Source organism: Cupressus sempervirens, chromosome 9 (genome assembly GCF_028749045.1).
Source record: "Cupressus sempervirens isolate cs-2001-9-10 chromosome 9, ASM2874904v1, whole genome shotgun sequence".
NCBI classification, from domain to species: domain Eukaryota; kingdom Viridiplantae; phylum Streptophyta; class Pinopsida; order Cupressales; family Cupressaceae; genus Cupressus; species Cupressus sempervirens.
Genome location: NC_143126.1, coordinates 166,454,050 through 166,598,228, shown reverse-complemented (window position 1 = coordinate 166,598,228; position 144,179 = coordinate 166,454,050). Strand labels below are relative to the sequence as shown.

The window sequence follows — 144,179 nt, the reverse complement described above, 5'->3', positions numbered from 1 at the left end:
AAGGCTAAAACTTCATGGGAACCTAAGCCTAAGCATGATTTTACGCCTTTGGGGGATTCTTATGATGTGATATTCAAGACTTTGGTTTCAAACAAAATCATTAACTTACCAGACAAGTCGAGACCTTATGAACCTAAGGTGAAGCCCAAGTGGTGAAATGACAACCATTATTGAGAATATCATAGAAGAAAAGGTCACAAAACTAAGAATTGCATAATGATGAAGCATGACATCCAAGATCTTACTGATGATGAGAAGGTTGGAGTAGATGGTCTTATCAAAAATTATAGTCATAAATCTTTTAAGGAGCCATACCCCAAACATGACAAAGGAGAAGCCTCAACATCAAACAAAATGAGGGATGCTAAAATTAACTATACCTATACAGACAATGATAACATTATTCATATGCTTGAACCAATAAGTGAAGTCATTAACATGGTGAGACCTAAACACAATGGGCCCAACTATATTTAGGTGTTGATGAGGCACCTAGAGTTATCTTGAGAGGCATTGGTTCTTCCATGCAACCACACTCTTGTAATGAGCATTGTATATGTGAAAAATGCGGCCTCTGCTAACACACACACTTCAACACAGTCCTTATTTGCAAATTCATCCTGAAATGAACATTGGATTGTTCATTCGAAAATCAGCCGGCAAGGCGACCTGTTGCCTTCTATCTAAAAGGAATTGCTTGTTAGATATCCTCAAATTTGAGGTGTTTAAGCAACCAGACCCTCTAAGAACGAAGGATTTAAGAAATGAAATTAATCTATATGATTGTGCAGATTAATCTAGAATGAGAAATGCATTCTAATCTAGGAACAATTGAAACAAAACTAGATTAACCTATGCATATTAAGCTAAATGAAATTAAGCTAAGGATGCAAATTTATGTAAAATATGAGAAAATGTGAGAAAATGTGAGTATGAATTCCAACAACAATTTGATGCAAATTCCAAATTCATCCTCCTCCAAAATGAAGAGATGAGGGTCTCTTAAGTAGACTTTTCTGGAATCTATCAATGGTTGAGATCGATTTCAATCAACGGTCAGGATTAAAGGTGAAGTTCAGTCATAAAGGAAGATTCCCAAATTAAAGGGAGTTAACTGATTTAATTTGAGTAGAATAAGGAGTTAACTGATTTAATTCCTTTTTGATCAACAATGAACTGGGAATTTCCCTTTTTGAACTGAAGAAGGATTTTGGAGAGATATTTAATTTAATAAAATGAGATATGCTCTCATAAATATATTTCCTATTTAATTAAATAATTTCATTTAATTAATTAGAGACACTTTCTTATTTAATTAAATAACTATATTTAATTAATTATGAATTACTACTATTTAATTAAATAACTTTGTTTAATTAATTAAAGAATAGCTTTCCATTTAATTAAATAATTTTCTTTAATTAATTAGAAATACCTTTCCCATTACATCATTGAACTAAATTTCAACTCATTTTGAGTCTCATTGCTTGGGGCATCTGGTTCCCATTTTATGTCCTTCTCACTTGGGGCATCTCATTACTCGGGGCATCTTGTCCCCCTCTTTCTGGCATCCTTGTCATCTACTTCATCTTTTCATCATTTGATCACATCTTATAACATTTCTGATTTGAGTCTGATGGACAGGTATCGGGATAGTCTAAACCCCGACTCCTAAGGATCAAGCCTCGTTCTGGAGATGATTCTGTGACTCATAATTAGAACTTATCAACTTAGGTATCTAGGTGTTCTACCTGGATCCCTTAGGATTAAGCTTTGTGCTGGAGATGATCCTTAAAAGCTTATCTGTTTCAACTTAGGTATCTAGGTGTTCTACCTGGATTCCTTAGGATTAAGCTTCGTGCTGGAGATGATCCTTAAAAGCTTATCTGTTTCAATTTAGGTATCTAGGTATTCTGCTTGGATTCCTTGGGATTAAGCTCTGTTCTAGAGATAGTCCTTAAAAGCTCATCAATTGGTCTCTGTAAAATCAATTTCAGAACCAATCTCTTTTTTTTTTAATCTACGCATCATACTTTCTGATTTTCTTTGAATTGAACATGCTGCTTGCACATTCATTCAAAGAGGGGCAAAATGTAATACCCCAAAATTGGCTCATTGCCATGATACCAATTCTGGTCTATTTTGATCATTGCTAAAGTCCTATTTCATTAGACACATTCTTGATCTAACTCACTACTTGACTTAATTGTCAGATGCAGAAGACCCTAATCTGCATTCATCACATTTCTTATTTAATTCCTATAGTACGTACTCATATTAGTCGCATTAAACCTACTTGATTTAATTATAATTTAATTTAAAAGCATTTATACTTTATTAAATTAAATTATCTCCTAAGACTAATGTACTATGGGATTAAATTTATTTAATTTAATAAATACCCCTATCTTGATTAATTAAATGTAATTATTTAATAAAATGGGAAAGGTATTTCTAATTAATTAAATGTAATTATTTAATAAAATGGGAAAGGTATTTCTAATTAATTAAATGCAATTATTTAATTAAATGGGAAAGGTATTTCTAATTAATTAAATGTAATTATTTAATTAAATGGGAAAGGTATTTCTAATTAATTAAAGAAAATTATTTAATTAAATGGAAGGCTATTCTTTAATTAATTAAATACCTATATTTAATTAATTAAGAATTACTCCTATTTAATTAAATAACATTGTTTAATTAATTAAAGAATAGCCTTCCATTTAATTAAATAATTTTCTTTAATTAATTAGAAATACCTTTCCCATTTAATTAAATAATTACATTTAATTAATTAGAAATACCTTTCCCATTTAATTAAATAATTACATTTAATTAATCAAGATAGGTGTATTTATTAAATTAAATAAATTTAATCCCATAGTACATTAGTCTTAGGAGATAATTTAATTTAATAAAGTATAAATATTTTTAAATTAAATTATAATTAAATCAAGTAGGTTTAATGCGACTAATATGAGTACGTACTATAGGAATTAAATAAGAAATGTGATGAATGCAGATTAGGGTCTTCTGCATCTGACAATTAAGTCAAGTAGTGAGTTAGATCAAGAATGTGTCTAATGAAAGAGGACTTTAGCAATGATCAAAATAGACCAGAATTGGTATCATGGCAATGAGCCAATTTTGGGGTATTACATTTTGCCCCTCTTTGAATGAATGTGCAAGCAGCACGTTCAATTCAAAGAAAATCAGAAAGTATGATGCGCAAAAAAAAAAAAAAAAAGATTGGTTCCGAAATTGATTTTACAGAGACCAATTGATGAGCTTTTAAGGACTATCTCTAGAATAGAGCTTAATCCCAAGGAATCCAAGCAGAATATCTAGATACCTAAATTGAAACAAATAAGCTTTTAAGGATCATCTCCAGCACGAAGCTTAATCCTAAGGAATCCAGGTAGAACACCTAGATACCTAAGTTGAAACAGATAAGCTTTTAAGGATCATCTCTAGCATGAAGCTTAATCCTAAGGGATCCAAGTAGAACACCTAGATACCTAAGTTGATAAGATCTAATTATGAGTCATAGAATCATCCCCAGAACGAGGCTTGATCCTTAGGAGTCGGGGTTTAGACTGTCCCGATACCTATCCATCAGACTTAGATCATAAATGTTATAAGATGTGATCAAATGATGAAAATATGAAGTAGATGACAAGGATGCTAGAAAGAGGGGGACAAGATGCCCCGAGTAATGAGATGCCCCAAGTGAGAAGGACATAAAATGGGAACCAGATGCCCCAAGCAATGAGACACAAAATGAGTGGAAATTTAGTTCAATGATGTAATCATCCTGCCCCCTCAGGAGCGAAATTGAAAGATGACACACCAGAAGTATGATGTAAGGAAAGTGATGAAAGATATAGAAGAAATCCAAGGTTTGATAGAATATAGAAGAGATTAGAATGATCAAAAGAAATATAAAGAGATTAGAACGATCAGAGGAAATATAAAGAGATTAGAACGATCTTGAAGAAATATGAAGAGATCAGAACGATATGAAGAAATTTGGAGAGATCAAAATGATCTGAAGAAATATGAAGAGATCAGAATGAGCTGAAGAAATATAAAGAGATCAGAACGATCTAAAGAAATATAAAGAGATCAGAACAATTTGAAGAAATATGAAGAGATCAGAATGATCAAAAGAAATTTGGAGGTTGATCCAAAGTGATTTCGAGATCCAAAAGACCAAGTTTGAGTTGAAAAGATTCCAAGAATTGCAAAGTATTATAAAGATTTGGATTGCACAAAAAAATTTTAAATGCATTTTGAGCCACTTAAGTGTGTCAGATTTCGAATTTGATCCCGAAAAATGGGTTTAGAGCAACCAAAGTAGCCAAGATGGTGATTAATCAATCATTTGTGCAGTTCATGAAAGAACATGATACTTTGAAGAGATTAGCAATCCCTCATCAGAGAAGGTGAAAGTAGATTTACAATTGAATCTCATGCTTATGCAAGTGAAGTATGTAATGCAAGACTATGTTAAATACAACCCTAGGTCTAGTTACCAAGCCTCGATATTTAATCATCATTGGATATAGAATAAAGCTCGTAGGTCATACAATTCCCACTGACATTGCAATCATGGAAATATGAATATAACATACATTATTGGTTTGTCGGGATTAAATGTAAGCATTTGAGGCACAAGAAGCCAGAATGACCAGAACATTTGTCCCTTTTAATGTAGCAAGTTAACATAAGCATCAAAGCATAGACGCTAGGATGACCTGAATGTTGCTTGCATAACAGACACACCAAACACACGAGAGATCCATCTTATGCTAATTACTCAGTATTTATACTGTCTGCAACGACCCTTGCGTTCGTAACTTGAGACAGAAGTGTGCTAGATATACTCGCAATGACCTATACGTTCACTTAATAGGACGAGTATCAATATGTACTATAGCATGAAGAGTTCACTCCAACAAACAAGGAGAAGAACCAATGTCATTGATGTATCTATATAAAAGGAGTCGAGGTACACATGACCATCCAATACGAGATGGAGGCTCTTATAGTGGACACCCCTTTTATAGGAATGTATCAACTTGTTGGAACTAAACCACAGACAGAAAGCCAAGAAAAGATCATGCCCCCAGTCATTACTTCTCTAGTCGAAGATGACATCATCGAGTTGCTCGAGGAGATATGATAAAGCAAAAACAAAGCAAACAAAGAAAAAGCTCAACATATCCAAACAAGTATATCATTTTTGAGTTCAATGTTTTGGGATTGATGTCAAGTATTAGTGTCCAAAACATGTTTGAAAGAAATCTCTTCAGTAGGGTGACAACAGTAGGTAGACGTAGTCAGAACGACTGGTGACTGAGGTCAAAGAGCAATCTTCACGATGAAGAACCTAAGAAGGACTAAGTGACAATAGACAGACACAGCCATGACGACTAGTGACTGACGCAAAAGAGATCTTCCATAAAGGAATCTGGAGACATGAACTTAGCAACAATAGGCAGACACAATTGAAACAACTGGTGACTGTTACGGAAGAGATTCTATGAGGAAAATCTTGAAGGGAGTGTCACTGGCGACAGTAGGCAGATGCAGTGAGGACCACTGGTGACTGTCACGAAGGAGATTCTCTTAGGAGAATCTCAAAAATAGTGACACTAGCGATAGTAGGCAGACACAGTGAGAACCACTGGTGACTGTCACGAAGGAGATTCTATGAGGAGAATCTCAAAAATAGTGACACTAGCGATAGTAGGCAGACGCAATGAGAACCATTGGTGACTGTCGCGAAGGAGATTCTATGAGGAGAATCTCAAAAATAGTGACACTAGCAATAGTAGGCAGACGCAGTGAGAACCACTAGTGACTGTCGCGAAGGAGATTCTATCAGGAGAATCTCAAAAATAGTGAAACTAAAGGGGGAATGCCCCCGAGCTATGACAAGACTCAATCCATGGATACATGAGAAAAAAGTAAGAAAAGAAGGAAAGCAAAAGCATGAAAGTGAGTGTACAGAGTAGCCAGAAGATGCGCTGCAAGATGGAGCATTGGGAACAAGAGGCGCCTGTTTACCAAGTTTTTACCTTCTTGGCAATATTCTCTTTTTTTGCTACCATGATGCCTATTTCTAGGTTTTCACCAATGGTACTTTTTTTTGTTTTTCAATTATTTTTTGTATTTTTCTCTTTTTATTTTTTTATTTTTTTATTTTTTGTATTTTTGAGATTTTTCACTTTTTTTGGTGTTACAAAGGCACCTATTGCTAGGTTTTCACTAGGGTAACAATTTTTTTCAGGACTTTTTTTTATTTTTAGATGTTTTCAGGAATTTTCAAATTGTTAGAACTTTTTTTAGAGATTACTAGCTCTCAAGAAGGATCACCTTGATTTTGTTTCAGTGTCTAGCAAGGTGTAGGACGAGATGTAGTAGCAAGCTGGTGGATAAGTGGAGATGGATAGGCAAGGAGTATGAAGCGATGAATGTTACCCTCAAGGAAAGCCTTCACAAGATTACCCATGCTAGGAAAAAAGACATAACAATATAAGCTCATGGTGTAATGAAGGGTATCGTGTAAGTAATCCAAGAAAATGACCATGTCAAGAGATTGCTAAGAACTGAGTTTTCTTCTTTCTTTCTGTCATTGATCAAGACCAAAGGGTTAACTGAATAGGATAGCAAAGTTTGTTATGGAGGTTATGAGTGATGAGGACTTTGGGAATGAGGACATCTAAAGGATAAGCAAGATCATGATAGGATGTCATGGATAGAAGAATTACACATGACGCATGTTTACCAGGTTTTCATCATGGTACTTGTCCAAGGTGCCACAAGAAGTGGTTTTCTCCATAGGATAGATTTATTTATCTTTACTTTTGCTACCAAGGTGCCTGTTTCTAGGTTTTCACCAAGGTACTTTTTTTTTTTTTTTTAAAATCTTTTTTCTTTTTTTGGGATTTTCAAAGTTTTTGGAAAGAATTCAAGCCTTTCTCAAGTTATATAGCATGCCTATAAGAAAGATAAGTTATGATAAGCTAAGGCCATAGCAAGGTACACTCAAAGATGCTCATAAGGTAATGGAAGGGAGATAGTAGAAAAGATATATGGAGGATAAGGTTTTAGGCTATGGATGAGATAAATGGGATAGAAGGATAAAAGGTGGAGGATAGAAGGTGAAGTTGATAGGGTATTGAAAGGGATGTGCAAGGGTAGAACAAAAAGTGGGCAAGATCAACATTGACACACACCTTGAAGGGTAGTGGAATGATGGAGGAAATATGGATGAAATAGTATGAGGTGGTGGAATAATTTTGGAGGAAGGTGAAGTAGAAGGCTTTGAAACCTTTTTAGGAAGATGTTGGGAAGAAGGTGGAGTGAAAGCTTTTGGAAGCTTGAATGTCAACTTTGATTTGTTTTCAATATTCAAGTCCTTCAAAAGAGACTTGGGAATCCATATAGCTTTTGACTTTTCATTAGATGCTTTGGAATGCATTTCTTCAATAACAGATTTAAGAACCCATACTTTCTTTGGTTGAGCTCTTTGAATAGTGGACCTTTGCGATCTCTTTTGCATATTTTCTTTCTTGACATTCACATGTCGATTAGGGGAGACATAGTGAACTTTTGAGGATGGATTCATGCACTTGTGTTTGAGTTGATCATCCAAATTACTTCCAAAGGACTTGAGATTTATGGATGAATGAGGCCAATATTACTAGTTTAGATGGAAAGGTGGATGTGAAGAGTTCAAGTATGTGTATCTTTGTTGATCTTGGGGTAGGGTAGGAGGAATGTGTAATGAGCTAGTAGTGGCAATAGGAGATAGAGGAACATAAGGTCCCAATATGGATGGAAGACTTGAAGGTTTTAGCTTAGATGGGTAGGGACCAAGGATAGATTTAGAAGATGTGAATGAACCATGAGTATGGATATCAACATCTTTAGAGTGAGCAATATGACCAAAGTCATCAATAGATTTACGAGTAACTGTTATAGGAGCAATACCTTTGATAGGAGTATTTAAAGCTTGAGCATAGTTTGGAAGTGAATGTAGCGAGGTAGAATAAGAGGGCGAGGGAACACTTTTCTCTTCAAAAGGAATTTTGGGTAACATAGGAAAAGTATCCTTCTCTTGGTCTTTTGTAATCTCCTTAAGGATGGTGGAAGGAATATCTTGATCTTGCTTAGTAGAGGTGCATGACATGGGAGATGGAGGACTATGTGGCTCTTGAGATGGAGGCACGAGATCTTGAAAGATTTGAAAGGGGATGAAGGAATCTTGGTCTTGATCAACACTTGTTTCTTCATCATGTAAGTAGTCCTCTTGACATGAAACCAATTTTGAGGATGAGGGAGTATCTGAATCTATATTCAAATCTATTTCTGGAGTTTGCATAACAGGCTCTTGAAGGGAAAATGGAGGAATAGCTGGAGTGGGGATGATAGGAGAAGCAACAATGGAGGTTTTGGATATTTGGTTTGAGTAGTATGGGAGAGGTTTGTAGCTAAGTCAAGATTAGCTTGAGTTTCCTTTAGAGGCAACCTTTGAGGGTACACATAGTCAATTGGGGGAGTTGTGAGTTCTTTTGGTGAATATGTGTTGGAAAGATTGGACAATTTAGAAGGTGGATGTATGTTGGAAGAAGTAGAAGTTGCATTTGAACCATTGCTAGACATGGTTTCATCATGTTGATCCTTCTTGAGAGTAGAATCTTTAGTAGCTAAGAGCTTAGATTTTTGAATTATGCCTTTGTCAAAGAGATCTTGGATCTTGTTTTTCAGCTCCTTACAATGTGAAGTTTTATGTAAATTATGTCTATGATAGGCACAATAGTTACTCATAAAGGAAACTCCCACCAAAGTGACCTTAGGTAAAATAATGAGTTTCTTTTGAAGAAGTTCTTCCAAGGTTAATTCATAAGATCTTTCCAAAGGGGTGAAATCACACTTTGGTTTAGGTTCCCAAGGTTTTTCTTTGAAGATATTTCTAGATTTCTTGGGTGTTTGTGAAGTGTTCTCAGATATGTTGGATTCGAGATCACAAGAATGTGATTTTTCGTTGTCATAGAAGGAAGGGAAAAATTCTCTCAAGGAGAATTTGTTCAATGATGTGTTTTCCTCTTCTTTTAGTCTGTGAAGTTGAGCGCTCATTGATTGAATTTGTTGCTTCATGTTTGCAATAAGTAGCTTTTCTTCCTCACTAGGAATATTGGATTTAGCGTAGTTATTGTTAGCCATTTTGATGTACTATGTTTCAAGTAGTGACAACCAAGTTTTAGAAAATAAGTCAAGTTGCCATAGTCATAGACAATGACAAAAAGCAAAAGCTTAGACAAGGACCACACTAGTACGTAGTCTCAGAAAAGCAAGATAAGAGTGCAGTATACTAAGGTATGAATAGTTTGATTTGAAGGCTAGAACAACCAAAGATTATGACTATCATGACACGGAGTACAACAAACACTAAAGTACAAGAGCAAGATAATTGAGAGACAAGACTAGTTAAAGTATGGATCACAAGTCATTAGCTAAGCAGGATGCCACTATTTGAGACTGTTTGCAAATAGAGAACAATAAACGGATGCAGAAAAAGATAGCGTTCAAGACGCAAATAGCTAAAACAGATCGAATGTGATAATGCTGACACAAGATTTTGCACGAAAAACCTTTACAGGCCGCACGAAGAAGTGCAAGAAATGACCAATTTTAGCAAGTTTTTGGCAGTGTTTCAACAGAGTTTCACATGAGAATCTACAATGGTTGCGCGAGATAGGATCTCAGATTTGGCAAGAAAACAGAACAACAAGTCTCTAAAGTTAATCGTTGCGCGACTGTAGTGAAAAGTTGAATTGTTTTGATAGTTTCAGTTTAACAAGTAGAATGCTTTGACAAATTTTGATTGTTTCAGTAACCAGGCAGATAAACAGGCATGTAGAACAACAAGCAGGTGATTTCAAGCACGTCTGAAAATAATGAGCAAGGGCAAAAGCAACCTTGTGCATGAATAATCAAGTGACTTAGTACGCGTTGATTCCTAAGAGAGCTAATTGTGTATATTTTCGAAAGGTTTTGTAATCACGCATACATCCCTAGAAAATAAAATTTGGCCTCTCTAAGGTTTTTAGTAATGTTTTGACTCTGTAAGTTTTATGACTCACAGGGGTGACCTCCAATCCCGGCGCACCGAGGTTTCAACACAATCCAAGAACTTAATCTCCAAGAGCTATTGGGGAGATCTAACAACCCACAATGAACCACACTCATGGAGATTTCTTCCACAAGGAAATTTATATAGTGGTTGTCACTACCACGTCAAAAATGGCTATTACCACTCGAGGTTCCGTCAACGCAGTTTGCCTTGTAGAGGGATTGTCTGCTACAATTAACCCTCTCTAGAGGTGACCGACTCATAATAGTGTACCACAAGGGGACTTAGCTTCCAAATTCAAGGTCTTGACACCTTTTCACTTTTAGCCCAATCAAAGAAGACAGATTAATCTGACACGCTAAACTAAGAGTATCTCTTAAAGATCTATGATATCAACTCCCAATGATCTATCAACCTCTCCGAAGAAAGGATGCCTCAATCAACAATTTGAAGATTCATCTATCTGCGAGATGCTCAAAATATCCTCCCCACCTATGAGGAATCTGTTGTAGAGAGGAGTTTCACTAGGAACCCACTCTCTCAAGATTCACGAATAGTGTTCATGGGGCCTAATTACTATGTGTGTACAGATGTTAATTCCCAAAAGAAAATCTATCCAAAGTAGTTAAAGAGCACAAGGTGGTACACTTAACACTTTAACTAATGTGAGGTAAGTCCAAAGATGTGGAACATTTAACCCCTCAAACAAGTCAAAACGAGTCCACAACTCAGAAACTAGTGAGTTCTAGAAAGCACAAAAGGGTTGCCTAGTGGAGCATTTAATGCTTCTTTCCTGTAGACCCCTCCCCTTTAACGTGGTGTTGATCTTACAACCACAGGGTGAAACAAGGGGCCAGCAGATTTAGCGAGTCCAATAACCCAAAATAGCTATCTAAATCTATCACTAGTACCTAAGCCTGCTAAATAAATACTAACGAAGATCACACCCTAGTATCAAATTATGCATGTGTTGTAAAATGAAAACATGGAAGGAAACACACACAAGCTTGACACGAGAGATGTTTGTTTTAGATCCAAATGAATTGTTATCAGCTGAGGAAGGTTAATTGGTGATCCTCGCAACGCGCTTAGTAGATTTTACTTGATTTTTAACAATTCTTGTGCTGTTTTCAAAGCTAGCAAAAGCGAGATGCTTTTTTTTTTTTTTTTTGCTTTCTTTTGTCATATTTGGAGGGCCTTTCTTTCTTCCTTGTTGTTTTCCAAAAAAAAAACCTGCAATAAAAATTATTGATTAAAATTTCAAGATTTGCATCATGTTTTAATAAAAAAAAATTTTATGAAAACACATAAAAAATTTATTAAAAATAGAATTATGATCCAAAAAATTTGAAATTTTTGTTGTAGTCTACAAAAAGTGTCCCAAATTGGCAATAAATCTTTTAGATCAAAATGTTGAGATTTATCTGATAAATTTATTTTTTTATGGAAAACCATAAAAGAATTAATAAAAATATATTTTAAATCTGAAAACTCTAAATTTTTTATTACAATATTTGGACATCATTCTAAACTTTTAGTACAAAATTTAGATTTTAATTCTATGATTTGCTATGTAAATTAATTTTTTAATGAAAAACTATTAATGAATTACTAAAAATCCAATTTTGATTCAAAATTTTTGCAATTTTTACTGTAAATACCAGACGTTTTTGTGAATCTGTAGAAAAAAAATCAGATCAAAACGTGTTATTTTACTAGCTCAAATAATTCGCATATTACAAAATCATTAAAAAATATATATAAAATAAAGCTTTAATCAAAAAAATCTAAAATTTTGCATGTGATTTTTCCCTATTGTCTAGAACCTTCAGTAAAAATTTCAGACCAAAATTCATCAAGTTGGTCTACTTTTTATGATTTTTATGAAAAATCATAAAAAGGATAAAAAAAAGAATTTTGATCAATTTTTTGTTTTGTTTTGTTTTTTTTTTAAATTTTTTTTTAAATTTTTTTATTTTTTTAGAACATGAGAAGGAAGAAAAAGAAGAAGAAGAAGAAGAGAAATAGAAGAAGATTAAGAGGAGAAGAGGAAGAGGTTTCTCAAATGCTCATTTTATCATCATTATTGGATGCCTTCTCGAAGTGTCTTCAAACCTGCAACAAGACAAACTTGCAAAACAAGATATAAATAAAAAATTAAAATGCAAAACAAAAAGAATGAGGCCAGAAAATTGATTTCTCAGCCCCACGGTGGGCGCCAAAAATGTATATTTGAAAAATGTGGCCTCTGCTAACACACACACTTCAACACAGTCCTTATTTGCAAATTCATCCCAGAATGAACATTGGATTGTTCATTCGAAAATCAGCCGGCAAGGCGACCTGTTGCCTTCTATCTAAAGGGAATTGCTTGTTAAATATCCTCATATTTGAGGTGTTTAAGCAACCAGACCCTCTAAGAACAAAGGATTTAAGAAATGAAATTAATCTATATGATTGTGTAGATTAATCTAGAATGAGAAATGCATTCTAATCTAGGAATAATTGAAACAAAACTAGATTAACCTATGCATATTAAGATAAATGAAATTAAGCTAAGGATGCAAATGTATGTAAAATATGAGCAAATGTGAGTATGAATTCCAACAACAATTTGATGCAAATTCCAAATTCATCCTCCTCCAAAATGAAGAGATGAGGGTCTCTTAAATAGACTTTCCTGAAATCTATCAACGGTTGAGATCGATTTCAATCAATGATTAGGATTAAAGGTGAAGTTCAGTCATAAAGGAAGATTCTCAAATTAAAGGGAGTTAACTGATTTAATTTGAGTAGAATAAGGAGTTAACTGATTTAATTTGAGTAGAATAAGGAGTTAACTGATTTAATTTGAATAGAATAAAGAGTTAACTAATTTAATTCCTTTTTGATCAACAGTGAACTGAGAATTTCCCTTTTTGAACTGAAGAAGGATTTTGGAGAGATATTTAATTTAATAAAATGAGATGTGCTCTCATAAATATATTTCCTATTTAATTAAATAATTTCATTTAATTAATTAGAGACACTTTCTTATTTAATTAAATAACTATATTTAATTAATGAGGAATTACTCCTATTTAATTAAATAACTTTGTTTAATTAATTAAAGAATAGCCTTCCATTTAATTAAATAATTACATTTAATTAATTAGAAATACCTTTCCCATTTAATTAAATAATTACATTTAATTAATCAAGATAGGCATATTTATTAAATTAAATAAATTTAATCCCATAGTACATTAGTCTTAGGAGATAATTTAATTTAATAAAGTATAAATACTTTTACATTAAATTATAATTAAATCAAGTAGGTTTAATGCGACTAATATGAGTACGTACTATAGGAATTAAATAAGAAATGTGATGAATGCAAATTAGGGTCTTCTGCATCTAACAATTAAGTCAAGTAGTGAGTTAGATCAAGAATGCGTCTAATGAAATAGGACTTTAGCAATGATCAAAATAGACCAGAATTGGTATCATGGCAATGAGCCAATTTTGGGGTATTACAAGCATAAACCCATGATCATGCTTAGAGGTGGCAACACTCCTTCACATGGTGAAAGTGTAAATTTTGTCATTAGGAGTCAATCCAAGATTATTCTTAGGGATCAAAATTCTTCAAAATAAGCTAATCCAAAGCAAGTGGGGTCCTCTTCCAAACAATTCTCTACCTCCAGAGAATCAAGTTATAGTCAAGTGGATCAACTTCAGGGTACCCCAACTTAGATCTTAATCTTTGAGTTCCTCGAGTTATCACCTATACAAAAGAATATCTTAGAAAAGGCCTTACAAGCAACTAGCGTCCCTAAAGGCATCAATGTTGATCAATTTAAGACCATGGTTAATCATATTACTACTCTACATTATCTTTCATTTTATGAGGAAGACGACAAGTCATTAAGCCATCCAAATAACTTTGACCTGCATATTGAGGTCCAAATATATAAAACTCAAGTCAAATGTGTGCTGATAGATAATGTTGTTGGGTGAAATGTTTTTTCTTTTAATGTGGTTAAAGAATTGGGATTATCAGAGTTTACTATTGATCTGAGAAGAAAGATTACTATTAAGGCCTATGATGAAGCTGAGAGGTCTTCTACGGGATTAGTTTTGTTTCCTATTCAGGTTGGTCCACTGGAAAAAGATGTAATCTTTCAAGTTCTTGATATACCCCTTGATTACAACATATTATTAGGGAGACCATGGATCCATGACATGCAAGCAGTTCCTTCAACCTACCATTAGTACAAAAAGTTTCCCTTCAATGGTACTAATATTTCTATCCCAGGGATAATTCCATGTCTATCAATAGCCTTACTGTCGAATCCTTAGTGCCACACAATAGAGATTTTGATGAAGCTAAGGTCACACTTGCTGATTGTGATAGAAAAATACAATTGCTAAATATTTGGGTGGGGGAATATCGACTAGATTCTATTGCTACACTCCAAGAATCCCCTCAATTTTATGGTAAACCTTCAAAAAATATGAAGCCTTCATCTTCTGCTATGACACTCTATAGGGCCTTTATTTAATCCTTGGTACCTCAAGAAGATAAAAAATAAGAACAAGTTGTCTGAGAATGGATTTATAGAGAGGAAGAACCTAATGACACTACGGTTATTCTTGTAATCTCTCTTAAAAGATGTGGAAAAGGTTACAAGTTTTAAACTAAGATGGGATATCCAAGTCATGATTCTTTGAGTAACAAGACAAATGCTCTTGTTTAACCTTTGAGTCACACAAATAGAAGGAAATCTATGGACAAGACTAGATTGGGATTTTCTAATGCTGACACACAACCTATTTTTGATCCATCTCTTGATAATTCTAGTGAATCTGAGGAAGAGGTTGTGCTTGCCAACACTTTTGACCAAGATGAGGGAATTTTTCCCCTCTGTTACCATTATTTGGAATAAAGAAGGACCTCCATTAGAATAGGATGATGAAGCTCTATATCTCACCAAAATAAAGTGCCATATATTGAAGATCTTAAGAGAGAGTGTATTCGTGAAAATATGGCATGCTTGTTATAAAGAGAATAAAATATTGACTCACATGAATGTGAATCAGATTCTCTCTTAGTAGAATCAATAGAAGTGGGAATAGATGTTGTACATACTTATTCTAACCAAATCAAAGTGGTTGACAAGTCACCCATAGGATTTGACAAGTCGAACTTACACATTACTTTCATTGATCAAGTTGACCACACAAGGACTTAGATGGATTTAAGTGCCTTTGAGGTGAACCTTATAGACTCTAAATATCTTGTCACTAGAGATGATGTCCCCCATGTAAATTCTTTGGAACCTTCCACTTCCCTCTTGCTCATGTAATTTGACCTCATTGATTGGTCACAACAAAATCAACAACTTGAATTAGCTTCCTTCCAAAATTACAATGAAATAGCCCGCTACTTGAATACTATAGAACTTATGGTTTCTTCCACCAATGAACCAATGAATAATATGAATGGGATATATATCAAGTACCTTAGTCACAAAATAAAAAGAAAATTGAAAAATAATAGTAGCTATGATGGCGAAAACCACTTTGTGGCAGTGCTAGAGCCTAAAAAGGTAAAAATAAAAGACGTATCCGAGGGTGAAAACCTCTTTGAGGCACCTGAGGATGAGGTACTTTGTTGGTTGCCTATTTAATTTTAGGAGAGATCTTCTATCTTAATAAATCCAATGCATCCTATAAATCTTGGGACATAAAAAGCACCTCAGATCATACATTTAGCCCATTCTTTGTCAACAAAAGAAAAAACAACAATTCAATGAGTTCTTCAAAGAAAAGTGAATCAATTTTGCTTGGACATATCTATACATGTTAGGTTTTGACAATAATTTAATTATCCATCACCTATCCATATCTCCTAGTGTTAAGCTAATCAATCAGAAATTCAAAAAGATGCATCCACATGTCGCTCTCTTGGTCAAAGTTGAATTAGAGAAACTCTCGAGTGTTGGATTTATACAAGCTATAAACTACGTTGAATGGATATCAAACATTGTCCCAATATCTAAACATGTCAAATCCATTTATGTATGTAGAGATTTCTGAGACCTTAACAAGACCTACCTAAAGGAAGAATTTCCACTTCCAATTATAGACATGATAGTGGATATGTGTATAGGTTATGAAATGTACTTTCTCGTGGATGGTTTCTTAGGATGTAATAATATTAAAATAGCTCCTATAGACCAAGAAAAGATTGCCTCCACATGTGCACGAGGAACCTTTTGCTGGAATATTATGCCATTTGGATTGAAAAATGCTAGAGCTACCTATCAAAGAGCTATGACTACTATATTTCATGACATAATGCACCAAAATATGGAAGATTAAGTGGATGATACCTTGGTGAAATCTAATAAAATAAACACACATCTTGAAGATTTGAGCTTGATCTTAGATCATATGGAATAATTCAAACATAGATTAAACCCTCAAAAATCTACTTTTGGCATCACCTCAAGAAAACTATTGGGATACATAATTTTGGCTAAAGGAATCAAGGTTGACCCCAAAAAGGTCCAAGCTATAATGGAGATGCCACCTCCTAAAAACATAAGTCAATTAAGGAGTTTGCAAGGGTGCCTTTAGTCCATCAACAAGTTTATATCCCAACTTGCTAATAGAGCTCAACCTTTCAATAAGAATCTACATAAAGGAGCTACATGTACATGGAATAAGGAATGTGAAAATGTATAAATCAAATTAAAGAATATTTAGATAAACATATAATCTTCATGCCTCATTTTTTTAAGGAAACCACTTAATTTATACATCTCAGTTAGGACTACATCCTTGGGGGCATTACTGGCACAACAAGATGAACATGGGAAGGAAAGAGCTATATACTATATTACCATAATGTTAGTAGCCTATGAGATCAACTAAAATAACATTGAAAAAGATTGCTTCATTATAGTGTTTGCATCTCAAAAACTTTGACACTATTGTACCATCTTAAAATGGATGCACTTGTATTTTAAGACCTTTTAGCACACTTTACATAATTCTTATATTGGACCATGGACGAACATGTGCTCAATCTCTCTCTCTCTCTCTCTCTCTCTCTCTCTCTCTCTCTCTCTCTCTCTCTCTCTCTCTCTCTCTCTCTCTCTCTCTCTCTCTCTCTCTCTCTCTCTCTCTCTTCTTGCCTTCCATTTCATTCTTTTTTATCATCTCTCTCCTTTTGATATGGTCTTTTAGGCGTCATGTTTCTACCCCTTTGTAGTTTGTTATCTTCTAATTTCATCTACGCATCCTTTTGGGCCTTCCTGGGGCCTTTTCTCTCTAGTCTCTGGGACTAAATCGACCTAGATCAACCTAGTCCTCTTTAAGGCCCTTTCTCCCCAGTCCCTGGGACTAAGTCGACCTAGTTCAAGACTAGGTCGACATATGTCAACCTAGTCCTCTTTGAGGCCTTTTTTCCTCCATTTTATGGGTCAGGGTCGATCCAAGTCAACCTGTTCTAGGAATAGGTTGACTTGTGTCGACCTAGTCCTTTATGAGTGTAAGTTTTGAGGCTCAAAAGATCTCAATTTTACCAATTGATTTATTTCTTTTCCTGTCAGCTTGCACTTAACTCTTTCCTTAATAGTCAGCCTGTAGTTAACTCTCCACTTAATAGTTAGCCTGAAGTTAACTCTCTGCTTAATAGGACTGACCTTTAGTTAACTCTCCACTTAACAATCAACCTGTAGTTAAATGTTCATTTAATAGTCAGTCTTAAGTCAAACTTTAACTATTTTCCCACCAGGAAACTAGTATAAAAGGAGGGTTGGAGGCTTCAATTTGATATCTCATCTCATAAAGCATTCACAAATCATCAAGCACTTAAGCAAGGCATTCAAGAATTCAAGCAAGCACATTTCTTCAAGCATTCAAGGATTCTTTGTGGCCATTTTCTCTTCAAGATCTAGCATTTTGTTGGCCATGAATTTGGAGGAGATCTACATTGAGTCATTTGTTACTTTTCTTCATTGATTCACATTTACATCCATGTCTCCATGATGTGGTTATGGTAGATCCATTATAATTGTGGAGATATCCTACATCCTTCATATCAAATTCAAGATCTACAACATACATCATGACAAATTGACAAGGGTGTCTACAAGTAAGGTGAATATTTACATTTATCTTGTTTCCTTTACATTTACATTTATCAATTCTGGTTAATACCTTAACCTAGGGCTTGACCAGGGCAAGCCCTCCCCCAACAAAACCCCACAAACCTCCCTTTTTTTGTGTTGATTTATAGGTTGGGAGTGAAAAGGATTACAAATCTGGAATCTATAGTTCACAAGCTTTCTGGAGTTGCCAAACTATATCAACCTGGTTCTAGGATGTCTTCCCAAGTCAACCTAGTCCTTCAGTCTCGAATTATGGGGAGATTTATGGGTTTTGTTCCTTTCATCATTTCATTCTGAGATTCGTGGACAAATATTCAAATCCAATTTAAATTTGTGAGTTTTGGAGTGAAAACACATCTTCCTCTACACATTTCAAGGCGAGTCATTTATATTTAATTTCCTTTCATATATTTACCTTAGATTTGCATCTTAATTTGTCTAATTATGTTGACATGTAATCTAGATTTACATCATTTAACCAAGTAGTTTAATTCCACATTCACATTATCCTATTAAGGGCCAAAGAGAGTACATTTCCTTGCATTGCATTCCTCTTTATAATTCAAATTTAGTATTAGCTCCCTTCTTCCTTTGGGTCCTATCTAATCTAATTTGGATCATAAGTGGAATCGTACTTGGAAATTCCCCTCTTTCCCTCACACACATATTTGAATGGCTTAGTGACCATGTAAAGTGGAAGTCTACATTCTATTTAAAGTGCTTCCATTTTACAACTAAACAACTACATATTGGTGCATACTATACATCTTGTAGCTAAGATTGACCCATTGAATTATCTTTTAAGCAAGCCCACCCTCACTAGTCTGTTAGCTAAATGGATGATGATTCTATCTGAATTTGACATTCAATATATCAATCGTAAGGCTATCAAAGGACAACCTATACCAAATAAAATAGTTGATTTTCCACTACAAGATAATTCTCCAATAAAAATTGGCTTTCCTGATTCATCTATTATGTATGTGATTGAGCGAACATGGAAGATGTTCTTTGATGGATCTCTTAAACAAAATGGTGCTAGTGTTGGTGTCTTGTTTGTTGCACCTTCTGGTTATAGTATCCTTAAGTCATATAAGTTACTATTTGCTTGCACAAATAACATAACAAAACATGAGGCTCTGACAAATGAGATTAAACTAATTATTGAATGGAAGATCACTGAAGTGCACATTTTTGGAGACTCTTAGCTTATCATCAATTAAATAAAAAATGATTGTCAAATAAAAGATGAGAAATTTATTCCTTGCAAGAAAATGATTGATGATATTAAGAATTACTTCACCTTTGTAACCTTCCAACATATCCCTAGAGCTAAAAAAAGGTAGTCGATGTCATGGCTACTTTGACTTTTATTCTATAGTTGCAAGAGCATGAGTCCAGATTCAAGATCTTGGTGGAAGAACTATGCTACCCTGCTTATAATTCCCTTGATAACCATGTCATATGCATTGTGGTTGGTCATGATTCTTCTTGATATGTTAACATTTATTCTTACCTACATGACCAAATTATTCCCGATGACTTAACCCACAACGAGAAAAGACAAGTCATTCATAATGCTTTCATCTATACCCTCATCTCCAGGTGACTTGTTTAGGAGGGGTCTAGACAAAACACTTCTCGGGTGTCTAGAGAAATATGGGTTTGAACATACGCTAATTGAAGTCCATGATGACATGTGTGGGTCTCACTCTAACAATCTTGCGCTAGTTTGAAAGCTACTAAGGGTTGGTTACTATTGAACTACCATGCAAACAAATGTCATACGCTATGTTAAGTCTTGCAAGAAGTTTCAAATACATGGAAACTTAATCCACATGCTATGAAGATAGCTCATACCATCTATTACACATTGGCCTTTTCAGTAGTGGGCTTTTGACTTGGTAGGCCAAATACATCCTAATTTATCTTATGGACATAAGTTTATCATTACTGACACTGAGTACTTCGCAAAATGGGTTAATGTTGTTCCTCTTTTAGTTGCTACTAGTAAACAAGTGTCTTTATTCTTCCCAAACCATGTCATTTGTTGCTACAACATACCTTCCTCCATAGTTACTAATAATGGAGGACAATTCAAAAGCAAGAAGCTTAAGTAGTTGTGAAATTTTTTAAAGATTAAGCAACACTGGTCTTCAATCTACTACCCTCAAGGAGATGACTAGGGTGAAGCTTCCAATAAGACACTACTAGAAATTTACATACAGAGTCAACAAATTAGGTAGATATTAGCACTTACAAATCAACCCTACACTATGGGCTAACATAAATAACATTCACACACATACTGGAGTTATGCTCTTTGCACTGGTTTATGGATTTGGATTTTTTTTACCTCTTGAGATTGAGATACCTTTACTCAGGGGCTCCTTGAAAAAATATCATTATAGATGAATATTATAGAATCATACATATACAAGAACTATAACTTCTAGAAGAATGTGGAAGAGTTGTATTTGATCCCATGAGGATATATTAGGAAAGGATGTCACAAAGTTATAACAAAAAGGTTCATTCTAGAGAGTTTCAAGTTGGAGTTCTTGCCTTGAGAGAGAATCCTAAAAATGAATAGAATAAAGCACATAAAGGGAAGTTCGAACCAAATTGGTTGGGTCCTTACATAGTTGCAACTACTTTTGGGACTGGTGCATATCATCTTTGTACACAAGGAAGACCAACTCCCTAAAATCATCAACATCCTTCATCTGAAGAAGTTTTACGCATGATACTCTTGGTTTTCAGAGCTTTGTACATATCTTAATGTCTTGAAAAAACCCCCCAAAAATTGATATATGATCTTAAAAAAATCCTTTAAAAAGCAGAGAATGTCCTAAAAAAATGATCATCTTAGTGAAAACCTAGCAATAAGTGCTTTGATGCATCACCAAAAAAAAATCATAAAAGGTCTTGAAATATTAAAATTAAAATCCTTCCAAGTGGTGAAAACTTGGAAACAAGCACTACTTGAGACCCATGCGCTTATATCTATCAGCTCATCACTTTGTGCTCTGAGCCCTTTTGACTTCCATCTCCTGCTTTTGTCTCCATGATCTAGGATTGGTCTTTGTATATGTCTAGGGGGTATAAACTGTATCATACTTTGGTCTTTTGTATGTGATGGTGTTTCTTGGTGGGTCATCCAAAATAGTGTTTCTCAACACTTTCCTTGACATCGAGTGTTTATAAACACTTATTAGATATACTATGTTGAGTTAATGCTTTGCCTATAGTCTAGTATTGTGCAATATTTTTCACCAATAGGCATGAGTCCTAGTGAGTTAGCGATTATGTTTTCTTATTCACATCGCACATAAACTAAAACAATTGAGACATGTTATGACTTATTTTCTCTGTGTGTTGATTGTTGATGATTTTTACTGCATGTCCCCTCCTTAGTCCCTATGGTATGCCCCTTGGACTATAGGACTATTGGAATGAGGCATGTTTTCCTTTGACTCATGTCTGTGAGTGTTGATTCATTGATCTTAGGCATCTCTTGCTTTGACCCCTTGGACACTTAGAAAAATTGAGGATATTTCCTTATCTGTTAGATTGTGTTTTCTCTACAAGATTGTGCTTATGGCCATCTTGACATTTTGTGTCTCAATGTGAGCATAATCTTGCTATATTCAATCTAACTGCACCGCCATCTTGACCTCTATGTATTTGATGCATAGGCTAAATTCCCACATCCTATCTGATATAGATCATATTCATATCTTCATTGTCTTGCTCTAGTAATGGTTCTATGATCTTGTAATGTCCATTAATAAGGCTTGATGATAAAAACAAAGACCTGTCTAATTGACCCTTAAAAACCACATACTGCTTTTATCCTAGCTTGCATTTTAGGCTTTGCATTTTGAGTAAGGAGAGAGTCTTTATTAATCAATTACACTCATCTTTTCACGTTTTCTTCTTTTCTCAATCATGTCTTCATCATTTCCTGGTCTTTTTCTCATCATCCTCTCTTTTCAATCCTGCAATCAAAGGGGTTAATCTTATCATCATGTTTATCTATCCTTTTGGACCCCTTATATAGCATTTTGACCTAATTTTTCAAGTTTTGGATTTAAAAAAATGCACCCTAACCTAATTTTGACGTCTAAGATCAAAATCAAAATCTAACTTCATCTTGATTTTCAGAATTGTGATTTAAATTCTTTTCTTCTATGCCCAGTTGACTGACACTTTTTGAGGCTAATCTTTCAAATCTTTTGAGGTAATCATCATTTAATCAATTCTTCATCATTTCCACCTCTTCATCATCTTACCTTTCTCATTTTCATCATTTTCTTCTTTAATTTGACCTAATTCTCATGTCTCATCATTTCGGTCAAATTGGGGCATATTATGAATGCTTGGTGGTCAAACTTGGTTTGATGATCTCTATATTGCTCATATATCATCATGAACCTTATTTTTGCATCTCCTCTACGTCATTTTTATTTCAATCTCAAGGGGGCAAGAATACCGTATCTTTCAATGCTACAGCTTGATTTTGCTATATCTATCTACTTTCTACTTCACTAAGGGCAAATGCTTGATCTAATTTATTTGATCTTGGGAATATCAGTTTTAATCACATCATATCAGTTCTAATATTGTATTATCTATCTATCTTTATTTTGGTGTTGATTTGTTGCTTCAAAATGTGCATTGGAATTATCTTTATATATTGCTAACCTTTGTTTACTGCTAGTTGAGGGTTAGTTATCTCACTACACTTTGTTCACTACTTGTTTAGAGTCACATCTCTCAATCATCTTGACATCATCATTCTTTGACTTAATATTCCCATATCTCTCACACATTAGTCAAAGAGGGGGAAATATAATCACCAAAAATGGTCTGGTAAACTACAAGCCCCCTTTTCAACATTTTTAAAACTCTCTACTAGACTACATCTTATGCTTTATGAATTTTGCAATCTTAAACTTCGATCAAATCATCATATAATTATCTATTCAATTTTAATCTATAGTTTGACCACCTTACCCTAAGTCTTTATTTATTCAGAAGAACATGCTCACAATTAATTAATTAAATCCCCTTTATTCTATGCGTGCACATGAAAAAGAAATTTCCTAATTTAAAATAAAATAAAAGACTTTTTTGTTTATACAATGAACACACACTTTCCAAGGTGAGTGGAATCTCTTTTACCTCTTAGACATATCCATTGATTTTGCCTCCTGAGAATCTTGTGCACCAAAGTCAACATGAGGATTATTCTCTACCATAGATTTTTCCTCTTAATGTCTATCATCCATAGCTCATTAAAAGGAGGCCCTCTTCTTACTCTCTCAATAATCTTATGTTCATGCTATTGTTATGCTGTCAAATTGTCTCTCAAACACTAGAGCACTTTTACACTCTTGCATTTTAGTTAAATACTCTTGTATCCATATTAGCTTAGTCTTCATTGTAGCTTACTCTTACATTGATAGCTTAGTTATAATTTCCTCTTTGTAGATTAGATTTTACTTTCCTTGTACTTAGATTAGGTTTACTTTTCTTATACTTGCATCTCATCTTAGCTTAGTTTTGTATTTTCATTGATTTTACTTTCATTTGCACTTGCATACTCACTTGAAGTTCTTGGATACTAACATTCTTTCTCTTATCTTTAAATCTTCCATTTTATGGTGCACCTTGCAAGGGTCTCATTTAGAGATTAATTTGAAAGCCACATTCCTACTCTTCTAGATTCTCGAACATCATAGATAGAAAGCTATAAGCCGCTTCTTGAGACCCCCTCTTCATGGGTTCTCTCAAGTATAATGATTTATAGAATTGTGTCACATTTAGGCATACAATACGCATCTTTGTTCCCATGACTCGACCAACTAACAAAGGACACAAAGCCATGCCTTTGTGCCCCCTCTGGGTCCTCAATGGTCTCTAAAATTTACAAACCCTATACCCACAACTACCTATTTAAAAATGGAGTCTTGCTCCAACAACATGACATTAGCCACTAACTTTCACAACAGTTATTTAAATATAACCACGTGTTCTACCAATTCCATTCCCCAACCGAGAATCATAATCATGATATCCATATTGATGCAATATTGATGTTTACTTATGAAAATATCCACCTCCAAAACCTCTAGGTTTGCATTCACCACCCTCTTGTGTTTGCACTTTAGAAAATGCTTGAGGCGTCTACCCTTTACTTTGCCAAAAAAGGCTTATTGCTAACATATTGTGGGAAGAGTGAAATTCACCTCAACATATTCACCTCTGATCTACTAAAGACAACAAAAACATCTACATTAAGCTATCAACACAAATATTCCTTTTTAAAGACTCCTCACACATGTCTATCATCTCATTGCTCATTTTCCCAATTGAGCATTTACGACAAGATCGTCTGCTTCACTACACCTCGTTATTCACTTACCTCAAAAAATCATCTCACTTTAAATAAGATCACCAAAATTTCCCCTTGCAATTCATTGATTGCCAACCTTAATGCCATTTCGACAATATGTCTGCTGCATCATTGCCCTTGCATTTGGTATGTGTAATTTTACACTATTCAAAAAATCTCAATTAATCTTGAAAATGAATTTATGGAAATGTTATACATGCAATGAACTTGCCATTATTGCACCAACTACAAACAATGAACCACCTTCAAGATATAGCTTTTGAGTCCTCATTTCCTACTAAACCTTATAGACTATAGAACTACCAAAGCTTCCACCGCATTGTTTGTACAATCCTTTATTATTAGAAGATAAAACTATTGCAACAAACAAAACTATACAAAAACAAACAAACATATAGATTAATTATTATTTGTTGAAATTAATTATTATCATGTATCAAATTTGAGTACGATCAGACTTAGGACCTCCCATACGAGAGGCTCACAAGTTACTGTTATGTTATACACTCTTAGCTTTTTCATTTTTCATTTTATTTATATATATTATTATTTAAAAATCACAGTCTTATAAAAATAATAATCTAAATATACAATTAATTGTGATAGTTTATTAAAAAAATATAATTACTTTTCATATCACTGCTAGCATTCAATTGTGTAGTTTTTGAGTTAAGCTTATTGACTCATGTTTTATGGAGAGTATTGTTGACAAGAACTCATCTCTAAGTAGAACAAGTGCCACGTAGTGGCTTGTATTTGCCGTAAGTCATAACAGTTTAATTAAGTAAAATAATATATTTAACATTATAAATAATTTCATTGCATTTTTCTAAAAATTATTTTGTATTTAAATATTATAAAATAATATGTTTATAGCATAGTTGTATGTTAAAAATAATACATTAATAACATAGTTGTATGTTAGTGTATTAATATTTTATTTAGCCAATCAATAAGAAGTAAAACAAGAGCTCTGTTGGAGCATGAGTCTCTGCCTATTGTGAGAAGGATGTGGAAATATTACAGCTCAAGATATATAATATTAGTTAGAGATATAATATGTGATTATACAATATTGATACTAGATATTTTATATATTTTTTTTCATATTTTTCAAAAGTAAATTAACATTTATGTATTATGAAGTTAATTCTTATAAAATAATAAATATACTAAATTATAATATTACTATAAAGATTTACATATGTAGTTTTTGAGTCAAATTTGTTGACCCATGTCAATTATATAATCCAACACTTATATATTAAATCTTCATATGATTGATAATATTAATATTAATTAAAATGAAATTTGATCACTTAAAGAAATGTAAGTCTCTTAAAAATCTAATAATATAAATTTTAATATATTTATGACACTTAAATAAAATAGGAAAAATATTATTTTTAATACTTTAATCTTAACATTATTATAAATTTACAAATTTAAACATAACTTCAAATAACCCATGAATATTAAATTTTAATAAATATATAATGATCCTACTATTACAAAATAAATATTAGCATCGCCTACTTTTATGGATAACATAGTCAAGGAAAAGCTGACTAAAATGATCGACTTAAAGAGTAAGAAATTCAAATACAATATGACTTTTGACAAGTTGCATGTATGTACTTTGGCTCCTGAAACCTATGAAATGCATTTAATGTTGTCTATTTAGTTTTCCCTTATTTTTTGAATAGAAAAATTAATATAAATTCCGGCAAAATTGGAACAACCCAAAAAAAAAAAGAAATTAATTAATATAAATTACTTTTAAAATAAAATCAAACAAAAGCTTTACCAAACTTTAGAATCTATTTTTTCTAGAATTTGCACAAATTAATAGGAAGGGCTACTGAAAACATTAGATCCCTACCTATATAGGTAGGGACTAATAATATTATTGATTTTAGAAACTAAAAAATCAATTAAAAAGAGCTCTTGGAGAGTTGGAGTCCCTGCCTTTTAGCTTAGAAGGACAAAATATTTTATTTTTTAAGGTGATATTTTACAATTAGAGTGTTAGGATTTATTGAATTTTTTCTACACTTGAAATCAAAAAAGGTAAATTGAAATATATAAAAAATCGTTCGCTAAGGGCCCGTTTGGTTGTAGGCATAGGAATTGAGATTTAGAATAGAAAATGTGAATGAGAATGGGAAATGAAGAATGGGAATGGAAAATTGTAATCGAATCTCGCTTATCCCTTGTTTGGTTGAATAAACTTGAATTAGAATATAGTTAAATTGTAACTCTACATACAAATCTCCCATCCGCTCCCAGTGGCTCCTGCCCACTACCTGTCACGATTCACCACAAGCCTCCATTTGGTAAGCCAATATTTTGAAACAATAATTGAAGCGCCACAACCTCTTGGTAGATTTGATAATGGCCATGCTTTGATTCAAATTAAAGTTTAGGAACTTTGATATTAGAAGTTCGATGATTTTATTGTTGCACAAATGATTATGAGCCTGCACTTTGCCGAAGAAGGGGACATATGATAATCAGAACGTGCTTACCAGAATTGATATTAGCTATTCAACTTATTAGCAATCTCTTTCATGGAAGCAACAACTATTTCATTATTTTCATTCTCCATCAATTGCTTCATACCGAAAAATACGAGGGGCAGGAAGTGGATTAATGCCTACGACATTGTCTTCTATCCATTCGACCTCCATAGATAAGAGGAGATCACTATTGATTCCTTTTAGCAGATTTTAAATTTTAATCAAATAGTCAAAATCAAAACGAGAATAACAATAGCAATTCCAATAACAAGTATTTTTGAGAATGGAAAAATGCTCATTTTGGGGCTAAAAAAGGAATATATATTCCTATTCCTAATTCTAATTTGATGCACCAAATGGAGAATAAAAAACAAATTCAAAATTTCAATTCATATTCTGGTTGAATTCCAGCAACCAAGCGACCCCAAGTTTTAAATTTTCATTCTTAGAGGTTAGATCTATATAATCGAGGTAAATTAATAAAATGTAATATTAAATATATTTATATATCAATTATATATGATATATAAAGGAAGCCTAAATATATGGAAGCTTTAATTTACATTTACAAAAATATCATATTTAAAAAGTAAAGGAAAATGAAAATGATGGGGAAATAACGGGCAAGGAAATGATTTTTTGTTGTTGTCTATACAAGAAAATAACATGAATAAATAAAATTCAAGATAATTGCCTATAATCAAATAATAGTTTAAAAAAATAAATAATTTTATGTTTTTATAAAATTTGTTTATTTTACCATTGTTTATACAATTACGTCCAACATGTATAAGTTAATAAGTTTTAAATATATATTAAAAACTCACTTTAAAAAATAAAAACTTACTATTAAAATAAAAACATGAAAATATTTTTGGACATGTATATAAACTTTAATATAACAACTTAAAAAAACTTACTATTAAAATAAAAAGACGGATTGAGAAAAGTTATTTGGGAAAAAGCAAGTTTAAACAAGAGACGCAATGCATCATAGTTCCTGCCTAATGCATAATGGTTCTAGAGGTGTAGATGAGTGAGAATGTAAATTAACATTATGAATGCATTAATTTTTGCCGAAAAATGCACTTGTGATCTGATAGGATTGCTCATATTTTGTTGTTAAATTCTCGTCTTAGAAATGCGCTTGTGATATGATAGGATGGCTCATATTTTGTTGTTAAGTTCTCATTCTATATTATTATATCTTTGGGCATTTAAGCCCAAGAATAAGAGGCCAAAGTCTCCAATATGGCACTAAGTACTTAATATCATACTACGATCAATACATACGCTTTAGACAAATTTGCACCTTCTATACTGACAACTTAAATTATGTGCAATGAGGAAAGATATCCATACCAATATTTGAATTATAGAACTTGAAGAAGTGATGAAGCATTTGGAGTATCACATTGTATGTTTAAGCATACCATGCATGCTACTAGACAACCATAAGTAGTTGAAATAACTCCCCCAACTATGTATTATTCTCATCTTGATTATCAAATGGAACTCACACTATTTTTAATCATTAGCACTGGACAAAAACTAGGATAGAGATATAGATAGAGATAAATAATAGTATACAACAATAACAACATAAACATATATTCAGAGGAAAAAAGGATAGAGAATATAGAGGAGGAAGAGGAAGAGAGATAAAATAGTAAGATAGAGTGATATCAACATAAGTTGTGTGTGAGAGAGAGAATTAAATATAATTATTTTTTCTTAATACAACAAATAGTCAAAATAAAATCATGGTTATAATAAAGAATTAAAATATATTATATTTTAATTAATGGAACTAAGAATTTAATTTTTATATTAAAACTCACATTTTTATAAGAAAAAATAAAATGTATTGAAATATAAAAATATTTTATAAGTAAAACTAATTGTTTAATTTTACACAATTAGAGAAGGTTTACTATTTAATGTTTTGTATTTCCAAAATTTTCATAAAATTAAGTAATTTTTAATTATGAATAATATCTATATAATTTAATATGTACATTTGTAAATAATAAATAGATGTAATACATATAAATTTGATGTCGATGAATAAATATGATGTAATAAATAAGAAATAAAATATAACTATTTAATTTTAATACATAGTTTTTAAAAACCTAACAATAATTTATATATCTTTTAAAATTGAATTATTTCTATTTTGTGATTATTTCTTTAGTATGTTTTTTGATATAAAATATAATTATTAATTTAATATTAAAATATATATTTAAGTTTTAAATGTATTCAAACTAAATGATAAATTGTTTAAATAAAAAATACCAATAATAATAAATAATATAATTTAAAAATTGTAACACTTATCAATTATACATATTACAAATACTATTATAAAATATAATTAAAAAATAATATTGTTTAATTTATTTTTATAAAAGTAAAATAATAGTAATAATTTAACTACTTTTATTAAAAAAACAAAGTTTAAAAAAAATTAGAAATTCAAATACAAAGATATAACATATTGAAATTAAATTAAAAAGACATATTTATTAGTGTTATATATATATATATATTTGAAATTACGCATTACATGAAGTTTTAGGAACAGGTTATATCAAATAGTCAAAAATAAATATCAATGTAAAACTAATAATAAATATATTTAAAATAAGAAATAAAAAATATTTAATAGATTGTGATAATTAATATTGATAAAATGATTGAAAAAATAAAATCTTATCAACTTGTCACAAATGTGGAAAAGATAAAGTTATAATTAATACATTCATTAATGAAAGATGAAGTTGTTATAAAATATTTGTATTTTTTGTTGAAAAAAATTAGTTTTCTCCCTCACCAAAAATAGTATGGACCAATAGAATGGATTAAAAATGTGATTTATAAAATAATGAAATACTAGAAAAAGATATAAACATTTGAAATTTCATATAATATTTTAAATTCTTTGATTGGTTAGTGTTAATATCATATTTGGATTAACATGAATGCATAAGTATTCCTACCTTGGCAGAACTAATAAATCATAAGTGTTAAAGCAAATGCAACCATACAATAAATGCAAAGACATTTTTGAACTCGTATGTTATGGTTAATCTTTTTTGATTTTTTTTGATTTTTTGATTCTCAAAAATTAGAATTTTCCCTAAGAAATTGGCTTTGGGCCAATCAAAATTCAAAAATTAAATATTATAAAATGAATTAAAAAATATTCTGTTTAAAACCTTAACTTGGAACAATATGTTTTTGCTATCAAAATTAATACCGTCACCTGAAGTTTATTGGAACATTAGTTCTTTGCCTTATATAAAACAGAGATTAAAAATCACAATTCAAAACTAAAAGTATAATGCCTACCGCAAAAATACACACTTAACACTTATTACAATAAACCAAAAAAAATATGATTACTTGTATTTTATGATCCAACAAATTTAAAAATTGTAAACTATAATTGAAAAAGGTCCCCGACACTCTCAAATTCCAGTACCTAGCCGCATCTATCGGCATAAAAAAACAATAAAGAAAATCTTTTGCTTTAAAAAAGCAGCAGGGATTCCGTGACACATTTGCAACTCACCCTCTAAAATTTCCTTTCAAACATTAAATCTGCATAACCAGAACAAGAAAATGGCAGCATACCCACCAGCGCCTGCTCCATTCTATCACCATGCATTTCCTTCGGAACAGCAATTTCACCCACCTACATACTACGCCCCTCATCCGCAGCCTCAGTCACACTATACACACTATGTACAGCCGCAGCCGCAGGCGCTGCCACAGCCATACCACGACCAAGTTCGGACCCTCTTCATTGCCGGTCTTCCACACGACGTCAAGTATCGAGAGGTTTATAATCTCTTTCACGAATTTTCAGGTTATCAGTCTTGTCAGCTAAAGCAATCAGGGAAAGGATCGCTGGTATGTGTGCTGCTTGCTTCATTTTATTTTCTAGAATCTTGTTTTCTTTTGCGGTATAAACCCTAGCAGATAGGTTGTGGAATTATTTTGTTGAATTGCTTAACTCGAAAGAGAGGTCATCGCATGATATGCTCTTTTTTGGTTTTATTTTAGCTTCGTCTGTTGCTTAATTGTTTTGGCCTTTGGCTTGTTTGTTATCAGTCGAGGCATCTCTTTTCAAGAAATGAATTGCGAACCACTTAGCAGCTTTTATCAAGCATATGAATTCACACTGAAATTTGGATGCTGTAGTTTACGCAATCACAATTATTTTTATGTCTACTGAGTGCTGAACCTTGTTTTCCATTATGATAGCCTGGATGTTTTCAAAGCATTTAACCCTTAATGGACGAAACAGAACATGCATTAAAAAATGTATTATAGCAAGAAATTCAATCCCATGGGAGATAATGAGGAAAGCAGTTCCGCAAGGGTGAGTGAATATTAAATGTAAAGTAAAAATGTCGATAGCTCAAAATTAGTCCTCATCATTTGTGGTGCACAAGAAAATTTGCCAAATAGAATACTAAAAAAATATAGATGCTGACTTCCACAAGCTCTCATGGTTTGATGGCTTTGGCAGAACCCAGGCTCAGGACTCCCACAGACAATTTTCTAAACAACCTGCTCCTGATCAGTCTTCATTTTCAGTATATCTTGGCACTAAACACAAAAAAGGATAAAGCTAATAATAATTAATGTCAAAATATGCTTTGAAAGAATGAATGAAAAATTTAATAATGTCCATGACGCCAAAGCAGCTTATGGAACCCAAAAAGAGCACACTCCACAAAAACAAGACACCAAGGCCTTATACAGTTTGTAATCTCATCTTTAGATCTGGCCTTCGGCAAATGAATTTTGATCAATGAATTTATTGTTTTATCCAACTTGATTTCCGCAGACAGTGTGCTCAAATTATCAGTTTTCAGAATGTCCTGATAACTATTGCAGATGTCATTGTGCGCTGAGCATTCCATGACAAAATGCTGTTCTATTTCTACCCGTGTTGCAAAATAGTCAAATTCTCTTTTCGCACTCTTATCTGGCTATCATCCATCTACCTGTAATTTGGGGTAACATCTGGTTTAACTTCCACGATGCAGGGAAATCTCTCTTGTCTATGTTGTGAAACACTTCCACCTGGCATTGCCCAGCATGTTGGAGTAGGTCTTTTATTTAGTTTTAATATTTTTTCTTGTCTCTCAAAAGGGCACGTGCATTTATTACTCGAGTGCATTCCATTCAACTATTGTTATTATTTTGTGTCATGAAATCTTTAGGTGCTGTTAAGCCATTTTGGATGGCATGAAATCCTAAGTAATAAAGCATGCATATTATTTTTGTTTATTATTCTTTGCTCGTTTCCCTAGCTATGTGACACTTAAGTTGTTTAATAAATTAATATTATAGTCAGAAGGTTTGACACTGATGGTTTGGGAGGTAATATTGCGGCTGCAGGGTTGAACTTTTGCTGCTACAATACTGTATTAACTCATGGACCTACATTTCAATGTTTTACAACCTCACATAGGGTGGGCTCCAAGTTATGGGCTTTTTCAATTATAATTAGTCATTTATTAATTCACTAGTGCAGGATACCTCTGCAGTAAAGAGGTTTTAGACCAAAAACATTTAGAAGTGTTGGTTGATTACTATTCAACTCATTGATTACTCTACTTACCAAAAGACTGTCAATCCAAATTATGAATTACATGTAACTGGATTATATAATTTATTCTCCACAAATCATATTCAACCATTATTATTATTTAGTTTCTTTCAAAAGCTTGAACTATTATTTCCGTGCTGTAGCTGAAACTAAAACACGAGTAAATGTTTCTTTGCACCGATTCTTAATTTATTAGGTTTCCTAGCTGAATGATGAAGTTGTTGAATGTGTAGGATATTTTGGTTTCTTTTGCATGCACATTACAAAGAATTTGTGAAAATATGTAAAACAAGTCGGGGATGTCAAACCTTACAAAGAATTTGGTCTCATGGAGAGGTCTGGAACTCCTATGTTTTTCATCCAGAGGTGGCCTCATCAAATTATGTAAACAGCTATTTAGTTTTTCTTTCTGTCATTCTGACAAATTAGTGGTTATGCTTTTTTGGTAGGAAACTCTGCAGGGTCACTGGAGAGGAGGCTTCAGCTGTGCAGCCACCCCATTGAGAATTAGAGGATTTTGTCCCCAAATGGAAGGTTTATGTGTGGTAATTTTTAATGAATACGGGATCTGGGACATTGCAGTTGTCAGATAGAAGTTTTATGTTTCATGAGTACCCTTTAATGCATCCAGCTAATTTTATTTTCAGCACCACCCACTGAGAAAATTATTGTGCACCCACTTGCATGGGAACAGTGCTTAGTTTAGGTTTCTTAATCTCTCCACACAACATTCAAGCCTCCTGCAACAATTTTTCAAGTTTTTGCAAGCAAAATCATCAGTTAAATTCTATCTGAAAACATTACTGCACCAAAGTTACTGTATGGGGAAAAACTCTTCAAACATTTGAGCAGATGCTGCAAATTTGTTGTACCCCTGTTTGATTTGGGGTCAAGGATACTGCCTGGAGGACATGCACATTGAGTGGATTAAATGTTAGCAGAAGCGTAATTATGAATGACAGAGGCTGAGAATTATGCCAGGCTGGAGAAGATGAGGGGAAAACAAATAACAGAATAAGTTAGATGTTAAACTTTAACTGCAATGCACAGTATTATTATCCAAGAGATACAATCTGAGATGTTGTACATATTGTTGCCTAATCTATTCCCCTGATCTATGTCACTGCAACTGTTTGTACTTAGCAACTATGTCAGGACAGGTGCCACTGGACGTGTGTGGCAAATGTTTAGAAGAATTACATTGCCGTGTTGCTCTGATGTGTTCTGTAGGTGATGATTGTGTTGTTGACAGAGCAACAGAGGGCTTGTCTCAGTACAGACAGAGTTGTGTATCCCCGAGTCCTCCAAACCCTTGAGAAGCATTAATACCCATTGTGTCCAATTGCAGAATGAGACGTGGAGATTTCTGAGCAATTTGCACTTTTGTCTACCCCTGTCCTTTGGAAGGAACTTGTTGTGCTTCCATTATTAGGAAGAGGGTGTCTCTTGTTGGCAAACTTAGATGTTGATTGTTGATGATCTGGTTACTATTGCTTGGGCTGGCACATAGAGGATTGAGTTCAATTGAAATTAGAGCCTTTGCAGCATTGTAGATTTCAATAGAGGTGGCTAGTGATGGCGTGAGAGTTTTGAGTTGAAAACAAGCTGCACAACAAGCTAGGCAGGAAGATTGAGCTCAAAGGTGGTGTCTAATCCTACTTACTTGGTGATGTTATAGGGCTCACAATGCACTGGACAAGCTTGTGGTGCTGCCTGTACTTTGTAGTTATGTTCTATAGAATGGTTTGCATATATTGCTATATTTGTTTAATTTGTGTGATGAATTTGACGGCTTTGTCAACTTTGTCTTAAGATAAGAGTAATTGATGCTAAGGATAGTAGCACGGGATAAGCCCTGTCATTCAATTATAGAAGTTGAAATTGGAGTAACATGGAAAGGGTTGTGGTTTGTAGAGTTGGGAAAACCTTTTCCATAGTTGTGCTTAATGAAAAGTAGGCTTCCATCCCATGTGTACTTCTTGAAGTAGTACATTTGAAGAAGGTGCAATATTAATCCTTTTACTGAAGGAAGTAGATCAACATTGTGCCCGTCAATGACCAAATTGCCATGTAGGAGTGTCTCAAAAACATGGGGGTTTCATTAGAGATGATGGCGAATGGAGATCCAAAATGAATCCATACATTTTGAAAATACAGTTGTGTTAAATTCCAGAGATCGATGCTGCAAATGTAATGGCACTGCCTATTCAAGGTATGTGTATTCCAAATGCAACATCCTCTTAGATTTATATATAGAGAGAATGGACGATGAATAGACATGTTCCTAACAAATTTAATCTCATATATATATATAAATTTTTCTCATATAACAACAGTGTAACACGGGGACGCGTCCCCCCACCAAAATCGGGCCGCACCCGAGACGGGGGATAGCATCTCGGGCAGCGCCACCTCCGCCGTAGACGGCAAGATGTCTCCATGTTCCCTATGGGTGCAGGGGGACGTGAGGGGGGTTGTTGGGACGTCTCCTGCGGCAACAAGATGGGGGACATTAAAAATAAATAAAAATAAGGCATTAATTAAATAAATTTTTGGTTCTATTTTTGTTATAATGGGATGTGGGGCCCATTCCTTCCTCCTCCTTTGTTCAAAAGCCTTCTATTCTTTATTTTTATTCACATTTGCATTTCTATATCTAAAGACTGATATATATTATAAATTTAAAATTATATAATTTGACACTCTTTCATTTGCTGATGTTCAGTGTTCATTGTTTGTCATTCGATCATGAATCATGATGTTCCAATTCAAAACTTCAATGCAATGTTCAATGTTTAAGTTTTTTACATCTTTATATCTTATATTGTATAATTGTAGTACATCTTTTCATAAATAGCATTTTAAGTACCATATGTATAGTATAACTATATACACCCCTGCTCCCCCCGCCACCCCCTCGTCCCCCGTCATTGCCCCCCCGCCGGCCCCAAATCAAGGCCCCTTTGTCCCCTCGTCTTGGAAACTTGTCCCCCCATCCCACCGTCCCCCCGTCTCACAGGGCGATGTAATTATGTATAACAATGACCTCATATCTCAATATAAAGAACACACACACACACACACATATAAATTATATCTCATATATAATATATATATAGGTTTATCTTACTCTATCAAACATCAACACTCCATCTTAGCTTAGAAGAATAAACACATAAGAATAAATATTACTTCAACATAATATTACAAATAACAATTTTAAGGATATCTCAGAAGATTTCCACCATTTGATATCGCATTTGATATCATGAGTATTGTTCTTCCACAATATCAACATATGATATTCACCAAGTACCCAAATAAGGTTTGATATCACATTTGATATCAAGAGTATTGGCCTCCCAGAACATTAATGATATTCACCAAGTACTCAAAAGGTTTTGATATCACATCTGATATCAAGAGTATTGGCCTCCTAGAATATCAATGATATTCACCAAGTACTCAAAAGGTTTTGATATCACATCTGATATCAAGAGTATTAGCCTTGCATAATATCAACAATATTCGCCAAGTACTCTTTGGGTAACGACCTTCCATAGTGTTGAGATGCAAGACATTCACCATATACTCAATTTGTTTGATCTCATAATACAAGTTATTGTAAGATCGTCACCTTACAATAACTTCTGCAAATACAAGTGACATCATTTGGAAGTTGTCACTTCCTCATGATGTACACACAGGGTAGGCCTATTAAAATCACATAGGCACGAGGTATATTCATGAATCACAGTCCTCTTGATTGCTACAATTTATTGATCATTGGAGAATCCATTTGAACATGGTTTACTCCCTCTGAATCAATGAGACTGAGATCACCAAAGGTTGACTGAATCACATCCTTTGTCCGCTCCCTCTCTTTCAAGGTTGCCTTTAATGTAATGTCAGGCTCCCCCTGAATCTCAATCTCCCTCTTCCTGCAATAACATTCTTGGAGGAAAAGATCAAGGCACATAGATCCTTTATGTACGATTTTGATGCTTATGTGTTCGACATTCAAGATTGACTTCAAACTTTTCAAGAAGTTTTATTAACTAATCTTTATCATCAATGACTATCCATGTCTTTCTCGTGAGTCCTCTTAATATCTTCCCCGAGCTTTCAGGTATAACATTTAATCTTCGTTCTTCTTAGCCTTTGATACAGGTTGGTCTTTTCCGTAAGACTCTGGTTACCATATGTTTCAACCCGTAACTTATATGTGGGGAATTTTGCCGCTGCTGGTTAAGGACCTTCGTAGATATGTACAACTTCCTTTCCATGACATTTTAAGAGTAGGTTTGTTCGTTGTCTTCCTACTTTCAATGCCCATATCTCTTTCTAAGTTTGATCTATACGATGATCCTAAACTATAAACATTTAATCATAGGTCAATTTGTATGATGGATAATATCTCCTTCCCGTACAAGATTTGTCTTATTACCTTAGGCAATGATCAAAATGCAAGTTACGCTGCCTTTCTCCTTTCCCTCGTGACAATAAGGTAATACTATGGCTCAATCACATGTCGATACTAATGGTTTTAGAATAGAAATGATATTACTAGTATGGGCTAACACTTATGATCGATACTTTGACTTCGTTAGCAACTCAACAACATAAGTTTCACAATTCCATATTCATCGGTAAAAACTATAGTTGTTGTTCTCTTATCTAACAAAATTTGCAGGCTGTGAGCATTTAGTATTGGCCATGTTACATCTCCTTAGTACATGATCTGTCTGCCCCATGATGAATAGCTATTTTTGAATAACTGTTGAGTTTTGCCATAATATACCCACCAATCCATTATGTCAACATATGCTGAGAAGGGAAGGACAATGTTTGATAAAAGATGTTGGCTGATCATCATTTCTATGTCTGGGACTTCGTTCTGTTCTTCCATTGTTCGCATTCTATCTGCTTAGTATATAATTCCCTCCATGTTTTGCACATGTGTTTACATATTGTTCCAAATTTGTCACCATCCTCCTCTCTGTTTTGACCTAATTTCACACCATGTTTGCAAGCTTCCATTATTCAAATACTTGTTTACATTTGCAGTTTGGCTCTGATACCATGTTAAATTCCAGAGATCAATGCTGCAAATGTAATGGCACTGCCTATTCAAGGTATGTGTGTTCCAAATGCAACATCCTCTTAGATTTATATATAGAGAGAATAGGCCATGAATAGACATGTCCCTTCATGGGACATGTCTATTCATTAATCAGATAATTAATAATAATAACAAATTTAATCTCATATATATATATATATAACAATGACCTCATATCTCAATATAAAGAACACACACACACACATATAAATTATATATAGGTTTATCCGACCAAAGTTATCAAACATCAACAAATTGAACTATTTCTAGAGATGAGGTGATATTTGGAAAAGATATAAATTAGATGCAAAGAGTGAAGCATGCATATTCATAGGAGACTAGAAATATGACATTATATGAAGTTTGATATAGGAGAAAGCCTATAGCAGCACACTTGAAAGTGTTTGGTTGCTTAGCTTATGTTCAAATAGATATTTGGAAAAGATATAAATTAGATGCAAGGAGTGAAGCATGCATATTCATAGACTATAGTGTTAAAACCAAAGCCTACAAGTTTTATTATCCTCAAGGTGGGAAAATCATTTATTCAAGAAATGCTATATTTGTTGAAGGACGAGTCTATGTTGATCACTTGAAGAATGAAAAGAAAGAAAGACAGAAATAATAAGTCAAGAGATGATGAAGGAAGAAGAGATTAATGATATAGGAATAAACAAAATTTGAGAGCTTTAAAGTCACTAAAAACAAAGAAGTGAGAGGAATTGTATGTTTTTGCAATATAAAGTACAAAATTGATGGTACAATTGAAAATCTTTGACGTTAGATTGACTGAAAAAAAAAACTTCAATAATATGACATGGACTATGAAGAATCATACACAGTTGTAGCAAATCATGACACTATAAGATTGATGTTATCATTAGTAGGATGGAAAGTATAATAAGATAGAATCATTTTTGCATGAATACATTGAAGAGGAAGTATATGTGGATTATCCACAAGAATTTGAGGAAGAAGGTAAAGATGGATATGTTTAGAAGTAGAAGAAAGTGAGGTATTTTTTGAAACAAGTATTAAGAACATGGTATTCAAATAAGTTATATTTGGTTCCTAGGAAATGGACATGTGAGAAGGAAGAATAAGGCTACATATATTTGAAGAAGGAAAGCTATGAAATAATTCATGTATGTCAATATTTTGATGATCTATCTCATAAAAAAAGTTGAAACAAGATGAAGAAAGAGGCAATGATGAAGGAATTTGAAATGACAAATTCAAGTTTGGTGCAATATTTTCTTTGTATAGGGGCATGCCAATCTCATGGTAAGATCTTTATTTGATAAGCTACATATGTGCAAGCTATGCCTTTGAAGTTTAATATGCTAGATTGTGAAAGAGTGGATGCACTAATTGCATGTGGAGAAGAACTATTGAGAGAAGATGGATCACTACAAGTAGACGAAGGAAAATAGAAAAGTTTTTGGAAGTATAATATGTTTGATACATGGCTAAATAATTGTCTTTGAAAAAAAGGTCAAGACCTATATATATTTTCTTTATACTGAAAAGCAAATTACATAATATAAAAAGGCCCAAGATTGGCCAGATTTTGCATATAGTATCAAAACCTTTGACATTACTTTACTAAACTAAGCACAAAAACTACCCCACCAATGAGCTTCCATTGCCTTAATCTTAACGAGTACATTAGCGGAGATAGGTAAAGGAGTAGATCCCTTGTCACGAAGCACACATTAAGGCCTTTAGAAGCACACAAATCTTCATGGTTAATCTCGTTTTCACAAATTTATCACTTTTGTTTTGCAACACCAAGTCCTTACTAATTGTAAAACTTAGGGGTAATTTGAATTTAGTCTTAGAATTTATATTCTTGTTTATAAGTTTTTTTGTGAGTGCTTTGGGTTTGCATAGAGCCCATAGGTCATCACGGTTAGGGTTTTTGGCACACAAATTGAAACGCTTTTTTTTTGATTTTTTTAAAATATTGAACTATTAATTTTCTTACCATGGGGGGACACTTGGAAGTTCCAAGGTCGATTATGAGATTTCATAGAGTTCCTTGAACATCTTTGAAACGAGGAGAGTTTGGAGGGGGATGTGTACTTGTGGAACATTAAGATTTTGTGACAATGTTTTAGCAATACAATTAAGTAAGAATTGAATATTTCACGGAAGGATAAAACACATGGAACTGAAGCATTATTACACGAGTGTTAATAAATGAGAAGAAAGTTTAAATTTAGTTTTGTAGGTTAGAAGAATAGTTGGCAATTGTGATGATTAAAGGATTAGGAAACATAATACATTTAGATTTGAGGTTAAAGTTGTAGATATAAACATATAAAACCAATGTGGAGAATGTAGGAAAATTTAATGTGAAATTAGAGAACATTTGTTGGATGAAACATGTTGATAAAGTGGTTGTAACAAAAGCTGATGTTGATGAAGTGCTATTGGTAGAATTAAATGATGTTGACAAAGTTGAACTACTACTGCTAAATTTATGTAATTTGTTGATGAAGTCATATTGCTGCTAGAGTTTCTGGAAATTCAGCATCAAGCATGTTTGAAATGACATATAATCCAAGATAGATGTTGGCCAAGGATCTAAGAACATTGTGATATGCGCCAAGAAGCTCTGTCAATTAGGAAAGTCTTTTGTGAGATCGAAAAACACAAACTAGTTGAGAAATGTGAAGAATATGAATATCTCACCCAAAATCCGCAAGATCTCAACTGAGGAGTAACAGATCGAGATGCAAACCTAGGTGTAGGTTCAACATGATGCCAAGAACATGTCACAGGGTACACAACTGAAAATGATCCAATTTGAAGGAATGCCACAACAAACACTGCGACTGGTTGGACAGGAACAAAAAAGAATAAATTGAAAAGAAATGTTTTTGGTTGATGCAAGATTGCCTAGAACCCTTGATGCTCCTGCATTAGACACTCGAGGTTATTGGAAAGTGAACCTCTCACTTTGTTGGGGCTATAGGAAAATCGAGATGATCAACCCTAGACTCTAAGAAATCCATGAAGATTCTTTCACAGGACTGTCCTTTCATTTGACAAGATACTCTTTGTATTGCTTACCTTCTAGTGCTTCTACCAATTTTGCTTCCCAAGATCCCTTATACCTCTTCTGTTTGCTTATGATAGTGTGCTCCAAATCTGATCCATCATTTTAACTAAAAACTATCTCGTGATACTCATATAGTCTGTAACATTGAATATACACGATATGCCTGTCCTCTGGTAATTTCATTTCATATGCATTCCCTGAATCAGATCTCCTTAAAATCTTACATGGTCCAAACTTCCTCATCTTCAACTTGTTATATGTCTCAACAAGAAATCTACCTTTCCTCTAATATAGCATCACTTCATCTCCTACTTGAAATTACTTATGTCTCCTCTTTTCATCAACTCTCTCTTTGTATTCCTGTTTCATGTTTTCCAAATGTTCTTTCACCAGAACATGTGATGCCTTCGTGTGCTCTTCAAACTCATCTCCTTCTACACATCTCTTCACTTTATGATTGATATACCTTAATTCTGATAGTCCTTTAAGTATCATGCTCGTTACAATCTCAAGTGGTGCCTTCCTTATACTCCTCTTCACTGAATTATTATATTCAAACTCTGCCTAAGCTAGTACTAAATCCCATTTCTCAGTCTTCTCCCCAGTCAAATTTTTTAACAAGTTCCCTAAACTTTTATTTACTATGTCTATTTGTCCATCTATTTGTGGATGAAATGAAGAACTAAACTTCAACTCAGTACTTATCTTTCTCCAAAGTGTCCTCCAAAAGTAACCAACAAACTTGCTATTTCTATCTGAAATTATGCTTCTAGGTAACCCATGTAATCTCACAACCCATGTAATCTCACAACTACTATAAAAAACAAATCATCTACATGCACTGCTTCTGTAGTCTTCTTACAAAGTATGAAATGAGACATCTTGGAAAATCCATCCATGGCCACAAATATAGAATCATTACCTCTTGGTGTCTTGGGCAATCCAAGTATGAAATCCATGCTAGTGTCTTCCTAAGGTCTAGTTGGTGCTATCAAAGGTGTATACAATCCCACATTCTAACTACATCCCTTAGCAACTTGATAAACTCCACAAATTTTCTAACATCCTTATGAATTTGAGGCCAAAAATAATTTTCACTTACCAAAGCCATTGTTTTCTCGCCAATTGTCCAACTGATCCTCCACAATTATTTGCCTTAATCAGATTATTCCTCGTTGAACTCCTAGGTGAACAAATTGAGTTCCTTTGAATAACATACCATCCAAATTGAAATAATCTAACCACTTGCTTTAGTCTGCTGCAACAGGTTCTTTGCAAGCTTTCCAAGGTTTTGCAAAATCAGGGTCTTTTTCAAACGAGGTCTTCAATTCATTAAATCTCAACACTTTAAACTCTCATTTCTATCAACAAATTCCTTCTCCTACATAAGGCATCAACAACTCTAATTGATTTATCACTCCAATGCTTCAACACAAATGTATATCTCTACAAGAATTCTAGCCATCTCATGTGACTCTGATTCAACTTACCTTTTCTGTTCAAACATTGTAATGCTTGATGATCAATGTACAACACAAACTCTTTAGGCAATATGGTGTAGGAGCACCCACATAAAATATTTTGGACGTGATTTCTGCATGAAGAATTTATCCCAATTTTGTCATTATGATAAGGTATGTTATTGGGATTCGTACAAATCATTATGTGGTCATTCTTCCCCATTCTATTTTGATCTAGAGTATTCTGTAAGCTGTTCTTCCTATTTTGTAATAATCTAGAATGTTCTGTAGACTGTCTTAGCAAGTATAAATAGAGTTTTAGGTTTAGGTTTAGGTTTAGGGCAAGTTTTTGGATATGAAATTACGGGAAGAAGAAATTTGTAGGAGAGCAAGTGTATTTACTGTTCATTTGATGAATTGATTAGAAGAACAATTATTATCTATCTCTTTCTGGTGTTGGTTCCTTTTGATTTGGCTTCCGTTGAATTTATCTCTGCATCATTTTTGGTATCAGAGCTTGGGGAAAGCTCCTAAGGTGCTTGGGAAAAGCTTGGGGAAAGCTTTTGGATTTTGTGATAGGTTGAGGAAAGAACTTGTAAGTGTGGCCAAAAGACTAGGTTGAGTGGAGAGAACCTAGAGGAGATTTATCTCATGATCAGAAGATACTATTCGATGCATGGGTTTCATATTGGTATTTTCAGAACAAGAAGAAGGAAGAAGCAAGGAAAAGAGCGCAAGAGAAAACGAAGAAAAGAGAAGAGGAAGCCATAATAGATCAAGAGATAAAAGAACGAATGGAATTTCTAATGCAGGCACTGAGAAAGCACGAAGAAAATTTAGTGCGACTAAAAGAGGAATTGCAGAAAAATATGGAAAAAGAAAATACAGATTTGGAGCATGAACCAATTCATATTACAGAAGCCTGTACGGAGACATTGGAAGAGAAGAGTTGTCTGTTGAAAGAACAATCTGATCACATTGATGCTGTTATACCACATGAACAGATTGATGATGACATACCAAATGAACACAATGATGCAAATATACAAGGTGAGCAACAACATGTTTTTGATGAAACTTATGATACAGAAGTTCTCGAAGATAGAAAAGAGGTTGAAATGGTTGATGAGCATTGTGATGAAACGGTTCATAAAGAGCTGGATGTGACGGTCCTTAATGCAACCAAGAAATGGCATTTGAAGTTAAGAAAGAAGGTGGTCTAGCCTATCAAAAGGATACTAGCAGCAAGGAAGAAGACTTGTGATGAAGCTAAGAGGATAGAGGAGGCTCCAATGGTGATGAATTTGTCTCCAAGCATGGAGCTATTGCAGCATAAAGACATTACAGCAAAGGACGCAGCAGTTCCTACAATAACCCAAATTGGTGAAGTCATATTTAATGAGGTTCCATCTAATCCATTCATTGTAGGTTTGCAAGAGTTCTATCTGAATATGGCAAAAGTTTACGCACATATGACAGTTGATTTGGATACTAGTCAAGAATACAAACAACAAATACCAAGGAATTGGAAGATAAGAAAGAGGAAGGACAATCCAAGGGACTTGGATTCTATTGTCCCTGGGAGTATGGTGCAGGAGCACCCACATAAAATATTTTGGACGTGATTTCTGCATGAAGAATTTATCCCAATTTTGTCATTATGATAAGATCTTTTATTGGGATTCGTACAGATCATTATGGGGTCATTCTTCCCCATTCTATTTTGATCTAGAGTATTCTGTAAGCTGTTCTTCCTATTTTGTAATAATCTAAAATGTTCCGTAGACCATCTTAGCAAGTATGAATAGATTTTTAGGTTTAGGTTTAGGTTTAGGGCAAGCTTTTGGATATAAATTACGAGAAGAAGAAATTTGTAAGAGAGCAAGTGTATTTATTGTTCATTTGATGAATTAATTAGAAGAACAATTATTATCTATCTCTTTCTGGTGTTGGTTCCTTTTGATTTTGCTTCCGTTGAATTTATCTCTACATCACAATAGATAGTGTGTCCACTTCTTCAAGGCTTGAACTATGGCATAAAATTCCTTGTCATAAACTGAATACCTTTTCTTTGCATCATTCAACTTCTCACTGAAATAAGCAATAGGTCTACCTTCTTGATTCAACACTACTCCAATTGCATTCCCACTTGCGTCACATTCCACTTGAAATAATTTCGTGAAATCAAGTAGTGTAAACACTAGTTCTTTAGTTACGTTTTGTTTTAACAACTTTAGCTCTTATTTGCTCCATTTGTCCACTTGAATTCCTTCTTATCTGCTCTCATTGGCTCAGTCATAGGACTAGAAATTGAATTGAAATTCCTAATGAATTTTCGGTAGAAACTAGCCAATCCATGAAATGATCTTACCTTTGCAACACTTCCAGATGTAGTCCAATCAACAATTGCTTTAACCTTCTCAAGGTCCATCTTCAATCCCTCGGCAAATATCACAAATCCCAACTACACCATCTCCTCCTTCATGAAAGAACACTTCTTGATGTTTATCAACAACTTCTCCTCCCTTAATCTTTGCTTTGCAATATGCAACAAATGATCCTCTTTTTCTTTTCTTAAAATCAAAATGTCATCTAGGTAAACAATAAAAAACTTACCCAACAATTTCTTCAATACCTCATTTGTCAACCTCATGAAAGTGCTAGGTGCATTGGTCATGGTCAGTCGAAAAGGCATCATTAACCACTCATACAAACCTTCATTTGTCTTGAATGTAATCTTTCACTCATCTCCTCCTTTGATTTTGATTTGATGATATTGACTTTTTACATCAATCTTTGTGAAATACTTAGCTCCACTCAAACAATCCATTATGTAATCCATCCTAGGAAAAGGAAACCTATGCTTCACTATGATCCTATTTATGGCTCTTGAATCAATACACATTCTCCACTCTCCATTATTCTTAGGTGCTAATGTTGCAAGTACTGCACAAGGGCTCAAACTCTCTCTAATTAAACCCTTAACAATATTTGCACTTGTATATTCAATTCTCCATTCTTTGTAGGTATCATCCAATGTGCTGCTTTGTTTGGCAAACTTGCTCTAGGGATTATGTCCACGCAATTACTAATACTCCTCACAAGTGGTAATCAATTAGTCTAGGTTAGACTTCTTATGGATCAAAGGATAAGACATATTTTCTTTTCTCAAGTAATCCAATAACTTTATTTCTTTAACTAAAAAAGCTTTGGTAGAAATCTATTTCTCAGGGGTCTTTACTAAAGGCAACAATACTTGTTTCATCCCAATTGCGAAAATAACATACTTATCAGAGCTTGTCTCTCATACTACCATGGTCTACCCAACAAGATATGACACATTCATAGGCATAATATCACAAAGAACTTCATCATGATAAGATCCAATTTTCAGTTTCACCAAACATGGGTCATTTACTAGTACCTTATGATCATCTTTTAGCCATGCTATCGCGTAGGGGTTTGAATGCTCAATCTCTGCAACTTTAACTCTACCGCCAACTCCTCGAAGGCTAGGTTATTTGAACTACCATTGACAATGATCACTTCGCAACATTTATCTTCAACTTTACGTCTTCTCTTGAACAAACTTTTCCGCTACAATGGATCTTGATCTATCTCTTCACAACATAAGGCTCTTCGTACATTAGTGCTTCTCCATCTTTAGGTTGGTTCAAAGATTCTATAGGTTCTTCCTCCAGTAAAGCAGATCTACCTTTTTTCTCTGTTCTCTTACTTGAATTCCCTGTCATCTATCATATAGCTACTTTGTCCACCATGTATTTGGAAATCAATGTCATTCCTTCGGTATGAACTTTCTTTGTTGAATTTTGTCTTGTCCTTATTTTGATTCCCATAGGAATTCTAATTCCCATAAGATCTTCCTCCAACAAATGTTCTTCCTCGCTGAAATCTTCCATCTCTACCTCTTTGTCTTCATTGATGTCTCTTGTTCAACTTTTCTTCAGCTTTCATGGCATATTGATAAGCCTCTTCCACACCCTTTAACTTGACCAAACTGATGTCATCTTGTAATACCATTCAAATATCTTGCAACCCTTTCAACATCACCATTTCTATGGCCAAATTTGATATCCAATTTTCTAGAATTCCTTGTATACTCCTTCATACTTGATTCCTTTTGCTATAGTTTCTACAACTTTGTAAAGAAATTTACTTGGTAATCAACATGTAAGAACTTAGCCTTTAATTTATTCACCATTCTATCTCATTATCCCAATTTCTCCTTGTTGATTTGCAAATGCTCCCACCAAAGGGATGCATGCTTCACTTGTCCCTCAAATTCAAAGTTCTTTTCTATCTTTATGATTGAATCAAGCAACACATATGAATCTAACTTACCATCATAATTAGGTGGATTAAAATGGGGTTTTGTATTCACTCCAGTTAGGGCTTGCAGTAGTCTTTTATCTCCTTGTCTAAGGATTGGTTCTTCTTCGTCTTCATCCTCACTCACATTGTCAATGTGTCTACCTCTTCTCTAAGTCATTTCCACAACATCCAATCTGCCTGCTATTTGTTTCAACATGTCTATCATGATTGGATTTGCATCTCTCCTTCCACAAACTATCTTGTGGAAGTCCTTTGCAATTGTGGGTCAGATCCTCACCCTACTGCCTCACAACAAACCAATTTATGGTTTCTCAACCTTTGGAATAGAAATCAACTTTCTCAAGGAATGAAAACTCACCTTGATACCACTAGGTGAAGTCACAACAGGAGGGACAAAAGAGATTAGTCCAATTTGTGCAATGAAGACGCATAATGGAAACAACAAGATTCAATTGAGAGAAAAGCAAGATCTACCTTCAGATAATCAAAAAATCATTTACAATTGGTTTGCAATATACATTCTTACATTCGAGGCAAATATTCACAATTACAGAATGAAATCCTTACAATCCTTCATATTGAACCTTCAGGAGCTCTTGTTCTAACTAGCATGCCTAACAAAGATCAACTACATCAATTTATAGAGCCTTCACATAATTGAGTTGGCTAGGAAAGATACATTCTCCGAGATATGGAAACTGTATTACAAAATATAGGCCAGGACCCAAATCATGAAGAACTCCATCAAGCACATTTGAAATGACACGATTCAAGAGACATGTCGGTTAAGGATCTAAGAACATTCGCCAAGAGGCTTTACTGATCAAAAAATTCCTTCACAAGATCAGTAAACACAATCTAGTCGAGAAATGTGAAGAATAGGAGTATCCTACCAAGAATCGACAAGATCTCAACCGAAAAGTAACAAATCGAGATGTGAACCTAGTGTAGGTTCAACATGATACCAGGAACATGCCACGAGGTCCACAGCTGAAAATGATCCTATCTAAAGGAACGCCACAGTAAACACTGCGGTTGGGAGAATAGGAACAAACAAAAACAAATTAAATAGAAATGTTTTTGGTTGATGCAAGGTTGCCAAGAACCAAAGATTCTCTTGCATCACAAATGCATATTACCTTGGGTGAGACTTGGAGGATGAAATAAAGATGAGGAGGGTAACTTTAATTAGTGATAATATTAACAAAACTCTTGACCGAGGGGCAGAATTCCATCCCCCAGTTAGGATTGTTAATCCCAAGTACTAAATTTTCGCCTTGATGAGTTAGGACAATGAGTGTGGGAATTAGGAGATTTGATAGTGCTACCAATGGACAAGTCACATGATGCAGAAGGAGGCGAAAGAAAAGTCAAGAAATCACAATTAAGGGGTAGAATCCAACCCCTTATTGAGATTCACAATCTTGACTCTATAATTCCAACCAGATTTAATTGGGCTTCAAATTAGATTGCATGACTTATGATTTGGTGTTTTAGAGTTTAAATTCTATCCCCAATCAAGGTCGTCCTGCTTATGATTAATAAAAAAATTAATTTAAAAAGACTTTATTGGCCTAAATAGAAGCAAGCCAGCCCAACCTAGAGTCATGACTCTTGGCTTTGAGTTGACTATATAAAGGGATGATCCAATTCCACTTTCACGAATCAAATCATCATCCTCAAGCAGATCAAACTTGGAAAAGGGAACACCAAATTACTTGGAGAAAAAGAAGCTTTTTCATATTAGAAAGCAGTGATTTATGACTAAAGGGGGATTTTAGGAGGATTTTAAGGGCAAGGTTGAATAATTTTCTAAGAAGTCAGAATTTGGAGGTTGTAGAGGCAAAATTTGGACTTGAAAACAAAGGAAATCATACATGTAGTAAAGGGGAAATCTGGAAGGAAACTAAAAATCAGACCTTAAGAAAATATTCTTCATCAAGTTGGTTTATTAAAGAAAGTTTAATCTAGATGTAATCTTATATCATGCAAGCTTTGAGGTTTCCTTCATTTCGTTTATACTTATCAATTTTGTAGGCCTAATGCAATTGGTCCTTTGTTTTTGCAAGGTAAATATGGAGCAAGGAGATATTCAAAGAGCGAGTAGATGCTACATGATCGATCTTGAGGACTTCAAATGAGGAGTTTTAAAAATTGGATTATCAAAGTGCAAAGTCAAGGCTAGATCATCATGGAGTTCAAGAAAGCAAAGAACAAAGAGAAGGAAAAATCAATATTTACAAGTGAAAGAAATTGTCAGTCAACTTGTCAGGTTCATTTTAAAGGATCTAGCAACAATTTCATCACTTCAAGAAGATGAAGGTCAATGCATCGAAAAAGACATCGAGTTTGCAAGTACAATCAAGTTCAAATCATGACAATGAGAAAGATTCCAGGAACGAAGACGAAATTTTTATGAGAAGATCAAGCAATTTGGGAATATGCTATCACACTTGAATACTTGATAATGTTGATTATCAAGAGATATTTTCCCATCATCAAAAGTTATTAATTAAGTCCATGAGATTAGGATGTTGAGGTGGTTCTCACTTGTCCACAAACAATAAAAGTTTTCCAATTAGACATGTCCACCCACATGTAGTCATATTATACCAAGTGGACATATATTCTCATTGGTTCTCCAAAACATTTTCTTTTTGGCCCACAAAGTGACGCTTTCATGTAATTGGATGATAGTTTGGAAACCCTAATTAGGGTCATTCATTTATCAATCTTGGCCTTTCATTTTAATAGAATAGCTATGACAGGCCAACACCTTCTCATTTGTTAGGAGTTAGAGAAAAGATTTAGTATACAAGAGATTAAGATTAGAGTAGGAGGAGACTTTTTGAAATTGTTGCCATAATGCTATCAAAGTAATTGTTGATTTACTTTGGTCTTTATGGTGGATTACTTGTGCTGTTTTGGAGTATTACATGTTTTCTTCTATTCCTCATTTAGGATTTTATTTCATGTTAAGTAGAAGTAGATGAACGAAAGATATTGTTGAATGATGATTAGTAGCGGAGCTAGTGTCTATAGCTTTTGGTACTTGTTGATTCTAAGTAACACTGTAACGTTAGTCCGAGCCTAAATTGCAAGCGTTTAACTTTTATTGGAAGTGTTTATTTAGATTGTGTCTTCATGGGGTATTTGCATGAATATTGAAAATGTGAAAACCATTCTCGCATCCTTAGAAGATAGCACCCTCCTATGGCTAGTTGACACAACGAAGCAAGGACTAGTTAGAGGCTCACTCCATCATCAACATTGTCTTTATTCCTAGAGTTGGATAGAATTCCTAAACCCTTTCTCCTTTGTACTTTATTTAGTTGGAAGTGTTTGAAGAAGTTAAAGTCAAGTTGATACCCATTGACTGAATAATATATGTCATTTTGTGATAACCAACATATCACATCATAAAACAGAGTAAAGTCCATGAGTATGAAGGAACCTTGAGGTTTTCTCATTTGTATTACGATAATAGATAGTTTCTATTATCTCTGTTTAGTATCTAATGGTTATCTATTGTAATCTTTTGTAAATATTAGAATGTTTCTAATATTTAGTTTTTTGTTTCTAGAATAGAATGTTTCTATTCTGTACGATTGTTTCTTAAGGAAACATTGTTCAGTCTTTTGTATAAATTGATCTCTTGATCACTGTTAATAACAAAGAAATATTTTTCAATTACTTCGTAATATGGTATCAGAGCCAATACTCTAATTTTTTTCAAAAATAATTATAATTATCTGCCTTTGATTTTCGAAATTATTTACATGCATATTTGCTTCCAATTCTCTCTATAATTCGACTAGGGTTTCCGTTATGAGAGATTTGAATCTGCCGACTTTTGAGTCTTGGTGGGTTTTTCAAGAGCTCAACTAGATTGTTGTCCGATTTTTTTTGGGTGCCTCGATTTTCATACCTTGATTCTTTCTGGGTTTTTTGAGCTCTCTTCTGGGTCACCCTTTGAATTTTTCGGGGCTCTACTTTTTGAGGGTTGCATGTACTTGCATGTTGTTTGCATGTGCTGCTTTACCATGCAAAGTCTCAGGTTTTGTCTCCCTTAAAAATTCTGGTGGGTTTTCATAATTTTATTTTCTCAAAGAAATAAATTTCTGATGGGTTTTCATTTTTTTCCCCGAAAAAATAATTTCTTAGGGGTTTCTACAAATTTTCCCTTAAAAATTTCTGATTCTGTAATTCGCAAAGTTGTATGGGATTCCTCTATTGGATTTGTAATTTTTTCCTCAAAAATTATCTGTTGGGTTTTACCATTTTTTCAAAAAAAAAAAAAACCGAAGCTTTGTAATGTTTGGTTTTGATTGATTTTTGACCTCAAAAATCATGTTGGGTTTTGATTGTGTTTTTACCTCAAAAATCATGTTGGGCTTTGATTGATTTTTCACCGCAAAAATCATGTTGGGCTTTGATTGATTTTTCACCACAAAAATCGTGTTGGGTTTTGATTGATTTTTCACCCCAAAAATCATGTTCGGTTTTTTTTGATTGTGTTCTAGAAATCATGGCTTTTTGCGGTTTGTTTTGGAGCATTATGCTCATCTGCAAAGTTTTGGAGCATTATCCAAAGTACCATCAACAATCTTCTCAGCATACATCCTCTGTTCCAGATTCAGAAGGCTCTCGAAAGAAAAACATTAAATGCAACTATTGCCACAAATTTGGGCACATGAAGGTTGAATGTCGGAAGCGCTTAGCTGCCCTATCTAAGCACTCTGGTTCACAGCTCACAGCAAACAGTGCAGAGCACCTTGAGCAGATAGAATCTGCCTTTTACACTTTTTGATAGCTTCGGGCTCTAGATAGTTTAACCATTAAGGGAGGGTATTACGATAATAGATAGTTTCTATTATCTCTGTTTAGTATCTAATGGTTATCTATTGTAATCTTCTGTAAATATTAGAATGTTTCTAATATATAGTTTTCTGTTTTTAGAATAGAATGTTTCTATTCTTTACGATTATTTCTTAAGGAAACATCGTTTAGTCTCTTGTATAAATTGATCTCTTGATCACTGTTAATAACAAGCAAATATTTTTCGAGTACTTCATAATAGTTTGATTACACAACTCAAGAACATTGTTTAGCATATTAACATCCTTATTGAAGAGAGAGTTGGAGATTTGGTGTTTCATTCTTGGAATGCTAAGTATTTGATTTTGTATGTTGTAGTGGAACAAAACTCATGTCAATAGGACCCCATCCCCGAGAACAAACTGAAGCATCAACACCTTTGCTTCCTTCAATGACCATGGGAACCCTCCTTCCAGCCACATGCAATGTCTAGCACAACCACCAAGGTGGGCCCAAACCAGCATTAACACATGTATTTGGCGTAGGCGGGGATTTGAACCTTGGTTTTGATGGAGCCCAATTTTTATGGTCTCCATTTGAGAAATAATGTTGGAGATTCATGATGGAAATATAAGCATTGGTGTCAAATCAAAGATTCAAATTATGAGGGTTTCAAGTATATGCAGTGGAATATGGTTATGTGCAATAATGCTACATATGATGAAATACATTTAAAGTAACAATAGAACAGCTAGAAAGCGAGGGAGATGTTGACCTCACATAAGAAGAAGCACATATAAATATAAATGATAAACATTAGTATATGCAGCAAATTGTATATAGAAGAAATGGATACCAATCTTACAATACAAAGACATTCAAAGTTAGTAAGTGTTCAATCAGTGATGAAGACATTGTGGTTTTAGACAAAGTATTACCAAACCACAATATGGAATCCAAATGAATAAGCAATTGATGTGTCATAGACTCCAGCAGCAATCAAACAGTTTGGTCATGTGATGTATACAGAACAGGCTGATAGGTAACAAATAAGTTTAATGACAGCAACACAAATCAACTGTTTCCAAAGAAGAGATGACCAGTCAAAAAAAGAGAGCAAGAGTTTTTCATTTTTCAAAGTAGTTGAAGGAAGAGTCAACATCCACATCAGCATGAAAGCATGATACTTTGCAATCTTATACAGAGGCAATGTTCTTTTTTAAAAAAGCTATGGATTTTATCAGCTATGACTTACTTGAATGGTTCTAATACTCCACAAACAAACAATGACACAACCATATACAAGGATAGTTACCGTCACAATAATGCTACAGTCATAATAAAACATATGAACGACAATACTTGTGATACCATGTATATGTGTAAGTTTGCTGTGTTGTGAATTTCTGGAAGCGATATCTTCAATGATATAGAAACATCAACACATCTTAAATCCCCTTTGGACTTGGAAAGTAAACAAAGACATTAAAAAGAAAAGACAAAAGACTGTTTGCGAAGGATCCCAAGTCTATTCCGAATACTCTCCAATCATTGATTATTGAAGCTCCTCTTGGTGTGCCCGATGAAACACTTCCATAGAAAGGAGTTTCTCAGTTTGAAGCTTTTTGAAATCAAACCTTCAGACCAGTACCATTGATGACATCCAAACAAATCAGGGAGCAAAAATGAGATATTCGAAGGCAAATATTAAGAAGATGAGTGATGGCATAAAGGTCAAGCACAAAGAGACTCCATGTCAGAAGCAAATATATGCACCTAGTGATTTCTTAGTTAACGGGGAGTGATACCATCCATATCATTTTAGCGATGAAGTCATAGCCCAATGATGTCCTCTGATCACACAACAATAATAATAAACAAATTGAAGATATGTAGCAACAGCCCATGTAGGAGATTGTCTAATATACAGATGACAACATGTATATATATTATCAAACGGGCTATGATTAAATATCAGTAATTTCCCCCAACATTTATAATATGCTTCAGAAACCATATAAAGTAAGGAGTTAAAATATTTGTGAATTTGAGAAGCGTCCGACAATATTGGTAAAAGAAAAATAAAAGAGTGATCATAAAAAAACTTGTATACGGATTATCATCGAAAAAAATACACAACATATATACACAGCTTGAACACCTGGAGATGATGGAATGGTATTTGCCAGCAAACACAAAAAATAATAAAGGTTTGATTTATTACTAATACAAGAGTATATATGATGTGGCTATAGTATGGAGGCATTAACGGGCATCTATATAAATATTAATTGAGAATTAAAGGCTCCAATCTTATGTTAAGGATAAATTATTTTGAAAAGGTGTGATTTTTTTTTAAGAAAGGAAATGACTTTTGAGTTCGAAAAGTCATATTCTTTAGGTATTAAGATATAAATAATAGAAGAGAAACAAGACATATTGGACATTCAAAAAATACATTAGACAAAAGAAGTATTTATAAGAAGAAATATTTTGTTTTCATTTGTAAGGAGGAATAAGGAGCAAAAATATGGCTTTGTAATAAGAATACAAATATTTTTATTTAATAATAAAATAAAAGACCTTTTGTTTATTTTTATTGAAGGCATGGACATTTAAACTAGTAGTTGATTTGTTTTTATAATCATCTTTAAATTCCCTTAAACAATTTAAATATCAGATAAGCGGACATGGTCATTTAGCATCTTAAATGTGATCATCATAGATATAGTGAAATATCAAATTGTTTCCGTATCTGTGTCCAGTTTGTCTCCCTACCAAAGGAGTTAAAAGTTCAATCAGGACCAATTTAAGATTGCGTATATATTTGATTTGTCGCATCTTGATTATTAAATAGTTGACAGTATATGTGCGTAGAATTTTTTAAAGTTGTACGTGAAAATCTTCATTGTAGTTGATTTTGTTGCCCAAATAAGCAAAGACACTGGTCTTTTAAATCATTGAAGTATTATTGGATTTATATTTGAAGTCAAAAAATCTATATCTTCCTTCTTAGAAGCATCAAACCAATTGTTAAGAACCATATACAAAACATTCAATCATTCAACTTGTAATTGATTGAGTTCAAGGACTTTGCCAATTGAAGAACTCACCAAAGCTTAAATTCGCTATAGAAAAGCCTTGAACTAGGCAGTCAATGTTTGAGGTGAAGGTCTACCCGCCTGGTTGTAATGGAGCCTAAAGTGTAGGGAAATCAAGGTGATTCTCGTTCGTTGGCCAGAACTGATTGTGGAATCCTGTTGGAGAAGTGGCAAGCTCTTGGATTTCCAATTTGTGGTTTTGGGAACCAACAGGTTGCACCATTAATAGTGCAACCAAGTCCCCATTACATCACAAGGTGATCTCCTCTTTCATTGTAAGTATTATAGAAAGATAGATTTGTGTATTAGCAAAATAAGTCACTATTGCAGGCTTATTTGTTTAGGTTATGTCACATTTGAATTGATGAAGAATGCAAAAGTATTTGTCTTATAGATAAATGGGAAAAGTTAAATTGCTGTTTCCTTTTGTTGCCGGATTGTGTAAAATTGGATTTAAATAGCTCTGACATCGGAAAGGTTACCTTTTTTGATAGATCTGAAAATGTTCTGGGCATTAACTTTTGTAACCAGTTGGTATATTATTGACAAGCATGAATTATTGATGAGTTCAGAAGCACCAACAATTATTGTGCATGATTTTGCAAGTTGTTATCTGGGGGATTGTCTGTTGGAGGTTTTAATAATGAACTTAAATCTGGATTAAAAAACTCAAATATCCAAAATTTTCAAGGGCAATGCACAAAGCATGCGAAACAGTATATAAAACCTACAGAGGATAAATTTTGTTTTCGGTTGTAACAAACAGACAACCCATGTTGATAGAGGAATATCAGATGCAGCACCTTAACTAAACATACTAGATCAAGAAAGGTATAAGAGATTGGCATCTCTATTTAAGTATAGTGCCTAAAAGTCGAGGTATTGACAGGTTCTTTTAGGATATCCTCTGCATTCATTTTTTTCTTGTTTTGGCTCCAGCATTAGGATTTGATTAAAAGAACCTTCCCTCGCAATAAACAATAAATATATTTTATCCTTTTAGATTACTTTGATTTTTATTTCAAGTTATTGAACAGTTCTTGGACATTCTTTGTATTCATTTTTGCTTATTGTGGCTCCTGCATTAGCATTCAATTCAAGCAACCTTTCCTTGCAATAGGTGACAAATAAATTTAACATTAGCTGGATCATCTATTTTTTAGTTCTATTTAACAGTAACATATGGCACAGTTTTGAACAAAAAAAACATATGGCATAGTTTAACTTCTAAAGGAGACTGGTGTAGTTTACAAGGTTTTTGCTCGGTTTGATATAAATCATTAGTGCACATTGTCTTCCATAAGTTCCTGTCTTATGTTGAGTCATTAATGCTACTTGTTGAAAATCATCAGCAGGACTTATAACATTTTAGTCATTATGCACTTCAGTCCCTTCCAAGGAATCAACTGATGGGACAGGTCACTGGTTGGAAACCTAAAATGTCAATTTAGTCTTTAAATGTTGTGTCAGTACACTCGAAATAACTTGCTTTATGAAATATTTTGGCGAGCTAATCAATATGAATGCTATACTTTGGAAACCTAAAATGTCAATTTAGTCTTTAAATGTTGTTTTAGTACACTAGAAATAACTTGCTTTATGAAGTATTTTGGTTAGCTAATGAATATGAATGCTATACTTTTGAATTTTAATTAAACAATGTTTATTGTTCAAATGTATACATATGTACATTCAATGAGAAAAAGCTAACATTACCTTGCATAATATACCTATATGAAATCTGTGAGTTATGCACCCATTTCTTAACTTCTTTGCAGCTAGTGGTGGTTAATGAATTATTTTCTATTTCATTTTGTTACACTTGACATTATGATTGAAGTATGCATAGTTGTTATCTTTTACAAGGGGCGTGGTTTTTACTTATTTTGATTTGTTTGAATTGAACAGGTTTATGCATTTTCAGTCTTTGCAGACCAGCAGTCTGCCTTAGCTGCAATGCATGCTTTAAATGTAAGAACCATTCTTGATAAGTAAACATTGAGACATTTGGGGAGGAGCTTTCTTTTAATTTGGAATCGTAGTCTCTATTGATTTGATTATGAATACACTTTCTGTACACTAAATATTCTCTGATTATGTAATGAACCTCCATCTCAAATTTGCACGATAACATAATTGAATCCTTTGGAATATATCTTTGTACACGGGTGCTCAGTGTAACATCTGAAAAACAATTATAGAACCGGTCAATTTGAGCTGGTTGATCTCCAAACTGATTTGAGAAGGGCAATATAGTAAAAAATGTGAAAAATATTCTCTAGCAATTTCAGTGACCATATCTATGGGGCCTGCTCAACGAACTTAACAACTTGATAATAACTAGGGTTGTCACAAGTTATAGCAATGCACACATAACTAAAATTTCGTGACTGTCACCAGTGGAATCACAATGTTTAAATGCTTAGTTAATTCATCAAGAGAGATGGGATGTTTCTCATGTGTTGAACTGGTAACTTCCTTTCACAAGTGGTATGTCCTACCAACCTAACAACAGTTGTGTTTGACATGAGGTTGTTTTGCGAAGATTCAAATTATGTAAAAACCTCAAAATTACAAGTAAAATGATTTTAGCATCAATGTATTACACCTCCAATTTTTGTTGGACCAGAGATGGTGCAAAAGGTGAACTATGTTAATTAGCAACAATATTTTATATCAAACTCAACTAAGATTAAATTTGAAGTTGCTTGAGTTGTGGGTTTAGGTACAAGAGTTTGCTAATATTTTACTTCGGTTTGGTGTGGCAGTTTTCATTTCTTACATATATTTGGTACATCGGTTTTTATATGTGTTACATAGTATGGCTGATTATTTGTATTTCAATGTCAAGTGTTAAAGATAATTAGCACAACGGTCTGCCTTCTTTTAATATGCGATTCATACTGCTGGCCTGTCGGATTTGACTAATACTATATCCTTTGATATGTGGGACACTGCTAAAGGGGAAGCTCTGTGTCACCCTGTGTGAAACTAGGGCAAAATAAATAACAACCGCACTGACATAATCAGAAAGCTGAGCAAATTAATAAATGCCGGGCCGACCAGTATTTTAAGCATTGACAAATGATTTAGGAGGGTTGGCCCATATAATTATGTGCTATTTTGAATACGGCCGACCCAAACCTTTTGAGAACAAATTTTAATAATATTAATCTATTTAATAAGGGCTGACTCAGATGATGTTAAAAGTTGCTACCCTTGCTAAATAAGACACAAAAAGGAGGAACTAGTCATCTAACAAAGGGCATCATTTACGAAGAGAAAAAAAGAGAAGAAAACTAAGAGATAAGAGCAGATGACTATCGAAATATAAGCATGCAATTATAATATATCAATCAGGAGGAGCAGTCTTAGTATGGCAGACACATTTACACATATTTGCAGCGGACTAAGATACCAAGAATACCTGAATAAAGAGGATTTGAGAGTAGAATATACAGATTGAATAAGGGATCATCACAGGGCTCACAGAAGTAGAAGTCAGCAGTTTTAAGGAGACAAGCGAGGGCAAGGATTGTAAAGTTTCCGCAAATTCCTTGGACTGAATATAGATTAAATTCTGCCCTCTCTATCTTCTTATAACTTGCTGTGAGTAATTTCAGATTATTGCCTTTAACTGGATTAGAAATGTAAATCAGAATTCTGTGTTTTACTTCTGCAATTCGTATGAAGGCAGTAATGACTAAGGAGAAGGCAGTAATGACTAAGGAGCAGACTTGTATTGATCTTGTGTGTCCTTAGACTTCATCCTTACCCTCTATAAGTATAGGAGTCAAGGAACATGTCCTTAGAAAGGGCATGTCTCTTCCAAAATTATTTGCGTAACCCTCTAGAAGTCGGCGACTTTCTAAAGATGATTAAGTTTAATCACAAACATACACAATTAAGTTTACTTTAGTCTTAAACAAACATCCTAAGGATAGGCACCGATTTTATAAAGGAAACAATACAAACAACTTAGTCCTATATTTATCATGCAATCTCAGATCGAATTGATCTGTTCTCAGATCAGTATGTTTTAACAAGTTACAGAATAACACTCCCTCTTAACTTGATAATCATCCTGAGAGATATCATATCTAGCAACATCAATAAAGATGAACAAGCAAGATTTGATACTATATATCTATCTGAATCTCCTTAGCATGTGGTATCATAGAACACATGATACAATGTCATATTACTAAGCCTATAGTATGACAAATCACTGATACTAGTGATAACAATATTGTGAAGAATACAATGTATAGGATAAATCCGAAGAGTATTTTAATTTCTTCATTTATCCAAGTTGTGACTCATAGATACTGGTATTTCTATATCACAACATGATCTTGAGTTTAAGACCTACCAGAATATAGGATAAACCTAGAGAATAATAACATTCTTCCTTTATCCAAATTGTGACTCATTGATATAGCAATGTCAATATCACAATATGATCTTGAACTCATCTAGATCATACAGTAGAACTCTACTGTTTAGCACATTATCTAAGAGATCGTCATCTCTCATAATGTCTTATATACAAGTGTTCATTATCTTAGAGATCGTCACCTTTTAAATAATGAATACAAATGGTGGAGCCCATAACAGTCAATAACTTAACAAAATAAAATTATTTTATTAATAATTTAAAGAATACAAATGGATTACAATTCAACCATACCAAGTCTTCTCCTGAAGTTGTCTATTTTTACTCTAGATAGAGGCTTGGTGAGTATGTTTGCTGTTTGATCTGCAGTGCAAATGTATTCTAATTTACCATATCTCTTACATAATGGTAAGGAATTTCAATATGTTTGGACCTGTCATGAAACACTGGATTCACCGAAAGCTTGATGGAACTCTGATTATCACAACGAATAATCGTAGGATTCACGGCTTGCCCAAATAATTCCACAAGTAACTTCCTTAGCCAAATTGCTTCTCGAGAGGCCATTGCTGCTGCAATGTATTCGACTTTTGTGGAGCTTTGAGCTACTGAAGACTGCTTTCTGCGTATCCAAGATATCATTGTTGATCCTAAATTTAAACAACATCCTGAAGTACTTTTCTTGCCTTTAACACTTCCACCCTAATCCGAGTCAGTGAATCCATGTAAATCTAAGCCAACCTTCTCGTATCTGACTCCAAAATTAGGAGTGCCTTGTAAGTATCTCATAATGTGTTTAACTGCAACTAGGTGAATCTCGTTTGGCTTACACATAAACTAGATTAAGGCATTAACAACATAGCAAATATCAGGCCTTGTATTTACTAAGTACATAAGGGACCCAATCATTTGTCTGTAGAGAGTATAATCTATGGAAGGTGATTCTGTAGCTGCTTCTTTAAGTTTATGTAGATTAGTCTCTGTTGGAGAAGACATAGATTTGCAATTCCACATTCCAAATCTCTTCAAAATGTTTGATGTATACTTCCTTTGATTAAGTATGATATTGTCAGAATTCTGCCATACTTCCAACCCTAGGAAGTAATGAAGGAGTCCCAAGTCTTTCATCTCGAATTCTCTAATTAGATCTTTCTTGCACTGATCGATAAGATGATCATCACCCGTTATTAATAAATCATCAACATACAGTATCAGAATTACTATATCATCTTTATCTCTTTTATAATATAAATTTGGATCAGTTTCATTCTTGGAGAATCCTAAGCGGTGAAATACTTATCAATTCTTTTATACCAAGCCCTTGAAACTTGTTTAAGCCCATAGAGAGCTTTCTTGAGCCTGCAAACAACAATGTTAGGATCATGAGTTTCAAATCCTTCGGGTTGCTCTAGATATACTTCTTCTGTAATCTTTTCATTTAGGAATGCTGTTTTTACATCTATTTGATGTACTTTCCATCCCTTTGATGCGGCAATTGCTAAGATTGCTCTTACGGAGGTATATCTGGCAACAAGAGCAAAAGTTTCTTTATAATCAATCCCTTCTTTTTGAGAAAATTCTCTGACTACAAATCTAGATTTATACTTCTCAATGCTACTGTCAGCTGCATGCTTTATTTTAAATATCCACTTGGAAGAAACAACAGATTTTCCTTTAGGTCTTGGAACAATTTTCCAAACATCATTTTTCATAATAGATTGGTATTCTTCTGTCATAGCTTCTTTCCAAGCTGTATGTTTAATAGCATCAGAAGGATTGGTTGGTTTTGTTTTGGATAAATCACTCATGTTTGCTGTATAATTAGAGAATCTTTTAGGTCTTTTGCTTTCTTTGACTGTTCTGGAAGGTGTAGCGAAGTCTTGAGCTGCCTCGACTATTTTAATGGCCCAAAGTGGTCTTTTCTTTGAATTTTGAGTTTCTTCAAGATTCAGATTTTGAATTTCATCTTCAATTTCTTCTAAGTTCTCCCTCTGGGACCTAGATTCACTATTTCTTTTAGAACTAGGTAAAGGAGAAGGTTCTTCAGAACTTACGGTTCTTTTGAATGGTAGATCTTCTTCAAAAATTACATCCCTACTAAGTTCAATATTTTTCTGTCCAGGTATGAAAATCCTATATGTGATAGATGTTTCACTATACCCTACAAAAATACCTTTCCTCCCAGAGGGTTCTAACTTGGTTCTCTTTTCTTTTGGAACATGGATATATAGAGGGCACCCAAAAATTCTAAGATGACTTATATTAGGTTTGATCTTAGTAAATACTTCTTTAGGAGTTTTATCTCTAAGGTAAGAATGCGGGCTTCTGTTTTCAGTTTCCCTCCTTTCTTTAGTTTTCTGGATTCTTCTTGAAGACAATTGTGCTTAAGTCTGATGAAGTCAGGAAGATTATCTCTGGCACTTATTCCTGTGCAAAAGTCTCCCATGAATATGGTAATCCATCTATAGCCATTAGTGTTAATTCTGTGTCACTAATAATGGTTCCTATACTTGAAAGTTCATCTCTAATGCCGACAACTGGTAGGAAGTAAGAATTCATTGATTCTCCTTTCTTTATTGGAATGTGATTTAGTTGCCTTTTCAGTGCGAGAACCCTAGTTGCATTGTTGACCTCATATGCATTTCGTAATGCTTTCATCATATCAAATGCAGTTTGATGTTTTGTAAGCATGGGTACGATATCATTTTTTACTCCATCTAATATGATTTGAATGGCTTTTCTATTTCCTCTGCTCCAAATATATTTATGAGGTTCAACTGGAGGTTGTTTGGATGCACTATATGTTTTGTAAGCATGGGTACGATATCATTTTTTACTCCATCTAATATGATTTGAATGGCTTTTCTATTTCCTCTGCTCCAGATAGATTTATGAGGTTCAACTGGAGGTTGTTTGGATGCTCTATCAACAAACTGTTTTACATCATTCTCTTCAAGAATCATCATGATTCTGAATTTCTAGGCATCAGAGTGTTCTTTCCCATCAAACCTGTCCTTGTGTCTGATTGTGTATGCCATTGAAGATAGGAGATAGTTGCTAGATATATATGAAGTCTGATTACTAAATTTTGCAGAGCCTAGGTTCGCCGTTCGACTACAAAAGCTATGATACCATGTAAAGTTTCTGCAAATTCCTTGGACTGAATAGATTAAATTCTTTCCTCTATATCTTCTGATAACTTGGTGTGAGTAATTTCAGATTATTGCCTTTAACTGGATTAGAAATGTAAATCAGAATTCTGTGTTTTACTTCTGCGATTCGTATGAAGGCAGTAATAACTAAGGAGCAGACTTGTATTGATCTTGTGTGTCCTTAGACTTCATCCTTACCCTCTATAAGTATAGGAGTCAAGGGACATGTCCTTAGACCTTTCTCTTCCAAAATTATTTGCCTAACCCTCTAGAAGTCGGCGACTTTCTAAGGATGATTAAGTTTAATCACAAACATACACAATTAAGTTTAGTTTAGTCTTAAACAAACATCCTAAGCATTGGCGCCGATTTTATAAAGGAAACAATGCAAACAACTTAGTCCTATTTTTATCGTGCAATCTCAGATCAAATTGATCTGTTCTCAGATCAGTATGCTTTAACAAGTTACAGAATTAACAAGGATTAGTTCCAAGAGGTGCACAGACAAGGGACAGCTGCAGCAAGCAATTTTCGCTTGGAAGAGACATGTCTCCAAAAATTTATAAGAAGATATAAATAACAAGTTCAGTCTCCAAGAAGATATATACAGACATAGCATATCTAATTACTCCATTGTGATTGATGTTGACCAACATGATCCTTATCAGTTTAATAGTAATAAAAATCAATCATTATTTAGATCATTGTGTGACAAGCCATCTCTTGTATATTCAGAATTACCTCTGTTTCATCAGACTTAGCTTGCATAAGCACTGGAATATAACGCCCTATCTTGGATGGTCAAAGGCAACTTCTATTATATTGTAGTTATAGCATCATAAAGGATCATATCAGACTATAATTTGACATTATACTTTGTGTATACTTGAATATATCGAAGATAGCAGTTGAGCAATATATCGATATCAACATAATCCTTTAATATTGCCTAAAGGATAAGCCATACCTTGTACACTAGATGATAAGCTTTCGTTAGCTATCAGCATATTTAGATCTATTCTGTATATTAATGATTCTTTAATAAGAACATCCCATATAGATATCAGCTCCACTAGTAAGACTAATACAATTAGTGGAACAGAGAAATCATCATGATGTACAAATTTGATTAATAATCATTTTCTTGCTTAGTTTTAAGAGAATTAACTGACATTTGCAAGGCCTTAATAGAAAGAAGTCTCCTGCAATTGAAGTTATAAGTAAATTCTCTCAAAACCTAAGAGATCCATAAGGGACATTGCAAGTGGTATTAGAGAATGTTGTTCCTGCCAACCTAAGGGAAAATAATTGATGTAACTTAGCCATTGAGCAATTAGAGCTCCTGAAAAGGAAAAGAGGAGGATCGCAAGCCATGAAAACAGAAGAAACAAACAAATAGAGCAAGAATTTAGAGCTGTCATGGAACAAATGGTCTAAGTCTTTGCAACATATCTCTTCCACCATAAATTCTCATTGGCCCAACCCTAGAAGCAAGAGGAAATCCACCTCTAACCAATCAGAAAGTAACCATGAAACTACAATGAGATCAAACCCAAGTACAAATGAACCGTCTCTCTTAGGTGGGGCTGGAGCACCTAGGGGAAATAGAGAGTTTGACAACCCAATTATGAAAGGACTTGCCATAGAACATGTAGGGCTTGACCCTGAAGTAAAAAGAAGCTTTCCCTTCACAACTTATTGTGATGCTGGAATGAAGAACACACATTAAAGGGGTAATAATGCAATACAAAATAACATGGAGATGTTGTCCATCCCTAACTTTGATGGATCAGAGATGTTAACAGCACAAGCATGGTTGCATACCTCAATTGTTTAACCATGATAGAAAAGGATGGCATCGCATTTTCTATATTACACCTATAAGGAGTGACACATGATTGGTGACACCATGGCTTTCACTGTAGACCACAAAAGTATAAAGATCTATGATGTTTTCAAGAGAAAACTTGTTGAAATATTTGACCAAACTCGCCCTCAAAGACTTGTTAAAGAACAAGCAAGGATAAGGCAAAGGGGAATTGTTGGAAGACCACATCACAAAATTCCAAAAGTTTCCTATTATGGACCTCAAAATATTGTAGGATAGACTCACTTATATATTCATAGAAAGATTGACAGATACAATTTGAGGGCGTAAGTGCTTTGGACAGTCCTACACTCAAATACGCAATCTTTAAGGCCACACGTCTTGATGCTTCCAAACAAGTGAAAGGGGGAATTCCCAATACATGATATTGAGGGACGAAACTTTTTACGATGGACATGAAAGAACATTTACCCCTAAAGATAGATGTGATGCAAGGAGGGAAAATTTGTGTGTCCATTGCAAAGAAAAGTAGAAGCTACATTTATGAACAATACAAGAATAGGCATGGAAATGTGTGCTAAGAATGCGAAGAGGAATGGAGGCACAAAGACATTTGTAATTCAAGGGACCTTAAGCAAAAAGACTTGTGTTTCAAATGTTAAGAAAGATGGGAGTCAACACATATATGTGGGAAGAAAAACCAAGCTCGTAATATAAAAGCAATATCCAACAGAGAAAATGGAAAGGAGGGAAAGAAAACCTAAGTGAGAACCAAGGTACAGTAAAGGAGGTCTTAACATCATCCAATCAAAGGAAGAAGAGACAACAAACAATGGAGCTTTATGGAGGAAGTGGAACAAATGTAAGGCTTACGCCACCCTTACATCCTCAGAAACTAGAAACAAAATTTTCAACCAATCTCCACAATAAAATTGTATCATTGATTTTTTTTTAGAACATTGCATAAATATTTATGATGACCCCCTTGTAACCTTTTACGGTTGAGCACAAATGTAATTTCTCACCTAGCTGGTTTAGTTACTCCAAAAGGTGGACTTGGTCTAGGTTGGATGTTTTTGCCTCTTGTGAATTAATTACTCTAAGAGATGGATCTGGTCTTGGTTGGATGTTCTTGCCTCTTTTGGATTGGTTACTCTAAGAGATGGATTTGGTTTTGGTTGGATGCTCTTGCCTCTTGTGGATTGGTTAATTAGAGATGGATTTGGTCTTGTTTGGACGTTCTTGCCTCATGTGGACAGGTTACTCCAAGAGATAGATTTGGTCTTGGTTGAACATTTCCGCCTCTCATGGATTGGTTATTCCAAGAGATAGATCTTGGCCTAGTTTGATGTTCCTGCCTCTTGTGGATTAGTTATTCCAAGAGATACCTCATTTTGATTGGATGTTCTTGCATCTTGTCAATTAGTCACTCCAAGAGATGGCTTTGGTCCTAGCTAGACATTCCCACCTCTTGTGGATTGATTACTCCGAGAAATGGATCTAGTCTTGGTTGGACATTCCTGCCTCTTGTGGACCAAGTGAACTATATCTACGTGTGTATTCATGGGTATCCTTTCTGCCTCGATATATTCATGTCTCTACTTTTGTATGCTATGTGTCTTCATGCATTCATGTGTCTACTTCGTATATGCTTTGCCTCTTCATGAATTTATGTGTATAATTTGTGTTTTCAAGTTTATGCTTATTGCTTTGCTTTAAATTTTTAGTTGATCTAGAAGAATAAAATAACTAAGAGTGAACCGAAAGATATAAATTTGAGACGTGCTGTCATTCAAATTTTGGTTTATACGAATTTGATTGATGCCATTTTGAGATGGTCTTTATCCTTTGCTTTAGAAGATGAGGAATAACAACTTATCTTAATTAATCTTTTCCAAGTTTCTGCTATTGATCATGATTCACACTCACAATAAGGAAGAAAATTCAAGATAATATCAGAGTAGCACAACAAAAGGTGCTATGGATAGGTCTCCATGACCATTTAGTTATTGCTTGATGACGAGCAATGTTGGGATGGGTGGGATGTCATGGCTCATCTGAAATTAGGGCATGGTCACTTGGAGCATTTGTTAGCTTTGATTTGGGTATATAATTGGGTTACAAACTATGATGGGGTTGTTGAAGTTTAGGGTTTGAAACCTTTTTAAATGAGTAAATCATTGATGTAGGGCTAGGGCTCGATGAAGAACCTAGCACGATTTGATTGGCACTGGAAGCGTGTCTAGGTATTTTTGAGGTTACAAGGATTTCTGAGATCTTATTCTATCTTTTGGTTTCAAGTAAGGCATATGAGGGGTTCCTAGATTTTTGATTGAGGATAATGTGCCACTCGTTTTATAAATTTTTGGATCCTCCTTCCTCTAGGCTGAGATGGGAATCCTTAAGTTTCATTGGTGGGGATTCCAGTGAATGGGTAAAATTGTTTTGCCATTTTCCTTCAGACCGAATTGCCCTAGCTACATGATTATTTTCCTTTTGAGAAGGTAGGACATTGAACTGGTTAAATGTCTATATAGAAGGCTGAAATGAATTCTTTTTTCGCAACGTGTATTTTGTGGCTGAGAAATATCTGCCATGAACTAATGAATCTGGCCTTACACTTTATATACTAATTTCATTTCATAGCGAAGCAGGAGATGCAAATCTGAGAATCCGTTGTTGCTGCATGAACAACTATTTCTACTATTTCATCTCTAGGTGTTTTTTGACTTTTTAATGTCAAGACTAGCATAAGGAAATTATGTTCTCAAGGCTTCATTGGCACTTAACTCACTATTTTTGGGAGAAATGATAAATTAGGGCGTTAGTTTTATAAATCATCCAAAACATCTACACATTAGAAATCAGTTCTTCCTGTTTGCACATTGCTGTTATATTAGACTTTCTATTAGGGCAAGTAAATTGCTAAGTTTGATTGGTGGTAAACTTCTGTTTTGACATTTGCTTCCTAGAAATAATGTTCCAGAATGTGATACATCGAGTGCATGGAAAAATAAGGACACACAAATTGTTGTTCATCTTCTCATAAAGGCTAAGCTATATTTTTCATGAACGCATGTTTAGAAGAAAGATTTGCTTCTTTCCCCTTGCCGAAATTATGATTCAATGATTCCAAATCAGTATTTGTGATAGGAATTTATAGGAGTCTATGTTACTCCTTTTCAATTATTATTGAGAATGAGTTCCTTACAGAAGTAAATAGATATTCTCCTAATAATTCTATGCCACCCTCTCTTATGTGTTGATGGTTGAAATTTTATGTCCAAGAAGAACACTGTAAGCTTGGAAGATATGGAATGTCACCCATTTGTTCTCCCATTTGATGACCATCAAGTAATAATACATACACACAGACATGGGAAAATTCATAATCTCTTTACAGCCAGACTTTCTTTTAGGTACGCTGATTTGTTTAAGGGCACCATTTTAGTGTCAATTTATTAATCCTCGAGCATCGCCAAATTCTACCTTAACCCTATAAAGTTAATATTGGTCTTCGTAAATGCCTGGTTAATGTAATGTTTGGTTGCCTAGAGGAATTTTAGAATTATCGTTGCCAAATGTTATGTGTCATGAGAGCTGATTGGGGATCGATATCAGTGACCTTCAATAATTCTGTTTCTAAGCTGACAAATACCGAGGGCTTTCTATCAAAAATTACAAATAGCAAATAGATTTGGTGGGAGTTCACTAAAATCTCTAGGATATACTATTCAAGGTTATTAATACAAATTATGCATTCTATAATTGTCTTAGCATTTGATTTCCTTCATTACGTTGTCTTCTCATTTATATTTTTAGACATTTGCGCTATTTATTTAAAATCTCTATTGTACTTTCAAATTAAATACCTATCGGCACATCCCTTGCACCTCCTATTGGTGCAAGTGCTAGTGATATATATTCTTGCATATAATCAGAGACCATTTTATTGATAATTATTATTCATGTTCATCTGACCGAAGCTATCATTTCAACACACACCTTCAATGTCGACAACAATGCTGAAGGTCATGAAGCAGTGACAAGCTTGTGCCAATAGCTAATGATCTATCTCACTGGGAAAATGGCCTTTTTGTAATTTCTTGCACTCAATAGAAAGATCTGCTTTGGGAAATAATCTCTCAGAGCCTAGTTTTCAAAACCAATAGACTTAAGCTGCTCTCTCACACCAAAAAATTATGTAGTTATGTTCAATGTGGTTTGGCTATCAAACACAAATTGAGAAATAACACACCATTACAGATATTGTGCTCTATCTTGGGTTATGTAGGCTGGTGCACGTCCACGACAAACTTTCGTTACATATCAAGATGATTTATTGCAACTACTCCTGAACTCTACCTGCTAGCACTTCCATCTATGTCAAACCGGACGACTCTTGTACAAACTACTACCTATATATTCACTCCTTATGAATTTGAAATATTGATAAGGTTGCATGTATATTTATTACTCAGCATATATCAATATTTTCGATGCTCCAAGGCAAGTTTTTTATCATGACTCAACGTTTCATGGTTCAGGCAATACATGATGGGTATGTCAAAGCTTTTTTAAACATGTCAAAAAATAATTGCTTTGGACCTTCTGCGATGCAAGTACTATTTTTATTATAAAATTGAAATCACAATAAACTCTTAGCATTTGAAAGTGGGCCCATACAAATAATTGCCATGGCAATAAAAAGTTCAAGGGATCCTAGAAATTACGCACAAAGAAATACATCTTTCCCTTTAAGATGCCAGTAGAAATATTAATCTTTTTTCAAACATGGTGGTTGCAAAAATCTTCATCCTTTGTATTCTGCATTGGGTTCACAACAATTATTATTAGCTTCTGCCATGATAGAATAGATGGCTCTGTGAGTTTTTTTGAAACAGACCTGAAACTTGTCATCACTAACTTCGCCCAAATGTACTTCTGTTACTCATGAAATCTCACAGGTTGGCAGGAGAACCAGCTATGATACCACTAAATATCCCCCTAGGATCTTTGCTCTAGATTTTACCAGATGCACCACAAAAATTTAAGCAAAACAATTTGCATGCAAACTGATTTCTATTCATCCAACAATTAATTTTGAAATACATAGTATATTTGAAATAAAGATGATTATTGCCATCAAAATAGACAAGTCATTACAACCATGTTTTGTAGATAGACATGAAATACCTCCGTTCACAATTTCGCTTAGCTGTGAACTTCGTCGTGCACCCACCTCAATGTCGAATTGTGTTTTTGTCTAATTGACTAAATTTGCTAAGGATTCCATCAATTCTGAATTGAAAGCCTGAGGCCTCCAAATTCTCCAAGAGAACAATAACCAAACATAAACCAAGCATCCCCAAAATGAGCTTCTCAATATTCTTTTATAGCAGATCCCTGCGACTCTTCGTTTTCCTTCTGCCTGTCTCTTCACATTCCTTTTTTCTGTCTTGTTTATTTTCCTTCTTAAAATCATAATGACTATTAATTTTTTGGTGAGCTCCACTAAGTCATTTTAATACTTCGTTAAATAATTAATTAAAGTCTTCATTAAATTTGACTGATAGCTCCTCTTTATCGGCTCCTCGTTAATTAGCCACACCTACGCTCCTCGTGTTGGGAGGGTATTAAAAAGAATAAGTGCTTAAGCGCACCTTTGTGCGCAATGATGTGCATGCAAGGAAACTGTAGAGTTTGACAACTTAAAGTTCAATTATTTAATTGACTTCTAATGCCCCAAAAATGGGACATTACACTTGTACAATTAGTGAAGTAGAGTAAGGCAAAAGCCTACAACACAACGTTAAATTGTGAGCCTCTTAACTAGGAGGTCTTGGGTTTGAGTCTACTTAATAAATAATAAAAGTTAATTACAACACATATTAATGAATCTTGGCTTCGGCCTCTTATCCATCAAAAAAAAGAAAATTAGTGGAGGAGACTAATCACCATCATCGTACAAGTTTGGTCAGTAATCTTTTTCTTGCTTATTTGATAAGAGAATTAACTAACATTTGCAAGGTCTTAATAGAAAGATGTCTACTGCAATTGAAGTTATAAACAAATGGTCCCAAAACACTAAGAGATCCAATAAGGGGACATTACAAGCTTTCTAAATATAAACATAGAAAGATTCACATTCCAAAATTCAAAAGCAAGGACTTTTAGGTCAACCAATTCAACTTCTTTGAGCCTTCCACACCATAGCTCTTCTCAGACTCTATCCTCTTTTGGTGCTTCTCCCCTCGAGTTGGGTGCTTGAGCTTGCTGCTCTCCTATCAAAAGATTCTTTTTCTTTCTTTGATGAAGCTGTGAAATTGCTCCAAATTGCATTTTATCAAACCAGTCTGAAAATGTTTCCCATAAAGCTTTTCTATATTGAAAATCTTGAAATCTCTTCCAACACTGCTTGAACCTGCTTTGATGTTGTATTGGCCTGCTGTGTTAACTTCTTTGCTGTATTTTTTGTGCATATAGTTGGCTTCCCTCTTCTCCTATGTCTCGAAACATTGATTATATGTTCGGATAAGAACTTCATAGGTTAAATTTGAATGTTTTGGAAAGTAGTTCAAGTGGATGGTATCATTACTTTTAAGGATCAAATTGAACGTCTTTTATTTAGTTATGTCTAATCAAGTGTAGGTAAACACTAATGACTTATCTTTCTACTCATTTCATGTAAGAGATACAAGTGTTTCTGGAATTATAGATTTTCACATGAATAATATAAACATAGCAACAGGATGGAAGAATGTAATAGCTTGTAGAGAGCTATTTATAAGGTTTTTGAAGAATGAAAGACTGTTTTGAAGTTTTCGTCATCTTTGCATTTTTTTTTTATGCATCCACATTTGAAGATTCGACTATTTTGTGTGGTTGTTGCATTGTTTACAAATTTAATTTTCTTTTGTTAATTAACTTCTGATTTGAGCTATTTAATTGGAGACATTAGGACACAACAGTCACTTGAGGCTGGAAATTCTTCATGGTATTAGTGTCAAATGGGTTGGAGAATATTCACATATCATAGAGAAGGAATTTCAGTAGTTACTATTTGAAAATTGTGAAAGACTTTCTTTAAAAGTGATAACAAAATCATAAGATGTTCTTTAAAACTCACGACAAAATGCAAGGAAGTTGTGGAGATTTTTGCAAGGTTCAATTGCTGCTAAGTTTTAGCAAAATCACGAATTTTTATTTTTTGATAATGTGCAAGGGCAGGTTTGAAGGACCAAAACTGGGTTCTGTGAGGTATACAAATTGTTGGCTCGGGTTTAGTGTAAATAACAACTAGGGTTTTATGTCAGCTGTTTTTTGATACATTATATTTGTGTGGAAAGTGGTAAAACCATAGTTTGAAGATGACCTAGGGCTCTATCAACCCACATTGACAAGTCAGTAACAGTTATTATCAAAATTATTTCTTTCTAGATCAAGAAGTTTGTTTTTTGTGTGGAGGAAAAGACATAATGCCATTACCTAGCTTTGTATTTAAGCATAGATTAAACGGTACATAATTTTTTCAGTCTTGGAAAGCTAGCCATGAGGATAACATCCTTCCTGTCATAGCCCTAGCTTTATAGTTTTAAACACATTTAGCATCATTAAATAAACACAGAAAATTGTCTTACTCCATAAGACTTAGAATTTTCTGACGTGACCGAGAGTAACAGTGAGGGAATGGGGACTATTATCAATAAATTATTTTTAATCTTCAAGGCAGTGACTTCAAGTCCGACGATCAAATAGTACAGCTACGACCTAAGAGATATTACATGATTTACAATTGACCTGCATAGCAACGATCAACTATCTAAGAAACTCCCATTTACAAGGTAACAAAAACTTTGTGTGACAGCAATGCTCAGGGAGAAGACATGAGCACAATCCTGCGAATAAGAGGGCAATGTTAACATTCAAGTGTGAAGACTGTCTTGATTAAGTCTTGGCTGGGACAATACATACTGAATTATTAATTGAAGGACAACACTTGAGTTTGGGAAAGGATAGTGACATCCCTTGGGATGGTCTCCGAACGAAGAGGTGCATCACCTCAAATGGATTATGAAATATATAACAACAGATTCTCATGAGGAAAAGGGTGGGAATGGAAACAAGAAGAAACAAATGGATATGTTAAGCACTGTCATGAAAGAGAAGAAAATGAGAAATATAATACTAGAGATTGGCAGCAGTTTATATCTACAGAGAGCTGAAGAACATATAGTAGTGGCAGGTAATACATATTTAATAAAAGCTATTCAACAGAAGAAAATACAATATCAGATATTCTAACAGCAATCCAAGTATTCATAGTGGTATCAAAGAAAATATAAGGAAACTAGTAATCTATATTACTCAGCACTCAGCAGACACATCAGTAGTACTGTAGGGGCATCTGTAGGTAAAGGAAATATCCACATGCCGAGCCCACAAAAGGTCCATTGCATTTGGCAAGGAGGCCGTACCGCAAAATAATATAGAATTTAATATATCTTACCCGTATATCTATTCTGATGATCATGATTATTAGACAGACATACGCTATATATCAATATATAATGATAACTGCCACAACTATGTGATTATCTTCAGGGATGACTATTTGCTTATTATGAGAGTCACATGGTCATTATATCAATATGTAAATTGTTTGAAACTCAACTTGCAAGGGAAAGGGCCTGAGCTCGTGAGGAGTGCCTCCTAGTAGGACCATTGTGGCCCATGACAAGAAGGCACTCAGTAGGTCAACTCACCCCTTACAGCCTCTGCCTAATTCCATAAGGTGGCAACTCTTTGTAGGGAGACGAGATATGATTGGGGAAAGAAGGTGCAAGCCGCCAAGCAAGGGGGTTGTGTAATACATCCCTCTTAGGCTTGGTTTAAAAATGGCTTTAGGTGGATTCATCATGTCTTTATCCTAGTTTGTTTGTAAGTTTGAAATCTAAGCTTCTAATATAGTTTGACTTAATGATTAGATACATGGATTTACATGTATTGCATATGTTTTCCGCATTTTAGGTGCATGGTACATAATCTGATTTTAGTCGAGACTATAGTTGGAAGGGCGTCTGGGGCGCTAAAGATATTCGAGGGTTGCATGCGAACGATAGACAATGGAGTCTTGATAGAATCCAGAGTAACAATAGGAAGAAAGAAAGCTATTTTGCATAGTGGAGACTCAAAAGAGAGTCATAACTAAAAGATAGATAAGCTGAGGCTTTTGGCAGAATCTCTTGCTGTTTCAACAACGAAGGCAGAAAAGCAAATTGCAAAGAACAAGCATCAAAAGAAGGAAGCTCTAAACTATCGAGTGGAAAAGGCTAATGAAGTGATAGAAGTAGAGAAGGAATTGTCAGCTGAGATTGAAACACTCGATAAAAGGAGGGTTGATTCGGGAAGGAGCGCAACCGACAGACCCAGTTTGACGAGTGTCCCAGTGAATAGAATCGATTTGGTTGATGTAACTGTTAAATAGTATTGTCCGCTGGCATCGACAAGTGGCAATAGATTTGTTGAGAATAACCTAGGTAATGGCAGACACAGGAATTGATAATTTTTGTGTGTGCAAAAAAAATCACGATATAATTGGATGTAGACTGGAATCCAGTAACCACCGCCGAGGACCACAGTGCATTCAAGCTAACCACCCTTGAGGTTGTGGGGAAGTATTCCTCTAGTACCAAGTTTACCGTTGGAATATTTTTGGCCAATACACTACTGAATTTGACGCTAGTTTCACTGACTTACCTAGGGCAGGCATGAATTCGAACCAATAGAGACAAGGAGGGAAGTGGTTCTATGTTTAGAAAGGTGAAACGTGTGAAGATTGTCGGGTTGGTGTAAATGCATCAAGATAGATGTCTAAGTCGAGACTATAATTGAAGATATTTTAGGTGGGGTCCCTTTAAAATTCTTGGTCCCTATTTTGGAGGAGGCAGGTTGGAGACTAAAAGACAAGATCCAGTGGTTGAAATCAATATAGAGAAGTATCCAAGAATTGCCAGTCGATTTAATGTGCAGGCCTTGCCTACTTACACTCTACTCAGAAACGGACAGCCTTTTGTTTGACTTGAAATTGAAGAAGTTGTGTTAGAACACCATTGAATTATATGCATAGTCGTCCAATTTGGTAGTGATGGTATCTTGTTGGAGTAAAATTAAATCTGTTGAATTCTTCAAATATTTAGCATGACTCATTTAATTGGAGACATGCTATAGATTTTGTAGGAATGACAACATTAGAAGGACAGTGACCAAATATTTCTATTCAGGGCTTATAGCTGGATAAGAGGAAGGCAAACAGTGATAACATTACTCATTTGAGTTAAGAAGCCTAGGGTTGTATTCGAATGGGGATGCACTGGCAATAACATTACACAGATAAATTCAGAATTACAGTCACATCTAGTGTGCTGCAAAGTTCATGGTTTGAAAAGTCAATTAACAATATCTCAAGGCAACAAGCAATCTCAGCCCAAAACACTTAGGATGTTCCTTGTTATATCATTTTCCAAAGTGGTACAACAGTGTTGTTAAAGAGCTCTGTACACCGGTTTCCTTTAGTTCCAAAGGGCATCCATCTTGTTAATTTGGGCAAATAAAGGATTTTGGGGTAAAATCTTAGAAAATACTATGAGACTACAGGAACAGTTAGCCCATAAATATGAAGTTGAAATGAGAGCAGAGATACTCGACAATTATGGAGAGTATGAAGAACTTCCTACTAGAATTCAGAATGAGTTATCATTCAATGATTACTTGGATTTTCATTTAGAGCACCAAATTAGGACTGACACGACAAAAAGGAAGTATTTTGAATTAGCACAGGATCTCCTTGCAAAAGACCAATGCAAAACTATGTATGATGAATGTCCAACAGATCAAGGTCATCAAATTGAGGTTTTTGAAATAGAAGAGCAGATAACTACCAGTGATTTGCAGCCTTCTCGCGATCATGTAGAAGATGTTACACAAGGTGCAGGTTTCTTCATTGATGACTTGGAGGTGAGCTTTGTCAAGCAGAATAATGAAGTAGATTGTACACAAGGTAATAACAGTTGGGACCTTGGTATCATGAACCATATATTCATGATACTCAGAACATGAATTTAGAGGAACAACCTAAGATGGCACTGCAAGATAATGAACAGTTTCAGTAGGGAGATAATGAAACACATGTCGTACAGAATCAACTGAAGGTTAGTGAAGACATGGTTGTGGCATCCTTGGTGCAGCATGACAGTACCCACGAGATGGTGAGGAGCTCTACAGGAAGGTCCCAAGGGAAGGGGAAGGTGATTGGCATGTGGCCGATTTACAGAAGGTCAAAACAACCCTTGAGACTATGAAATCAGATTACTTATATTTGTTGTTTGATAGGGATTATATTCTTAAGGTTGCTGAGATTTATGTAGCATAGTCAAATAGGGAAAAGGATGGGATTGAGAATCTCAACAGGACGCTTAAGCATGTTTGGGAGGCATTGAGTGAAACTCAATTTTCTCTACAGGGAGCAGAAAATCAAATCAAGCTCATGGAACACTCTCGAGAACATGAGAATAGAATGAGGCAGGAGTTCTTGCAGGAAGCCATTGACAAACTTGAGAGCATTCAGCAGATGTATGACTTGGATAGCTGCCCCAAATGGTTAAGTAGCAAAGCTTCAGAACACTTACAACTTGTTGACAACCCTTTGCTTGAAGTTGTTGCTGATCGGACGTCCGACAATCCTATTTTTATGTTAAATGAGGGATCATCTCTTGTTTGCCATGAAGAGGAAGAGTTTGATTTCAGACTTTGGGATCCTGGCTTAGATCCTAGTAGTGAATTTGGGTATCAACATGGGAATGATGAATCAACTTCTGTTGCTTATCATTTGATCAGCCCCAACATATTTTTCGATTTCACCCCATTCAGGAGTTGGGTGAATTTTCTTGATCAGCCTCTGAACAGTTCTCAGTGGAATATTTATTTGAGGGTTGTGGTTAGATTCTCAACATCTTTCATATTCATAGCACCTATGCGCTTGGGAATTCTCCAAGTTTATGCAGGCAGTATAAATTTTGATGTCCATGGGATGGTGGTTTCAGCTTTTGAGCAGCTCTTTTCTTACATCATCCATTTAGGTCAGGTCTTCACATTCTATTGGATTATACATGGACCTTGGATATATTTCTATCTCATCATAGCAGCGAGGCAGCGTAACAGAGTTTGGGATCCAGGTGTTGGCAGATTGTATCTATGGTTGGACGAGGATTTTATTGTGGTCTTGGTGATGATCAGTGTTGATCAGTTTACAGGTGCTGAGTTTTTTCAGAGAGTTTTATGGGATCCAGGGATCCGGTTGAGAGATAGATTGTAGAGAGACATTTGGCTTCACAATGTGGTCGGAATTATTTTCAGTTGGGATTACAGGGCTGCTTGCAGACTCGTATGTGAAATATTGAAGTCTTATTTTATATAATATTAAAATTGACTCTGAGACATAGACTCATAATATTTAAAGGTCAATTTAATGTTATAAAAAGGACAAAAGGTCAAGGAGGAATAAGACAAATTATCAAAGAGAAGTTGAAGAGTTACAAGGGAATAGGACGAAGGCCAGAGGGGAGTCGAAGAGTCTCAGTTTATGTATTAAAAGGGGAAAGAGGCTCATTGCTGGAAATGCTTGCTTTATTATTCTAATTTTCAGTTCTCTCTTGTGAGAGTCATTTCCAAAGCTTCAGCTTTCAGCCAGTGTGAGGACGTAGCCCCTCATGCAGGCAGGCAGTGGACGCAAACCCATTGTCTGTGGAGATATCATTTTAGGTGTCTCGTTTGTGCTTACAGGTTCTTCTCTTGTTTTCCAATCTGACTGTAAAATCTATGTATAAAATTGGATTGTGGTTAGCTGGTTATTGTATTGCTGTTGTATAATACAATAACGTTTTAGAAGTTATCTGGAAGTTGTTGGTTATTATATTGCTGCTGTATAATGCAATACTTGCTTCTGGATTGTTGAAAAGTTGCTGGTTTAGTGCCTTTGATTTGTACTGAGTTTTCATATGCTTGAGTCTTTAATATCATTTTGACAAAAGGCAGATTAATTGGAGAGAATTCGGGTTTTATTTGCTGTTCGTATTTTCATCTGCATGTGGATGTATTTCTGAATATATTATTTAAGGAGTTTGAGAAAATATCTATCTGGGTTATCATCTGTTATTCATATTGCTGGTTATTTGTTAAGTGGGTTCGTATTCTGAGATTTACATTAAAGTGAAAACGGAAAAACTACGATTCAGGACAGTACAGTGCTGGTTGGGTTTGTTGCAGTGCTGGTATGGGTCATTACATTGACTGGGTGGAGTACTTGGCTAGACTTCTTTGGACTCGACTTGCAAGTCTCATTCGAATCACTCTAGCCACCCAAAGGACTTGTAAGTTGGGCGAGTCTTATTGAGGTACCTAGGATGTCTTCAAGCTATGCTTTTTGACATATGATGATCAGTTACAAGCATTTTGATCTTGCCCTTCATCTAGATTAGTTGACCCACTGATTTTTTGTGCCAATCTTTTGTAATATTAAATTAGATGAGTGGTCAGTATATGGTATCTAAGAAATTTGACTAGGTGTGCCCCCTACTATAGACCTAACTGACCTACGCATGGAAATGAAAATAGCATCTTTTTATATGCCCCTCACAGTCCATTGCCTTAAAAAACATCATTCCTTTAGGAGACACCACAATAATATTAATCAATGTTTTGTTTTTTCCATATTTCCATCTAGTTTGATCTAGCGTGAAATCAAATATATCTGAGGTTGCACCAAAGGGCATAGTAGGTATTCCTTGTTGCCATTTAGGGGCCAGTCTTTAATCAAGTTAGATTACTTAAATGGCCTAGGAGCCCCAAAACTATGTGTGACACAAATATCTAACACTTCTATAGTATCCTAGTTATTGATTTCTATTCGAAATAGCTAGCTCTTTAATAATTTGAAGTTGTTGAATTGGGAATTCAATTGTCAACCATTGCAAGTAGATGGATGTACTTATTTCTATTGTATTCTGGAATGGGAGATATCTGTGAATGAAATTTGTATTGTTTTCCCTAGATTTTGATTTATGCCCTCTTGCATGAACTGACAAAGATACTTTGGATGCAATGGCTACCGTCCTTATTCACATAGTGCATTTGAGAGGACAAATCATAGGAACTATATATTGGTTGAACATCTATACATTCAAGATTAGAACTCAGCAAAAATAAGTGTTTTGAAATGCTAATGTGGCTTCCTGCCATTTGCTTGCTTGATGGTTCTTTAGAAAAGAGTGGCCTAGACAGGAACTACAATCAGGTTGCTAAATAATGAGAAATAAGCTGATTGGTTTTTCATACAATTTGTAATATTTACGAAAGTAATACATATATGGATACAGGGTATGGACTTTGATCCAGAAATGGGGTGTATATTGCATATTGAGCTTGCGAAAGCTAATTCACGGACAAAACGGTCACGTACAGGTATATATGCTTTGTATAATATTTTTCAAATTAATTCTATAACAATCACATTGTTTTCTAATGTAATGGATAGTGCCCTTTTTGCCTAAACTTTGGCGTGTAACTTGTGTGACTTAAGTTTAAAATATGATTGGGAGTTCTTTTGAAAGGTATAAAGTTTAATATCTAATCTTATTGGTCTTATCTTTTCAAGCAGATGATGGAGGGTCCAGCTCTTTTGACAAAAGAAAAAGAGGACCAAATAGTAATTCTGGAACCTCTCATAATACTGGTATGCTGATATGCATTATGTGATATGTGTAAATAAGACCATCTCTAGTTGGGTGACATTATATTTACAATGGATAATTGATCACTAAATTAAACATTTATAACTCTTGCATTTTAGCAAAATGTCAATGTTGTTATCACATGAAGAGCACAAGGCTTTAGACAGCTCACCTTGCACATGTTTGGCACACTTGCACAATCACAGGAGTTGGCGGCACTATGCACTTGCCTGGAATGGCCAATTCCAGTTACAGCGACACGATTGGGTTGCCATCCACACAGAGGTCATCATGCACTTTCTTGAAGCACAACATTTTTTTAGAACACAGAAATTGGAAGATTAATAAACATGCAAAACTCAGCAACACAAATTATCCAATTTGAGATATTGACTCATATAGGACTGCAATAGTTGTACTCAAAGATTCTTTGCTTTCTGGAATTTATATAAAAATAGATTACTAATGAGGATTCTTAGTTTTCTTTTTTTCAATAGCCTAATGAATTTGTTGCCAATATGTTTCAGTGGTGGAATAATGGATGCTCCTGGAAATTTTCAAGATGGCACGTCTGCATTGGCTACAGTAAGTATATTTTCCTCTTCTTTACATAGGAGATATTATCATTTTTCTGAGTTTGAACATGAACTTCACCTGCAGTTGGAGTGATCCAGTGATTGAAGTTCATTGTTCAGAGGTAACTGCAGTTTATGTTGGCTTCTCATGCTGTATGAGAAGCAACATCAAATGATTTTGTATGCTATGGTTATTTTTGTTTTGTTTCACTCATCTAAATATCAGTTGTGAAAATGTGTATCTCTTTTACCTGGATTTTACTATTTGGGATAATTTTTGGTAATATCTTGTTTGGAAAAATTGCATCCAAGAACAATAAAATTTTCATTACCTCATTTAACAGGGTCTCAAGGAGATCAGGCTTCACCTTAATAAAATAATGCAAGCTTGGCTTTAACAATCAAATAAATATCCCATTTGAACAACCTGAATGCTCCAAAAATGGGAGGAGAATGGTCCTAATTGAATATTACCTTGATATTGTCTTGTACAAGCAACCAATGGCATGCAGCTACCTCCGTCCTTCCACATGTTGAATTTTGAACCAGATCGTATAATAAGGCAATAATTTAAAATACAAAATATAAAGAATAGTGAACACAAAAGGCTTATCTTGGGAAAACCCTCCACTTGAGCGTGAAAAACCCTGCCCACAAAAATGATGATCCTTTATTGAGTTCTGTCGTGAAGTTTTCACACCATTGCCTTGTTGCAAATGGGGACCCCTCTTTTTGCTTGCCAATAGGTTTAAATGGTTTTAGGAGCTTTGGGTTGCGAGAATCTCCACGTCATAGGGAGGGTGTGACATCAAAATTCAGTCAAGTTGTTGATATTGGATTTAGCCTCGACAATCACAATAAGGTAAGTTACACTAGGTTTTGGGCGAGCAAGTACGTTAAGGTATTTCAAGCAAAGTCTTGAGGAGGCATTTTAGAGTTGGTGGAAAATCTAAGGGCCCAAGGAATTTGAGGGTAGCAAATTCCGCCACTTTCAGAGGATCCTTGCTATCCTCCTTCATTCTAGATGAAGATGATGCACTAATACAAGTAAAGAGGGGTTGATGTTGAGTAACTGGGATCGCCTCTACAAATGTAATAACATTGCCATTATAATGATGTGTTCCAAATGCAGATTTGAATCTCATATAAACATGAGAGGAGGATACATATCTCATAAAGAGACACGTCTGTATGGTTTAATCATCATTTAATTAATAATAACATATTAACAAAAATAATAAAATGTATAACAATATATATATATATATATATATATATATATATATATATATATATATATATATATATATATATATATATATATATATATATATATATATATATATAATATACTATTATATATATATTATATACAATAATATATATTATATAACATGAATAAATAAATATAAAAAATGATGATTTACCAATAACAATAATGTATTTCAGATCGAATCAATCCGATTGAAGCTACAACCTTAACAATCCCTCTTAGCTAGGGAGGATTTATAGAACACATTATGCTCTCAAGCATATGGAGAGATATCATCTCAATGTGATATTCCTAGAACGCCATATATTAGGGATATAATGTATATATCCATCAAATCAGATGTAATTCAACTAATGCTATTTCATCAACACTCCCTCTTAGTGAGAGAGGATTTAAACAACACAACCATCTCACAAAATGGTGATCTGATTCTGAACAATCTTTGTCAATCTCACATCCTTGTGATATGAGCACTAGCATCAACACCAAGAATGCCTATCAACAATTATATTATTATATTTCCGAGAAGGATATAAGTTATTTGATCTCCGACACACTGTGGGACAACAACTGAATACCATCAATTAGATAACAACATGATCTTAGTGACATCATCTTAATATAGTCTCCATTGTGACAAGTATCATGACCTTTGGCACACTTTGGGACATCAACTTAATGTAGTCTGTAATGATACTTTAGCTATCATGATAATAAAGCAAGAACACAAGAACAACAAATGTAGTGAAGAACTAGGCATGATCATAAAGTATCAAATAACTTGTGATATCAGTATGTGGAGGAAATCAAACCTATGCATATATGAATGCATATTTAGATAAATATATTTGTGTGTGTGTGTGTGTGTGTGTGTGTGTGTGTATACGTATATGTATGTGTAAACCTGTTCCATATACTAATATCAATTTTATCAGATCCAATTGAAGCTATTACTTTAACACTCCCTCTTCGTGAGGGAGGATATGATCAATTTCTTAATCTCATATTCGAGTTTACATCAAAAGCGCTTATACACAATTATATCCCTTTAAGAATACACATACACACACAATCTGATTTTTGACACATTTTGGGACACAAACATAGTCGATAAGATAGTCAGTTTTGATCTCATGATATCCGGCTGAATCAAATACTATCACGATTTACTTATTGTCATGCCTTCCAGCACAATCCAGGACAACAAGTTTAATGTAGTCTATCATGACAATGGATCAGGAATACAACACAACAACCACAATATCATGATTTCTGGCTCATTCCGAGACAACAATTTAATGCAGTCGATCATGATACATTTTGTTAACATGATTACTGGCACATTCCAGGACAACAACTTAATGAAGTCTATCATGATAACATGGTCAAGCTATTGCTAAGATTGTCACCTTACAATAGCGACCTCACACATATATCAAATGAAAGGTTGTCACCTTTCATGACATATATCACAACAACATCATGTAGTAACTGAAATGATATCCACAATGAACCAAGTTGTAGGTGTACTTTCGGTACACCATTTTCAAACTTTTAAAGTTGACCTCATAAAGAGTTTCCCCAAATGTTTATGGTTTTTACCTAACCATATTTCTATGAAGTTTGAATGTTCTAAAGTATTTGATGTAGAGGTTCCTTGAATTCAGGTTTTGATTGTTAGAAAATTCAGTTTCAATGAAAGCACATGTTTTGTGAAGTCTATTGTCTATGAAGATTGAATAAATGTCGACAAACATAACAGATCAGAGTCCAGAATGTAGATCTAAAATTGGAAGGAAAGCATGTGAATAGATGAATAGAAGAACAAATCTATGCCAAGAAAAGAGAGAAATGTTTACTAAAATGGAGAAGTCATTTTGAAATTTTCCATTGGAGAAGCAAATGTTTATTTTTCACCAAAGGGAAAAGCGTAGCAGAAAACTCATTTTCCGCTACGCCTTTCGCAGTGATTTTCAAATTTTCCATTGGAGAAGCAAATGTTTCATTTTCCACCAAAGGGAAAAGCATAGTAGAAAACTCATTTTCCGCTACGCCATTCGCAATCATTTTCAGATTTTCCATTGGAGAAGCAAATGTTTCATTTTCCACCAAAGGGAAAAGCATAGTAGAAAACTGATTTTCTGCTATGCCTTATGTAGTCAAAGTTCAATTTTCCACATGAGGAGAGAAAAGACAAATCTCAATCCAAAATGAAGATATATGGGGTCTAGTATCAAGATCACTTTAGAAAAGTAATTTATGAATCAATCTACATCCAAAATTGTGCCCACTACATGGAGGTGGAAAATTGAAGATTGGGTGCGCTTTCCGCACTAAAAAATGGAATTTCCACCAAATATCAAATCAACAATAGAGAGATGGAAAAGAGCTCTTAATTGGTTAAACAAAGAATGATAATCTAATAATGATTTATCTCTTGAAGATTTGGACATAAACATGACATTAAATATGAAGTGGAAAATTCATTTTATGCTACGCCTTTCGTAGTCAGGTTGGAGTTTTCCGCAAAAGGGAGAAGACAAAAGTCAAATTTCCACCAAGAATGAATTGGAGTATTCTATAGCTAGTGACCCGATAGCAAAGAATTATTACTTTTTAATTATTTACAAAGTGTAGCTGCTACTAGAATGTGCAAATTTCACCTACAACAAAGAAGTGGAAAACTGAGAACTTGGTATGCTTTTGGACCTCCATTTGGGATTTTCTGCCATAGGCATTCTAGAGACTCACTCCCAAAATTCAGTAGAGAATCAACATGGTAAGCATGGAAGATAACACATCGGCAAATTGAAGACATCTAGGTGACAAAGCATGTGAAAGAGGAGTGCCTGGAAACTTCATTTTATCAATTCTGATTTTGTAAGAGTCATATAGACCAGGGTTCAGTAGCTCATATCTTTTGACTTGGTGATTATTTTTCCGATTTCTTAGGTCAGAATGCATAAAATTAGGTTTGGAAAAACATATTAAAAAATGAGCTCGATCCAACGGTGGAAGAAAAAGATATGCCCCCCGAAACATGACCCATTTTTATTGGCAGGCAGTATTTATTTTTCTGTCTGCCCAGCAAAGGAAAGATTTTGATTTAACATATTTAAAAGTCAATTGGTAAAATGTAATGTAAATATGTTAAGATATATCATTATTAACTTTAAAGTTAATAAGAATATCATTTTTCAAAAGGAAAAAGATGAGAAATCAAAGAGACAAGCGTCAGTTACAGAACTGAAAAGTCACCAGAAGAAACCAATCGGAACGTGAAGAGAATCTCCAGGAAGATACAGATATAGAACCGAAAGGTCACCGTTGGAGAACCAAATGGTTATGAAGAAGTCTATTTATTGTAAATCTTTGTTAGTATAGGGGGTTCTTCTTTTCTACAAGAGTAGGTATTGCTGGAGTAGAGGGGAGACAGTAGTTTATTTTATGCATTTCGTTTCATGCATTTAGGGGTTTTATGTTTTGATTTCTGTAATAGATTTGGCCAGAGTTGCAGGCAAATAAAAATCAGAGCATTGTATTTGTTGTGTTCAAAACAAAGAAGAGTTTTGCTTCGAATTAGAGAATTTGGGTATAATTTTTTGAATATATTCAATTAGAGCATTGTTGTATTCAGCTTTGGACATTATCTTGCATCTTGTGTCAAATAATTAATGTTTTGTAAGTCAGAGCATTTGCATGCATTCCTATTGCAGGAATTTGAATATTAAATTTTCATTTCTTCATTGCATTCACATAATCTGCATTCATATTGCATTACCGTTATCAAGAAGTCATAGGAATTGTGGGTTCTTGGCATTGGCTAGGTTTAGGAACTAAAATCTGCGTGAGTTAGTTCTATCTAGGGCTGGCTTGGTTTTCCTCTTCTGTTCTTGGGTTAAGAACGTACCCAATTAGCTTAGGAACAAACAAATTCATTGAATATCATTGATAAGGGAGCTGTACCTTTCAATTCAGAGGAAATCTATCAACCCAATGATAGATTATCCAACTATTGGTAGATGATCATTTCTTTCAGATTTGGGCATTTGGGAGTTTATTGAGAAAGAACAATCTGTTTACCAACACAAGTCAGAGGGTGGATCCACCATAGCTGAACCTAGAGGGTGGAACAAGGGTTTTCACCTCATACTTTTCTCTTACAGAGGAGAGTACATCACAAAGAATTGCACTTCGAACTTCTCCCTTATAGAGAAGAGATCATTAACAAGGGATCACACCTCAAAATTATCCCCCTAAACAACAATCTTGGGAAGTCAGGTCCTCGAGTGACTCCTTTAGAGGTTATCTTCGCCTAAGGATGCCTATTGGGTTCCCTCTGAATCTAATATCAATCTTTTGACTTTCTCGTAATAAGTTGTTATTTTCTCATGATGTACACAAGGGTAAGCCCATCTAAATCATGTAGTCACATACATGTATTTTTAGATTCCCTCTAAGTATTAATATGTTGATCTCCTACGTTGCTTTTGAAGAAGTGCCAGACTCCCTTTTAATATAGAAGGATACTCATAATCTGAATCATCAAGGATATTTGCTTCAAGAGCCTCCTTTTATCCAACCTAATCATCAAATAACTAATGAATTCTAGATTAAAGTTTCTTTGGAGCTGATGTCATAAGATTGAGTCTGCACAATATTTGGTAGCATGTGTAAAGTATCGACCTTCTTTTCCTGCAAGAACATTCCCAGACATAAAGGAAAAGATCAAGGAAAATAACTCATATAGAACATATATAAATACAAATAATAGAGACTATAATGAGTAGATAAATATAATACTTAAGAATAACAAATACTTATTTGTATATAAATGGAACACCTCCCCTCTAAAGATGGTTCAAGTGGGAATGGGACATTGACTATTATTATCCCCCCACAATGTAAAATTCCTATTCATTCCATTTTATAGAGTTTTCAATCACTATCAAGTCCAATGAGTGATAATCATCCACAAATGATATCAACCTCTAAATTTGTTAGTCATCAACCTCTATGTCTTAAAGTGATCATCAGATGCCTGCAAACCTCAAATACCTTTCATAATGGTTTTCAGAGATGATGAACAAGAGCTTCCTCATTCTCTAAAAACTTTGTGGTAGAATCTAGGCCTTAGATCATTCCATCAACTTAGGGCTATTAGAATGCATTGGGCAACCACATTATTGTCCTTCATGTTTTGATTGCAGCTTAAATCCTTCAATTCGACAATTTGGTACGTGTTATGATGAATTTGTTCCAATGGGTATTATTAAAAAATATCACCTAGCCTCTTTCATGATCTACATCTTCTAAGGTAGTGTATTCTCCACTTAATATATCAACATAATAATATTTGATTAGTTTACTCAATTTCACAATATCATTTCTCTCGTCATTTCTTGAGAGACTCTTTATGTTGAGTCCCAATTTGATTTCATCAGAAATATTTGTTAATTGTATTTTCATGTGTAATTAGAGTAACTTAAATATCCTCATGATTCATAATTTAATGTTGGATTTCAAATGTTAATCGTATCATCACTCATGCCATAACACATAGGTGTCCACTACCTTGAACTTCCAAACTTGTTATAGGATGATACCTTCACAATGAAATCCTTGATATCTTCATGAAGAGTACCATAGATGCTGAAACCAAAGTCATTGCTCCAATGTGTCAAAATACCCAAGTCAAAGTAATTGCAACAATTGTCAAATATAGTCCTTAGTTCTCATAGGTGAATTCATTGAATCATGTCCGTGATCTTATTATATCAGTTCTCACTGATTCCATACCACTGGTCCATGCAATATATGTACTCAGGGTTCTAATCTAGTACAAGCATCAAATTATATATTTGTAGAGTTAATTGATATCCTTGTGAGGATGATCATTCATCAGAAGTCATTATTGGTTTTAATATTTGTTTAAATTTCACACATTTTGGACGTCATACATCTTTTTAAAGTAGTGACCGGTGACACATGACACACGCTTTGAATTTAACTTCCTATGTATTAATCATAGGAATGGTTGTTGATGTGTATGCATTAATTGGGCACTTCATGTGATTAACCTTTTCCTAACAAAGATTCGCTATTCCAATCCTCGTAATTGGATTTGCATCAAAATAAGTCACCTCCAAATCTTTCTTCTCGATATCTCCAGAACTGTTAAAAACTTTTCTATGTCTATTTCCCTCCAAATTAGTTGAATCTCAACTTGACTCAATCTGAAACACCATGAGGACATGAGTGCTATCAAAGTTGAAGCATACACAGACAAAGCTTGTAAAAATATCAAAAACATGTCAAATGAGCATAAATTTCATCGTCACTCCTCCACCTATGCAATTCAAATCATCACTTTGTAATTATAATAGAGACCTACACATTTGTAACATTAATCAAACTGGTGTCCTCGAGGTTTCCAGATTTGAACCACTCATAGAAAATCATTCCTAGTATAGTTATTCTCATTTTGGGGCATTTAAAATCGCTTTATGAAATCTGCGAAACCCATTTCATCTTCTTCAATTGCCCCCTTGTGATAAACGAGTGCAATATTTCCAGCGTCACAGGGAGAAGTAGGCAACAAAAAAAAAAGATTTCATTTCTCCGGAAAGCTTTATCAAGCGGTGAAAACTTTCCATCAATTGCCTCAACTTGATATCAAATCACTCAATGCTCTCAAAAAATTTCATGTAAAGTTTGTTTTGATTGTGGAAAGGTTGAAGGAGAGCTTTCTTGGGAATCATTTGTAGTTGTTGTCATCGTCTTCGAAGGAGAGATTGAACAAAAGATCTCCCACACACAACAGAGGACCTCCCAATTCTCTCGCCATCACACCTCATGCCATACAACTTCAAAAATGAATTATATTAGTACACTAACAATTTCTCCATATGATCTAAGTTCCTTCCTTATCTTGTTTTCATCAGACCAATAGGTATCCCTTTAATGAGTATGCAGAAACAATTTTTTCAATGATCTAGATTACCGATTGCTCTTGAATCACTACCATTCTCCACCATTGGTGTAATTTCGTCCAATCCTTAATAATAATGTATGCAAGGTTGTGTCTTACATTGCTTTGATGGATCTTTCCTTATCTCTGATTGGGAGTTCATGGTTGCGCAGGGATTCATTTTATTGGAGACGGGATAAGAATTAATTTCCTGTCATATCCAACTCATTCCGACTTTCGGTGCTTCTCTCCCCCTCTTAATTTTTTGTGCACCATGATTAAAAAATATCTTCTCTTTATATATATATATATATATATATATATATATATATATATATATATATATATCCTGTGTCAATAATTATTTCCTTACATTTGCAGCCTCGCTTTGATACCATGTTGAGTAACTGGGATCGCCTCTGCAAATGTAATAACATTGCCGTCATATTGACGTGTTGCAAATGCAAATTTGAATCTTATATAAATATGAGAGGAGACATGTCTCTATGGTTTAATCATCATTTAATTAACAAAAAAAAAAAAAAATAAAAAAATAATATGTATAACAATATATTATATATATATATTATATACAATAATATATATTATATAACATGAATAAGTATATATAAGAAATGATGATTTAAAAATAACAATAATGTATCTCAGATCGCATCAGTCCGAGTGAAGCTACAACCTTAACAGTTGAGACAGGTATTGATCTAAAGTGAGGAAAAGATGTTAAGCAATGAAAATCCTCTTTCTTTAGTTAATTCTGCCTTTTAGCCAGAGATTGAAATTTGAGCCATTCCCACCAAATTGCATAAGCAACCAATTCAATTAATAAATGGAAAAGGTGACGAAAAGATGATAAAAAAATTGCATTACTTAAATGAAAAATCCTCAAAGTATGGCAGATTCCACCACCCCAAGAGGATTCCCTCCTCTTCACATAGGGATTTCCGCTAAGATTATAGTCAAGTTGATAAGCCAATGAGGGGGGAAGGAAGTGGTGATAAGTTTGAAGATGGCAAAGATTATCCTTTGTGGAGGGCAGATTTTGCCCTCTCTAGAGGATTTTTAGCTGAATCCTCTGCTCCTTGGAATTCCACTCAATCCCCAAGCTATGTGGAACTTTGCCTTGGCAATAATGAGGCATTGAACGTGTTAAAATGTCTAGGTGTGAGCAGCTGAACGAGAAAATCAAAAATATGAAAGGAGGGTGGTGATGACATAGTTTGACACCAAAGTTATCCTTTGTGGAGGGCATATTCTGCCCTCCCCAAAGGATTTTGTCCTCTCATCATACAAGTATCCGCCATAGAAATGCGAACTCAGCCCCCTCCATTTGTAGCTTGATGAATGTTTGAGTATGGAAAATATAATGAAAGCCAAGGTAGTAAGAAAGGCGATGAGACAAGTTTGAAAATAAAATAAAATTGAATCCTCTAGGGAGAGTGGATTCTGCCCTCCCATGAGGATTTTATTCGCCCAGGGTATGAAATCCCGCCCTTGACATCAAAGTTTATTTTGAGAGATCCCACCAAATGAGGATATCATCCAAGTTCACAAATGCTATCAAGTTCGCATCAAGCTCACAAATTCAAGATACAAGTGCAAACATGAGTCAAGCCATGGGAGAATTTAAGGGAATAGAGAGGACTCGAAAGATGCAACACTTTGGGAATATGAGCCTTCACAATCATCCTCAGAAGATTGATAGTTTCAAAAGAGTTAATCAAAGTTAGAAAGCTGGATAATGTTGAATAGAAAGAAATATTTTCTCTTCATGAAAAGATTTAATAGATCTACATTATAGGGATGTTGAGGTGGCAATTGTTTGTCTGCTCCAACCAGAAAATTCCAGATTTAAGCACAAGTAATCACAAAATGACAAGTGTCCTACTTCTCATTGATTCTAAAGGGCTTTACAATTTTCTCATAGGCCGACAATATAGTGCCCTCATGTAATTGGTTGTAAATTGGCAACCCTAATCAAGTTTTGAGGGGCTAAATCCTGACCCTTGATTTTGGATCAATCTTGGCCCTTCATTGTAATAAAGAGAGGATGTTGGATTAAGAGAGCTAGTAGTAGGACTAGATTAGGCTAGCTAAGGGAGAAACTTGATCAAATTGTTTCTATAATGCTGTTAAAGTAATGGGTAGTTCATTGTTGGTTCTTCATGGTTTCCTCAATCTTTCACTTGCAGTAGATTTCTTTTCAGGTTGAGGTAGTCTAGTTGGATGAAGTTTATTGTGGATGTTTACTTGATTGACTCGACAAGTCCGAGCTACTAGCCTCTTTTTGATGGTAAGAGAGCCTTGTGTGGTAAGTCGATGATTGAACACACTTCAATTGGTGTTGAATCTTTAGCTTTCATCCATTTGATGGGATTGGAGAGGAGATATTGCTTTGAAAACCATTTGAGCATTCCTTAGAAGGTTGCTCTAGGTTGGTGTAGTCGTTGATCAAGCTGTATCTAGTAGAGTCCAAAATCATCCATGATTCCTTGCATTCGTATAGGAGTAGAAGTAATTGAAGTCAGTAAGTTTAAGTGTGAGTTGAAGTGGAGAATTGGAAAATCAAACCTTATATTTCATTGCACATTGGGAAGCCAAATCTTTAAAGGTGGAAGAGATGATATCCATTGAATGAATAGTGTAAGTCACTTTGTGATAAACATCATATGACATCATAAAACTGAGTGGACTCCACGGAGAAGGAACCTTGAAGTCATTTCATGATCTTACTTTGCAAGCTTAGCATGAGAGATGACTTTATATCAAGAGAGGATTGACTATTTGGTGTTTCATTTTGAAACATTGAGTAATTGATTCTGCATGTTGTAGTGGAATGAAACTCACATCAACAAGTTCCCAAATCAATACAATAATCTCTTGCTTATGATTGAAGACTTTAACCAGTCAATTGATAACCCTGATTCAACTTTGAACACAAGTCAATCACTTCAGAATAAATAAATAAGCATGAGCATCTCACAGACACTCGAAAGACTTCACAAAATGTATGTGTCAATCTTACTGAGATCAAATATGCAAAGCAAACATCTCTATTATAGAGTAAGGCAACCTGCTATAGCTTATTTCTCAAGCATAAGGAAAAGCTTTAGAGAACAATATCAGTCTGCTAGTGTTCTTCCATGCAGGAACTCTGCCTTCAGCAAATTCTACATGATGACCTCTATCTTCCAATGCTGAAATAGAAATCAGAATCCTCTTGATTCTAGGAAAAAAGAGAGCATCACTCAAATTAAGAGGAATTCCTGAATCTAAACGAAAAGATGTAGAACCAACACCTTTTATAGAGTAGCAAGCATCATCGCCAATGATAATTTGTTTGAGTGTAACAAACGAATTTTCATGACCAATTTTAAAACTCCTAATGATCTGATTTATAAGTAGCTGATTCCATTTCACATGACAAAGACTTCTATTAACCGAATATAACTATGTTAAAAGTAACTGTTTCTAACCTAATTGTATTTCATGTTCAGCTGTTATAACGAGAACGAGAAATAAATATATATACATTGCTAACAATTTAACCATTTCTAACTGGTAACCTATTCAGCTGAAAAGTAATGACTAACTTTCTTAACTGAATTTGTATCAAACTGAAATAAACATTTATTCAATGTAAATGAAAAATATTTACTCTATCTAAAATATAAAATTGTCTAATTATTCCTACTAAAGGATTAAAAAGTAAAAGTGAAAAAGAAACATACAGTAATAACGGAAGATTCTTTATCTGGTTGTTCAAGTTTTGGCATTGGTGAGAGGATAAGCATTGACATAGGCTTAACCTCCCAACCTCGGACCATACTTATCCCCACACATCTTTAACATATTAGAATGACCCTTCCTACCCCGAAATTGGGCTTGGGATGTTCTTCAGTCCAGCCATCCGAGCTACTGGGTGGTTTGAGTGCCCAATTAGTTATACCTATATAACTGAATTCTATAGACAAACAAGTGATCTCAAGATTGACACATATGCCTATAAACTACCTTGGCCAAGGATTTCAGATGGGTTCATGGACCTAATCACCACCACTCGACTTGACAACAGATTCCATTATCGAGGCATGCATGAGCTATTAATTATTCATTATTTAGATATTCATATCTGATTTCATTATTGGTTCTTGCAGGTTAATTCCACCTCTTCACCATTCTATGGCTTCTATGCCGGGTGAATCCTAGGTGCCTGAAAGATTATGATCATCCTGTTATTGTTTACACCTCTTCACCATTCCATTGTTTCTTTGCCAGTGAATTCCTCGGTGTCTGTAAGATTATGAGCATTCTGATATTATTTACACCTCTTCACCATTTCTATGGCATCTTGTTGGTGAATTCCTCGGTGTTGTAAGCATTCTGATTATGTTCGGGAACTATGATAGCATGGTCATTGATGTCAGTTCACACAATCAATCAAGTTTTCTACAGCTACCATTTGAATTCATAAATGTTGTAATTCACAAGGATACTCAATGAAGATCTTCAATGATCTCTTTGTAATCAACAATGTATTATAAATTGATTTCAGTCTTACAATGCATAGCCGGCTATGGACAGATATTCAAATCAGAATAGAAAGGAGTTATGAACTTGAAAACATATTTTGTTTTATTCTCAGTCCTATCATTATGTATCGACTATAATAAGACATTATACTTACTGAAAATTGAACTATGAATTACAAATGCTTCTACTGTATTTCATTCAACCTTGGAATGAGTAGCCGACTACAGTCGGGCTTATACTTAGAGAAGAAGAAGGTAAATTATGACATGCAATTGCTTAAATTCATGACTTGCGATTAAGATGTGGCTTCTCTTGCCCCTGGCCGAAACTTTTGTTGGCTACTAGCTCACCCTCTAATTGATACTTGATTTTAGACTTCAATCGCCGGTAGAATTAAGAAAAAAAAGAAATTGTGTTTGACAAAATTGGGGAATGTTCCGCTGAGAACGTCTAAGCTTGGCTTAATATGAAACCTATTAGATAATAGAAAGGAGAGGAAGGAAGGAATGATCCACCTTAGTCGATTCATGGCTTCTTTAAAGTTTAACCAAGACTCCTTGGCTTCCATTGGTTTTTCAAGATGTCCATTCAAATTCATAAACATTAATTGAATTTGAGAAGAAAAAAAATGTAGAGGGAAAAGAAATAAAGAGGAGTTGAAGAGTTATAATGTTTATTTTATTATTATAATACGCTCTTATATATGTTCATGTAAGTATATTGATGAGGTGACATCATTAGATCATATTATTATAATTTATTGGTGCCATTTCCTTTTTATATTTATGTGTTCGTATGTAAGTGTTTATTATAATGATAAGATAAAAATTAATAAACAATCTCTAAAGATAAATATTATATTTTAGTTTAGATTATTTTATGTTTTATTATATTGTTCCCTTAATAGCTCATCCGGTCCCATAATGTAACCGGTGGAGAAGTCTTCATATCCTTTCCAAGGAAGTCTTAGGTCATACCTGCCGATCCTAATGACTGAACCAAACGAACATCCCATTCTGATGATCTCGTTTAGCAATGCTTCCCCTCTCTTTAGTCTTCTCCTGCAATCACCCATATAAAACATTCTCGCCAAAACATTAATTCCATAGTATTTCAAAACAAAATATATTGATCATTAATTCAAATCAAACAACTGCTAATCATCTAATAATAGTTATAGGTTACCGGTCATTTCATCAACGTATATAAATAACTAACTCATTTTACATGATCATGAAAAGAAATAATTCGTTAACAGTTGGTACAATGCATATAAATAACTAACTCATTTCACATGATCACGAAGAGAAATAATTCGTTAAACCAACAATTATGATCAAATTAAAAATTAGGGCAAAATTTGGGATGTAATAGTGAGTCTTTTTCTTTCAGATTAGAGAGGTGCTCATGATAATTTGTAATGTGGCGAGATGTTCTACCATCAATAAGCCAGGTATCCTTGTCAGTGGTAACATTACTAGAAATAGCAGAAGTAAATAAGAACTCTTCTGCATTTTCACTTGAGTATCCATGAGGAGAAGTATTTTAAACATTTGTAGCAGCAACTTGATGCTTGGGTCTTTTGGTCCATCTCTAGCAAAGAAACCATACTTGTCACATATGATGCAGTGGGTTCTAGATAGATCCTTCTTTTTCTTAGATTCAAGAGCTGAATTATTATTTTTATCTTTGTACCTCTTGAAGTTACCTTTCTTTCTTTTCCCTTTAGAAGTATGTGCAGCAAGGACATGATCTTCTTCATGATGAGATTTACGTCCATTTCCTCTAGCTTCCAATCTGCATATCTCCTGAATGCAAACAGCTCTTAACTGATCAAAATTAGGTAGTTCATCTCTTCCATTGATCCCTTGAATAAAATATTCGCAAGAGCGAGGAAGGCGATTCATGACCAACATAGCCAGGTATGTTTCCTCAAAGGAATCTCCAATAGCATTGAGCTGATCCTTTAATTTTGTAATCTTCATAAAGAAAGAAACAACAAACTCTCCTCTAGCTATTTTAACATGAAGAAGTTACGCCTCAAAGCTAGAGCTCTACTAGTGATGTTGAATTCATACAAGTTCTTTAGATTCTCAAAAATTTCTTTAGCTGAATTTAACTTTGATATGATAGCTACTAGATGATCCTTAACATAATCAATTAGAATCTTCCTTGCCATGATTCTCTTCTTTCTCCATCGTGCTTTCTCAGTATCATCAGAAGGTACAACTACATCAGAATTCACATGGTCAAGAAGATTATTCTCTTGAAGTGCAATCAGGATTCTAAATTTCCATGAAGAGAAATTAGATTATCTACCCAACCTTTCTTCAACTTTCAGTTCGTTCACTATTTTGGAGAGTTGAAACAAACAAACTGAAAGTAGAGCAAAGAGTAATATATAACTTAAAGGTTCTGGTTTTGGATTGTTTCCTTAAACTCGCTCTGATACCATATATAATTTTGGCCGAAATCGTATAATAATGCAATAAACTGAAATTCAAAATACAAAGAACAGTGAACACAAAAGAGTTATCTTAGGAAAACCCTCCTTTTGAGGTGAGAAACCCAACCCACAAAAATGATGATCCTTTATTGAGTTCCCAAATTAACACAATAATCTCTTGTTGACTTGGTAGTCAACACCTCCTTGGAGATTTATGGCATGGCTTAACTGCCTCCCATGGATCGGGTTGGCATTTGTATCAGGCATTGACAATTTGAGCTTTTGGTGCAATGACAAATGATTCCAACAATTGGTATAAGAGCCTTGGGTCATTGGTTTGAGTCTCCCTTCAGTGGGTGCTAAAGGCTCAGGCGGTGCTGAGAGGGAGATTGGTGACTTGGTCGTCAACACCTCCTTGGTGATTCGTGACATGGCTTAACCGCCTCCCATGGATTAGGTTAAATGTGGCATTTGTATCAGGCATTGGCAGTTTGAGCTTTTGGTGCAGCGACAAATGATTCCGATATCTCTTTCTTACGATTGAAGACTTTAATCAGTCAATCGATAAGTCTAATTCAACTTTGAACACAAATTGATCACTTTAGAATAAACAAATAAGCATGACCATCTGATTGACACTTGAAACACTTTACAAAATGTATGTGTCAATCTTACACAAATTGAATATGCAAAGCAAACATAGCTCGTATAGTAAGGCAACCTGCTATAGCTTATTTCTCAATCATATGGGAAATCTTCAGAACTTCAGAGACCAATAGTCCGATGTCCCACCCAAAACTGAAGCTGCTGCCAATTTACTGAAGATGAGAGTCTTTTACTCTGCTGAAGCTCATGCAGTATAGAGTGCCCAGGAACCGAAAGGTCATGTGGTGGAAAACAAAGACACTAGTGTTAGAATAATAATCACAATCATTAAAGCATGAACACGATACCATGAGCCAACTCACAATGCTAGTCATCATAGGCACCTAAGTCACAGTGTTTGGCATAGATTGCACGAGATTCAGATTTTTCCGAATATTATGTTTTCCTACAATATTTGTTGTTATTTGCCCATTGAAATCAGGAATGCTTTTTTACTGCTGTGGAAATTTAGAAGTTGCCATATTTGACTTTGGCATTCATTTGTAGGTTGTTTGGTTTGATTTTATTCATAAAATAGAATCCTTGGGCACTTAAACGCACAAAAGAATCTAGCATTTAGGATATTTTTTAATGTTCATTTCATAGATTTCTGAAGCGGTTCTTGTAGTTGACTCTAGAGATTGTAGGCTGTAGAGTCCCTACCATGTCAATCTAGCTCCTGCCCTGCCGTTTGCGACTAGTGTGTGTCCACGACAATTTGGGGTTTTTGCTTTAAGTTTTAAGTTTTTAGCTTTGTTTATTATTTTTAATAATATCAAACATTAGTAGTTACTATATGTAAGTATATTAAATTTATGTGCGTCTATGACAATTTGGGTTTTTGCTTTAAGTTTTAAATTTTTTAGCTTTGTTTATTATTTTTAATAATGTCAAATGTTAGTAGTTACTATATTAAATTTCTTAATTGTACATGAAGATTTGGTTTTATTAAATTTTTAAAGTATTTTGAAATATTTTAAAATATTGATATATTATTTTTAAAGTAATATGGTTCTTTAAATTTTGTTTTAAATCATAAATGAAATATTTTAAAATTTTAAAATATTAGTATAATAATGTTTTAATAATATGACTATTTACATCTTAAAATTTTATTTACAGCTTAAAATTTTAGAGTAATAGTATTTTTAAAATATTGATATATTAATGTTTTAAATAATATTGTTATTTACATTTAAATTTTTTAGTGTAGTAGACTAATAGTTAGATAGATTTAAAAAAAAAAAAACCCATTTTATTAAATAGTTTAAAATTAAACTCTGTAAAAATAATTTTATAAAATAAATATGTTAAATAATATAGTTTTAAAAGTACTAGTTTAAATTGTAATTTTTATTATATTTAATTGTTAAGAAACAAAATGTTCGTTATAATTATCTAATATTGTTTTCTCTCATTTTTATAATTTTTTTTTTTTTTTTTTAGATCAGTAAATGGCCAAGGCCTTGATTATATTGATTAAAAAATAAATAAATTACAATATAGTATCTCCGTTCAAACGGGTGCTGGTAGGAAGGAACGGAGAAGAAAACCTCTAGTCTAGCCCGGGACCTTAGTCTTTTATTATTACATCTTAAAAGGGGCATACCCCAGTTTAATTACCTCAATTGCTATAATTACAAAGGAGAGGATTTATATACAAATGATTACAAAGAACGAAAGATTCTTAGGAGCTGCTAAGACCTGTTGTAGAAGAATACTTCCAACCTCTGAACTATACCTCCTTCCAATACTGAATGATACACTCCTCCTGCCTTGCTGACTAAACAATCAGTTTCATTAGCAGTAATACTACATATATCAAAATAAAGGATGCCTTAACAATCAGATTCGTCAGATTCCTTTTCCTTTTGAATAGGTAATACTACCTCCTTCAGAATTAAGGTAAGATAAACCTGCTCAACACACCAACTGTTAACCTTTCCTTTATAGACCAAATCCTTAAAATAATTAGCTAAATTATAACGATGCAATATGTAATGTCCCTTCTTTGGGGACATTAGAATTATTAAGAAGGAACGAATTTATGATATTAAATTTGACTATGTAAGCTGGAGATTTATTATTAAAGGTCAAATTAATATTCCTTGTGGTCACAAGAGGACGAGGAGGAATAGGAGAAAAAACCAGAGGGGAGCCAAAGAGTCGTGGTTTGTGTATTTAAAAGGGAAAGAGGCTCATTGTTGGATATGCTTGATTTTATTCAATTCAGTTTTCTTTCTTGCGAGAGTCTCAGAAAGCTTCAGCTTTCAGCTAGTTGGAGGACGTAACCCCTCATGCTAGCAGGTAGTGGACGCAAACCCATTATCTCGGGAAACATCACTTCAGGTGTTTCATTCGCGCTTACAGGTTCTTATCTTTTCATTCCAATCCGACTGTTAAATCTGTATTTAGGATTGGTTTCTGTGTACTGGTTATAGTATTGCTGTTGTATAATACAATAACATTTTAGTGGCTGATTGTTATATTACTGCTGTATAAGGCAATAACGTTGTTTAAGGAATTAAGAGTTTGCTGGTTCATCTCATCAGTTTGTAATTCATGGATATATGTTCGACATTTTGAATGTTATTTTGGAAATAACGAATTGTTATCTTGTGGAGAAGTCTTTGGTTTTATTGTTGTCTCATATTGCATGTTTTTATAATTACATCTGAATATTATATTCATAAAGAGGCTGGATATATGCTGGTTGGTCTTCTACTGTTTACGATTGGATTCGTGTTACATCTGCAATATTCAGTTTAAAATATACTGTAAAAGGGAAAAACGAGATAATATCTGATAAGGGATATTACACAATACCTGCCCAGAGATTACCTTTATACCTATATCTGAAAATAAAATTAAACTTAGATCTTCCCTGCAGAACTAAGCTATAATTAGAAATTAGAGAACTCGTCATAATCCCTTTAGTTTTCAAGGATAGAAGCTAAATCTTCGATACCTCTAAATGATTCATAGAAGCTTCTGCAGAAATGATTCAAAGAAGTCTCAAACTGCTATCATAGTGCAGATCACATCTTAAGCTAAAATCAAAAGAATACCAGAGCTCCTGCTTAGCTAACTGGGTTAGTCTCTGTGTAATATCAAACGGAGCCTTAAACATCATTTCCTCAGCCCAGAATACCAGTGTCAATCAGCTGTCATTATAAAAGAAGCTGAATCCTAATCCATCGAAATACTTCAATTAAGGATTTGAAACAAAGTGCCCTTCTAATTGCAAATACTTGCTTGCCATGATAACATTTAGCTTATGGGGTAATTTCAAATGCTAATCAACTTAAAACACATTGCAATTTCATAAAATTACAAAGCCAGTCTGGATGAATATATCCAGATTCATAACTCAGACCAGGTAGAAAATCTTAATAATTAAGTCCTATACATAATCCCCATCAGGTATTTAAGGTAAGACATATTATTCATATAGTTCTATGTACGAACAGAGTGCGAAAAAGATCCTGCAAAAAGGATTCACAAAAGTCTCAAACTGCCATAATAGAACAAGTACACCTTAAGCTAAAATCATAGAATATCAAAACTCCAACAGAGCAAACTGGATTAGTCTCTGAGAATTATCAAACGAAGCCTTTTTTAAAGAACATTTCCTCAGCCTAGAATGCCAGTGTCAATCAGCTAATATTACTACAAAAGAAGCTGGATCCTAATCCATCGCACTTCTTCAAATAAGGATTAAAATAGAGTGTCCTTCTAAGAGCATAAACTTGCATGCCATGATGAAATTTAGTTTATGAGGCTCACAAGTTACCATTATGTTGTAGAATATACTATAAGTTGCTAAAGTCTTCATAAAACCTATCCTTAAAAATTACCTACACTAGCTATCCTAAGAAGATCTATATCAAAGCTACAAAACTTTAATTTAATAGAAAGAGAAATCATCACCCGTCTCTAATTTCTAGAAGGTTACCACCATCAACACCTTTATTAGCCAATAGATCTGCCTTCTGATTACCTTCTCGAAAGATATGACATATCCTAACATCCTCGAACCTATCTATCAGATAAATCACTTCTTCTAGCTTGGAATTAAGGACCCAATTAGGGGTAGCTCTATTCCTAATTGCATTGAGAACAATTTGGGAATCACCTTCGATGAAGATTTTTGAAAGTCCTAATTGGAGGCATAACTTCAGCCCTTCTTCCAGTGCTCTAAGCTCTGCTAGGTTATTGGAAGTGGGGCTAATGGGCATGGCTTTTCTAGCAATCCACTGACCTGTACCATCATTGATGATGTTTCCCACGCCTGCTAACCCTGGGTTACCTCTAGCTGCTCCATCGAAGTTGAGTTTTGCCCATCCCTTTGGAGGGGGATTCCATTTACACTCTCTTCTAGCCTCCTTGCTATTCTTAAAATAAATGAGGGAAGGATTTATTAAATTAGGCCACATCTTTTTAATTTGGCCGTCTCACATAGAAAAGGAACCTTCTTCTATTCTGGTTTTCCTAAGATAACAGTTAGTCGTTTCAATTATGCAAGCTTCTAATTTTTTCAGAAGCTCTTTTGGTTTCCGCTCTACATCGCAAAAAATTCTCCTATTACTTTCTTTCCAGACTTCTCACATCAGGATGGAGGGACAAATATTCCAAAGTTTTGCTAATGCCTTTGCCTAAGTAGCTAGGCCATCCTCTGAGAAAATCAGTTAATGATTTAGGGAACGAGGAATACCAACTTAACCTCTGAATAAGCCAGTCCCAACAGACTTGAGAATATGGACAGCTATACAATAGGTGGTCTACATTTTCACTATCATGCTTACAAAGAACACACCTCAAAGGACCTACAAAACCAATTTTATGGAGTCTATCAGCTGTCACAATCCTATTTTGGAAAGCCAACCATAGGAAGAATCGTGCCTTCGGCAAACAAGTAGGATCCCAACAAAGTCTAAGTGGGATTTCCACTTCCTCCCATCTTTCAGAGTTCATCAATGCTTTGTAACCATCTTTCACACCATATTTGCCATCATTTGATGTTGCCCAAATGAGCTTGTCGTTCCTTTCAATCTGCTTAACTTTCCTGTCTTGTCTTATCTTTTCATATGCCTCAATGGCAGATGAATCTATTTCTATGTCTTTTAGAGGTTTCCAGATCCATTTAGTGTGACCTTCCGTAGAGATCTTCGTTATATAATCACTTACTTTACTACCCCACAAATTGATACTTTTTTCTCTAAGGTTCCCAAGTATTAGATTTCTATCTATTGGTGGAAGCCCATCCCAAGAGTCTTCCTAGAAGAGGGCTTCGTTACCCTTACCAATATCCTAAGTTAGGTAGTTGCCAACAAGGTGGCAGCATTTAACCATGAAATTCCAACTTTCTGATCCTTTAGGAAGGGTCTTCATTCTGAAAATTGAAGTAGGATCTTCTACATTCAGATACTTATTGTACATAATCTTGGCCCATTTATGTTCTCTTTCTGTGTAGAGGCGCCATATTAGCTTGGCGCCTAGAGCTTCATTTTGCCAATGTAGGTTCTTAATACCTAATCCACCACAATCCTTGGGTTTACAGATATTGTCCCATTTAATGAGCGCTAGTTTTTTGGATTCCTCACAATCATTCCAAAGGAAATTTCTTAGTTTTGATTCTAGCTTATGGTGAAGATGCTTGGGGAGATGGAGACAAGAGAGTGGGTATGTTGGAATGGCCGATAAAATCGAACTTATCTTGATACTCTTTCCCGCTTTCGTGAGCCATTTATCTTTCTAGCCACCAATCCTTGCTTCCAATTTCTCCAATACATTATACCATACCTTATTGGACTTCACCCCCTTTTTTAACTCAATGCCAAGGTACTTACAGGGGAACAAACCTTTTTTGTATCCCATAATATGACAAATCTGGTTTTCCACTTTGACATCCATGTTGATAAAGTATATCTCCGATTTTGACTCATTCACTTTCTAATCGGATGCACTCATGTATCTCTCTATGATTGATTTTAATACTTTCGCCTCTTTCATTGTACTTTCACCTAGCAAAATTGTATCATTTGAATATTGTTGTTGGGTTTATATTAGGGATATTTTTTTGATGGTGATGCCTTTAATATCCTTTTTGTTATAAGCCTGAGTAAGTGATCTCCCAAAGGCCTCAGCCATAATGATGTATAGAAACGGGGATAATGAATCTCCTTGCCTTATACCCCTCGAAATTTCAAAAAAACCTTCGGGGGATCCATTAATAAGGACCGAAATTTTGGTGGTAGAGATACATTTGAAAATAAGGTTAATCCATTGATGGGAGAAACCAAAAGCTTCTAGAGTTTTACAGAGGAATTTCCAATCCACCATACCATAGGCTTTTTGGATGTCAAGCTTCATGAACATACATGCCTCTTTATTCTTTTGAGCTGAGTGAATAGTTTCTTGAATGATAAGAATGCCATCCAGTATGGATCTGCCTAGCACAAAACCTGTTTGTTCCTCAAAGATAATCTTCAGAAGGATTAATTGAAGTCTATTTGTTAAAATCTTTGAAAATATTTTGTAAATGGTATTACATATCGCAATGGGCTTGAAGTCACTTGGACTTTCAGGCTCTGGCTTTTTTGGGAATTAATGTGAGAAAGGAATAATTGATTTCGGATAACAAAGATCCACCCTTCCTAGATGCCTCAATAGCTTCCCAGAGCTCTATTCCAATAATGTCCTAGCATTTTTGATTAAAAAATGCTTGTAATCTGTTTGGGCCTAGTGATTTATTTGGGTTCATATTGAACACCACTGTTATGACTTCTAGCGTTATGGGTTTATTGAGTGTTTTATTGTCCTCTACGGTCACCAATTTAGGGATCACTTCAAGCAAGTTGTCTTGAGCTTCTCTGTTTGATCCTTCAAAATTATTTAAGGTATTCTGAAAATGATTCACAAAAGTTTCTGCAATTTTGTTTGGCTTATCAATTAAAATGCCCAAGTGATTTCTAATGCTTGATAGTTTGCTTTTAGCTCTGTTATAGAGGGTTGAGTTATGAAAAAATTTAGTGTTCCGATCTCCCTCCTCCAGCCAGCTTTCTCGTGACTTTTGTCTCCAGAAAGTTTCTTCTTTGGATAATACATCTTCTTGTTTAGCAAGCAATTTTTTTTCTAAGAGATAGTTGTCATTATTCATACCATTCTTAATAATTTCTAGATTTAATTCCTTGAATCTCTGCTCGATATCCAGTTTTTCTTTAAATATGTTGTTGAAGTGCCCTTTGTTCCATCTGAGAATCTTTTCCTTTAGCATCTTCATTTTAGACATAAAGATGAACATTCTAGAACCTTCGAAATTACCTTGAGACCACCATACTTTGATATTTTCTAGAAAACTAGAGTCTAAAAACCACATTTTTTTGCATTTAAACGAGTTCCCAACAGGTTTATGAGGCTCAGAGATTTCAGTTCTGACTGGTAAATGGTCAGAACCAGCGATGGGTAGAATCAAGTATTGAATATTGAAATTATTTACATCTAGATCTCTTTTAATAAAAAATCTATCTAATTTTCCAGCTATATATGCAAAATCCTTACGTTTGTTATTTAAAAAAAAAAAAAATATTATATTCTATAAATATAGAATTCAAATATATGATTATAAAAATGATATTTGCTTATCTTTAACATGTCTTAGTTAATTTTAATAATATTAAAATATATGAAATTATTTTATTTTAAAATTTAAATCAACATAGTGAAGTATTTAGACGAATTTTTAAACTTATTTTGCTTTTAAGTTAAAATTTTTCTTTTAAAAAAAAATTTTACGAAAAAAAAATAGTTAATATTTTAGATACGAAATATTATTTTGTTCAATTGTACAGATCATAATATGGCTCCCAACAAATCATTTTCGGAGGCATGGAAACATGCAACTCGTAATGGTGTTAAAGTTCATTGTAACTTGTGTCCAAAAGTTCTTACTGGAAGTTTAACAAGGGTCATGGATCACTTGCTTGATATAACGACTGGTAAAGGTGGGGGTGTTACTGCATATCAAGGTGTGACTCAAGAGATCAGGTCTATTTCAGAAAGAGCATTCATCTTCTATTGCTGAAAAGATGAAGGGACAAAAGAAACAAAGAATTGAAGATGATGTCTCTAGATTCACATCTACTATATCTTCCTCTTCTTGTCTACCTTAGACCATAAAGGTGTCAAAAGAGAGTGGAAAGTTGAGCAGCTTTTGGAAACTAGGTGAGAAACAACAAGTGGATGCTTTACTAGCTGATTTATTCTATATTAGTGCGGTTCCATTCAATGTAGCTAGAAATCCACTTTTTTGTACTGTAATTCAAAAGGTTTTAGAGTTACATACCTCTCTCTCCTAAGGCTTTCAGAACAACTTTCTTGGAGAGATCAAAAGATAGAGTGACTGAGAAGTTAACTGCTGTATTTTTGAAGGTTATTGACACTGAATAAAAACTTCTAAATATATATTTCAGATATTAGAGGAAGCAATTCTTCAAGTAGGGGTTGCAAATGTGGTTCAAGTGGTTAGTGATAGCGCAACAAATTGTGTGGGAGTTGGGAAGTTGATTGTAGAGAAGTACCCACAAATTTATTGGAGTCCATGTGCAGCTCATTATTTGGATCTTTTGCTTCATTTCTTGGCCAAATTCCCTTGGATACTTGAAGCAATCCACAGAGGAAGAGCAGTTGCAAATTTCATACGAAATCATCATCTCACATCGAGCCTTTACAAGCAACATGCATCCAGAGAGTTGTTGAGGCCTTGCGACACAAGATTTTCTTCATTTTAAATCACTTTGAAAGTAGTGGTTGACGGGAAAACAACTTTGAGATCTGTAATTTGTTCCAATGAGTGGGAAAATTCAGCACTTTCTAAAAGTGCTAAGGGGTAGATAATAGAGCCAATTGTTTTAAATAGTAGCTTTTGGGAAAGTGGGCCAAAGGTCTTAAATATATGCGGGCCAATTGTTGATGTGCTCCTTTTGGTTGAGGGTGGCACTCTTTGCCTTGGAATGCTTTATGAAAGCATGGACCATTTAAAGGAAGCTATTCAGAAATCACTAAATAATGTGGAAGCAGAGTACATAGAGATATGGGAGACTATTGATTCATGATGGAAAATTGTTACATCCCAATTTTTGACTTAATTTAAAATGTTCATATAGCCGTTGAGGTTCACATGAATTCAGTTGACAGTTAAATTTGTTATAATCCTGTGAAATGGTAAGATGGTTGGTCATTGTAATTTCATATGAAGATAACATGCTAGTTGATTATTTATCATGAATTAGTGGGATTGAATAGGTAGTTAGCCGTTATGATTATTTATGATTAAATAACTTGTTATGGTAATATAATTTATCAATGGAGAATTTCCTTGTAGGAAGCACGTCGAAGGGGTGGAAGCATTGTCAGAAAAGAATTGGGCACAGGAGCATCACCATCACTAGGCAAATGGGTATGAATCGTGAATCGCCATGGTTGAGGACCTAGCAACTTGAACATCATGATACAATCGATGGAACCGCATGAGCTATTAAATAAACAAATTAAAACATAAAATAATTTAATTAAAATATAATACGTACCTCAAAGGATTTTGAATGATCTTTCACCATTTTATTATAATATATATCTATGCACGTACACATAGATATAAAAATGAAGTGACACCATCATATTATTTTCTTATAATAAAATGATGCCACCTCACCAATATATTTACATGTATGTGTATAAATATAAATCATAATAATTTTCGAATTATAACCTTCCAATTCTTTTTCCATCTTTTATTCTTCTCCCTATTTGAAATCGATTGAACACTTGGCGCTTTTATTTGACACATTCTTTAAGTTACGGAAGCCAAAGAGTCTTTTAAAATTCTTTTTATATTATGAGTCGAGTGAGACAAAAGAAGGAAGAGAACGCATTCTTGATTTCTTTTTATGATCGTATTTTTCCTTGCTTATTCCAGCTTCCTCTAGAACCGATTCTCTGCTATAAATCAAGTGAACTTCTGCAAGTCCATTCAAAGACCTTTTCATCTCACAGCAGTGCCATCCCAATATAGTCAGCCGTATATGCTCTTTCCTTGTTGAGGTTTTAATTAGTACTTAAACACTGTGGTTACGTTTGCAAGCATCCAAAGAAGAACTGATACAAATCGTTTAGCAAGACTCCAGACAGTTCTAGATTTATATCAAGTCATGTGATAATCATTTCCAATTAATGTTATTCCAATATTTTTACAAATCGATTTTCATATCTGCAACTGTAGATTATCCTCATTTATAACTAAATAACTCGAGGGAGTTGCTTACCAATAAGCATAGTGAAGTGTTTATAACATGGAATGATAAGTTATCTTTGCCATAGACCTTAGAATTAGATGATAGTTATTTTTGCAATTTTGTTTTTTTAAGAACGTAATCATGTAATCATAGATTGTGAAATGTTGGAAGTATATAATCTTCGTGAATAAATTGACAGAGCTATTTGCTCTGAGATTCCAACACCTGGAACTCACCCGACTATATAGCCAAGGAAAAGGGTGAAGAGGTGAGAGAAAGGAATCTGCATTAACATGAAACATAATCAGATGTGATATAACAATGTTTATTACTTTTAAAAGGAATCATTTAATAGCTCATGCATGATCACGTTTATTGAATTCTCCTGCTGTCAAGTCGAGTTGTGTGATTAGATACTAGGATGCTCAGTGGATGACAAGGTGTTCCATGTCTATTTCGGGTAGGGAGGGCCTTTCTTGTTAGAGATTGTGAGGGGATAAGTTATGATCCGAGGTTAGGTGGTTAAGCCCCTGACAATGTTTCCCCTCTCCACAAAATGTCGGACGTGCATCAGATAAAGATAAGTTATGCATTCAAACATTTGTCGAAAACAATTAAGCAAATCAGAAGGAAAGGAATGATACAGTGGTATCGAAGACCTAAGTGATATAGTGGTATCTGATGCCCTAAATGATCCAATGGTAATTGATGCCCTAAATGATATAGTGATATATAAAGCCCTAAACGATACAGTGGTATCTGATGCCCTAAATGATCCAATGGTATTTGATGCCTTAAATGATACAGTAGTATCTAAAGTCCTAAATGATACCGTGGTATCTGATGTCTTAAATGATCCAGTGGTAATTGATGCCCTAATTGATACAGTGGTATGTGATGCCCTGAATGATATAGTGGTATTTGATGGTAATCGTCATTTGATTTTGATATAGTGTTACTTAATGGTAATTGTCAATTGATCTTAAGTGATATTTGTGGACTAATCTAGGTGATTGCAGAAGCATCCCTACATAGATTTTCGGGTCGAATTCCATGGTATGAAGATTTTAATTTCCTTAGTGAATTCATTGATGGTGTTTTTCAGATGTTAGTTATGAGTTTTCCGTTTAAGTATTTGTAACTATTAAACTCATTCATATGAACATAACTGATATAAGTGTCTTCCTATGAAAATGAAGTAATAACTGTATTTTTTTTATATGTTAGTTGTTAATTAAGACCCAAATAATGTGGATGTTACAAAAATGATGCTTACTCCTTTACATGTAGCAATTAGCTATTTGAAGCCTAAACTGTTTCACATTGATAGACAATGTGATGCTGAAATTATGGCAGGGTTTTAAGAAGCCATTAGTAGATTTGAACCAGATCCAACAATCACATCTCTTATTAGAGAACAATGTTGGAAATATAGGAAAACATAGGGCATGTTTGGGATAGGGGCAACCAAATATGATATGGCACAAGATGAGGTACCTAATTGTAGATGGTGGATGAGCTATGGGGCAGAAACTCCTGAATTTCAGCAGTTTGCCATTTGAATTTTGAGTCAAAGAGCAAGTTCATCAACTTGTGAGAAAAATTGGAGTTGCTTTGACCACATCCATTCCAAAAAGAGGAACAAGTCGTTGTCTGGAAAGTTGGGCGATCTTGTCTATGTTCGCAGCAATTCAAAATTGCTCATGAACAAATCGACAAATGATTCATCTTATTCACAACAACGAACTTTAGAAGACATAGCAGTATTAGACACAGATGAGCTTGACTTTTTTGATTAGGAATTGGGTAGTGATACTGATGATGATGCTACACCATCTGAGCCAGGTGCTCTTGATGACTTAGAGATTTTTTGAAGTTATGAAGTCTCGACTTTTGATTGTACCTTTGCAATAAAAACACATCTTTGCAATTGTGATTTCACATGTTTCTTATATTTTATACTTTATAAATGTGTCATCATGCTTATAAAGTTGTCAAATCTATTTAGCAATTTTAACGATTTTGATAATTTATGGGATATATCGCATACATTTAAAAATAATTAAAATTATATAAGGCAAATTTAATTCAAATTTTTTTCCTGAATTTTTTCTCTTCTTGAACTTCATTCGAATTTTATAGCTGCCGAACTCAAATTCAAATTCGAACTTTGTGACTTAGATAGGCATGGTGCTATGTCATACTAACTCCGTAGAGAAGAAGATAATGCAATAATAATAAATACGAGAGAGATTGATCATATAGAAAGAACACTCAACGAAATGGGAGGCCACATGATATTTCTTTTGGGCGGTATAAGAAGTAAAGGATGCCATTTCATTTCTGATAGAATAGAACAGACAACATCTCTGTAGAAAAGAAGCAACTCCCGAGAGAACAATAACAGGCAATCAAGAAAGTAGATCATCATAGCAAGTGCTCGAACCAAATGGATGATGATCACATTTCATCACTGCAGGTATGAATGGACTCTCACACAGCTACTAAATCTTTAATGCTACATGCCGTTAAGGAGATAAATATGGCCTTAGTTGATGGAAAGAAGACGCAAAAACTATGTTTGTTTGGATCTGCTGAAGCATGACCCATTGTTTTGACTTTTCCATAAGGTTTCTGAATGAATCTCTAATATCGTGATTGCTACTTCTTGAGTTGGCTTCTAAAACTTTCTGGAACACTGGCTATTTCAATACTTTGTGGTTAAAAAGACTAGTGACTTTCGTAAAATTTGGCATTCTTATCAAATTTTAAAAGACAATAGTGATTTTGTTAAAATCTGTCATATCTTTTAACCATCACCCAAACCACTTTTTTAAATCGGAGAAATTGTGTGTGTTTCACTGAATTGTAAAGAACCACACGTAGTTACAGGTGGCTATTGAATACTCCATCTTTTGCTTCTCTGATGGGGACATGAACCTTGAAATTGAATTTTAAAGAGAGAACATTTAGGGATTATTTTAATTTACAGAATTCTTGATGGGCAGGTTTGTACATCCTTTATAATTATTGGGGTTGGTTCAGGTCATACTAAGTACGCTAATACAGCAGCTTAGAGTTACTGAGATCATTTTGATTAAATGACACTTTTGAGTCACTTGGGCCATTACTTCCAAGTTTCTGTGTTAGGGTTCATTTAAAATAACAGTAAATCTAACTACAATGCATGGTTTCTACTGAATATATCAGTTATGCACGATAGTTATTTATGCACTTATATCTCTGCTCTCTGTTACAACTTTCAAAGCTTTGGTCTCCACTTATTTGATGTTTATTTATTTTTAGTTTTACTGATTGATAACTAATTTGACTTTATTATATTCTTTTCTTTCTTATAATACATCAATGGATATCCATTATAATTAGTTTATTGGCTATAGTTCTTTAATCTACATTACTCAAATTCACAGGCAACTGGCTTGGTTAAATTATTGAAAGTGAAGATAGAAATAAATGATGGTAGGTTGATTGCTGGGAGAATTAGATTTAGATAAAGTATTAACAGGTGAATGGTTTTGAAAATACATAAGAAGTAGCTGAACAGCCAGAATAGCTGGCAAGGGTAGATAGACATAATTTCAAAGTAGGTGTACAACAATGGGATTCAATAGATAGAAACCAATCAATTATAGGTGAACAATTTGAGACATTAAGTATTATTGTTGAGGCCACAGATACAAGCTTCCTTGAAGTCAAATAGAATCAAATCACTTTATTTATGTCTGGTACACTGTCTTGGCCCTAACCTATGGGAGTCGATAGTTAGTGACACAGATATTCACTAGTGACAACTATCCTTTACAACTGTATACATCAGTCTTGTGGGCAATCTGTCTGCACAAGAGCCTAGTGCACTCTTCAAGCAACCACATCTCATGCAACTGGACAAAGATGAAGTGCAACAGCTGAATATGAATGGATAGGTAACTATCATCATTGTAAGTTGAGCTATAACTGATTCATCTTGTATTTATACATGTGTTGTATTCCAATTGTGAAAGGAAGGGGGAACAGGATCTCAATTCTTATTTGATCATTGATCATATGTTGACTTTATCCGTTTGGATTGGATATTTTATGACTGAAATGGTTAGTTACTAATTGACATTATTGTGTGTTAATATCTCTCACAAAACATTACTAATACTAGCTGAGTGTTTGCATTCCATGTTCTACAAACTCTGTTAGTGCTGATTATCACAGGTCTTGTAGTATTATACTCTAAATAAGTCTTGTCTTGGTGTGATTTAGTTGGAGAGGGTATGGAATCTATGTTTTATTTAGTCTATTTTCAATTTTTGATACTTCGGTATTTCTGTTTGATGTTTTAATTTTTAAGCTATTCAAACAAATTTAAAGTAGCTGAAACTTGAAAAATAATAACATTGTGCAGAATTATCAATGCCAATCCTCCAGAGCCCTTTTAGCTTTTTAGGGGCCTTTATTTTTCATTTTTCTCCGAAGGTCACCTTTCCTGTTTTATGCATATAATCAAAATGGAGTAGACTGTTGAGTCCTGAAAGATGGGGACATCCTGTGTAAGCCCCCCAGCTCTTGGGAGTTGGAGATGCCACCCAGGTCTCCAGGCACATCTTCTTGTGGAACATTGACGAATCTTCAATGTTAAATAATAGTGAGAACTTCATAGATATATTTTTAATGTAAGCTTAGTTTAGTTTAAAATTGTTTCATGTTAGTTAGAATATCTTTGTGGATTTTTCTAGGATCTGGCATTTGATGTTTTTTATGGCAATTACATTAGTCTCTATGTAGAAGAATGGATTGATGCAAGGGCTTTATTTATCTTTGTTAGGATGACATCAATGATTACAAAGATCATGCACATCATTAAAGCTCTACTGTGCACCATTCCCTAACACTTGCTATTTATCATGCATGCATGGACATTGATTACAACACAAGGAAAAAGTTCTATTAGCAGTTTTTTTAATTTTATATCAGTTTTCACAATTTGATGCATATTTTTGACTGTCTCAAGGCACATTCAACAACACCGAATTCTACAACAGGTGGCAATCCACCTTGTCCAACTCTTTTCATAGCTAATCTTGGGCCAACATGCTCTGAGGATGAGTTGACTCAAGTACTTTCAAGGTTTGGTTCACAAATATAGCTCTCCTGTAGTCAATAACCATTGACATTCATCATTTAGCATGCCGATTAGTACTTTTATGAACAATTTAAAACATTTAATATGTGAGAATTAATTCTCATTCCCTTCATTGATAAACAGATGCGCAGGATTCCTTAAGCTGAAGATGCAAATTAGAGGTGGACTGCCAGTTGCCTTTGTTGACTTCCAGGTATATAGGATCTTTGGTGCTTGAAATTAGCCCATTTATGCATGTAAATTATGAGCTTATCTTTTGCTTCCAATTAAACTTTGTTTATCTTGGTTGTTTCGAGATCTATCAGACTGAAATTTGGAGGAAGATAGCATAATAAATGCTTTGGCTGTGTCGACTGCATAACTTTATAATATTTATCATGTGTGAATGCATGCTATTTCACATGTTGAAATGGTATGTAGAATGATCTGATATTTATCCTGTAATACAAAGCCATCTAAAATGTGCACTTTGAATTTGGGAAAAGTCAACAGCTTCAATTTATAAAAGCTTTATACAGGAAAGTTAAGCAAACATAAAAATTAAATGAAGACATTCTCTTGAACGAAATATCCAGTGAAAATTTGAGGAGACTAGGTTTAAGATTTTGAATGCAGTTGTATGCTTTAAGGCATAGATGAGTGCAGAAAATTGTATAATGCCTTGAGTGGAAGGCTTGAGGATATCATTGGGTCAAGATTGAAAAAGAGGGGGTACAAGCTTCAGAAATAATGGAGAACATACTCATTTATGTGAGCATTGTAGAGGGTGCTAGTTGACCTAAAAATATTTTGCTCGTTATGAGATCATCGATGACTTGGAGGCAGGCTGTCTTAAGCTCTTAACTCTTTCTAATTTTGTTATCACTCTTTTTATAGTGTTATCAATTCCATTTGTGTGCTGAGCTTTGTGGACCATATTTTGTTTCAACTTGGGTTGGTTCAGATCTTATTTGTCTTTGTTGTTGTTCTATCTGTAAAATTGGTTTGACAAAATTGTCCTCGAAATTTTTTATGATCAGTTGTATATTTTTTTAATCACATAGAATCTTGCATGGTTTGTATCCAGAACATGCACATTTGGTCCCTTATATTGCATCGAAGACGTGGTAAATTCACTTCTAATATTGAATGGAAGACAGCATATATATTATAATCAGAAATGCTTGGGACTGTCTGAGAATATTCTTTACCAAGGCTGATGAGTTTTCTGGTTTGAAGATAATTTACCAATTTATTCAGATTGACAAAATCACAGACTAATTAGAATTTGTCATGAGCCCACTCTAACATCAACCATGCAAGAAAAGAGTGAGGAGCGGGCTATACGAAAATGTCAAATTTCTATGTTTCCTACCATGTCAGCAATCAGCAATAATATATTGTATGAGTATAATTGAAAGAGAGGCATATCACAAATTGCATGAGTATAATAAATAACATTTAATACAAATGAGCCATGGTTGAAAAATGGTGATTATTAGATGCAAAATCACAATTCATTCTGTGGCGTGCTTTCATTAACAAAAGTGCAATCTGTTTAGTATATAATATTCAAAAGGTGCAATTAAAGAGAAGTCTCCAATAAGACTTAAACATGATTAATTAAAACAATGATTAAGGTACAAGATTAACATTATTCTGCAAAGGATCTAATAACCAAAAGAAGTGACTCTTCATTGGTGAAGAGGCTTGTCTCATTCATAAAGGGATATAAATAAAGGATAGGAGGAGGAGGAAAAGGCATCATTGAACATTTAATTCTATTATTTTCTATCTATCTTGGATTGCTGAAATCTAGAGGAGCTTATCACTTCTTGCTGCAAGTTGTATCAGTCTATATGTTATTTCACTCTATATTAGTCTATTGACAAAATGCATCATGTAGACAGTAGAACGATAAACATGATTAACCATTAGATATTATATTTATAAATACATAACAACCATGTGGAATTTTATCTATATTTATTTATCAGTAATTTCATATAATCACTGTCTGGAAACCCATTCATACTATCAGGGAAATCAGTAATGCTTGATTCGTAATCTAGTGTTAATGCTTCGACCACGAGTCTTGTTGTTAGTCCTTTTTCTAAGGCTTATGTAGGATAGGGAGTTTGTGGAGTTTATTGAAGTCAAATGACATGAGACACCTAGGAAAGAAAAAAAAAGGCATACAAATAAGGACTTGAAACATAAAGTGAATAAAGTAACACTTCCAATTTTTGATGGACCAGGAAAGATAACAGCTCATGCTTGGCTGCGAAGGTTGAAGTTTGAACACTTATTTCACCTTTAGCCCAATGACTAAAAAGTATGCACTCCAATTTGCTATCCTTTTTTATAAGGATTGGCACATGAATGGTGGCACCATGGAATCGCCACACAAGGTCATCAAAATATCACCTCCTATGAAGAATTCTCACAAAAACTTGTTAAAAGGTTTGGTAGAAAGAACCCCCAAGAAGACTTTAAAATGTCGACTCAATTATAAGAAGGAACAGTACAAGTTTATGATATGTCATTGATATAACAAACAAGAAGGTGCTATTCTGGAAATCTGATATCTGAGAAGAATATTTCATTTTAGGATAAGCAATAGATAAATTTGATAAGTTGTGTTTTTGAGAAAAATCTTTTTCAAAACAATGAGTTACCTGTTTGCACAAGGTCTGCTTTGCACAATTTGTTTGAGACAAGACCTTCGCTGGAAGGTATATATAAACATATTGTTCATCAGAATTCCGTGGCCGGTTTAGTATTGATGTGGCTATATTGAATAAATACAGCACATATTTACCATCACATATTTGTCTTTCCTGTGGTTGTCTTTTGCTATTCTGTCATAAGTTGATCTGCGTGGTATCATCTAAATTCAGTTTGTGGCCCGATACAAACTGTTAATTGCTAGGCATTCGGTCTTGTAACTGATCGAAGAATGAAATTTTTTTGATTTGTTCTTTCCGTCTAGAAGACACGCATGGTTATGAGAAGTTCAAACAGGATTTGTGGACTTATATATTCAGTATACTTAAACCGCCTCTATGGTCATGTTCGAAAACTCTTCCTACAACTTTGGCAGCCTCTATGAACATGTTTGAAAGCTTTCTTTTAACACAGTGGAGTTTCTTTTGTCTATTCTGTATGACAACTGGCAAAATGAAATAATATAAGATTTTATTGTAACTTGTTTTCAATATGGTCAAATGCAGCGACAGAAATCCCAGATACAAACAAAGACTATATGCGGATAATGCTATTCTTATTTGTCATTAGTAATTTGAGTTTATGATTGCAAGTTGCAACCTGTTATGGTGCACGGTAAATGTCTAAACCAGTTACCAGTTATTTGAAGACTGAAATATACCTTTACCACATAGTAAATGTCTTTGGGAATTTTTTTTAAAAGCCACATCGTACAGTGGTTGAGGTGGCAGTTGGAGGTCAGTTTGTAAATTTTTCAATCTTCTTAAACAGACTGATCTCTTTTGGGCATCTATATAAGTGTGTAAACTTTTCAAAAGTGATGGGGAGAGAGAAATGCCAGCCAGGCATGCTGTGCTATTTGCAAATTTGATAAAAACTAATATGTTTTAACGAAGAACATACTGCCAGTAGTTGTGAAACATTGTGCATATGTTTGCACAAAGTCTCAAAAGTGCATGAAGATCTGTATGTACATTTGAATCTGTAAGGCTATGGGTAAAGATTCTCAGTATTTCAGGTAGTATGATTTCATTTGATTTTCTAGTTTTAGAGTCTTAGACACACATATGCATGCGGTAATACTTCAGTATCTAATCCTTAAGCATTTTTAAGGATTTGATTTACTGGCTGATAATAAGAGAGGTGATCAGATATACAGGGAAGATCAATTTTCAGATTAATCACTTAAGTTATACAGAAACATCATAATATGTGTTCTGATTGATAACATCAATTTGCAGGTTTTTTTAGCAGTTTGTGATTGCTTCAATAGATATTTATGCAGATTTTTTAAATTGAGTGCAGTGTTTTAAGACATCGGATTGATCTCCCATACATGTATATATCCCGATTCGTTCTGCATAGTGATCGAAGTGAATTATTGTTTTATCAGTCTGTAGAGAGATATTTGTCAAAAACCTTAAGTAAAGACCAGAGATGTAATTCTGAATTGGTGTTCTAGGAGTGCAGAATGTGTGCTCATTTTGATTTGATTGTATCTAGAACGTTGGTGCCTTTGAAGTAAAAGGTGTTCGGTGGCTCCTTGGGTTGATGCCCTAAAACTTTTGTACATAATTTAAATTGTGAGGCTGGATTAGGACAGTAGATCATAGCAGCATTGCTCACCGTGGTTTTTTCCCCATTGGGTTTCCACGCCATTTTTTATTTGGTGTTCTATTTTGGTCATATGGCTAGAAGTAATTGATTAGAAGATTGCATTGGATAAAGCTTCAAAGTTTTATTTACTACTAATTCACCCCCATCTTAGTATTAAATCTGCTTTCTACAGTTTACATAGCTGAATTCCAATGAATCTTAGTCCGAGTTTCAGGAGTGGATGATGACAGGCTGGCTTTTTTGTGTGTGGAGGGATTAAAAATTTCACTAAAAGGGTTGGTAAGTGTTCTCTAGCTTGCATCTCTCAAAGATTCGTTTGAGACAACCTTATGGTTAGAAGCTTAGTTACCGATTCGGGCACGTGAATCGGATCCGTGGATTCGTGATTTTTTTTTTTTCCCGATTTGGATTCGTGGAGGATTTGTGAATATATATATATATATTACTGATCTTGCCCAAGCCCCAACTAGTAACAGATATATATATATATATATATATATATATATATATATTTCTCTCATTTATTAGTATATATAATGCATAAAAAGGTCATTTTAGCACTAGAAAGCCAAAAAATATATTTAAAAAAGTCATATTAAATAATTTAGACTCACTTGAACCTATCGATCCTTGAGGATTCATGCTGGATCCTTGAGGATTCGCGTCTGGATTCATGCAGATCTGGGCAGGATCCTTGTTTTACACAGTGGATTCGTCAGGATTCATGGCCCACGAATCCGGACGAATCCACTGTGTAAAACAAGGATCCTGCCCGGATCTGCACGAATCCAGGCACGAATCCGGATCCGGATCGGACCCGAATCCGGATCCGGCCTCTAGGGCACGAATCCGGTAACTAAGGTTAGAAGTCTCATCAACAAGACACAAACCACCAATTAACCATACCAAACATTTCTACAAGAAAGATGGAACTAAGAAAGATCCCCGTATGAAAGAAGAAAGGGATACCTCAATGGAAAGAACTGATCGTACACATGTGGGACCATGGGAATGAGGACATAATTGTAAAAAGTTGATCTTTCTAATTTATCCAAGGGTATTTTCTTGCAAAAGGATAGAGAGAATCTTTAGGCACGAGAATGGAGAGTGGGCCACCCAATGCCTAGGTTTTAACAAATTTACTCCACAAGGCTCAACCATACACATTGATATCCAATCCCTCAAGAAACACAAAAAGGTGTTTGATGACTGTTAGGCTGACCTCCCAAAGGGGAATTTGGGCATATCATATAATTGGAAAAGGTGGCAAAACTAGTAATTATCACCCCTTATAAACATCCTCAACAATATAAAGAGGAGATTGAGAAGACTATAAAGGATCTCTTAGAGATGGGCCATGCTCAACCAATTCAAGTGCTTTTGCATCATCAGTAGTGCTTGTTAGAAAGGATAGAACAATGAGAACGTGCATAGATTATTGAGAATTGAACAAGAAAACCATTACGAATGGCTACATAATACCTAGAATGAATGAACTTATTGATGAGCTTCTCAGGGCCAAACACTTCTTTAAGATTGATTTGAGATCAAGATAATACCTAATAAGGATAAGAGAAGAAGACATACCAAAGACATCTTTAAGACGCCATTATGGACACTTTGAATTCTTGGATCTTACCTTTTGATTGATGAATGCCCCAACTATATTTCAATCATGCACGAACCATACCTTTAAGAAGCAATTAAGGAAATTCCTAATGATATTCTTTGATGATATTTTAATCTGCAACAAAACATGTGAGGAACACCGTAAGCATATTGGCAAAGTCCTTGAACGAGAGTCACCATATGCTAAAGCTTGAAAGTTTGAATTTGGTTTGAAGAGATTCTGTGTCTTGATCATAAATTAGTACACAAGGAGTAAGTGTGGATGAGGAGAAAATCAAAACATTTAAAGAATGGCCCAAACCAAGAAGTTTAACTCATCTAGGAGGATTCATGGGCTTATGTAACTATTACAAAAGGTTTGTCAAAGGATTTTAAAAAATTGTATCACCTCTCGCTGACCTAACTAAAAGAGGAATGCTTTCTTGAAACGAAGAAGCCCAACAAGCCTTTGAGCACTTAAAAGAGATAACAAGTTCTTATTTGTTGGCATAAGTGGTGTCTTGCTGGAATGAGATGTTAGTAATGTCATGGTATAGATTTGATTACATGATGATTAGTTATTGTGTTGTCATTGATGTCAACTATTGTCGTTGATTGCATTTTGGGTATGTGGTGTCTGTATTTGGGATTGCATCACAAGCACATTGAATATGCCATGTTGAGATCTTGAGGGACTTGTACTCGTTGTTTGAGATCAAGTGATTTTGTCATGTTGTTGGCATAATTGATGGTGTGATGAAAGTGCTGATATTAGTAGTGCCATGAGACATATATGATTGCATGATGATCAATTATTGTGTTTTCATTGATATCAACTATGCACCTAGTGTTCCTAGTATGTTGTCAAGCATAAACATGATGAACAAGGTGTTGTAGTAAGTTTCAGTGGTTATGATCATTAGGAGAGAATTAGGAATGGCTTTGAAGATCCATTGTATGACCATTGTTGACATGTGGAAAGGTATTGTCGGTTGAATTGATAGTGCAATTGCTAGAACAATTAGTGACAAGCGATAGGTGATTTGATTGGTTGGTCAAAACTATGACGAGTCAAGTGGAGCAATCTGAGGATGGTGTAAACAACGCAGTTAAGATGATACAACTACAATCGCAACTCATTACTGTGATTGGTGAAGTGGTGATAGAATGAAAAGGTGATCAGTGAAGTACTGACAGAGTTGTTGAATAGGTTAAAGTGTATTAAGTTCTTGAGCGACAATAAGTAAATTGATGATTGGTGATCAGTATTAAGGTTACAATGGATTTAGTTGAGTTAGTCACGATTTGGTGACGTGTCTTCATGATTAGAGGTGATGATCTGACATCACATTGTTCGATAATAGTGTATGGAGAAGATTCTAGAGGAAGCGAGTGTTAGGTCAAAATGTGTTTGACCTCTTGGCACAAAATTCTATGATTTGGTTGGTGCGGTTTTAGAAACATGTTTTGTGGTTTAAGATTTTTCTTATGGGCATGTTGGATCTAAGTGAGATATTTGAAATATGTATTGATTTCAAATTCTAGGGCTTGATTAAGGTGGCGGACTGGAAAGTACAATATACTGGTGGAGGAATAACAATTTACTGTTGTTGGTTATGGTCAAGAAAGTGCAGTGAAGGGTGCAAGTTTCGATGAAGCCAAGGTAGAGTTGAGTGTGTTGTGAAGTGTGTTTGAGCTTCAATGGATCTGATCAAGCATAGGTAGTGCTATTCCACAAATCATTCTTTTTGTTGTTTCCTAATAGTTACAACAGTAAAATCCCTTAAATATTTGGATCCTAACAGATCTTTTGTTGTAAATCCTTTAAGATGAGATGAAGGGATGAGCGTTGCATTTGAAGATGAGATGAAGTAGTTTGAAATGTCCACGATTGATAATATCAAGTTCTTCATTGTATTATAAGTATACTGACTCAAGGATGGCATCTATGTAAGTCAGACCAAGCATGTGAAAGAGATTTTGAGGACTTTTGGGTTAGAAGAGTCCAAACCAGTTGGTACTCCTATGGTAATTGGTTGCAAACTATCCGAGGAAGGCAACTATAAAGTGGTGGATGAAACACTATACAAACCCATGAGCGAAAATCTACAATATGTGGTACACAATAGACCGGATATAGCACATGTAGTTGGGTTAGTGGGTAGATCTCATTTGGTTGCAGTAAAGAGAATCTTCAGATATCTCAAGGGCACTGAAGATTATAGTCTATAGTATGGACATAAAGGTGATCTCACATTGAATGTATTCACTAATATTGATTGGGTAGGTAATGTTGATGATCGGAAGAGCACAAGTGGTGGTGCATCCATTCTTAGAGATAGTCTTGTATCTTGGACAAGCGAGAAGCAGATTTGTGTATCTCAATCAACAATTGAAGTTGGGTACGTGGTTGCTACAATCAATTGCACAGAGGTGACTATAGTATGGACATAAAGGTGTTCTCACATTGAATGTATTCACTTATATTGATTGGGCAGGTAATGTTGATGATTGGAAGAGCACAAGTGGTGGTGCATCCTTTCTTGGAGATAGTCTTGTATCTTGGACAAGCAAGAACCAGAGTCATGTATCTCAATCAACAATTGAAGTTGGGTATGTGGCTGCTACAATCAATTGCACATAGGTAATATGGATCAAACAGATTTTGGAAGGAATTTAGGAGAAGGCAACTTAATCGGTAGTTATCTACTTTGACAATACAAGTGCAATTTATATTTCAAAGAACCTAGTGATGCACTCTAAGGCCAAGCATATAGCTATAAAGTATCATTTTCCTTGAGAACAGGTTCAGGAAAAGGAAATAAGGTTGGAGTATATGCCAACTAAGGAGTAGGTAGCAGACATTCACAAAGCCATTGCCCAAGGGTACATTTGAGTATCTAAGAGATAGGTTAGGGGTTATTCCCTTAGGTGAGTTGAACTAGAAGAAGATGTAATTGCAACAATTCAAATGTATTCATTGAATATCTTTATGTTTTAATTGATGTTCTAGGGCTACTCCTTAGGGGAGCAGTTGTAATATGTATTGGTTAGTCAAGAAAATATTACGTGTGTGTTGATGCCTTTGACATTGTTGTCAAAGGGGGAGACTGTGCTAATAAAGGGGGGAGAATAATTTGCTGACAAAGGAGGAGAATGTGTATGATGATTATAGAAGAGTGAAGTTCAGTGGAAGGGGGAGGATTTGAAGAAGTGGTGAAATACAAAAGTGGAAACATTTTGTGTTTCCTAGTGCTGATTGCTGATGAACAGTTTTGTGAACAAAGCAAGAGCATAGAAGTATAACAAGTGTTACCATCAATGCCAATTTCCTAGTGCTGATTGCTGATGAACAGTTTCATGAACAAAGTAAGAGCATAGAAGTATAACAAGTGTTACCATCAATGCCGAAGGGGTAGACTATTGGCATAATTGATGTTTTGATGGCATGAGATGTTAGTAATGTCATGGTACAAATTTGATTACATGATGATCAATTATTGTGTTGTTATTGATGTCAACTATTGACCTAGTATTCCTAGTCTGTTACCAAACATAAACATGATGAGCAAGGTGTTGCAGTAAGTTTCAGTGGTCGTGATCATTAGGAGAGAATTGGGAATGTCTCTGAATATCCATGATATGATTGCTATTGTTGATGTGTAGAAAGGTATGATCAAATGAATTGATAGTGCAACTGCTATAGAACAGTTAGTGACAAGTGATAGGGGATTTGATTGGTTTGTCAAATCTACGAGTCAAGTGGAGCGATCTTAGGATGGTGTAAACAACATAGTTAAGATGACACAGTTACAACGGCAACTTGTTATTGTGATCAGTGAAGTAGTGACAAAATGAAAAGGTGACCGATGAAGCAACGATAGAGTTGTTGAACAAGTTAAAGTATATTAAGTTCTTGAGTGATGGTTAAGAAATTGATGATCATTGATTGGTGTTAAGGTTACGATGAATTCAATTGAGTCAGTTACGATTTGGTGATGCATCTTCATGAGTGGAGGTGATGATTTGGCATAGTGTATGGAGAAGATCCTAGAGGAAGCGTGTGGTCAAAATGTGTTTGATCTCTTGGCACAAAATTCTACTAATTGATTGGTACGGTCTTAGAAATGTGTTTTGTGGATTAAGACTTGTCTTATGGTGCATTGGATCTGAGCAGGATATTTGAATTATGTATTGATTTCAAATTTTAGGGCTTGATTAAGGTAGTGGACTTGAAAGTCCAATATACATTGGTGGAGGAAAATCAATTCACTATTGTTGATCGTGGTTGAACAAGTGCAATGAAGGGTGCAAGTTGTGATCAAGCTAGGGTAGAGTTGAGTGTGTTGTGAAGCTTGTTTGAGCTTTAGTGGATTGAGTCAAGCAGAGGTAGTGCTATTCCACAAATCATTCTTTTTGTCGTTCCCTAATAGTTACAATAGTAAAATCCCTTAACCAGGTGGATCGTAAGAGGTTGTCTGTTGTAAATCCTTTAACAGGGTGACATTTTAATAATTGTTAAACGTCCTTTAACTAGGTTACTCCTAACAAGGTAAAGCTCCTAATAGGGCCAAAGGCTAACAGGGTGACGCCTAATAGTGCCTATGTAACTTTTAACAAGGTTAAGCTCCTCACATAGTGTACTTCAGAAGAGTGCATAATTTGTAGGTACTATCCCCGTCGTGGGTTTCCATGATACCAAATCTCCGTGTCAATCTTGCATATGTTTTGAATGCTTTTGTGTTGCTATTAAGTTATTTTTGAGTCAAAGGTTTAGAGGTTGAAAAGTTGCTTAATCACAGTTGATTACTGATTCAACCCCCTCTAAATAATATGATCCTTAAGAACTAACATTATCTTATTCTTGGCATCCCCCATTTTCTATTGCCTTTTGAATTGGAATGTGATGCATCTAGAGAAGGCATTAGAGTAGTCCTCATGTAGAATAAACGTCCAATTCCTTTTGAAAATTGCAAACTTAGCCCTACTGGAAGACTCTAGTCTACTTATGATAGATGATGTTGGCTACGACACATGCATTAGCAAAATTCAGACAATACTTGTATTGTGGAAAATCCAAACAATACTTGTACTGTGGAAAATTTGTGGTGAAAATGAATCACAACAATTTGCAATTCTTCCTTAGTCAAAGAGATCTAAATGACCTCCAACAAGAGTGGGTGAACAAACAACAGACCCATAACTTTGAAATGGAATATGTGAAAGTTAAAAAACAATATTGTCGCAAATGCATTATCTCACAAACCTTATTTGTGAATATTGTAGAATATGTCAAAGACTCACATGCAAATGTAATCTTGAAAGAAGGATACAAGTTGAAAACTACAATTACAATGGAGGAACTTACTCTACAAAAATAGGAAATATCCTACATCGAGTTTGAAAGTGAAAGCACAAATCATTAAAGAATACCATTATAATCCCGTGGCTGGATATCAAGGCTACTTTAAGACTTTTAAACAAGGGAAAACAAATCTTGGAAAGGACTTAAGAAGGATGTACTTAAGCATGTACAAGAATTTATGACATGTTAGGGAAACAAAATGGAGCTAACACATCCTTGTGGCTTTCTTCAATCTTTTCCTATACTCGATCAAAAGTAGGAAGGTACTTCTACGGATTTTATAACAAGGCTTCTAAAAGTCCAAAGGAATAAATGCATATATGTAGTATCGACTAACCAAGTATGCTCTTTTTATGGCCATACTTATGGAATACAAGGCCCCTCAGGTTGTTAGGGTATTCTTCAAAGAAGTGTTCTGATTACACAGGTTACCAAAGAACATTATCAGTGACAAAGATAGTAAATTTCTTAGCCTGTCTTGGCAAGAGCTATTCCAGTTGGGAGGTGCTGAGTTGAGTCCTAGCACAAGTCACCATCCCCAATCAGATGGTTATACAAAGAATGTTAATAAGTTGATTGAGGGATACTTGAGAAACTACGCCACTGACCAACAAATGTGTGGGTTAGATGGTTACAACTTGGAAAATATTATTACAATATAACTTACCACTCGTTGATCAGAATCTGTGCATTCAAGGCTTTATGCAGTTATGAGGCAACCTCCTTTCAGAGTTTGGCTCTCCAAGAAAGTAGAATACCGGGCACCAAGAATTTTGTACAACACAATATAGATATCATGAGCACTCTCAAGGATAGTCTTTTTCATGCCCAAAACCAGCAGAAAATCTATGCTGACCAAAATCGTATTGGAAGAGCATTTGGAGTTGGAGATTTGGTCTTGCTAAGGCTTGAACTGTATAAGAAGTCTTCCCTCAAAATCACTGGAGCTTTAAAGCTAAAGCCCCATTTTATGGATCTTTTAAGATTCTGGAAAAGCTAGAATAGGTTGCTTACAATTTAGAATTGCCCAAGAGCAGCAGCATTCACAATGTTTTTCACCCATCTTGTCTTAAGGAAGTACTTGTACAACAAACTACTCCACTGTGTATAGCTACTCCCACTTGATGATGAGGGTAAGTTGATCTTGGAGCCAGAAGCAGTCCTCCTAATGAGGGGAAAATTATTAAGGAATAAGACCATTCCCAATTCGTAATCAAATGGAAAGGTTTAGTTGAGGAAGATCGTACATGGGAAGGCGAAGAGATTTTAATCATCCAAATCATAAGTTGCTTGAGGACTGCCATGAGCCCATTCTAACATCGACCATACAATGAAAGATTAAGGAGATGGCAATTAAAAAATATCAAGAAAGCAGCGATTCCCACCATGCCATCAATCAGCATTATATATTATATGAGTTTAAGTAGAGGCATTTATTAAAATTTTTTCTGTGGTGTGCTTTCATTAACGAAAGTGTGATCTGTTTAGGATGTAATCATTCAAAGGGAGGAATTAAAGAGGAGTATCAGTAAGACTTAAACAGCGATTAACTAAACAATGAATGAGGTGAAATATTAATATTATTCTTCAAACGATCTAACAATCAAAAGAAGTGATTTCTCATTGGTGAAGAGATATATCTCATTCATGATGGGATATAAATAAAGGATAGGAGGACTTAAAGGCATCATTGAACATTTGATTCTATTATTTCCTTATCTATCTTGGATCGCTGAAATCTAGAGGAGCAGATCGACCATTGCTCCAAGTTGTATCAGTCTGTATGTTATTTCACTCTTTATTAGTATGTGGGGAAATGCATCATGCAGAACGATAAACAAGGTTAAACATGAGATATTATATTTATAAATACATAACAACCATTTGGAATTTGATCTATATTTATTCATCAGTAATTTCATATAATAATGAGGAAACCCATTAATATTATTAGGGAAATCAGTAATGCTTAATTCTTAATCTAGTGCTAATGCCTTGTTCTTAATATAGTGCGAATGCCCTGTTCTTAATCTAGTGTTAATGTTTATTTCTTAATTAAGGATGTTTGGATTTCTTCTCATGTCAGTAATTAGGAGCTCTGTCTTCAGCGTTTGACTGCACATCCCATTAGAGTTGATAGGTAACTTATATATTATGCAGGGATTTCTTCAATAATGCTTCTAAACAAGATATCTGTTCAAAAGAAAAGCCATAAATAATTGATACAAAAGGGGAATAGGAGCATTCATTCATTTGTACATTCCATTATTCACAAAATGGGTGTACAAGAAGCTTGTTGCCTCGGTTCCCATACATGCCAAAATTGCAAAATTTCTACCTTTTTGAGTCAAAACAAGTTAAAAACGAGTGAGACATTGAGCCTTAAAAGAGTCAATAATTGATTACATTTTTAATGATTTTAGGATTTAATGCCTCTGGCTTGTCTCTTACTTCGCCCAGCACTTCGAATTTTGGAAATCCGGCACTGAGTCTCAAATTATGGCAGGTTAATGGATGGTTTCAAAACACGTGTTTTCAGTTGCAACATTAACCTTTAAAACTTTAAGAGGTTAATAAACGAGGTTCAAAACATGTATTTTCATTTGGAATCAAAAGAGTTAAGAAAAACTTTCCAAACACGTATTTTGAACCCCGAACCTTAACCTCCAAAAACTAAAAAGGTTAAGCATAGAGACTCAGAATATGTGTTTTGAAGTTGATTATTAACCTCTTCGCCCAAATGCTCGAGGTTAAAAATTGAGGGGTTAATGAATCTCATTTAAAGTTAGTTATCTCCGGGACTTATAATGAGCAAATCGTTTTCACAATTGATATCATTAAATGGCGTTCTCAGAAACATTGTAGTTTGATTGAAAATTTTTCCAAAATTTTCATACTTAAGGTGAAATGGGTACTGGTGGAATGCAAGAAAGCACCAGGCGGACATTGAAATGCCCAACTCAATGATTGATGTCACTTCCCAAAATAAAGAGCAATTTAATGGTGTCTCTGGAATATGCTTGCAATACAGATTATAATGGGGAAATATGATCGACTATGTTGATCTATTGTATCAAATGCCTAGGTAGAGTGTGCTACAGGAATCATCAAAGTTCGTAATGCCATGTTGCAGTCCATATCATGTAATACAGGGCATGGCAACTGTTTGACAAAATGCATGTAGGAGCATAATAGCTAACCATTGATTTAGAAAGAACAGTTACCAACGAGGACTCCCCAAAGGGCTCAAAGGCATATATCTAGAAACCATTATGCATAATGGTTCAATTGGTGTGAAGGATGGCTGTGAGAGTTTGGCAAAATATCGATAGGCACATTCCATGGAGCTTTGTGTAGTGCCAAGCTCTCTAAAAAGAGAGTTTGAAGGCTATTAGATTCAGCATGGAGAAAGCATGCAAAACCGTTTGATAAAATGTCAGCCAAATGCCCACTAAAGTCCCCTCTTTGTTATCAAGGAGAGAATGTGTAAAGATGGGAGATATGTATGTGAAATGTTTGGTTAAATGCCGATGCTCAAGGAACCGAAAGCAAAGCATTTTCAACCAGTAAAAAGAAAAGAGAGGTCACGGTTTGTCAGTGCCTCTTGTGTATATGAGGAAATGGGGATCCAACCCATGAATGTCGCAGATTCACCCTCAGCCAATGTAAGAAGTGTCAGCTGTGAAGACAAATTCAGTAAAATGACAATTGTGTCATAGTTGAGCCCGAGTCAGGCATTTGAAAGAAAGTTCAAAGTCCTCAATGGAAATCATCTAGCTTGTGGTAACACATGGGTTAGACCATGCAGGAAGCACATTACGTGGAATATCAAGTTGAATGAAAGGACCTTCAAATGGCAGTGTGGGTGTCACAATCTGACAATTAATCTACAAATTTCGGTGAACACACAGTCAGGGACAGTGGTGCTGCATGTGCAGTATTTATATGTGTGTGAACATATGTCAATCAAAAAAGGCCTAGGTACGCGATACCTAAATATGTGTCTTCATATGTTGACAAAAACTGACCAGGTGCCTTAGGAATAACATCAAGAGACACATGGTCCCTATCTTCTCTACACATGAATGTATCAGAAGGGTTGTATGGAAAGCCTCACTAGTTACTGCAAGGGAAAGAGTAGTGGTTACAATTGATGGCCAACCTTCTAGCAGTCTGCTGGTTATATTGAAGATTCTCTAAACATTTCTATTAAAGTGCCAAACAAAATTTGCGGCGGCTGCATAGGCGTGTTTTCTTGGTGCTTCTATATAATATATGAATACAAACCACTCAATGTACGTGGTAAGAAGTTCCATCGGGGATGACGTGCGTGAGAGTGAATACCTTGATAAATTACCAATAAATTGGTTTCATATGATGATGCTAAGGAATGAAGAAGAGTTGACAAATATTTATCGAGGATCTTACCATCTTACAGCTATTGTTTTTACGCAATGGGCAATGATTGAGTTCTCTAGTAGTTCTTCACAACATTTCATTGCATGTTCCTGTAAAGAATTATATGTACATATGCACAGTGTACTAAGCAGTAAAATGATATGTGCAATGAGAAAAGTGAGAGATTAAAGAAGGCATTTGGATATGTTTATTTCAATATTTAGTGCCAAAGGGGTAACAAATTATTTGGTGGAATCAATCCTTTTAAAGATATGAATGCGAAATTTGATCAAATCATCATGAGAGCCCTTCCATTATTCAAAGGTTGTTTACACGTATTGAAGAACATGATGCACTTAGCAAACACAGATGCAAGTGGAGGAATGTGGACACGACATTAAGCTTTTGGTGAATGAATATTTCTTTATGTGGAAATCAAGACATATGGTAGGATGGGTACAAGCAGCGGAAATGAAGTGTGAAACTTGATAGAGTGTAATCACAACAAAGCTAACATTTGGTCTTTTTTCTCAAAATGTATATGTTTCAAGTTACATTGTAAATCATGACTTTTGTCATTTTGGGTTAATTTTGTAGGCGTTAATTAACCTCTCCCAAAACACGTATAAGGTAGTTAGTTATTAACCCAAAGAGGAGTTAATGATTGGTGAAAGCCTATAAATACAAGGCCATTTATAACGTAAAAAGGGGGGAGAACTTTTGGCAAAGGGGAAATGCTGGAGAAATTTATAAAGAGACTCTTTGATTGGCATTATAGACTCAGTGTTCTTGAACTTGTATATTTTCAAGAAAATAATAAAGAACTCATTTAGTCCTATGTCTTGAATGTGTTCATTGTTTACAGAATTACATACTTGTTGTATGTTGAGTCAGTGATCTCTTCCGTGATGATGCAATCTGATAGTCTTCCTATTTGACAAAATGTATTCATTTCGTAGTATCTTGTTATGAATATATTGAAGTAGCATATCTTTTCGCATAAGGTCTGTTATCCATGTTTTGTCATCATTATATTTATCTTCGCAAAATCTCCTTGTTACCAGTTACCCGCTGTGGAAGTCTGTTTTGGTATGCGTAGGTCTATCAGTGGGGTTTCTGCTATTTACTTTATCTAGTTTTATGCTTTCTATCCTTTTGTGCTTTCTGGTGAAAATTACACAAAAACCCAAATACACCTATCATACGAGGGGCTGGCCCTCTCAAACACAGAGGAAGATTGCAAGTTGATAGTGATCAATTGCAGCCTATCCATTTACAGAGCAACAGGGTCAGTTTCATTAACAATCTCACAGTGATAAATCTGTTTACTGACAAAGCTATACATTAATATTTGTCAAGAATAGGAAAAGCACAAAAGCAATCTTATTATACATATTAGAAGACTGAAAAAGTAATAAGAAGAAAATAAATTCCTAATTATCACATGAGCACTGGGAGGATACACACAAGCTAAAAGAATAGATGGGACGTTACAACAAGTTCTGGCCATGTACCTATCTATGAAGAAGGAGATCTCATGTCTCATGTCACGAGAGAAGGCCCTTTCTTATATAGAAAAAGACAAGTATGTACAACATCTACCCACAATAGGAGGGAATGAATGAATGAATGAGATGTTGTGACCTCTCCCCAGAGAAGTAGCTCTGGTGCCAATATTGAATGCTTGAAGACAAAACAATCCATTGCCTACAAACAACTTTCCTCCCCTTTGGAAGAAACTGATTCATGAATGAATGTAGAAGTCATTCCCATATTATTAATGAATAGGGAACTTTACTCCAAATAGTTGCCTCTGATTGCAATTTTGGTGTCCTCATGTTGGAAAAAGATTTCTCCTCCAAAATAGGAATTGAATGCCAATTAGAGATTAGTGTATCTAAGAGGCTAAAATTTGAACTGCATTTGGAAACACAGAAGATGTAATGACATTACTGCCATCAAAGAGGCAATGCAAATCCTTGAGTGTATCCTCCAAATCAGAAATGTGATCCCACAAACAAGCAACAAGCAAAGTGGTTCATGGGATCTGTCATATTTTACACATTAGACCTTGTTCTTCCTCTGTTGCCATTAAATATGACTAGTTTTTTTGGGAATTATGTTGATTATGCTATTGTATTTAATTTACCTCTGTAATTTGGAAATTATCAGGGCTGTCTACCCTTGCTAATACCTTTGAGAAGTTTATATGTTTGGATAATGACTGTTAAAAGGATATGTACTACCTATGCACTATTTCAAGAATATTTATGTTGAAGGTTGGGGACAAGGTTGTTATATATATATATATTTTTGGGATCTAATCAAGATTAGTATTCTCTCAATGGCAGTATATGTATGCTGTATGGTGAATATTTATGTTGAGATTCATAGAGATGCTGCCTCTTCAGAGTTTAAAAATATATACTATCTTTATGGGGTTCTTACATAGGCTGTAAGAGGATTGTTTCAATAGAATTAGAATTGGACACTCAGATCATCAAGGTGCTTATTCAAACAAAGTTTCTAGTGTCACACCATGTAGTGATGTATAGGAACTTGTACCATGTAGAAACAAGAAATCTCATGATGGTAAATATTGAAGCAAACCTGACAAAGATATTGAGTGCTTACTCACAGTAGAGGATGCCATCATTATTTATTATGCTTCTAAACCACACTCTTATTTCTGCTCCTCTTTTGGACGGAAGGCAAATATGCCTAGACTTCCAGGTATAAGTTCACCTGCCTGTAAGGGAGGAGGGGGGAATTAAGAATGCAGCTTTGATATTCCACACAAAAATGAATTTTAAAACAGTTGATGCACGGGATATAGAGGTATTATGTGTAAAACAATAAGCTCATAAATGTCACAATGGTGTGCTGTTAAAGTTACAAGAAGTCATGAACTGCAGTTGTATACATGACATCGGATAGTAATGACATAAAAGAGGCTAAGGATTCAATTATAAATACTTTAGTAATAACTAAGGGTGGCTAGATATTTTTAGGTCATGTTTCTGGCAAGAGGTGTCCATATCTCAAGTCAAGCTTGCTGCATGTAACACTAATAAGCACAGTGCTGGGCCACCTGTGACCCTGATGTGCAGAATCTTTTAATGCCTTATTTTTCACATTTAGAATTTATTTCTTAAGATATGGTATATGATGTTTATAATAGATCAGTTGCCATTAGATTTCTAATGACCTTTTCAAGGCCAATCTTGAGTAATCTGTGATGTTGGCCACTGAGCAAGTAGGATCAAAATACCCAAATGTGTCAGGGTATGTGCACGTTCCACATTAATTATTTATCTGTTCCCTTAACTACAAACAAATATAAAGGATCATAGATCAGATATGGGCTTAATATTAATTTTCCACCATTTCTTGAATTGAAGATTTTAAAATTGACTGTATGATACTGAGCCATGCTGCTTGTGTGCAGGACACTGCTTGTTCAACACAGGCTTTAAATCAACTCCAGAATGCTACGTTATACTCATCTGATCGTGGTGGCATGCGAGTGGAGTATCCTAAAGGTTGAGTGTTGATTTTATAGTTTCAATTTTTTTCTAGTTCTTGAATTTTTTCTTTTCAAATTGGCCAATACCAAAAAATATTATTAAATTGCTTTTACTAGTCTAAAAGGTGTTGGCACTTAACTAAGTTTTAAGATATGCCAAAGCAAGGATGGGACTTCCAAAACGTGAGAGGAGAGGTTAGGGTTATGCTTGCTGAAGAGATGAAACAGTAGGGCTACACCAAGATTCCAACCATTGCATTCAATGAACAAGTAAATTTGTCCGGTTCCCTTTCAGCTGAGGAAGTATAATATGTTAATTGGAGGGAATGAAATGTGCTCCAATTGGAAAGGCCAGCAATTTGTTTTGCTTCTACTTTCATACTCATTGTTTTCTAGCTTTAATTGTATTTATTGTTTTCCTATTTCATATTGTTTTCCCGACTTCTTAATCAAAATGAGGGGAAATGCTTGTGAGTTGGGGGAGGGGCATGTAAAATTGAGGTTGGTTGAAAATATCTATGCACACTACTAGCTGTTAGGTTTGTTAGTACGAAAAAAATAAATAATTAGAATGATTTAATTTTTCTTGGGGGAGTTTATTTTGGTGGTAAGGACGTAGTATATGGGGCTTATTTTGAATTAAGGCTCAAGAGTTTGTTGGCATGGGCTAAGAAATATATGAAACTTACCTTTGTCCTGTTGAATATTGTTTTGAAAGGAAATTTCAAGTCTTTTCATGCAATCCTTGTAAGAACTGGCATTAGCATATTGTTTGGAGTGTTAAAAAGGCCTACTCTAAAATGCTGTCTGAAAATAGCCAAGAAAATAGCCAAGGAAAAGATGCCATAATGAAAGCAGTAATACTGGGTAAGATGTACACTGTTACAAAACCACCATGCAAAGATGGAATGGGACATGGAAGATCTTGTTCAGCTGTTGGTTCTTGGATTCAGCCTTTGTTGACCAATGGTGCATTATGAAGTTTGTGTGGCCTCAACCTTTGTCTTGTATTAGTCATAATATTGGTTTGTGCAGTTGTTTGATGATAAATTGAATGATTGACGGGAAGGCCTGGTCATTGCAATGTATTAGGAGAGAAACCACCTTTAGTAAAATCCATTTATGGCAGTGCAATGAATTTTTAAACTAACCTTTTTGATCATGTGTGTCTGCTTGTGTTCTAATTAACTTTATTTTATTACTTACATGGCCCATGGAGTTTAGAACAAAAAGTTAATTCGGGTAGCTCCCATGGAACTGTTTACATTCAACCATTGCATTTTGGTTTTGTCACATTTTAGTGGGCATTCCAGATACTGTGGATGCTTTTTGAATTTCTCATTTGGGGGGTTTTGTGCATGGCCAAAGTTCAATATAAACCTTTTTGTGAGTTGAAGATTTACATTATACATACTGCTATATTACCATGTAAATGATAAATTATGTGCTAAAGTTTATATGCTACAAAGCAAGGTACAAATATGTGATGATGTAAGTGGAAAACACCTGAAACTATTGCCAGCAAAACAGATCAAGATAGCATTCTTAATATTACTATTTTCTTAGTCTCTATTTAGCCATGCCCATCAAATTTACTTATCTTTCCTATATTCATAGGATCCATATACAATTTTAATAAGTTATTGGAATTACTCTTATTTTGAGGTGGTACAATGGTGCAGTAGAGTGCAGGTAATAATAGTTTACAAGTTATGTTTTTTTATTCAGAATATATCATCCCTTGGAATTATTAAATGGACAAAAATAAGTCTTTACTATTTCTTTTAGGCGCCTACTATCCTCCAGACAATGCACCAAAAGTCAAACATTTTTTTTTTCAGATCTCCGAAAATACAGTAATTTTTTCTCAATTTGTTTGCTGTTAACGATTATAAAACATGCAGATCATGAATAACAAATGCCGAAAATTTCAAAAAAATCTGTTGTGTTTTTGATTTTTTAAATTTTGGTTGAAGGTGTATTTTGTCTGGAGGATAGCCACTTCCTTTCATTTACAGTGCTTATCATCATCATAGTCAGTTTTTTGGCTTTTTCCCTGCAAAAGCAACTTAAATCAGTACTATCCAGTATTTGTTAATCATTATGATGATGTATAAGTTTGTTAAGCTTCACGGAGAGTTCCTCTTACTTGGCCTAGTTATTCTCTCGAAGCATTTTTAAATGTATGTTTAGCTGGCTGATTGTATCTCAGTTTATAAAAAATAAAAGTATCAAAAATAGGTTTGAAAGTTTTCCAATTCAAGACAAAATCCAAATCAGGGATAATCCTGATCTTCCATGATGAAATGGTGTCAATATTTCTCTTGACAAAGTAATTATAATGTTACTGTTCTAAAATTGACACCTTTCACATATGAGACTCGTGAGATGTTATGATACTAATCAACAATTGTCAATAACAGTTCAATGGTAGCAACTGCACACTTTGAAGGAAGAAGGTGGCATAATGGAAAGCATAATTCAAGCTAACTGCGGAAGATGTTCTTAGTAAGATTAATATAAAACTAACCCATTGCTTTCTAATTATTTGCATCCTTATTTTTAGTTTCATGGTATTGCATTCAACTCCCAATCAAGTCACTTTCAATAAATATTTAGTTTGGCATACAATTTTTTAATGTCCCAAAAAGGAACATTTACAATCCTCCTTTGAGATTGCTTGTCCTCAGGCAATTATGAATCTACAAGTCAATGATAGGATCCCATATCAATCTACAAGCCGCTCTATAGCTCATAATGACATCCCTAAATCTGGACATGCAATACTGTGAAACCAAAAATAAGGATGCAACTGATCCATTAGCAAGATCTCTGGATCTTAAGTAAACATGAGAAATAATGTTGCACTTGTTTGTTGTGTTGCTCTGAAGATAAAAACTCTATTCCCCAAGTTGTCAAGCTAATCACTATGATCCCTAAAAAAGCTAAGCTTTTGTCCTATCAACACCTAGATCCCAAATAAGCCTATCAACTTGATCCTAGAAGTAGAAATAGATGTCCATCAATCTACAATCCTCTTGTAACAACCCAATTGAACAAGCATATCACTAACCCAATGTCAAAAACGTTTCCAATACACATAAAGATCGACTCATAAGACCACTATTGGTTGTTGCTATAAGATATAATGGTATTAAGAATGGTGCTGAAGGTATCGCTATTCCAGGGATAACGAATGGTTATTAAAATATGTTAGTGTATTTTAGATATAAAAATATAGTTTCTAGGTATTTGTACTTTTGGTTGTTAGTTTCTTTGATGATTAAAGATTCCCTAGGGTCTTTAAGAATTTTCATACGACAGAAAAAAAAGGCCAATAATTTTTTTTTTTTTTTCCTAGTTTGGAAAAAAAAGCACCAATAGAATTTTAATTTTCCCCCTAAAATAACGTTGGATTTGCCTAGATTCTATAATTTTTTCTAAAGGGGGGTTTCTTAAAGTTATCCCAACAGTATTCCCTTGTATAGGAAAGAATTCCATCTCATGTGTACTATCTAACACATATTCACATCTCTACAATTGCCCATGTGATTCAACAACTCATGTAGACCAAGCTAAATTTGAAAATGTAGCAGTAGAACAAATAAGGTAAACACTAATAATTTAAGTATGGATGAAGAAAAAATCACCAACCAATAATTAAATTGCTTCCATGCCATAAGAACTCAATGACAAATCTACAGATGAGTTGTAGGAGCTTTCACTACTCATCAAAGTCAACATTAGACTTTTTGATTCACTACAAGTGTTATGAATCAAATCACCCTCTTCACCAAGGAAATGCCCATCACCAAATGAAATATTGGATCTAGTATCTCTTGATTTGTCTTATCCTGATGTGAAAATATTGTTACCTCATCATAATGTGTAGGCATATACTTGTTGCTGCAAAAATCAACATTCTTGTGGTTGACTTCTTTCTAGTCCTTAAGCCTTATTTAGCACAGTGTATCTTATTTGGATAGGGAAAGTGGCAATACTATATTCACTTTAATTTTCACCAAGGGTATCGATCCTTCCAACAATTTGTATGATCTCTTTGGTTTTAAAATTAAGACAATCTTCCTTGCGAGTGGTTATCATGTAGATGCGAAGGGTGGCGGTGGACCAAAACAATCTCAATTAACTTTGTGTGTATTTGTTAACCCCATCTCACCTATCTAGGATCACCTACCATATCCCAGATCTTTTGATGCTCTGATACCACTTGATGCAAAGGGTGGTGGTGGACCCAAACAATTTCTATAGAGAATCAAATTCCTCGTTTGTTTTGTAACAACACCTAATTGATCTCAAACACCTAATTGATCTCACTAAAGGGTAAACTATTGACCTAACTCACACTTCTTATGGCAAGACATATTGATGGCCACTCTTCCTCCTAATATTCACCATCCCTCTATATGTAAACAATCTCTCCAACTCTAATCATAGCATGATCATGTCAACATTCTATTGCCCATAATCCAAATTTGACAACTTTCACACTATCATATCAGCAATCAAGATATCACAACCAACTAGGTTCATGGAAAGGGTGGCGGTGGACTTAAACAATCTCTATAGAGAATTTTATTATTCCTCGTTTGTTTTGTAACAACACCTAATTGATCTCACCAAAAGGATAAACTATTGACCCAACTCACACTTCTTATGGCAAGGCCTATTGATGGCCATTCTTCCTCCTAAGATCTACCATCCCTCTAAGATCCACCATCTCTCTATATGTAAATAATCCCTCCAACTCTGATCATAGCTTGGTCATGTTAGCATTCTATTGCCCATAATCCAAATTTGACAACTTTCACACTATCCTATTAGTAATTAGGATAACCCAACCAACTAGGTTCATGCATTACACAGTGTCCCCTTCACTCTCCTATGGAAGACACATTAACATTTATGAGGCTTTGTCCACACCCTATCCAATCTTGTCCCACTAATTATCACATACTGAAATGAGCAAAAACAAGTTTTTGTACCTCATTGTGCTGCTCTGACAATTTGCTCCAAATTGCAATCTTCTTGACTCAATCATTATGTTCTGATAATGAGTCATTTAAGAAACAATCATTCAATATAGCAAAAAATAGTTTGTAAGTTATTGTAATAGTTGTCAGATGAAAAATGCAGAATACTATATTTTATTAACTTCAAGACTTCCTTACCATAGGTATCTCCCATGTCTAGGGCTTGGCACATTTAAATATATTTCAATCACCAAAAATTGACCAAGCCTTCCTAAATCATTTATAACTACATAAGATCCGACTGTCATGGTAATATGTGCTTACAGGTTAGTAAATCCACTTTGTTTATTAACCCAATTGCATAGTAAATAAGGATGTTGCTAAGTTGACAACTAAATGCCAATGGATCCTTGTTACATTGTTTTATACTTCATCCCTTCTAAACCTCTAGATTTCACCCTTGCAAATTAGCCCTCAAGGACCTTACTATCAACTTAGGCACTATTACATCCTTATGCATTTATTAACCTATTTCATGATCAAGAATGGTTGTATTAGACACTTTATTCCCTTTAAACCTTTCAAAGCCTAAACCCCACATCCCATTACATTATGACTATAATAGGGCTCATTTGCCTCACCATGGCAACTTTAAATACGTAGACCATTTTATGACTCCATTACATTTCATAGGCACTATTGGCCCAAACTAAAATGATTTGAGACCTTCTAGGTCCTTATTGTCTTTATTTGCTCGAGGTCATCCAAATGATTCCCTTGCATGGCCAAAGTGCTCCTACACCCGGTTGCCATAGAAATTTGTGTTTTTTGCTTGGTACAATGAGTAATTTGTCATACTCAATTGAAGACAAAGCTCATCTACCTCTTCTTTATCATATGCATATTTGATGGCTTTATCTCTATCTTTGAGCAATTTTAAATACTTTGATTTCATCTTTATCAATGCCCTTTCAAGTGTGTATAGGTATGAACTATTAAACCCATTCATAATCCGCTTTTCCTTTTCCTCAATTTGAACTTACCACAAAGTTTCGTCTAGGCAATTTTGAGTATTATCAAAATGTACTAAGGTTGTAACAACCATATCATCTAAAACTTTAAGCTCATCCTCGAAATTATATGCTTTAAATTCCTTATCTAGACATAAAATTTCCAGTTGATCATCCAAATCAGTGCGTTTAGTGTTATCCTCGTGATCTAGGTCATGTTTACAATTTTGTACAACGCCTTGGGAAATTTCATCATATATTGCACTATTTTTAAATTTATTAGTAGTTTTGTCCACTTAAATGTATGGCCTCGTATCCTATTATGTTATCATTTTCAAATAAATCATTAGTAAGGAATGATTCATTTTTTTCCCTAGATATCATGTCAATTAAAAAAATGATTCTTTAAAGAATCGAATAAGCTGACGACAATGGCTCTTGTTGCATTTCAAAACGTTGAAGTTCCTGCCCACCCTACTGTTGCTGCTGCGGTTGGAGGTGCTTGTGAGAAGACATTGGACCATGTTGCTGCTTCTCCCGGTGGGTTTTCTGGGCTGTCTTAGAGGACCCTTTTCGGATCTCGGGTTGCTGTTGGGAGGTTTGTGATTTCTTATGCAGATTTGGCTACTTTTGAGGTAGGTCTCGGTGGTCATGTTCAAAGAGGGTGACCTTGTCCATCGACTATGCCTGTCTCTGTGAGTAGACCCATTGTGCTTTATCTTGATTTAGAAACCCTTGATGAGATTTCGAAATATGTGGAGGATTACTCTTTATTGTTTTTATTTTTCGTTTTAGGGGTTTTTGGCCCTTTCTTCCAAAGTTACATGCTTGGATTTCCAAACATTGGGAACCAATCATAATTGATACAATTTAGATTTACCTTGTGGCAAGGGGTTTTTTTATTGTGAAATTTGCTAATGGTGCAGATAGGAAATCTATTTTGTGTAACGGTTGTTTCTCTTGGCAGGAGAGGTTTCCCTTGATGGCCAAACCTTAGTATCAAGGATTTGATCCAATCAGTGAATCCTTTAACAAGATACCTTTATGGGTAAGATTGTCGAATCTTCCCCTCCACTTTTGGCTGGATTTAGTCTTGGAGGCCATTGAGGATTTCCGGATGGTTGATGCAAAATCTTCTGATGTGTATAAAATGATGTATGCTCGTGTTCTTGTGGAGGTTGATGTTTCTAAGGGTCTCCTAGAATAGATTATTTTGGCTTTCTCCAAATGGTTCTTGGACCCAGAATCTTGATTACGAGGGTATTCCTTTTAGGTGCAGGAAATGTCACAAGACTGGTCATCTTGCTGCGTAGTGTTCCTCTAATAAGGTTAGATTGAAGAAATCACCTTCTTGGTGGTTGGGGGTTTCAGACCATCATTATTCGGTTCAAGGGGTAGATTGCTCACCTTAGAATGATCTTTCTTTGGCAGCTGATACTAATGTTGTCTTTGATGATACGAATGTTGTCTCTAAGGCGGCTTTGGTTGATAGTGTTAAGGCTGTCACTTCTTTAGCTACTGGCTTTGTCTAGATCATTGTTACTAGAGCTGGCTTAGCTGTCTTATCTCTTGGTGTTGCAGGTATTGATGCCCATGATTCTTCTGTGAGGGCTTTGGGGGTTAGTGGTGGTGCTACCCCTTTCCCTCCTATGGATACTCTTGCAGTCTGTAATGGTTCTTTAGGTTTATCTTTGGATTGGCAAACGACTGTTGGAAAAGTGGAAAATGGATGGACATCAATTAAAGGAAAAAAAGTCAAATCCTCCAAACCTTCGTTTGATATGTCTTTACGTTCTCAAAAGACTGGACCAAAATGTAAATCTTGATGGTCTTTTATTTTTTCTGGGCTGGTTTAGCCCTCTTGTTGGGTACTATGGTGTGTCCCCCTAGTTTGCTGGGTGGTGTTCCATAGTTGTGTTAAGATCCTTCATTGCTATATCTTTCCTTTCTCTTTGTATAAGGTTTTGGGTCATTTCAAAACCTATTTTTACTTGAACAAAACATCCCTCATAAAAAGCCATGCCAATAACCACTTCCAAGTCACCAAATACGATGGTAGTATATTCCTCACTATCATCCATATTTGATTCCATCTCTTTGCAAACTTGGGTATCATTTTGTTGAAGTTGAACTGTATGACTCTTAACTTCCTCAACACCGATTTGAATTTCCCAGCTTGACTCTTCTTCCTCATTGTCCTTACAAATGAGATCAAGTGACCAATTATGCTGGCAAGTCAAACAAAGTATAACTTTCCTCATTTGGTTCTTACTCTTTTTGGAATGTTGTTAAACCTATATGCCCATTGATATCAACTCACTTTCTGTCATGTGATCCTTTTACCTTTCAATCTTATGCTCAATTGATTCTCCTGTGAGCTCATAAGCCGTAAGTGGGATTTTGTATTCCCTTCCCAAAAATACCAACAAATTTGATTATAATTGTTTGCATATGTCTGGATGATGCTTCCCAAATTCCCTTAAGAAACATTGAACAATTGTAGAATCATTTTTTCACAACTAAGATCTAAGATGATATAAATTCTTTTTTTTGCTATAATTTTTGAGTTCTTCACCTTCTTAACAAAAGTAAGGCTCTTAACTTCATGCAACCCACATACACTAATATGTTGTTAGTTTAATGTGTAACATGTACTATTACTTTGATAATTTCATTAAGGCAAAAGGCAACTGTTCGTCTCACATCTTCTCTCAAATGCTCTAATAACCTACATTTCACTAAAGCAACCATTGAGGGTTGCAAGGCTCAATTCAATAACCTCCAATCAAATGGATCTACTTTGGTTAAAAATGAATCTAATTCTTCCAACTTTGAAAGAACATCATGCATACTTTTCATGGACTCCAATTGCAATCCAGTGATAAACAATTGATTCTCTATTTCAATTTCTTTGCAGATTTCTATTAACTCTTCATAATTAAAGATGCCTTTAAATTCATTAGAGAAAATGTTATGTTTAGATTCTCCGTTGTACTCTTACAATTTTTTAAAAAATTTTCCCAAATGGATTTTTTGGAGCTATTTAGTGATTGTTTACAAGTCATCTCTTAGACCTCCAAATAATGTTCCCTTGAAGAAAGGTAGTACTCCAAAGCTTGAATTGCCCGCAATTGCAAAATGTCCTAACTCTTCAACTTTTCTTCCTTAAGATTTCCACAAAAAATCTAGTTATCTCTACTAGAGGTGTCATTAAGAGCATTTGATACACATATAGTTTCCCTATGATTCAACTACCACTTCTATGATGAAATTTTGCATTCAGACTTGAACTAACACTTCTCAATTCTCTACTTGTTCATTCTTGTTTTGTTCTTTAACTCCTAATAATGCCCATGTATGAAGAATCCTACTTTAGTGGTCCATATTCATTTGATTCGTTTACACATGAACTCACACTCCTTAATTGTCTCTTATTCTATCCTTAAAACTCCTAATAATGCTCATGTACGAAGAAGCCTACTTTAGTGGTCCATATTCATTTAATATCGTTTGAACTAGGAGCTTAACTAGATTCCATAACTTCTAATTTGTATTTTACAAAATAGAGTGCTAATGTTAAAAACTTTGAATAAATACCAGTTCAAATTTTCAGTGTATTATATTCTAGCTACACAAAACATTAGAAACTAAAATCTAAATCAATATCCAAGCATGCCCAAAATGAATCAAATTGTTTTCTTTTAATTCTCAAAGTAGTGACTCTTCATCTTCTTGTTTTTACCTTTTGTTTGCTTCCTCTTTCGTTCCCTTTTCCCTTTTCCAATATTAAATTGACTTTTAAAAGTTTGCATTCAACACCAAATTAGGTCATTTCTAATAGTTTATTAGTTTGATTACAATTTCCTAATGTCCCATTTTAAATGGGACATTATAGATAACAAGTAGAATAAACTAGGTTAAAGGCTTTATGCACTTCATATGTTAGGTTAAACATTTAATGTTTAACTTTTAAAATATTATCAATTTTTTTGAGAACAAAGATTTTCTTAACTATTGACATTTGTTAAAACATCTAGGTATAATTTTTTTAAAAATAAAATGAGAATAATTTATATTTTTGATAAGACATTTTTGGTTGGTACCGAATTTTGAAGCGAATATTTTCAAAGGAGATTAAAAAAAAAAGTATTGGCATTAAAAGATTTATTGACATTTATCTAGAGATTATGTATGGTTGTCATTGATGGCAACTATGCAACTATGACAACTACGACATCACATGATGATTGATGAAGGAAGTATACGCATGTGATGATTGATGAACACATAGGCACATGATTAGTGACTATAGCAGAACAATTAACAACATACAAAATGTTCAAATGGTTGAGATAGAAATGAAATCAAGAGATGTGATCATAACTACAAAATTTGTGTGATCAACCTGTTGAGCAATTATGAACATAACCTAATTGGTAGAGTGGTAAGAAGAGTTTGAATTACTCCAAGTGACAATTAAAGGACGTTCAGTTGAAGGTAGAAGATTTGAGATTATCAAAAGGTTTAGTTGAGGCGATCATATTGGGCAATTTGAAACTAAAGAGTGAAGAATAAGAGATATTGATTTGATATTGGTTGGATTGTTGGATCAATATATGGCAATGACAAGTGATGCATTGGAAAAGGTAATGCATATTGACTATTACTTAATAGGGATAGAAATTGAGTTGTAGGCCGACGTGATTAGAATAAATCATATTGACACATTGAGATATGTGAAATGTGTATGGAGTTTGAGCAAGAACCTTACGGTTTGAATGAATAGTCAGGATTAAGAGGCAAAAGCTAAGCCTAACAGAGCAATTATTAAAGAAATGATTGTTATGAAAAAGTTCTTATTGTTGTATAGAGGTCGAGTAGTGCTAAGATTATGATAAAGACATTGAGTGGAGAAGAGAAAAGAGTAATTAGATAAGAGCAGATTACTAATTGGATTTGACAGGAAAGGAGTGCCATAACTAGATCAATGATATAGTTGTTTCCTAATAGTTACAATAATTAAATCCCTAAACTGGGTGAACCCTAAGAGATTCTAGTTGTAAATCCTTTAACAAGGTAAAATCTCAAATGAGTTTTGTAAATCCTCTAACAAGGTAGATCCTAACAGATTTGCTGTACTTCTAACAAGGTACAAATCACTCCTAATAGGCTTAACCCTCAGAAAGGGTAATTGTGTGCTCCTAACCAGGCAACACATTTACTATGGCAATGATTTTTTTATATTGTCCCCACTGTGGTTTTCATCCTCTAACAAGGGTTCCCAAGATACTAAAATCATAGTGCCATGTGTAATGAGCGTGTGGTGGTTTGATATTATTATGCTTTATTAACAGATACCAGTCATATGTCTTATTATGTTAAAATTATATTGCAGTTTAGTAGATCGATGTTTAAAATTTGAAATTACCCGTTTGTACCGATTCACACCTTACACCCCCTCTACTACCTAAGATTCCTAACAATTGGTATTAGAGCATTGGTCATCTTGATATTATAGATTAAGGGAAAGATCCACAATCATGGAAAGTTACAAGTAAGAGAAGCAACTTGAAAGTTCTAACTAGATGATTCAAGAGCTGCATGAAAACTTGAGAAAATCCATAGTTGTGAGAAGAGAACTCACTGAAAGGATAAATGAAAGCCAAGACTATATTGATCAAATGTCTGAAGGATCCATACCTAAAGAATCTGAAGAAGCAATTGTAAATTAATGAAAAGGAACTAGAAGATCAAACCAAGGTGAAAAACTTGAAAAGAGAACTTGAAAGCCAATCCATCAAGATGCGTGAAGATCTTGATGGAAAAAGAGAAGCAAAGCATGCACGAAAAATTGCAAAACATGCAAAGAAAATTGTTGAGAATGCACTCAAAGAAAATGATGAACAACTTTTTAGCATTCCCAAGAGAATGCTATCATGTATGAACAACTTCATGCAAAGACTGTGGATAGTTAGGATATTGTAACTGAGAACCAAAGGGCAAAAGAAAAAAATGAGAAATTGAAGAAAGATATGCAAACTGAGAGAGATACAAATGAGAAGCTGTAATAATATCATGACAACATGTAAAATTTTGATGATCAATTGAAGAACCAAACTAGGAGACACAATGATACAACCAATCTTAGTTACACAAGCCAAGGAACATACATGATCAACGAGTCATCTAAAAGTGAATCAAAGATGCAACAACATAATCAAAAGGGAACCACAAACAATCCAAGTAAGAGGCTTAACATATCCAATTGCTTTAATAATGCAAATGTGTAAAAGAAAACCAATGAATACATCAAATTCATTAGAAGGTCATTGCTATAACTATTATAAGTATGGTCATGGTGCATATGAGTGTAGATCTAGACCATCATTCCATGGCTATTTATCACATCATCATTAATTAAATAAATTATTATTGGAGCCTCAAATATATTTTGGATTAAGTCTTGATTCAACTCCAAACTTTATTAGAATATGAGATCAAACATTGCTTTAGGGAAATAAACGAGAATCTAGATTTCCCTGCAAATAAGGCCAAGGATCTCTTATCCACCCGTCTATAATCCAACAGGATTCCAATTTGGATGGGATTGTTAGAAGAAATTTCATATATATATATATATATAGCCTTGCAAACCGATATAGAACAACAACTGAAATCATGGGCATCTATTTGCAGCAACCCCATTTCTTCCTCCCCTCCTACTACTCTCTTTGGTGTAGAGAAGCTAGTCTAGACTAAGTTAGTAGATGAAAGGGTCAGGCGTGCTCGTGAGCTTAACTTGAGGGTTCACGGTCTCCCTATTCCTTGCCTCGAGCCTCTTGCAGTAGGCTACTCCTTTTTTAAAGACCAACTGGACATCACTGATATCTCACTGGATTGTGCTTGGGTTGGGCATGACAATACCCTCTTTATCAGGTTTTGTTCACTTGGTGACCGCCTTCGAACTCTTAGGGCAAAGAGGAAACTCTTCTCTCTCCCCATCAAGATTTATCTTGATGAGAATCTCACCAGATCGCAGGTGGCAGAACTTAAGGAGGCTCAGGCTCTTGTTGTGGCTGCTAGACAAGAGGGTAAATGGACAGTGATAAGAAACCTCGTGGTTGTGATTCGAGACACTTTCCCTGCTGGTTGGGAGTCGAGATCGAAGTAGGTCCTACACGCTACAAACATTTATTGGGTGGCATCACTTTTTGCCATTTGTCTCTTTTCTCCCCCCCTCTCTCTCTTTCTTTCTTTGAGTTTGGATCCCTACTCCTTGTCGGGGTGGTTCTCACTTGCTTCTTCTTTTGGTTTTTTTTCTTGTTCTTTCTCGAACATTGTTTTGTGTTCTCCTGTTTGTTGCTTTCTTGGTTGTAAGCTCTCAGTCCCATAGGCCTCTTTTGTTCTTTCGTTGGACATTAATGCATTTATCTTATCTTATCTTATCTTACCTAAGCCTTCTAATAATTGGTTGTTTATTGAGGATGTTAAAACTTTTATTTCTCTTACCACTATGGATTGGTGAGCAGTTTTTCTAATTCAAAGTGATAAGTGTATGATTTATTTCTTAATCATCTACTTATAAGATCATTGGAGGATTATGAGGGAATTTGATCATTTCTATTCTCTATTCATTCTTGATGGTTGCTGCTATACATATGCATACATATGCTTCAAATGGTGTCAATAATTATGATCACTGTTGTTCTTTCATCCAACACTCAATGATGGGGGCGGAAATAGGTCCAGACTATTTTTCTTCACCTTCATGAGGTGGTTAAGAGACACACTATTGCTTCCTCCATCACCATTGGCAATTGGATTTTGGTTGTTTGTTCATTGGAGAATTACTTATGGAGAGATTATTCCCTTCTCACTTTATTTTTTGATGGCTTATTAAGATATCAAAACACTTATTCTTGATGATTCCAACCTCCATTTTGATGTTCTTAATATTTTTGGTGAAATATTAATTTGCTATTTTTTCCACCTTCACAATTGAAAGTTGGGTTACCGCCTTGTCCACCTTCTATTGATGGGGATGGTTGATATGGATCTTTACTTTTCATATTGGGTCTTCACTACAAAAG

At 34.5% G+C, this 144,179-nt stretch overlaps 1 protein-coding gene across 1 annotated transcript; it reads left to right on the top strand.

Moving 5' to 3' along the window:
- The first annotated feature begins 30,693 nt into the window (after positions 1-30,693).
- On the top strand, positions 30,694-131,238 carry LOC149538026 (RNA-binding (RRM/RBD/RNP motifs) family protein). Its single transcript, XM_089799423.1, has 10 exons — positions 30,694-31,170; positions 56,711-56,773; positions 78,611-78,695; positions 78,892-78,966; positions 79,171-79,249; positions 79,492-79,549; positions 110,737-110,852; positions 110,992-111,061; positions 130,011-130,093; positions 130,240-131,238. Exons 1-10 carry the CDS (start codon positions 30,880-30,882, stop codon positions 130,286-130,288), a joined length of 969 nt encoding a protein of 322 aa, XP_089655549.1. The 5' UTR covers positions 30,694-30,879; the 3' UTR covers positions 130,289-131,238.
- The last annotated feature ends 12,941 nt before the right edge of the window (positions 131,239-144,179 follow it).

Excerpts from the sequence above, each read along its gene's own strand:
- LOC149538026 (XM_089799423.1), top strand. The coding sequence starts at position 30,880 with ATGGCAGCATACCCACCAGCGCCTGCTCCATTCTATCACCATGCATTT. Across the intron at positions 56,774-78,610 it reads CTGCAATGCATGCTTTAAAT|GGTATGGACTTTGATCCAGA; the intron begins GTAAGAACCATT and ends ATATGGATACAG. Across the intron at positions 111,062-130,010 it reads TTGCCTTTGTTGACTTCCAG|GACACTGCTTGTTCAACACA; the intron begins GTATATAGGATC and ends GCTTGTGTGCAG.